General features: G+C 27.3%; 2 long non-coding RNA genes and 1 pseudogene across 5 annotated transcripts; 2 read left to right on the top strand and 1 right to left on the bottom strand.

The window, feature by feature from the left end:
* Positions 1-44,415: 44,415 nt before the first annotated feature.
* LOC147812674 (small subunit ribosomal RNA) lies at positions 44,416-45,334 on the top strand (annotated as a pseudogene; the record flags this gene model as incomplete).
* Positions 45,335-67,931: 22,597 nt separating this feature from the next.
* Positions 67,932-84,460, bottom strand: LOC147812673 (uncharacterized). 2 transcript variants are annotated; one of them, XR_015433377.1, is made up of 7 exons: positions 84,328-84,460; positions 82,685-82,800; positions 80,830-80,932; positions 79,115-79,215; positions 74,326-74,381; positions 72,766-72,840; positions 67,932-68,091 (listed from the first exon to the last, which is right to left on the bottom strand). It is a non-coding gene; the product is annotated as an uncharacterized LOC147812673 (long non-coding RNA). The 2 variants fall into 2 exon arrangements; XR_015433378.1 differs by lacking the exon at positions 79,115-79,215.
* An 8,297-nt stretch (positions 84,461-92,757) lies between these two features.
* On the top strand, positions 92,758-120,991 carry LOC139426911 (uncharacterized). Of its 3 annotated transcripts, XR_015433375.1 has the most exons (5): positions 92,758-92,873; positions 103,712-103,772; positions 105,293-105,502; positions 107,063-107,158; positions 107,976-120,991. It is a non-coding gene; the product is annotated as an uncharacterized LOC139426911 (long non-coding RNA). The 3 variants fall into 3 exon arrangements; XR_015433374.1 differs by lacking the exon at positions 107,976-120,991 and having other exon boundaries at positions 92,759-92,873; positions 107,063-107,929; XR_015433376.1 differs by lacking the exons at positions 107,063-107,158; positions 107,976-120,991 and adding an exon at positions 106,759-106,796 and having other exon boundaries at positions 92,759-92,873.
* The last annotated feature ends 23,188 nt before the right edge of the window (positions 120,992-144,179 follow it).

Raw genomic sequence — 144,179 nt, 5'->3', positions numbered from 1 at the left:
TTTTCCTCATGTCTTTCGTTGATCGTGTGTGCGAATTTCTAAATTTTTTTTTTCTTCATGTCTTTCGTTGATCGTGTGTGCGAATTTCTAAATTTTTTTCTTTATGTCTTCCGTTGATCGTGTGTGCGAATTTCACAATTGGTTTTTTTCTTCATGTCTTTTGATGATCGTGTGTTCGAATTTCAAAAAAGATTTCTTATTTTTGACTTTGAAATATTTTCAAAATGTTTTGGACTTCGAAAAATTCTGAAGCTTTTTCCACTTAGAAATATTTCATGGTATTTCAAATTTAGTAATATTTTCAAACGGTTTTGACTTTGAAAAATTCTGAAGATTTTCGTACTTAGAAATATTTCATGGAATTTCAAACTTAGTAATAGTTTCAAACGGTTTTGACTTTAAAAAATTCAGAAGATTTTCGTACTTAGATATATTTCATGGTATTTAAGACTTAGTAATAGTTTCAAACGGTTTTGACTATGAAAAATTCAGAAGATTTTCGTACTTAGAAATATTTCATGGTATTTCAAACTTAGTAATATTTTCAAACGGTTTTGACTTTGAAAATTTCAGAAGATTTTCGTACTTAGAAATATTTCATGGTATTTCAAACTTAGTAATATTTTCAAACGGTTTTGACTTTGAAAAATTCTGAAGATTTTCGTACTTAGAAATATTTCATGGTATTTCAAACTTAGTAATATTTTCAAACGGTTTTGATTTTGAAAAATTCAGAAGATTTTCGTACTTAGAAATATTTCATGGTATTTCAAACTTAGTAATATTTTCAAACGGTTTTGACTTTGAAAAATTCAGAAGATTTTCGTACTTAGAAATATTTCATGGTATTTTATAGTAATATTTTCAAACGGTTTTGACTTTGAAAAATTCAGAAGATTTTCGTACATTGAAATATTTCATGGTATTTCAAACTTAGAAATATTTTCAAACGGTTTTGACTTATTCAGAAGCTTTTCGTACTAAGAAATATTTCATGGTATTTCAGACTTAGTAATATTTTCAAACGGTTTTGACTTTGAAAAATTCCGAAGATTTTCGTACTTAGAAATATTTCATGGTATTTCAAACAGAAATATTTTCAAGCGGTATTGACTTTGAAAAATTCAGAAGATTTTCGTACTTAGAAATATTTCATGGTATTTCAAACTTAGTAATATTTTCAAACGGTTTTGACTTTGAAAAATTCAGAAGATTTTCGCACTTAGAAATATTTTATGGTATTTCAAACTTAGTAATATTTTCAAACGGTTTTGACTTTGAAAAATTCAGAAGATTTTCGTACTTAGAAATAAAAAAAAGCAAATTAAGCAATTAAAAGCACTTATGCAAAGAAACTCGAAAGATCTGTTAGACCAGACGTAAACACTTCAAATATCGTAACATTGTTGCCTAAAAACATTAGTTATTGACATTGTACTAATGAAGAAACTTTATAATATAAAACAATGTGTTTATTATCAAAATTGGTTTTTAAAAATGTATAATAATAGTTGAATTTTAAAATATTTTAATAAAAAATGTATATAATATAATGTATAAAAATATAATTTTTAATAATAGTTATATAATATAAATTTGATAATATAATTATATAATAATAATTTTATGTTATTTTTTTTAATTATTTTAAATTATTTTAATATGAAATTTATATAATATGATAAATGTATATAAATAATATTTTTAATTATAATTATGTAATAATAATTTTTAGTTAAATTTTTTTTAAATTAGTTTTAGAGTGTTTTTTTGTCAGTAATAATAATTTTTAGTTAAATTTTTTTTAAATTAGTTTTAGAGTGTTTTTTTGTCAAAGTCCAATTTTTTCCGAAATTTTTCTAAGTCTCGAAAATTGTGAAAATTCTTCTAATTCCGGCGACGGGAAGTCTGAGACGAAGCCCGAACGAGGCCGGAAAAGCCAATATGCGTTTGCCGTTCAAATTTAAATTTCCTCGGCGAGAGGCCGGGGATGCGGACGTCGACGGCCACTGCCCGGGAGAAAAATTCTTCGCTTGGAAAATGAACTTTGTGCGGGAATTCAGAAGATTTTCGTACTTAGAAATATTTCATGGTATTTCAAACATGGAAATATTTTCAAGCGGTATTGACTTTGAAAAATTCAGAAGATTTTCGTACTTAGAAATATTTCATGGCATTTCAAACTTAGTAATATTTTCAAACGGTTTTGACTTTGAAAAATTCCGAAGATTTTTGTACTTAGAAATATTTCATGGTATTTCAAACATAGAAATATTTTCAAGCGGTATTGACTTTGAAAAATTCAGAAGATTTTCGTACTTAGAAATATTTCATGGTATTTCAAACTTAGTAATATTTTCAAACGGTTTTAACTTTAAAAAATTCAGAAGATTTTCGTACTTAGAAATATTTCATGGTATTTCAAACTTAGAAATATTTTCAAGCGGTATTGACTTTGAAAAATTCAGAAGATTTTCGTACTTAGAAATATTTCATGGTATTTCAAACTTAGTAATATTTTCAAACGGTTTTGACTTTGAAAATTTCAGAAGATTTTCGTACTTAGAAATATTTTATGGTATTTCAAACTTAGTAATATTTTCAAACGGTTTTGACTTTGAAAAATTCAGAAGATTTTCGTACTTAGAAATAAAAAAAAAGCAAATTAAGCAATTAAAAGCACTTATGCAAAGAAACTCGAAAGATCTGTTAGACCAGACGTAAACACTTCAAATATCGTAACATTGTTGCCTAAAAACATTAGTTATTGACATTGTACTAATGAAGAAACTTTATAATATAAAACAATGTGTTTATTATCAAAATTGGTTTTAAAAAATGTATAATAATAGTTAAATTTTAAAATATTTTAATAAAAAATGTATATAATATAATGTATAAAAATATAATTTTTAATAATAGTTATATAATATAAATTTGATAATATAATTATATAATAATAATTTTATGTTATTTTTTTTTAATTATTTTAAATTATTTTAATATGAAATTTATATAATATGATAAATGTATACAAATAATATTTTTAATTATAATTATGTAATAATAATTTTTAGTTAAATTTTTTTTAAATTAGTTTTAGAGTGTTTTTTTGTCAAAGTCCAATTTTTTCCGAAATTTTTCTAAGTCTCGAAAATTGTGGAAATTCTTCTAAGTCCGGCGACGGGAAGTCTGAGACGAAGCCCGAGCGAGGCCGGAAAGGCCAATATGCGTTTGCCGTTCAAATTTAAATTTCCTCGGCGAGAGGCCGGGGATGCGGACGTCGACGGCCACAGCCCGGGAGAAAAATTCTTCGCTTGGAAAATGAACTTTGTGCGGGAATTCAGAAGATTTTCGTACTTAGAAATATTTCATGGTATTTCAAACTTAGTAATATTTTCAAACGGTTTTGACTTTGAAAAATTCAGAAGATTTTCGTACTTAGAAATATTTCATGGTATTTCTAACTTAGTAATATTTTCAAACGGTTTTGACTTTAAAAAATTCCCGTACTTAGAAATATTTCATGGTATTTCAAACTTAGTAATATTTTCAAACGGTTTTGACTTTGAAAAATTCAGAAGATTTTCGAACTTAGAAATATTTCATGGTATTTCAAACATAGAAATATTTTCAAGCGGTATTGACTTTGAAAAATTCAGAAGATTTTCGTACTTAGAAATATTTCATTGTATTTCTAACTTAGTAATATTTTCAAACGGTTTTGACTTTGAAAAATTCAGAAGATTTTCGTACTTAGAAATATTTCATGGTATTTCAAACTTAGTAATATTTTCAAACGGTTTTGACTTTGAAAAATTCAGAAGATTTTCGAACTTAGAAATATTTCATGGTATTTCAAACATAGAAATATTTTCAAGCGGTATTGACTTTGAAAAATTCAGAAGATTTTCGTACTTAGAAATATTTCATGGTATTTCAAACATAGAAATATTTTCAAGCGGTATTGACTTTGAATAATTCAGAAGATTTTCGTCCTTAGAAATATTTTATGGTATTTCAAACTTAGTAATATTTTCAAACGGTTTTGACTTTAAAAAATTCCGAAGATTTTCGTACTTAGAAATATTTCATGGTATTTCAAACTTAGTAATATTTTCAAACGGTTTTGACTTTGAAAAATTCAGAAGATTTTCGAACTTAGAAATATTTCATGGTATTTCAAACATAGAAATATTTTCAAGCGGTATTGACTTTGAAAAATTCAGAAGATTTTCGTACTTAGAAATATTTCATTGTATTTCTAACTTAGTAATATTTTCAAACGGTTTTGACTTTGAAAAATTCAGAAGATTTTCGTACTTAGAAATATTTCATGGTATTTCAAACTTAGTAATATTTTCAAACGGTTTTGACTTTGAAAAATTCAGAAGATTTTCGAACTTAGAAATATTTCATGGTATTTCAAACATAGAAATATTTTCAAGCGGTATTGACTTTGAAAAATTCAGAAGATTTTCGTACTTAGAAATATTTCATGGTATTTCTAACTTAGTAATATTTTCAAACGGTTTTGACTTTGAAAAATTCAGAAGATTTTCGTACTTAGAAATATTTCATGGTATTTCAAACTTAGAAATATTTTCAAACGGTTTTGACTTTGAAAAATTCGGAAGATTTTCGTACTTAGAAATATTTCATGGTATTTCAAACTTAGTAATATTTTCAAACGGTTTTGACTTTGAAAAATTCCGAAGATTTTTGTACTTAGAAATATTTCATGGTATTTCAAACATAGAAATATTTTCAAGCGGTATTGACTTTGAAAAATTCAGAAGATTTTCGTACTTAGAAATATTTCATGGTATTTCAAACTTAGTAATATTTTCAAACGGTTTTGACTTTGAAAAATTCCGAAGATTTTCGTACTTAGAAATATTTCATGGTATTTCTAACTTAGCAATATTTTCAAACGGTTTTGACTTTAAAAAATTCAGAAGATTTTCGAACTTAGAAATATTTCATGGTATTTCAAACTTAGAAATATTTTCAAGCGGTATTGACTTTGAAAAATTCAGAAGATTTTCGTACTTTGAAATATTTCATGGTATTTCAAACTTAGTAATATTTTCAAACGGTTTTGACTTTAAAAAATTCAGAAGATTTTCGAACTTAGAAATATTTCATGGTATTTCAAACTTAGAAATATTTTCAAGCGGTATTGACTTTGAAAAATTCAGAAGATTTTCGTACTTTGAAATATTTCATGGTATTTCAAACTTAGTAATATTTTCAAACGGTTTTGACTTTAAAAAATTCCGAAGATTTTCGTACTTAGAAATATTTCATGGTATTTCAAACTTAGTAATATTTTCAAACGGTTTTGACTTTGAAAAATTCAGAAGATTTTCGTACTTAGAAATAAAAAAAAAGCAAATTAAGCAATTAAAAGCACTTATGCAAAGAAACTCGAAAGATCTGTTAGACCAGACGTAAACACTTCAAATATCGTAACATTGTTGCCTAAAAACATTAGTTATTGACATTGCACTAATTAAGAAACTTTATAATAGAAAACAATGTGTTTATTATCAAAATTGGTTTTAAAAGATGTATAATAATAGTTAAATTTTAAAATATTTTAATAAAAAATGTATATAATATAATGTATAAAAATATAATTTTTAATAATAGTTATATAATATAAATTTGATAATATAATTATATAATAATAATTTTATGTTATTTTTTTTTAATTATTTTAAATTATTTTAATATGAAATTTATATGATATGATAAATGTATATAAATAATATTTTTAATTATAATTATGTAATAATAATTTTTAGTTAAATTTTTTTAAAATTAGTTTTAGAGTGTTTTTTTTTGTCAAAGTCCAATTTTTTCCGAAATTTTTCTAAGTCTCGAAAATTGTGGAAATTCTTCTAAGTCCGGCGACGGGAAGTCTGAGACGAAGCCCGAGCGAGGCCGGAAAGGCCGATATGCGTTTTCCGTTCAAATTTAAATTTCCTCGGCGAGAGGCCGGGGATGCGGACGTCGAGGGCCACAGCCCGGGAGAAAAATTCTTCGCTTGGAAAATGAACTTTGTGCGGGAATTCTGAAGATTTTCGTACTTAGAAATATTTCATGGTATTTCAAACTTAGTAATATTTTCAAACGGTTTTGACTTTGAAAAATTCAGAAGATTTTCGTACTTAGAAATATTTCATGGTATTTCAAACATAGAAATATTTTCAAGCGGTATTGACTTTGAAAAATTCAGAAGATTTTCGTACTTAGAAATATTTCATGGTATTTCAAACATAGAAATATTTTCAAGCGGTATTGACTTTGAAAAATTCAGGAGATTTTCGTACTTAGAAATATTTCATGGTATTTCAAACTTAGAAATATTTTCAAACGGTTTTGACTTTGAAAAATTCGGAAGATTTTCGTACTTAGAAATATTTCATGGTATTTCAAACTTAGTAATATTTTCAAACGTTTTTGACTTTGAAAAATTCCGAAGATTTTTGTACTTAGAAATATTTCATGGTATTTCAAACATAGAAATATTTTCAAGCGGTATTGACTTTGAAAAATTCAGAAGATTTTCGTACTTAGAAATATTTCATGGTATTTCAAACTTAGTAATATTTTCAAACGGTTTTGACTTTGAAAAATTCCGAAGATTTTCGTACTTAGAAATATTTCATGGTATTTCTAACTTAGCAAAATTTTCAAACGGTTTTGACTTTAAAAAATTCAGAAGATTTTCGAACTTAGAAATATTTCATGGTATTTCAAACTTAGAAATATTTTCAAGCGGTATTGACTTTGAAAAATTCAGAAGATTTTCGTACTTTGAAATATTTCATGGTATTTCAAACTTAGTAATATTTTCAAACGGTTTTGACTTTAAAAAATTCCGAAGATTTTCGTACTTAGAAATATTTCATGGTATTTCAAACTTAGTAATATTTTCAAACGGTTTTGACTTTGAAAATTTCAGAAGATTTTCGTACTTAGAAATATTTTATGGTATTTCAAACTTAGTAATATTTTCAAACGGTTTTGACTTTGAAAAATTCAGAAGATTTTCGTACTTAGAAATTAAAAAAAAGCAAATTAAGCAATTAAAAGCACTTATGCAAAGAAACTCGAAAGATCTGTTAGACCAGACGTAAACACTTCAAATATCGTAACATTGTTGCCTAAAAACATTAGTTATTGACATTGTACTAATGAAGAAACTTTATATTATAAAACAATGTGTTTATTATCAAAATTGGTTTTAAAAGATGTATAATAATAGTTAAATTTTAAAATATTTTAATAAAAAATGTATATAATATAATGTATAAAAATATAATTTTTAATAATAGTTATATAATATAAATTTGATAATATAATTATATAAAAATAATTTTATGTTATTTTTTTTTAATTATTTTAATTATTTTAATATGAAATTTATATGATATGATAAATGTATATAAATAATATTTTTAATTATAATTATGTAATAATAATTTTTAGTTAAATTTTTTTTAAATTAGTTTTAGAGTGTTTTTTTGTCAAAGTCCAATTTTTTCCGAAATTTTTCTAAGTCTCGAAAATTGTGAAAATTCTTCTAAGTCCGGCGACGGGAAGTCTGAGACGAAGCCCGAGCGAGGCCGGAAAGGCCAATATGCGTTTGCCGTTCAAATTTAAATTTCCTCGGCGAGAGGCCGGGGATGCGGACGTCGACGGCCACTGCCCGGGAGAAAAATTCTTCGCTTGGAAAATGAACTTTGTGCGGGAATTCAGAAGATTTTCGTACTTAGAAATATTTCATGGTATTTCAAACTTAGTATATTTTCAAACGGTTTTGACTTTGAAAAATTCAGAAGATTTTCGAACTTAGAAATATTTCATGGTATTTCAAACATAGATATATTTTCAAGCGGTATTGACTTTGAAAAATTCAGAAGATTTTCGTACTTAGAAATATTTCATGGTATTTCAAACATAGAAATATTTTCAAGCGGTATTGACTTTGAAAAATTCAGAAGATTTTCGTCCTTAGAAATATTTTATGGTATTTCAAACTTAGTAATATTTTCAAACGGTTTTGACTTTAAAAAATTCCGAAGATTTTCGTACTTAGAAATATTTCATGGTATTTCAAACTTAGTAATATTTTCAAACGGTTTTGACTTTGAAAAATTCAGAAGATTTTCGTACTTAGAAATATTTCATGGTATTTCTAACTTAGTAATATTTTCAAACGGTTTTGACTTTGAAAAATTCAGAAGATTTTCGTACTTAGAAATATTTCATGGTATTTCAAACTTAGAAATATTTTCAAACTGTTTTGACTGAAAAATTCGGAAGATTTTCGTACCTAGAAATATTTCATGGTATTTCAAACTTAGTAATATTTTCAAACGGTTTTGACTTTGAAAAATTCCGAAGATTTTCGTACTTAGAAATATTTCATGGTATTTCAAACTTAGTAATATTTTCAAACGGTTTTGACTTTGAAAAATTCAGAAGATTTTCGTACTTAGAAATATTTCATGGTATTTCTAACTTAGCAATATTTTCAAACGGTTTTGACTTTAAAAAATTCAGAAGATTTTCGAACTTAGAAATATTTCATGGTATTTCAAACATAGAAATATTTTCAAGCGGTATTGACTTTGAAAAATTCAGAAGATTTTCGTCCTTAGAAATATTTTATGGTATTTCAAACTTAGTAATATTTTCAAACGGTTTTGACTTTGAAAAATTCGGAAGATTTTCGTACTTAGAAATATTTCATGGTATTTCAAACTTAGTAATATTTTCAAACGTTTTTGACTTTGAAAAATTCCGAAGATTTTTGTACTTAGAAATATTTCATGGTATTTCAAACATAGAAATATTTTCAAGCGGTATTGACTTTGAAAAATTCAGAAGATTTTCGTACTTAGAAATATTTCATGGTATTTCAAACTTAGTAATATTTTCAAACGGTTTTGACTTTGAAAAATTCCGAAGATTTTCGTACTTAGAAATATTTCATGGTATTTCTAACTTAGCAAAATTTTCAAACGGTTTTGACTTTAAAAAATTCAGAAGATTTTCGAACTTAGAAATATTTCATGGTATTTCAAACTTAGAAATATTTTCAAGCGGTATTGACTTTGAAAAATTCAGAAGATTTTCGTACTTTGAAATATTTCATGGTATTTCAAACTTAGTAATATTTTCAAACGGTTTTGACTTTAAAAAATTCCGAAGATTTTCGTACTTAGAAATATTTCATGGTATTTCAAACTTAGTAATATTTTCAAACGGTTTTGACTTTGAAAATTTCAGAAGATTTTCGTACTTAGAAATATTTTATGGTATTTCAAACTTAGTAATATTTTCAAACGGTTTTGACTTTGAAAAATTCAGAAGATTTTCGTACTTAGAAATTAAAAAAAAGCAAATTAAGCAATTAAAAGCACTTATGCAAAGAAACTCGAAAGATCTGTTAGACCAGACGTAAACACTTCAAATATCGTAACATTGTTGCCTAAAAACATTAGTTATTGACATTGTACTAATGAAGAAACTTTATATTATAAAACAATGTGTTTATTATCAAAATTGGTTTTAAAAGATGTATAATAATAGTTAAATTTTAAAATATTTTAATAAAAAATGTATATAATATAATGTATAAAAATATAATTTTTAATAATAGTTATATAATATAAATTTGATAATATAATTATATAAAAATAATTTTATGTTATTTTTTTTTAATTATTTTAATTATTTTAATATGAAATTTATATGATATGATAAATGTATATAAATAATATTTTTAATTATAATTATGTAATAATAATTTTTAGTTAAATTTTTTTTAAATTAGTTTTAGAGTGTTTTTTTGTCAAAGTCCAATTTTTTCCGAAATTTTTCTAAGTCTCGAAAATTGTGAAAATTCTTCTAAGTCCGGCGACGGGAAGTCTGAGACGAAGCCCGAGCGAGGCCGGAAAGGCCAATATGCGTTTGCCGTTCAAATTTAAATTTCCTCGGCGAGAGGCCGGGGATGCGGACGTCGACGGCCACTGCCCGGGAGAAAAATTCTTCGCTTGGAAAATGAACTTTGTGCGGGAATTCAGAAGATTTTCGTACTTAGAAATATTTCATGGTATTTCAAACATAGATATATTTTCAAGCGGTATTGACTTTGAAAAATTCAGAAGATTTTCGTACTTAGAAATATTTCATGGTATTTCAAACATAGAAATATTTTCAAGCGGTATTGACTTTGAAAAATTCAGAAGATTTTCGTACTTAGAAATATTTCATGGTATTTCAAACTTAGTAATATTTTCAAACGGTTTTGACTTTAAAAAATTCCGAAGATTTTCGTACTTAGAAATATTTCATGGTATTTCAAACTTAGTAATATTTTCAAACGGTTTTGACTTTGAAAAATTCAGAAGATTTTCGTACTTAGAAATATTTCATGGTATTTCTAACTTAGTAATATTTTCAAACGGTTTTGACTTTGAAAAATTCAGAAGATTTTCGTACTTAGAAATATTTCATGGTATTTCAAACTTAGAAATATTTTCAAACGGTTTTGACTTTGAAAAATTCGGAAGATTTTCGTACTTAGAAATATTTCATGGTATTTCAAACTTAGTAATATTTTCAAACGTTTTTGACTTTGAAAAATTCCGAAGATTTTTGTACTTAGAAATATTTCATGGTATTTCAAACATAGAAATATTTTCAAGCGGTATTGACTTTGAAAAATTCAGAAGATTTTCGTACTTAGAAATATTTCATGGTATTTCAAACTTAGTAATATTTTCAAACGGTTTTGACTTTGAAAAATTCAGAAGATTTTCGTACTTAGAAATATTTCATGGTATTTCTAACTTAGCAATATTTTCAAACGGTTTTGACTTTAAAAAATTCAGAAGATTTTCGAACTTAGAAATATTTCATGGTATTTCAAACATAGAAATATTTTCAAGCGGTATTGACTTTGAAAAATTCAGAAGATTTTCGTCCTTAGAAATATTTTATGGTATTTCAAACTTAGTAATATTTTCAAACGGTTTTGACTTTGAAAAATTCGGAAGATTTTCGTACTTAGAAATATTTCATGGTATTTCAAACTTAGTAATATTTTCAAACGTTTTTGACTTTGAAAAATTCCGAAGATTTTTGTACTTAGAAATATTTCATGGTATTTCAAACATAGAAATATTTTCAAGCGGTATTGACTTTGAAAAATTCAGAAGATTTTCGTACTTAGAAATATTTCATGGTATTTCAAACTTAGTAATATTTTCAAACGGTTTTGACTTTGAAAAATTCCGAAGATTTTCGTACTTAGAAATATTTCATGGTATTTCTAACTTAGCAAAATTTTCAAACGGTTTTGACTTTAAAAAATTCAGAAGATTTTCGAACTTAGAAATATTTCATGGTATTTCAAACTTAGAAATATTTTCAAGCGGTATTGACTTTGAAAAATTCAGAAGATTTTCGTACTTTGAAATATTTCATGGTATTTCAAACTTAGTAATATTTTCAAACGGTTTTGACTTTAAAAAATTCCGAAGATTTTCGTACTTAGAAATATTTCATGGTATTTCAAACTTAGTAATATTTTCAAACGGTTTTGACTTTGAAAATTTCAGAAGATTTTCGTACTTAGAAATATTTTATGGTATTTCAAACTTAGTAATATTTTCAAACGGTTTTGACTTTGAAAAATTCAGAAGATTTTCGTACTTAGAAATTAAAAAAAAGCAAATTAAGCAATTAAAAGCACTTATGCAAAGAAACTCGAAAGATCTGTTAGACCAGACGTAAACACTTCAAATATCGTAACATTGTTGCCTAAAAACATTAGTTATTGACATTGTACTAATGAAGAAACTTTATATTATAAAACAATGTGTTTATTATCAAAATTGGTTTTAAAAGATGTATAATAATAGTTAAATTTTAAAATATTTTAATAAAAAATGTATATAATATAATGTATAAAAATATAATTTTTAATAATAGTTATATAATATAAATTTGATAATATAATTATATAAAAATAATTTTATGTTATTTTTTTTTAATTATTTTAATTATTTTAATATGAAATTTATATGATATGATAAATGTATATAAATAATATTTTTAATTATAATTATGTAATAATAATTTTTAGTTAAATTTTTTTTAAATTAGTTTTAGAGTGTTTTTTTGTCAAAGTCCAATTTTTTCCGAAATTTTTCTAAGTCTCGAAAATTGTGAAAATTCTTCTAAGTCCGGCGACGGGAAGTCTGAGACGAAGCCCGAGCGAGGCCGGAAAGGCCAATATGCGTTTGCCGTTCAAATTTAAATTTCCTCGGCGAGAGGCCGGGGATGCGGACGTCGACGGCCACTGCCCGGGAGAAAAATTCTTCGCTTGGAAAATGAACTTTGTGCGGGAATTCAGAAGATTTTCGTACTTAGAAATATTTCATGGTATTTCAAACATAGATATATTTTCAAGCGGTATTGACTTTGAAAAATTCAGAAGATTTTCGTACTTAGAAATATTTCATGGTATTTCAAACATAGAAATATTTTCAAGCGGTATTGACTTTGAAAAATTCAGAAGATTTTCGTACTTAGAAATATTTCATGGTATTTCAAACTTAGTAATATTTTCAAACGGTTTTGACTTTAAAAAATTCCGAAGATTTTCGTACTTAGAAATATTTCATGGTATTTCAAACTTAGTAATATTTTCAAACGGTTTTGACTTTGAAAAATTCAGAAGATTTTCGTACTTAGAAATATTTCATGGTATTTCTAACTTAGTAATATTTTCAAACGGTTTTGACTTTGAAAAATTCAGAAGATTTTCGTACTTAGAAATATTTCATGGTATTTCAAACTTAGAAATATTTTCAAACTGTTTTGACTGAAAAATTCGGAAGATTTTCGTACCTAGAAATATTTCATGGTATTTCAAACTTAGTAATATTTTCAAACGGTTTTGACTTTGAAAAATTCCGAAGATTTTCGTACTTAGAAATATTTCATGGTATTTCAAACTTAGTAATATTTTCAAACGGTTTTGACTTTGAAAAATTCAGAAGATTTTCGTACTTAGAAATATTTCATGGTATTTCTAACTTAGCAATATTTTCAAACGGTTTTGACTTTAAAAAATTCAGAAGATTTTCGAACTTAGAAATATTTCATGGTATTTCAAACTTAGAAATATTTTCAAGCGGTATTGACTTTGAAAAATTCAGAAGATTTTCGTACTTTGAAATATTTCATGGTATTTCAAACTTAGTAATATTTTCAAACGGTTTTGACTTTAAAAAATTCCGAAGATTTTCGTACTTAGAAATATTTCATGGTATTTCAAACTAGTAATATTTTCAAACGGTATTGACTTTGAAAATTTCAGAAGATTTTCGTACTTAGAAATATTTTATGGTATTTCAAACTTAGTAATATTTTCAAACGGTTTTGACTTTGAAAAATTCAGAAGATTTTCGTACTTAGAAATAAAAAAAAGCAAATTAAGCAATTAAAAGCACTTATGCAAAGAAACTCGAAAGATCTGTTAGACCAGACGTAAACACTTCAAATATCGTAACATTGTTGCCTAAAAACATTAGTTATTGACATTGTACTAATGAAGAAACTTTATAATATAAAACAATGTGTTTATTATCAAAATTGGTTTTAAAAGATGTATAATAATAGTTAAATTTTAAAATATTTTAATAAAAAATGTATATAATATAATGTATAAAAATATAATTTTTAATAATAGTTATATAATATAAATTTGATAATATAATTATATAAAAATAATTTTATGTTATTTTTTTTTAATTATTTTAATTATTTTAATATGAAATTTATATGATATGATAAATGTATATAAATAATATTTTTAATTATAATTATGTAATAATAATTTTTAGTTAAATTTTTTTTAAATTAGTTTTAGAGTGTTTTTTTGTCAAAGTCCAATTTTTTCCGAAATTTTTCTAAGTCTCGAAAATTGTTAAAATTCTTCTAAGTCCGGCGACGGGAAGTCTGAGACGAAGCCCGAGCGAGGCCGGAAAGGCCAATATGCGTTTGCCGTTCAAATTTAAATTTCCTCGGCGAGAGGCCGGGGATGCGGACGTCGACGGCCACTGCCCGGGAGAAAAATTCTTCGCTTGGAAAATGAACTTTGTGCGGGAATTCAGAAGATTTTCGTACTTAGAAATATTTCATGGTATTTCAAACATAGAAATATTTTCAAGCGGTATTGACTTTGAAAAATTCAGAAGATTTTCGTACTTAGAAATATTTCATGGTATTTCAAACATAGAAATATTTTCAAGCGGTATTGACTTTGAAAAATTCAGAAGATTTTCGTCCTTAGAAATATTTTATGGTATTTCAAACTTAGTAATATTTTCAAACGGTTTTGACTTTAAAAAATTCCGAAGATTTTCGTACTTAGAAATATTTCATGGTATTTCAAACTTAGTAATATTTTCAAACGGTTTTGACTTTGAAAAATTCAGAAGATTTTCGAACTTAGAAATATTTCTTGGTATTTCAAACATAGAAATATTTTCAAGCGGTATTGACTTTGAAAAATTCAGAAGATTTTCGTACTTAGAAATATTTCATTGTATTTCTAACTTAGTAATATTTTCAAACGGTTTTGACTTTGAAAAATTCAGAAGATTTTCGTACTTAGAAATATTTCATGGTATTTCAAACTTAGTAATATTTTCAAACGGTTTTGACTTTGAAAAATTCAGAAGATTTTCGAACTTAGAAATATTTCATGGTATTTCAAACATAGAAATATTTTCAAGCGGTATTGACTTTGAAAAATTCAGAAGATTTTCGTACTTAGAAATATTTCATGGTATTTCAAACATAGAAATATTTTCAAGCGGTATTGACTTTGAATAATTCAGAAGATTTTCGTCCTTAGAAATATTTTATGGTATTTCAAACTTAGTAATATTTTCAAACGGTTTTGACTTTAAAAAATTCCGAAGATTTTCGTACTTAGAAATATTTCATGGTATTTCAAACTTAGTAATATTTTCAAACGGTTTTGACTTTGAAAAATTCAGAAGATTTTCGAACTTAGAAATATTTCATTGTATTTCTAACTTAGTAATATTTTCAAACGGTTTTGACTTTGAAAAATTCAGAAGATTTTCGTACTTAGAAATATTTCATGGTATTTCAAACTTAGTAATATTTTCAAACGGTTTCGACTTTGAAAAATTCAGAAGATTTTCGTACTTAGAAATATTTCATGGTATTTCAAACTTAGTAATATTTTCAAACGGTTTTGACTTTGAAAAATTCCGAAGATTTTCGTACTTAGAAATATTTCATGGTATTTCTAACTTAGCAATATTTTCAAACGGTTTTGACTTTAAAAAATTCAGAAGATTTTCGAACTTAGAAATATTTCATGGTATTTCAAACTTAGAAATATTTTCAAGCGGTATTGACTTTGAAAAATTCAGAAGATTTTCGTACTTTGAAATATTTCATGGTATTTCAAACTTAGTAATATTTTCAAACGGTTTTGACTTTAAAAAATTCCGAAGATTTTCGTACTTAGAAATATTTCATGGTATTTCAAACTTAGTAATATTTTCAAACGGTTTTGACTTTGAAAAATTCAGAAGATTTTCGTACTTAGAAATAAAAAAAAGCAAATTAAGCAATTAAAAGCACTTATGCAAAGAAACTCGAAAGATCTGTTAGACCAGACGTAAACACTTCAAATATCGTAACATTGTTGCCTAAAAACATTAGTTATTGACATTGTACTAATGAAGAAACTTTATAATATAAAACAATGTGTTTATTATCAAAATTGGTTTTAAAAGATGTATAATAATAGTTAAATTTTAAAATATTTTAATAAAAAATGTATATAATATAATGTATAAAAATATAATTTTTAATAATAGTTATATAATATAAATTTGATAATATAATTATATAAAAATAATTTTATGTTATTTTTTTTTAATTATTTTAATTATTTTAATATGAAATTTATATGATATGATAAATGTATATAAATAATATTTTTAATTATAATTATGTAATAATAATTTTTAGTTAAATTTTTTTTAAATTAGTTTTAGAGTGTTTTTTTGTCAAAGTCCAATTTTTTCCGAAATTTTTCTAAGTCTCGAAAATTGTTAAAATTCTTCTAAGTCCGGCGACGGGAAGTCTGAGACGAAGCCCGAGCGAGGCCGGAAAGGCCAATATGCGTTTGCCGTTCAAATTTAAATTTCCTCGGCGAGAGGCCGGGGATGCGGACGTCGACGGCCACTGCCCGGGAGAAAAATTCTTCGCTTGGAAAATGAACTTTGTGCGGGAATTCAGAAGATTTTCGTACTTAGAAATATTTCATGGTATTTCAAACTTAGTAATATTTTCAAACGGTTTTGACTTTGAAAAATTCAGAAGATTTTCGAACTTAGAAATATTTCATGGTATTTCAAACATAGAAATATTTTCAAGCGGTATTGACTTTGAAAAATTCAGAAGATTTTCGTACTTAGAAATATTTCATGGTATTTCAAACATAGAAATATTTTCAAGCGGTATTGACTTTGAAAAATTCAGAAGATTTTCGTCCTTAGAAATATTTTATGGTATTTCAAACTTAGTAATATTTTCAAACGGTTTTGACTTTAAAAAATTCCGAAGATTTTCGTACTTAGAAATATTTCATGGTATTTCAAACTTAGTAATATTTTCAAACGGTTTTGACTTTGAAAAATTCAGAAGATTTTCGAACTTAGAAATATTTCTTGGTATTTCAAACATAGAAATATTTTCAAGCGGTATTGACTTTGAAAAATTCAGAAGATTTTCGTACTTAGAAATATTTCATTGTATTTCTAACTTAGTAATATTTTCAAACGGTTTTGACTTTGAAAAATTCAGAAGATTTTCGTACTTAGAAATATTTCATGGTATTTCAAACTTAGTAATATTTTCAAACGGTTTTGACTTTGAAAAATTCAGAAGATTTTCGAACTTAGAAATATTTCATGGTATTTCAAACATAGAAATATTTTCAAGCGGTATTGACTTTGAAAAATTCAGAAGATTTTCGTACTTAGAAATATTTCATGGTATTTCAAACATAGAAATATTTTCAAGCGGTATTGACTTTGAATAATTCAGAAGATTTTCGTCCTTAGAAATATTTTATGGTATTTCAAACTTAGTAATATTTTCAAACGGTTTTGACTTTAAAAAATTCCGAAGATTTTCGTACTTAGAAATATTTCATGGTATTTCAAACTTAGTAATATTTTCAAACGGTTTTGACTTTGAAAAATTCAGAAGATTTTCGAACTTAGAAATATTTCATTGTATTTCTAACTTAGTAATATTTTCAAACGGTTTTGACTTTGAAAAATTCAGAAGATTTTCGTACTTAGAAATATTTCATGGTATTTCAAACTTAGTAATATTTTCAAACGGTTTCGACTTTGAAAAATTCAGAAGATTTTCGTACTTAGAAATATTTCATGGTATTTCAAACTTAGTAATATTTTCAAATGGTTTTGACTTTGAAAAATTCCGAAGATTTTCGTACTTAGAAATATTTCATGGTATTTCTAACTTAGCAATATTTTCAAACGGTTTTGACTTTAAAAAATTCAGAAGATTTTCGAACTTAGAAATATTTCATGGTATTTCAAACTTAGAAATATTTTCAAGCGGTATTGACTTTGAAAAATTCAGAAGATTTTCGTACTTTGAAATATTTCATGGTATTTCAAACTTAGTAATATTTTCAAACGGTTTTGACTTTAAAAAATTCCGAAGATTTTCGTACTTAGAAATATTTCATGGTATTTCAAACTTAGTAATATTTTCAAACGGTTTTGACTTTGAAAAATTCAGAAGATTTTCGTACTTAGAAATAAAAAAAAGCAAATTAAGCAATTAAAAGCACTTATGCAAAGAAACTCGAAAGATCTGTTAGACCAGACGTAAACACTTCAAATATCGTAACATTGTTGCCTAAAAACATTAGTTATTGACATTGTACTAATGAAGAAACTTTATAATATAAAACAATGTGTTTATTATCAAAATTGGTTTTAAAAGATGTATAATAATAGTTAAATTTTAAAATATTTTAATAAAAAATGTATATAATATAATGTATAAAAATATAATTTTTAATAATAGTTATATAATATAAATTTGATAATATAATTATATAATAATAATTTTATGTTATTTTTTTTTAATTATTTTAAATTATTTTAATATGAAATTTATATGATATGATAAATGTATATAAATAATATTTTTAATTATAATTATGTAATAATAATTTTTAGTTAAATTTTTTTTAAATTAGTTTTAGAGTGTTTTTTTGTCAAAGTCCAATTTTTTCCGAAATTCTTCTAAGTCCGGCGACGGGAAGTCTGAGACGAAGCCCGAGCGAGGCCGGAAAGGCCAATATGCGTTTACCGTTCAAATTTAAATTTCCTCGGCGAGAGGCCGGGGATGCGGACGTCGACGGCCACTGCCCGGGAGAAAAATTCTTCGCTTGGAAAATGAACTTTGTGCGGGAATTCAGAAGATTTTTGTACTTAGAAATATTTCATGGTATTTCAAACTTAGTATATTTTCAAACGGTTTTGACTTTGAAAAATTCAGAAGATTTTCGAACTTAGAAATATTTCATGGTATTTCAAACATAGAAATATTTTCAAGCGGTATTGACTTTGAAAAATTCAGAAGATTTTCGTACTTAGAAATATTTCATGGTATTTCAAACATAGAAATATTTTCAAGCGGTATTGACTTTGAAAAATTCAGAAGATTTTCGTCCTTAGAAATATTTTATGGTATTTCAAACTTAGTAATATTTTCAAACGGTTTTGACTTTAAAAAATTCCGAAGATTTTCGTACTTAGAAATATTTCATGGTATTTCAAACTTAGTAATATTTTCAAACGGTTTTGACTTTGAAAAATTCAGAAGATTTTCGAACTTAGAAATATTTCATGGTATTTCAAACATAGAAATATTTTCAAGCGGTATTGACTTTGAAAAATTCAGAAGATTTTCGTACTTAGAAATATTTCATGGTATTTCTAACTTAGTAATATTTTCAAACGGTTTTGACTTTGAAAAATTCAGAAGATTTTCGTACTTAGAAATATTTCATGGTATTTCAAACTTAGAAATATTTTCAAACGGTTTTGACTTTGAAAAATTCGGAAGATTTTTGCACTTAGAAATATTTCATGGTATTTCAAACTTAGTAATATTTTCAAACGGTTTTGACTTTGAAAAATTCCGAAGATTTTTGTACTTAGAAATATTTCATGGTATTTCAAACATAGAAATATTTTCAAGCGGTATTGACTTTGAAAAATTCAGAAGATTTTCGTACTTAGAAATATTTCATGGTATTTCAAACTTAGTAATATTTTCAAACGGTTTTGACTTTGAAAAATTCCGAAGATTTTCGTACTTAGAAATATTTCATGGTATTTCTAACTTAGCAATATTTTCAAACGGTTTTGACTTTAAAAAATTCAGAAGATTTTCGAACTTAGAAATATTTCATGGTATTTCAAACTTAGAAATATTTTCAAGCGGTATTGACTTTGAAAAATTCAGAAGATTTTCGTACTTTGAAATATTTCATGGTATTTCAAACTTAGTAATATTTTCAAACGGTTTTGACTTTAAAAAATTCCGAAGATTTTCGTACTTAGAAATATTTCATGGTATTTCAAACTTAGTAATATTTTCAAACGGTTTTGACTTTGAAAAATTCAGAAGATTTTCGTACTTAGAAATATTTCATGGTATTTCTAACTTAGCAATATTTTCAAACGGTTTTGACTTTAAAAAATTCAGAAGATTTTCGAACTTAGAAATATTTCATGGTATTTCAAACTTAGAAATATTTTCAAGCGGTATTGACTTTGAAAAATTCAGAAGATTTTCGTACTTTGAAATATTTCATGGTATTTCAAACTTAGTAATATTTTCAAACGGTTTTGACTTTAAAAAATTCCGAAGATTTTCGTACTTAGAAATATTTCATGGTATTTCAAACTTAGTAATATTTTCAAACGGTTTTGACTTTGAAAAATTCAGAAGATTTTCGTACTTAGAAATAAAAAAAAGCAAATTAAGCAATTAAAAGCACTTATGCAAAGAAACTCGAAAGATCTGTTAGACCAGACGTAAACACTTCAAATATCGTAACATTGTTGCCTAAAAACATTAGTTATTGACATTGTACTAATGAAGAAACTTTATAATATAAAACAATGTGTTTATTATCAAAATTGGTTTTAAAAGATGTATAATAATAGTTAAATTTTAAAATATTTTAATAAAAAATGTATATAATATAATGTATAAAAATATAATTTTTAATAATAGTTATATAATATAAATTTGATAATATAATTATATAATAATAATTTTATGTTATTTTTTTTTAATTATTTTAAATTATTTTAATATGAAATTTATATGATATGATAAATGTATATAAATAATATTTTTAATTATAATTATGTAATAATAATTTTTAGTTAAATTTTTTTTAAATTAGTTTTAGAGTGTTTTTTTGTCAAAGTCCAATTTTTTCCGAAATTTTTCTAAGTCTCGAAAATTGTTAAAATTCTTCTAAGTCCGGCGACGGAAAGTCTGAGACGAAGCCCGAGCGAGGCCGGAAAGGCCAATATGCGTTTACCGTTCAAATTTAAATTTCCTCGGCGAGAGGCCGGGGATGCGGACGTCGACGGCCACTGCCCGGGAGAAAAATTCTTCGCTTGGAAAATGAACTTTGTGCGGGAATTCAGAAGATTTTTGTACTTAGAAATATTTCATGGTATTTCAAACTTAGTATATTTTCAAACGGTTTTGACTTTGAAAAATTCAGAAGATTTTCGAACTTAGAAATATTTCATGGTATTTCAAACATAGATATATTTTCAAGCGGTATTGACTTTGAAAAATTCAGAAGATTTTCGTACTTAGAAATATTTCATGGTATTTCAAACATAGAAATATTTTCAAGCGGTATTGACTTTGAAAAATTCAGAAGATTTTCGTCCTTAGAAATATTTTATGGTATTTCAAACTTAGTAATATTTTCAAACGGTTTTGACTTTAAAAAATTCCGAAGATTTTCGTACTTAGAAATATTTCATGGTATTTCAAACTTAGTAATATTTTCAAACGGTTTTGACTTTGAAAAATTCAGAAGATTTTCGAACTTAGAAATATTTCATGGTATTTCAAACATAGAAATATTTTCAAGCGGTATTGACTTTGAAAAATTCAGAAGATTTTCGTACTTAGAAATATTTCATGGTATTTCTAACTTAGTAATATTTTCAAACGGTTTTGACTTTGAAAAATTCAGAAGATTTTCGTACTTAGAAATATTTCATGGTATTTCAAACTTAGAAATATTTTCAAACGGTTTTGACTTTGAAAAATTCGGAAGATTTTTGTACTTAGAAATATTTCATGGTATTTCAAACTTAGTAATATTTTCAAACGGTTTTGACTTTGAAAAATTCCGAAGATTTTTGTACTTAGAAATATTTCATGGTATTTCAAACATAGAAATATTTTCAAGCGGTATTGACTTTGAAAAATTCAGAAGATTTTCGTACTTAGAAATATTTCATGGTATTTCAAACTTAGTAATATTTTCAAACGGTTTTGACTTTGAAAAATTCCGAAGATTTTCGTACTTAGAAATATTTCATGGTATTTCTAACTTAGCAATATTTTCAAACGGTTTTGACTTTAAAAAATTCAGAAGATTTTCGAACTTAGAAATATTTCATGGTATTTCAAACTTAGAAATATTTTCAAGCGGTATTGACTTTGAAAAATTCAGAAGATTTTCGTACTTTGAAATATTTCATGGTATTTCAAACTTAGTAATATTTTCAAACGGTTTTGACTTTAAAAAATTCCGAAGATTTTCGTACTTAGAAATATTTCATGGTATTTCAAACTTAGTAATATTTTCAAACGGTTTTGACTTTGAAAAATTCAGAAGATTTTCGTACTTAGAAATATTTCATGGTATTTCAAACTTAGTAATATTTTCAAACTGTTTTGACTTTGAAAAATTCAGAAGATTTTCGTACTTAGAAATAAAAAAAAGCAAATTAAGCAATTAAAAGCACTTATGCAAAGAAACTCGAAAGATCTGTTAGACCAGACGTAAACACTTCAAATATCGTAACATTGTTGCCTAAAAACATTAGTTATTGACATTGTACTAATGAAGAAACTTTATAATAGAAAACAATGTGTTTATTATCAAAATTGGTTTTAAAAGATGTATAATAATAGTTAAATTTTAAAATATTTTAATAAAAAATGTATATAATATAATGTATAAAAATATAATTTTTAATAATAGTTATATAATATAAATTTGATAATATAATTATATAATAATAATTTTATGTTATTTTTTTTTAATTATTTTAAATTATTTTAATATGAAATTTATATGATATGATAAATGTATATAAATAATATTTTTAATTATAATTATGTAATAATAATTTTTAGTTAAATTTTTTTTAAATTAGTTTTAGAGTGTTTTTTTTGTCAAAGTCCAATTTTTTCCGAAATTTTTCTAAGTCTCGAAAATTGTGGAAATTCTTCTAAGTCCGGCGACGGGAAGTCTGAGACGAAGCCCGAGCGAGGCCGGAAAGGCCGATATGCGTTTTCCGTTCAAATTTAAATTTCCTCGGCGAGAGGCCGGGGATGCGGACGTCGACGGCCACAGCCCGGGAGAAAAATTCTTCGCTTGGAAAATGAACTTTGTGCGGGAATTCAGAAGATTTTCGTACTTAGAAATATTTCATGGTATTTCAAACATAGATATATTTTCAAGCGGTATTGACTTTGAAAAATTCAGAAGATTTTCGTACTTAGAAATATTTCATGGTATTTCAAACATAGAAATATTTTCAAGCGGTATTGACTTTGAAAAATTCAGAAGATTTTCGTCCTTAGAAATATTTTATGGTATTTCAAACTTAGTAATATTTTCAAACGGTTTTGACTTTAAAAAATTCCGAAGATTTTCGTACTTAGAAATATTTCATGGTATTTCAAACATAGAAATATTTTCAAGCGGTATTGACTTTGAAAAATTCAGAAGATTTTCGTACTTAGAAATATTTCATGGTATTTCAAACTTAGTAATATTTTCAAACGGTTTTGACTTTGAAAAATTCCGAAGATTTTCGTACTTAGAAATATTTCATGGTATTTCTAACTTAGCAATATTTTCAAACGGTTTTGACTTTAAAAAATTCAGAAGATTTTCGAACTTAGAAATATTTCATGGTATTTCAAACTTAGAAATATTTTCAAGCGGTATTGACTTTGAAAAATTCAGAAGATTTTCGTACTTTGAAATATTTCATGGTATTTCAAACTTAGTAATATTTTCAAACGGTTTTGACTTTAAAAAATTCCGAAGATTTTCGTACTTAGAAATATTTCATGGTATTTCAAACTTAGTAATATTTTCAAACGGTTTTGACTTTGAAAAATTCAGAAGATTTTCGTACTTAGAAATATTTCATGGTATTTCAAACTTAGTAATATTTTCAAACTGTTTTGACTTTGAAAAATTCAGAAGATTTTCGTACTTAGAAATAAAAAAAAGCAAATTAAGCAATTAAAAGCACTTATGCAAAGAAACTCGAAAGATCTGTTAGACCAGACGTAAACACTTCAAATATCGTAACATTGTTGCCTAAAAACATTAGTTATTGACATTGTACTAATGAAGAAACTTTATAATATAAAACAATGTGTTTATTATCAAAATTGGTTTTAAAAGATGTATAATAATAGTTAAATTTTAAAATATTTTAATAAAAAATGTATATAATATAATGTATAAAAATATAATTTTTAATAATAGTTATATAATATAAATTTGATAATATAATTATATAATAATAATTTTATGTTATTTTTTTTTAATTATTTTAAATTATTTTAATATGAAATTTATATGATATGATAAATGTATATAAATAATATTTTTAATTATAATTATGTAATAATAATTTTTAGTTAAATTTTTTTTAAATTAGTTTTAGAGTGTTTTTTTGTCAAAGTCCAATTTTTTCCGAAATTTTTCTAAGTCTCGAAAATTGTTAAAATTCTTCTAAGTCCGGCGACGGAAAGTCTGAGACGAAGCCCGAGCGAGGCCGGAAAGGCCAATATGCGTTTACCGTTCAAATTTAAATTTCCTCGGCGAGAGGCCGGGGATGCGGACGTCGACGGCCACTGCCCGGGAGAAAAATTCTTCGCTTGGAAAATGAACTTTGTGCGGGAATTCAGAAGATTTTTGTACTTAGAAATATTTCATGGTATTTCAAACTTAGTATATTTTCAAACGGTTTTGACTTTGAAAAATTCAGAAGATTTTCGAACTTAGAAATATTTCATGGTATTTCAAACATAGATATATTTTCAAGCGGTATTGACTTTGAAAAATTCAGAAGATTTTCGTACTTAGAAATATTTCATGGTATTTCAAACATAGAAATATTTTCAAGCGGTATTGACTTTGAAAAATTCAGAAGATTTTCGTCCTTAGAAATATTTTATGGTATTTCAAACTTAGTAATATTTTCAAACGGTTTTGACTTTAAAAAATTCCGAAGATTTTCGTACTTAGAAATATTTCATGGTATTTCAAACTTAGTAATATTTTCAAACGGTTTTGACTTTGAAAAATTCAGAAGATTTTCGAACTTAGAAATATTTCATGGTATTTCAAACATAGAAATATTTTCAAGCGGTATTGACTTTGAAAAATTCAGAAGATTTTCGTACTTAGAAATATTTCATGGTATTTCTAACTTAGTAATATTTTCAAACGGTTTTGACTTTGAAAAATTCAGAAGATTTTCGTACTTAGAAATATTTCATGGTATTTCAAACTTAGAAATATTTTCAAACGGTTTTGACTTTGAAAAATTCGGAAGATTTTTGTACTTAGAAATATTTCATGGTATTTCAAACTTAGTAATATTTTCAAACGGTTTTGACTTTGAAAAATTCCGAAGATTTTTGTACTTAGAAATATTTCATGGTATTTCAAACATAGAAATATTTTCAAGCGGTATTGACTTTGAAAAATTCAGAAGATTTTCGTACTTAGAAATATTTCATGGTATTTCAAACTTAGTAATATTTTCAAACGGTTTTGACTTTGAAAAATTCCGAAGATTTTCGTACTTAGAAATATTTCATGGTATTTCTAACTTAGCAATATTTTCAAACGGTTTTGACTTTAAAAAATTCAGAAGATTTTCGAACTTAGAAATATTTCATGGTATTTCAAACTTAGAAATATTTTCAAGCGGTATTGACTTTGAAAAATTCAGAAGATTTTCGTACTTTGAAATATTTCATGGTATTTCAAACTTAGTAATATTTTCAAACGGTTTTGACTTTAAAAAATTCCGAAGATTTTCGTACTTAGAAATATTTCATGGTATTTCAAACTTAGTAATATTTTCAAACGGTTTTGACTTTGAAAAATTCAGAAGATTTTCGTACTTAGAAATATTTCATGGTATTTCAAACTTAGTAATATTTTCAAACTGTTTTGACTTTGAAAAATTCAGAAGATTTTCGTACTTAGAAATAAAAAAAAGCAAATTAAGCAATTAAAAGCACTTATGCAAAGAAACTCGAAAGATCTGTTAGACCAGACGTAAACACTTCAAATATCGTAACATTGTTGCCTAAAAACATTAGTTATTGACATTGTACTAATGAAGAAACTTTATAATAGAAAACAATGTGTTTATTATCAAAATTGGTTTTAAAAGATGTATAATAATAGTTAAATTTTAAAATATTTTAATAAAAAATGTATATAATATAATGTATAAAAATATAATTTTTAATAATAGTTATATAATATAAATTTGATAATATAATTATATAATAATAATTTTATGTTATTTTTTTTTAATTATTTTAAATTATTTTAATATGAAATTTATATGATATGATAAATGTATATAAATAATATTTTTAATTATAATTATGTAATAATAATTTTTAGTTAAATTTTTTTTAAATTAGTTTTAGAGTGTTTTTTTTGTCAAAGTCCAATTTTTTCCGAAATTTTTCTAAGTCTCGAAAATTGTGGAAATTCTTCTAAGTCCGGCGACGGGAAGTCTGAGACGAAGCCCGAGCGAGGCCGGAAAGGCCGATATGCGTTTTCCGTTCAAATTTAAATTTCCTCGGCGAGAGGCCGGGGATGCGGACGTCGACGGCCACAGCCCGGGAGAAAAATTCTTCGCTTGGAAAATGAACTTTGTGCGGGAATTCAGAAGATTTTCGTACTTAGAAATATTTCATGGTATTTCAAACATAGATATATTTTCAAGCGGTATTGACTTTGAAAAATTCAGAAGATTTTCGTACTTAGAAATATTTCATGGTATTTCAAACATAGAAATATTTTCAAGCGGTATTGACTTTGAAAAATTCAGAAGATTTTCGTCCTTAGAAATATTTTATGGTATTTCAAACTTAGTAATATTTTCAAACGGTTTTGACTTTAAAAAATTCCGAAGATTTTCGTACTTAGAAATATTTCATGGTATTTCAAACTTAGTAATATTTTCAAACGGTTTTGACTTTGAAAAATTCAGAAGATTTTCGAACTTAGAAATATTTCATGGTATTTCAAACATAGAAATATTTTCAAGCGGTATTGACTTTGAAAAATTCAGAAGATTTTCGTACTTAGAAATATTTCATGGTATTTCTAACTTAGTAATATTTTCAAACGGTTTTGACTTTGAAAAATTCAGAAGATTTTCGTACTTAGAAATATTTCATGGTATTTCAAACTTAGAAATATTTTCAAACGGTTTTGACTTTGAAAAATTCGGAAGATTTTTGTACTTAGAAATATTTCATGGTATTTCAAACTTAGTAATATTTTCAAACGGTTTTGACTTTGAAAAATTCCGAAGATTTTTGTACTTAGAAATATTTCATGGTATTTCAAACATAGAAATATTTTCAAGCGGTATTGACTTTGAAAAATTCAGAAGATTTTCGTACTTAGAAATATTTCATGGTATTTCAAACTTAGTAATATTTTCAAACGGTTTTGACTTTGAAAAATTCCGAAGATTTTCGTACTTAGAAATATTTCATGGTATTTCTAACTTAGCAATATTTTCAAACGGTTTTGACTTTAAAAAATTCAGAAGATTTTCGAACTTAGAAATATTTCATGGTATTTCAAACTTAGAAATATTTTCAAGCGGTATTGACTTTGAAAAATTCAGAAGATTTTCGTACTTTGAAATATTTCATGGTATTTCAAACTTAGTAATATTTTCAAACGGTTTTGACTTTAAAAAATTCCGAAGATTTTCGTACTTAGAAATATTTCATGGTATTTCAAACTTAGTAATATTTTCAAACGGTTTTGACTTTGAAAAATTCAGAAGATTTTCGTACTTAGAAATATTTCATGGTATTTCAAACTTAGTAATATTTTCAAACTGTTTTGACTTTGAAAAATTCAGAAGATTTTCGTACTTAGAAATAAAAAAAAGCAAATTAAGCAATTAAAAGCACTTATGCAAAGAAACTCGAAAGATCTGTTAGACCAGACGTAAACACTTCAAATATCGTAACATTGTTGCCTAAAAACATTAGTTATTGACATTGTACTAATGAAGAAACTTTATAATAGAAAACAATGTGTTTATTATCAAAATTGGTTTTAAAAGATGTATAATAATAGTTAAATTTTAAAATATTTTAATAAAAAATGTATATAATATAATGTATAAAAATATAATTTTTAATAATAGTTATATAATATAAATTTGATAATATAATTATATAATAATAATTTTATGTTATTTTTTTTTAATTATTTTAAATTATTTTAATATGAAATTTATATGATATGATAAATGTATATAAATAATATTTTTAATTATAATTATGTAATAATAATTTTTAGTTAAATTTTTTTTAAATTAGTTTTAGAGTGTTTTTTTTGTCAAAGTCCAATTTTTTCCGAAATTTTTCTAAGTCTCGAAAATTGTGGAAATTCTTCTAAGTCCGGCGACGGGAAGTCTGAGACGAAGCCCGAGCGAGGCCGGAAAGGCCGATATGCGTTTTCCGTTCAAATTTAAATTTCCTCGGCGAGAGGCCGGGGATGCGGACGTCGACGGCCACAGCCCGGGAGAAAAATTCTTCGCTTGGAAAATGAACTTTGTGCGGGAATTCAGAAGATTTTCGTACTTAGAAATATTTCATGGTATTTCAAACTTAGTAATATTTTCAAACGGTTTTGACTTTGAAAAATTCAGAAGATTTTCGTACTTAGAAATATTTCATGGTATTTCAAACATAGAAATATTTTCAAGCGGTATTGACTTTGAAAAATTCAGAAGATTTTCGTACTTAGAAATATTTCATGGTATTTCAAACATAGAAATATTTTCAAGCGGTATTGACTTTGAAAAATTCAGAAGATTTTCGTCCTTAGAAATATTTTATGGTATTTCAAACTTAGTAATATTTTCAAACGGTTTTGACTTTAAAAAATTCCGAAGATTTTCGTACTTAGAAATATTTCATGGTATTTCAAACTTAGTAATATTTTCAAAAGGTTTTGACTTTGAAAAATTCAGAAGATTTTCGAACTTAGAAATATTTCATGGTATTTCAAACATAGAAATATTTTCAAGCGGTATTGACTTTGAAAAATTCAGAAGATTTTCGTACTTAGAAATATTTCATGGTATTTCTAACTTAGTAATATTTTCAAACGGTTTTGACTTTGAAAAATTCAGAAGATTTTGTACTTAGAAATATTTCATGGTATTTCAAACTTAGAAATATTTTCAAACGGTTTTGACTTTGAAAAATTCGGAAGATTTTTGTACTTAGAAATATTTCATGGTATTTCAAACATAGAAATATTTTCAAGCGGTATTGACTTTGAAAAATTCAGAAGATTTTCGTACTTAGAAATATTTCATGGTATTTCAAACTTAGTAATATTTTCAAACGATTTTGACTTTGAAAAATTCCGAAGATTTTCGTACTTAGAAATATTTCATGGTATTTCTAACTTAGCAATATTTTCAAACGGTTTTGACTTTAAAAAATTCAGAAGATTTTCGAACTTAGAAATATTTCATGGTATTTCAAACTTAGAAATATTTTCAAGCGGTATTGACTTTGAAAAATTCAGAAGATTTTCGTACTTTGAAATATTTCATGGTATTTCAAACTTAGAAATATTTTCAAGCGGTATTGACTTTGAAAAATTCAGAAGATTTTCGTACTTTGAAATATTTCATGGTATTTCAAACTTAGTAATATTTTCAAACGGTTTTGACTTTAAAAAATTCCGAAGATTTTCGTACTTAGAAATATTTCATGGTATTTCAAACTTAGTAATATTTTCAAACGGTTTTGACTTTGAAAATTTCAGAAGATTTTCGTACTTAGAAATATTTTATGGTATTTCAAACTTAGTAATATTTTAAAACGGTTTTGACTTTGAAAAATTCAGAAGATTTTCGTACTTAGAAATAAAAAAAAGCAAATTAAGCAATTAAAAGCACTTATGCAAAGAAACTCGAAAGATCTGTTAGACCAGACGTAAACACTTCAAATATCGTAACATTGTTGCCTAAAAACATTAGTTATTGACATTGTACTAATGAAGAAATTTTATAATATAAAACAATGTGTTTATTATCAAAATTGGTTTTAAAAGATGTATAATAATAGTTAAATTTTAAAATATTTTAATAAAAAATGTATATAATATAATGTATAAAAATATAATTTTTAATAATAGTTATATAATATAAATTTGATAATATAATTATATAATAATAATTTTATGTTATTTTTTTTTAATTATTTTAAATTATTTTAATATGAAATTTATATGATATGATAAATGTATATAAATAATATTTTTAATTATAATTATGTAATAATAATTTTTAGTTAAATTTTTTTTAAATTAGTTTTAGAGTGTTTTTTTTGTCAAAGTCCAATTTTTTCCGAAATTTTTCTAAGTCTCGAAAATTGTGGAAATTCTTCTAAGTCCGGCGACGGGAAGTCTGAGACGAAGCCCGAGCGAGGCCGGAAAGGCCGATATGCGTTTTCCGTTCAAATTTAAATTTCCTCGGCGAGAGGCCGGGGATGCGGACGTCGACGGCCACAGCCCGGGAGAAAAATTCTTCGCTTGGAAAATGAACTTTGTGCGGGAATTCAGAAGATTTTCGTACTTAGAAATATTTCATGGTATTTCAAACTTAGTAATATTTTCAAACGGTTTTGACTTTGAAAAATTTAGAAGATTTTCGTACTTAGAATTATTTCATGGTATTTCAAACTTAGTAATATTTTCAAACGGTTTTGACTTTGAAAAATTCCGAAGATTTTTGTACTTAGAAATATTTCATGGTATTTCAAACATAGAAATATTTTCAAGCGGTATTGACTTTGAAAAATTCAGAAGATTTTCGTACTTAGAAATATTTCATGGTATTTCAAACTTAGTAATATTTTCAAACGGTTTTGACTTTGAAAAATTCCGAAGATTTTCGTACTTAGAAATATTTCATGGTATTTCTAACTTAGCAATATTTTCAAACGGTTTTGACTTTAAAAAATTCAGAAGATTTTCGAACTTAGAAATATTTCATGGTATTTCAAACTTAGAAATATTTTCAAGCGGTATTGACTTTGAAAAATTCAGAAGATTTTCGTACTTTGAAATATTTCATGGTATTTCAAACTTAGTAATATTTTCAAACGGTTTTGACTTTAAAAAATTCCGAAGATTTTCGTACTTAGAAATATTTCATGGTATTTCAAACTTAGTAATATTTTCAAACGGTTTTGACTTTGAAAATTTCAGAAGATTTTCGTACTTAGAAATATTTTATGGTATTTCAAACTTAGTAATATTTTAAAACGGTTTTGACTTTGAAAAATTCAGAAGATTTTCGTACTTAGAAATAAAAAAAAGCAAATTAAGCAATTAAAAGCACTTATGCAAAGAAACTCGAAAGATCTGTTAGACCAGACGTAAACACTTCAAATATCGTAACATTGTTGCCTAAAAACATTAGTTATTGACATTGTACTAATGAAGAAATTTTATAATATAAAACAATGTGTTTATTATCAAAATTGGTTTTAAAAGATGTATAATAATAGTTAAATTTTAAAATATTTTAATAAAAAATGTATATAATATAATGTATAAAAATATAATTTTTAATAATAGTTATATAATATAAATTTGATAATATAATTATATAATAATAATTTTATGTTCTTTTTTTTTAATTATTTTAAATTATTTTAATATGAAATTTATATAATATGATAAATGTATATAAATAATATATTTAATTATAATTATGTAATAATAATTTTTAGTTACATTTTTTTTAATTAGTTTTAGAGTGTTTTTTTGTCAAAGTCCAATTTTTTCCGAAATTTTTCTAAGTCTCGAAAATTGTGGAAATTCTAAGTCCGGCGACGGGAAGTCTGAGACGAAGCCCGAGCGAGGCCGGAAAGGCCAATATGCGTTTGCCGTTCAAATTTAAATTTCCTCGGCGAGAGGCCGGGGATGCGGACGTCGACGGCCACTGCCCGGGAGAAAAATTCTTCGCTTGGAAAATGAACTTTGTGCGGGAATTCAGAAGATTTTCGTACTTAGAAATATTTCATGGTATTTCAAACTTAGTAATATTTTCAAACGGTTTTGACTTTGAAAAGTTCAGAAGATTTTCAAATTTAGAAATATTTCATGGTATTTCAAACATAGAAATATTTTCAAGCGGTATTGACTTTGAAAAATTCAGAAGATTTTCGTACTTAGAAATATTTCATGGTATTTCAAGCATAGAAATATTTTCAAGCGGTATTGACTTTGAAAAATTCAGAAGATTTTCGTACTTAGAAATATTTCATGGTATTTCTAACTTAGTAATATTTTCAAACGGTTTTGACTTTGAAAAATTCAGAAGATTTTCGTACTTAGAAATATTTCATGGTATTTCAAACTTAGTAATATTTTCAAACGGTTTTGACTTTGAAAAATTCAGAAGATTTTCGAACTTAGAAATATTTCATGGTATTTCAAACATAGAAATATTTTCAAGCGGTATTGACTTTGAAAAATTCAGAAGATTTTCGTACTTAGAAGTATTTCATGGTATTTCTAACTTAGTAATATTTTCAAACGGTTTTGACTTTGAAAAATTCAGAAGATTTTCGTACTTAGAAATATTTCATGGTATTTCAAACTTAGAAATATTTTCAAACGGTTTTGACTTTGAAAAATTCGGAAGATTTTCGTACTTAGAAATATTTCATGGTATTTCAAACTTAGTAATATTTTCAAACGGTTTTGACTTTGAAAAATTCCGAAGATTTTTGTACTTAGAAATATTTCATGGTATTTCAAACATAGAAATATTTTCAAGCGATATTGACTTTGAAAAATTCAGAAGATTTTCGTACTTAGAAATATTTCATGGTATTTCAAACTTAGTAATATTTTCAAACGGTTTTGACTTTGAAAAATTCCGAAGATTTTTGTACTTTGAAATATTTCATGGTATTTCAAACTTAGTAATATTTTCAAACGGTTTTGACTTTAAAAAATTCCGAAGATTTTCGTACTTAGAAATATTTCATGGTATTTCAAACTTAGTAATATTTTCAAACGGTTTTGACTTTGAAAATTTCAGAAGATTTTCGTACTTAGAAATATTTTATGGTATTTCAAACTTAGTAATATTTTAAAACGGTTTTGACTTTGAAAAATTCAGAAGATTTTCGTACTTAGAAATAAAAAAAAGCAAATTAAGCAATTAAAAGCACTTATGCAAAGAAACTCGAAAGATCTGTTAGACCAGACGTAAACACTTCAAATATCGTAACATTGTTGCCTAAAAACATTAGTTATTGACATTGTACTAATGAAGAAACTTTATATTATAAAACAATGTGTTTATTATCAAAATTGGTTTTAAAAGATGTATAATAATAGTTAAATTTTAAAATATTTTAATAAAAAATGTATATAATATAATGTATAAAAATATAATTTTTAATAATAGTTATATAATATAAATTTGATAATATAATTATATAAAAATAATTTTATGTTATTTTTTTTTAATTATTTTAATTATTTTAATATGAAATTTATATGATATGATAAATGTATATAAATAATATTTTTAATTATAATTATGTAATAATAATTTTTAGTTAAATTTTTTTTAAATTAGTTTTAGAGTGTTTTTTTGTCAAAGTCCAATTTTTTCCGAAATTTTTCTAAGTCTCGAAAATTGTGAAAATTCTTCTAAGTCCGGCGACGGGAAGTCTGAGACGAAGCCCGAGCGAGGCCGGAAAGGCCAATATGCGTTTGCCGTTCAAATTTAAATTTCCTCGGCGAGAGGCCGGGGATGCGGACGTCGACGGCCACTGCCCGGGAGAAAAATTCTTCGCTTGGAAAATGAACTTTGTGCGGGAATTCAGAAGATTTTCGTACTTAGAAATATTTCATGGTATTTCAAACTTAGTAATATTTTCAAACGGTTTTGACTTTGAAAAATTCAGAAGATTTTCAAACTTAGAAATATTTCATGGTATTTCAAACATAGAAATATTTTCAAGCGGTATTGACTTTGAAAAATTCAGAAGATTTTCGTACTTAGAAATATTTCATGGTATTTCAAACATAGAAATATTTTCAAGCGGTATTGACTTTGAAAAATTCAGAAGATTTTCGTCCTTAGAAATATTTTATGGTATTTCAAACTTAGTAATATTTTCAAACGGTTTTGACTTTAAAAAATTCCGAAGATTTTCGTACTTAGAAATATTTCATGGTATTTCAAACTTAGTAATATTTTCAAACGGTTTTGACTGAAAAATTCAGAAGATTTTCGAACTTAGAAATATTTCATGGTATTTCAAACATAGAAATATTTTCAAGCGGTATTGACTTTGAAAAATTCAGAAGATTTTCGTACTTAGAAATATTTCATGGTATTTCTAACTTAGTAATATTTTCAAACGGTTTTGACTTTGAGAAATTCAGAAGATTTTCGTACTTAGAAATATTTCATGGTATTTCAAACTTAGAAATATTTTCAAACGGTTTTGACTTTGAAAAATTCGGAAGATTTTCGTACTTAGAAATATTTCATGGTATTTCAAACTTAGTAATATTTTCAAACGGTTTTGACTTTGAAAAATTCCGAAGATTTTTGTACTTAGAAATATTTCTTGGTATTTCAAACATAGAAATATTTTCAAGCGGTATTGACTTTGAAAAATTCAGAAGATTTTCGTACTTAGAAATATTTCATGGTATTTCAAACTTAGTAATATTTTCAAACGGTGTTGACTTTGAAAAATTCCGAAGATTTTCGTACTTAGAAATATTTCATGGTATTTCTAACTTAGCAATATTTTCAAACGGTTTTGACTTTAAAAAATTCAGAAGATTTTCGTACTTAGAAATATTTCATGGTATTTCAAACTTAGTAATATTTTCAAACGGTGTTGACTTTGAAAAATTCCGAAGATTTTCGTACTTAGAAATATTTCATGGTTTTCCTAACTTAGCAATATTTTCAAACGGTTTTGACTTTAAAAAATTCAGAAGATTTTCGAACTTAGAAATATTTCATGGTATTTCAAACTTAGAAATATTTTCAAACGGTTTTGACTTTGAAAAATTCAGAAGATTTTCGTACTTAGAAATAAAAAAAAGCAAATTAAGCAATTAAAAGCACTTATGCAAAGAAACTCGAAAGATCTGTTAGACCAGACGTAAACACTTCAAATATCGTAACATTGTTGCCTAAAAACATTAGTTATTGACATTGTACTAATGAAGAAACTTTATAATATAAAACAATGTGTTTATTATCAAAATTGGTTTTAAAAGATGTATAATAATAGTTAAATTTTAAAATATTTTAATAAAAAATGTATATAATATAATGTATAAAAATATAATTTTTAATAATAGTTATATAATATAAATTTGATAATATAATTATATAAAAATAATTTTATGTTATTTTTTTTTAATTATTTTAATTATTTTAATATGAAATTTATATGATATGATAAATGTATATAAATAATATTTTTAATTATAATTATGTAATAATAATTTTTAGTTAAATTTTTTTTAAATCAGTTTTAGAGTGTTTTTTTGTCAAAGTCCAATTTTTTCCGAAATTTTTCTAAGTCTCGAAAATTGTGAAAATTCTTCTAAGTCCGGCGACGGGAAGTCTGAGACGAAGCCCGAGCGATTCCGGAAAGGCCAATATGCGTTTGCCGTTCAAATTTAAATTTCCTCGGCGAGAGGCCGGGGATGCGGATGTCGACGGCCACAGCCCGGGAGAAAAATTCTTCGCTTGGAAAATGAACTTTGTGCGGGAATTCAGAAGATTTTCGTACTTAGAAATATTTCATGGTATGTCAAACTTAGTAATATTTTCAAACGGTTTTGACTTTGAAAAATTCAGAAGATTTTCGTACTTAGAAATAAAAAAAAAGCAAATTAAGCAATTAAAAGCACTTATGCAAAGAAACTCGAAAGATCTGTTAGACCAGACGTAAACACTTCAAATATCGTAACATTGTTGCCTAAAAACATTAGTTATTGACATTGTACTAATGAAGAAACTTTATAATATAAAACAATGTGTTTATTATCAAAATTGGTTTTAAAAGATGTATAATAATAGTTAAATTTTAAAATATTTTAATAAAAAATGTATATAATATAATGTATAAAAATATAATTTTTAATAATAGTTATATAATATAAATTTGATAATATAATTATATAATAATAATTTTATGTTATTTTTTTTTAATTATTTTAAATTATTTTAATATGCAATTTATATAATATGATAAATGTATATAAATAATATTTTTAATTATAATAATGTAATAATAATTTTTAGTTACATTTTTTTAAATTAGTTTTAGAGTGTTTTTTTTGTCAAAGTCCAATTTTTTCCGAAATTTTTCTAAGTCTCGAAAATTGTGAAAATTCTTCTAAGTCCGGCGACGGGAAGTCTGAGACGAAGCCCGAGCGAGGCCGGAAAGGCCAATATGCGTTTGCCGTTCAAATTTAAATTTCCTCGGCGAGAGGCCGGGGATGCGGACGTCGACGGCCACTGCCCGGGAGAAAAATTCTTCGCTTGGAAAATGAACTTTGTGCGGGAATTCAGAAGATTTTCGTACTTAGAAATATTTCATGGTATTTCAAACTTAGTAATATTTTCAAACGGTTTTGACTTTGAAAAATTCAGAAGATTTTCAAACTTAGAAATATTTCATGGTATTTCAAACATAGAAATATTTTCAAGCGGTATTGACTTTGAAAAATTCAGAAGATTTTCGTACTTAGAAATATTTCATGGTATTTCAAACATAGAAATATTTTCAAGCGGTATTGACTTTGAAAAATTCAGAAGATTTTCGTCCTTAGAAATATTTTATGGTATTTCAAACTTAGTAATATTTTCAAACGGTTTTGACTTTAAAAAATTCCGAAGATTTTCGTACTTAGAAATATTTCATGGTATTTCAAACTTAGTAATATTTTCAAACGGTTTTGACTGAAAAATTCAGAAGATTTTCGAACTTAGAAATATTTCATGGTATTTCAAACATAGAAATATTTTCAAGCGGTATTGACTTTGAAAAATTCAGAAGATTTTCGTACTTAGAAATATTTCATGGTATTTCTAACTTAGTAATATTTTCAAACGGTTTTGACTTTGAGAAATTCAGAAGATTTTCGTACTTAGAAATATTTCATGGTATTTCAAACTTAGAAATATTTTCAAACGGTTTTGACTTTGAAAAATTCGGAAGATTTTCGTACTTAGAAATATTTCATGGTATTTCAAACTTAGTAATATTTTCAAACGGTTTTGACTTTGAAAAATTCCGAAGATTTTTGTACTTAGAAATATTTCTTGGTATTTCAAACATAGAAATATTTTCAAGCGGTATTGACTTTGAAAAATTCAGAAGATTTTCGTACTTAGAAATATTTCATGGTATTTCAAACTTAGTAATATTTTCAAACGGTGTTGACTTTGAAAAATTCCGAAGATTTTCGTACTTAGAAATATTTCATGGTATTTCTAACTTAGCAATATTTTCAAACGGTTTTGACTTTAAAAAATTCAGAAGATTTTCGTACTTAGAAATATTTCATGGTATTTCAAACTTAGTAATATTTTCAAACGGTGTTGACTTTGAAAAATTCCGAAGATTTTCGTACTTAGAAATATTTCATGGTTTTCCTAACTTAGCAATATTTTCAAACGGTTTTGACTTTAAAAAATTCAGAAGATTTTCGAACTTAGAAATATTTCATGGTATTTCAAACTTAGAAATATTTTCAAACGGTTTTGACTTTGAAAAATTCAGAAGATTTTCGTACTTAGAAATAAAAAAAAGCAAATTAAGCAATTAAAAGCACTTATGCAAAGAAACTCGAAAGATCTGTTAGACCAGACGTAAACACTTCAAATATCGTAACATTGTTGCCTAAAAACATTAGTTATTGACATTGTACTAATGAAGAAACTTTATAATATAAAACAATGTGTTTATTATCAAAATTGGTTTTAAAAGATGTATAATAATAGTTAAATTTTAAAATATTTTAATAAAAAATGTATATAATATAATGTATAAAAATATAATTTTTAATAATAGTTATATAATATAAATTTGATAATATAATTATATAAAAATAATTTTATGTTATTTTTTTTTAATTATTTTAATTATTTTAATATGAAATTTATATGATATGATAAATGTATATAAATAATATTTTTAATTATAATTATGTAATAATAATTTTTAGTTAAATTTTTTTTAAATCAGTTTTAGAGTGTTTTTTTGTCAAAGTCCAATTTTTTCCGAAATTTTTCTAAGTCTCGAAAATTGTGAAAATTCTTCTAAGTCCGGCGACGGGAAGTCTGAGACGAAGCCCGAGCGATTCCGGAAAGGCCAATATGCGTTTGCCGTTCAAATTTAAATTTCCTCGGCGAGAGGCCGGGGATGCGGATGTCGACGGCCACAGCCCGGGAGAAAAATTCTTCGCTTGGAAAATGAACTTTGTGCGGGAATTCAGAAGATTTTCGTACTTAGAAATATTTCATGGTATGTCAAACTTAGTAATATTTTCAAACGGTTTTGACTTTGAAAAATTCAGAAGATTTTCGTACTTAGAAATAAAAAAAAAGCAAATTAAGCAATTAAAAGCACTTATGCAAAGAAACTCGAAAGATCTGTTAGACCAGACGTAAACACTTCAAATATCGTAACATTGTTGCCTAAAAACATTAGTTATTGACATTGTACTAATGAAGAAACTTTATAATATAAAACAATGTGTTTATTATCAAAATTGGTTTTAAAAGATGTATAATAATAGTTAAATTTTAAAATATTTTAATAAAAAATGTATATAATATAATGTATAAAAATATAATTTTTAATAATAGTTATATAATATAAATTTGATAATATAATTATATAATAATAATTTTATGTTATTTTTTTTTAATTATTTTAAATTATTTTAATATGCAATTTATATAATATGATAAATGTATATAAATAATATTTTTAATTATAATAATGTAATAATAATTTTTAGTTACATTTTTTTAAATTAGTTTTAGAGTGTTTTTTTTGTCAAAGTCCAATTTTTTCCGAAATTTTTCTAAGTCTCGAAAATTGTGAAAATTCTTCTAAGTCCGGCGACGGGAAGTCTGAGACGAAGCCCGAGCGAGGCCGGAAAGGCCAATATGCGTTTGCCGTTCAAATTTAAATTTCCTCGGCGAGAGGCCGGGGATGCGGACGTCGACGGCCACTGCCCGGGAGAAAAATTCTTCGCTTGGAAAATGAACTTTGTGCGGGAATTCAGAAGATTTTCGTACTTAGAAATATTTCATGGTATTTCAAACTTAGTAATATTTTCAAACGGTTTTGACTTTGAAAAATTCAGAAGATTTTCAAACTTAGAAATATTTCATGGTATTTCAAACATAGAAATATTTTCAAGCGGTATTGACTTTGAAAAATTCAGAAGATTTTCGTACTTAGAAATATTTCATGGTATTTCAAACATAGAAATATTTTCAAGCGGTATTGACTTTGAAAAATTCAGAAGATTTTCGTCCTTAGAAATATTTTATGGTATTTCAAACTTAGTAATATTTTCAAACGGTTTTGACTTTAAAAAATTCCGAAGATTTTCGTACTTAGAAATATTTCATGGTATTTCGAACTTAGTAATATTTTCAAACGGTTTTGACTGAAAAATTCAGAAGATTTTCGAACTTAGAAATATTTCATGGTATTTCAAACATAGAAATATTTTCAAGCGGTATTGACTTTGAAAAATTCAGAAGATTTTCGTACTTAGAAATATTTCATGGTATTTCTAACTTAGTAATATTTTCAAACGGTTTTGACTTTGAGAAATTCAGAAGATTTTCGTACTTAGAAATATTTCATGGTATTTCAAACTTAGAAATATTTTCAAACGGTTTTGACTTTGAAAAATTCGGAAGATTTTCGTACTTAGAATTTTTTCATGGTATTTCAAACTTAGTAATATTTTCAAACGGTTTTGACTTTGAAAAATTCCGAAGATTTTCGTACTTAGAAATATTTCATGGTATTTCTAACTTAGCAATATTTTCAAACGGTTTTGACTTTAAAAAATTCAGAAGATTTTCGTACTTAGAAATATTTCATGGTATTTCAAACTTAGTAATATTTTCAAACGGTGTTGACTTTGAAAAATTCCGAAGATTTTCGTACTTAGAAATATTTCATGGTATTCCTAACTTAGCAATATTTTCAAACGGTTTTGACTTTAAAAAATTCAGAAGATTTTCGAACTTAGAAATATTTCATGGTATTTCAAACTTAGAAATATTTTCAAACGGTTTTGACTTTGAAAAATTCAGAAGATTTTCGTACTTAGAAATAAAAAAAAGCAAATTAAGCAATTAAAAGCACTTATGCAAAGAAACTCGAAAGATCTGTTAGACCAGACGTAAACACTTCAAATATCGTAACATTGTTGCCTAAAAACATTAGTTATTGACATTGTACTAATGAAGAAACTTTATAATATAAAACAATGTGTTTATTATCAAAATTGGTTTTAAAAGATGTATAATAATAGTTAAATTTTAAAATATTTTAATAAAAAATGTATATAATATAATGTATAAAAATATAATTTTTTTATAATAGTTATATAATATAAATTTGATAATATAATTATATAAAAATAATTTTATGTTATTTTTTTTTAATTATTTTAATTATTTTAATATGAAATTTATATGATATGATAAATGTATATAAATAATATTTTTAATTATAATTATGTAATAATAATTTTTAGTTAAATTTTTTTTAAATTAGTTTTAGAGTGTTTTTTTGTCAAAGTCCAATTTTTTCCGAAATTTTTCTAAGTCTCGAAAATTGTGGAAATTCTTCTAAGTCCGGCGACGGGAAGTCTGAGACGAAGCCCGAGCGAGGCCGGAAAGGCCAATATGCGTTTGCCGTTCAAATTTAAATTTCCTCGGCGAGAGGCCGGGGATGCGGACGTCGACGGCCACTGCCCGGGAGAAAAATTCTTCGCTTGGAAAATGAACTTTGTGCGGGAATTCAGAAGATTTTCGTACTTAGAAATATTTCATGGTATTTCAAACTTAGTAATATTTTCAAACGGTTTTGACTTTGAAAAATTCAGAAGATTTTCAAACTTAGAAATATTTCATGGTATTTCAAACATAGAAATATTTTCAAGCGGTATTGACTTTGAAAAATTCAGAAGATTTTCGTACTTAGAAATATTTCATGGTATTTCAAACATAGAAATATTTTCAAGCGGTATTGACTTTGAAAAATTCAGAAGATTTTCGTCCTTAGAAATATTTTATGGTATTTCAAACTTAGTAATATTTTCAAACGGTTTTGACTTTAAAAAATTCCGAAGATTTTCGTACTTAGAAATATTTCATGGTATTTCAAACTTAGTAATATTTTCAAACGGTTTTGACTCAAAAATTCAGAAGATTTTCGAACTTAGAAATATTTCATGGTATTTCAAACATAGAAATATTTTCAAGCGGTATTGACTTTGAAAAATTCAGAAGATTTTCGTACTTAGAAATATTTCATGGTATTTCTAACTTAGTAATATTTTCAAACGGTTTTGACTTTGAGAAATTCAGAAGATTTTCGTACTTAGAAATATTTCATGGTATTTCAAACTTAGAAATATTTTCAAACGGTTTTGACTTTGAAAAATTCGGAAGATTTTCGTACTTAGAAATATTTCATGGTATTTCAAACTTAGTAATATTTTCAAACGGTTTTGACTTTGAAAAATTCCGAAGATTTTTGTACTTAGAAATATTTCTTGGTATTTCAAACATAGAAATATTTTCAAGCGGTATTGACTTTGAAAAATTCAGAAGATTTTCGTACTTAGAAATATTTCATGGTATTTCAAACTTAGTAATATTTTCAAACGGTGTTGACTTTGAAAAATTCCGAAGATTTTCGTACTTAGAAATATTTCATGGTATTTCTAACTTAGCAATATTTTCAAACGGTTTTGACTTTAAAAAATTCAGAAGATTTTCGTACTTAGAAATATTTCATGGTATTTCAAACTTAGTAATATTTTCAAACGGTGTTGACTTTGAAAAATTCCGAAGATTTTCGTACTTAGAAATATTTCATGGTATTCCTAACTTAGCAATATTTTCAAACGGTTTTGACTTTAAAAAATTCAGAAGATTTTCGAACTTAGAAATATTTCATGGTATTTCAAACTTAGAAATATTTTCAAACGGTTTTGACTTTGAAAAATTCAGAAGATTTTCGTACTTAGAAATAAAAAAAAGCAAATTAAGCAATTAAAAGCACTTATGCAAAGAAACTCGAAAGATCTGTTAGACCAGACGTAAACACTTCAAATATCGTAACATTGTTGCCTAAAAACATTAGTTATTGACATTGTACTAATGAAGAAACTTTATAATATAAAACAATGTGTTTATTATCAAAATTGGTTTTAAAAGATGTATAATAATAGTTAAATTTTAAAATATTTTAATAAAAAATGTATATAATATAATGTATAAAAATATAATTTTTAATAATAGTTATATAATATAAATTTGATAATATAATTATATAAAAATAATTTTATGTTATTTTTTTTTAATTATTTTAATTATTTTAATATGAAATTTATATGATATGATAAATGTATATAAATAATATTTTTAATTATAATTATGTAATAATAATTTTTAGTTAAATTTTTTTTAAATTAGTTTTAGAGTGTTTTTTTGTCAAAGTCCAATTTTTTCCGAAATTTTTCTAAGTCTCGAAAATTGTGAAAATTCTTCTAAGTCCGGCGACGGGAAGTCTGAGACGAAGCCCGAGCGATTCCGGAAAGGCCAATATGCGTTTGCTGTTCAAATTTAAATTTCCTCGGCGAGAGGCCGGGGATGCGGATGTCGACGGCCACAGCCCAGGAGAAAAATTCTTCGCTTGGAAAATGAACTTTGTGCGGGAATTCAGAAGATTTTCGTACTTCGAAATATTTCATGGTATTTCAAACTTAGTAATATTTTTAAACGATTTTGACTTTGAAAAATTCAGAAGATTTTCGTACTTAGAAATATTTTATGGTATTTCAAACTTAGTAATATTTTCAAACGGTTTTGACTTTGAAAAATTCAGAAGATTTTCGTACTTTGAAATATTTCATGGTATTTTAAACTTAGAAATATTTTCAAACGGTTTTGACTTTCAAAAATTCCGAAGATTTTCGTACTTAGAAATATTTCATGGTATTTCAAACTTAGAAATATTTTCAAGCGGTATTGACTTTGAAAAATTCAGAAGATTTTCGTACTTAGAAATATTTCATGGTATTTCAAACTTAGTAATATTTTCAAACGGTTTTGACTTTGAAAAATTCAGAAGATTTTCGTACTTAGAAATATTTTATGGTATTTCAAACTTAGTAATATTTTAAAATGTTTTGACTTTGAAAAATTCAGAAGATTTTCGTACTTAGAAATAAAAAAAAAAGCAAATTAAGCAATTAAAAGCACTTATGCAAAGAAACTCGAAAGATCTGTTAGACCAGACGTAAACACTTCAAATATCGTAACATTGTTTCCTAAAAACATTAGTTATTGACATTGTACTAATGAAGAAACTTTATAATATAATATAAATATAATGTTGTTCGTAACAATGTGTTTATTATCAAAATTGGTTTTAAAAGATGTATAATAATAGTTAAATTTTAAAATATTTTAATAAAAAATATATATAATATAATGTATAAAAATATAATTTTTAATAATAGTTATATAATATAAATTTCATAATATAATTATATAATAATAAGTTTATGTTATTTTTTTTTAATTATTTTAAATTATTTTAATATGAAATTTATATAATATGATAAATGTATATAAATAATATTTTTAATTATAATTATGTAATAATAATTTTTAGTTACATTTTTTTTTTATTAGTTTTAGAGTGTTTTTTTGTCTAAGTCCAGTTTTTTCCGAAATTTTTCTAAGTCTCGAAAATTGTGGAAATTCTTCTAAGTCCGGCGACGGGAAGTCTGAGACGAAGCCCGAGCGAGGCCGGAAAGGCCGATATGCGTTTTCCGTTCAAATTTAAATTTCCTCGGCGAGAGGCCGGGGTTGCGGACGTCGACGGCCACCGTCCAGGAGAAAAATCTTTCGCTTGGAACATGAACTTTGTGCGGGACTATACATGTGAGGCACAGTGAGCGTGTCTCAAGAAACGCCACGCTCTCGTCTCGACAAGGGCGAGGGCTCGCCTCACGGAAACAAAAGGTCTCGGCTTTTCAGCGAGTGGCTCGGACAGTAGTTTGTAGCCGCGTGGAGACTGAACAGTGATGGAAGCATTTACGAGGTTTTCTGCAGTTTTTTCCGGCGCGAGCACGACTCTCGACGGCAGAGCACTCTCGTGTCCAGGCGTTGACGCCAAGGGGGACGCAGTGAGTCCCGAACCGACTAGAGGAAGAAGGCTCTAGTTTGATCTGTGCGAACGGGGACCCGGCCGTCATGCCGGGTCCGGCGCCCTCGCCAGCTGGGGGCACCACCACCTCTGAGATTCGAAGCGCCGCTTCGAACGCTCGGTGAACGTGAAAGTAACCTGGTTGGTCCTGCCAGTAGTCATATGCTTGTATCAAAGAAGGAGGGAAAGTCTGCTGCGGTCGCAGCGGTAACTCCAGCTCCAAAAGCGTATATTGAAGTTGTTGCTGTTAAAAAGCTCTTAGTTGGATCTTAGTTCCAGACGGGTGGTCCGCCCTCCGGTGGTCACTGCCAGTTCTGAGCATTGCCGCCGAAATTGTCCGATGATCTTTACCGGTTGTCGTTCGGTTTCGGCAATTTTACTTTGAAAAAATTAGAGTGCTCAAAGTATGCATGACGCATGAATAATGGTGCATGGAATAATGGAATAGGACCTCGGTTCTATTTTGTTGGTTTTCGGAACACGAGGTAATGATTAAGAGGGACAGACGGGGGCATTCGTATTGCGACGCTAGAGGTGAAATTCTTGGACCGTCGCAAGACGAACTACTGCGAAAGCATTTGCCAAGAATGTTTCCATTAATCAAGAACGAAAGTTAGAGGTTCGAAGGCGATCAAATACCGCCCTAGTTCTAACCATAAACGATGCCAGCCACCGATCCGGCTGTGTTCCTCAAATGACACGCCGGGCAGCTTCCGGGAAACCAAAGCTTTTTGGTTCCGGGGGAAGTATGGTTGCAAAGCTGAAACTTAAAGGAATTGACGGAAGGGCACTACTGGAGTAATGGTAAATATCTACCTTGAATGAGGAATTCCCAGTAAGCACGAGTCATCAGCTCGTGTTGAGTACGTCCCTGCCCTTTGTGCAAACCGCCCGTCGCAACATCCGATGGAATGATTTAGTGAGGTCCTCGGACTGGTGCTCGGACTGACCTCCGGGTCGAGCCGGCGTGCCGGAAAGTTGATCGAACTTGATCATTAAGAGGAAGTTAACGCGTAACAAGGTTTCCGTAGGTGAACCAGCGGAAGGACAATTGAAGATGGGTGCCAGTAGGCTCCGACATCGGCCTACGCCCGGGGATCCTTCTCTGGCGATCCCCGCCTCGACCGCAACTGTCAGTGCCGTGTGGGCGTGCCTGTTTCCCAGCCCTTCGACCTGGGGAAGAGGGAGGTCCTTTGCTGGGCTAGGCTTGAAGAGGGGGCTCGACCTGAGAGAGCTCCCCGCCCCGTTGGTGCCGATGCATTTTCCCCCTTCTCGGAGGAAAACTCTTGATTCGAAACTCTCGAACGCAAAACGACTCTAGTTGGCCGAAACGAAAGTACCACTCCGAGCAGTGGATCACTCGGCTCACGGGTCGGCTAAAAACGCAGAACATGTGGTTGGTCTAATGACCAGTGGTGCGAAGATCCCATCTGTGGGATAAGGACTGATAGCCCTAAGTCACCATCCCTTTTAGGCAATTAAAGATGGGTGCAAGTAGGCTCCGACATCAGCCTACACACGGGGATCCTTCACTCGCGATCCCCGCCTCGAACGCAATTGTCAGTGCCGTGTGGGCGTGCCTGTTTCCCATCCCTTCGTCCTGGGGAAGAGGGAGGTCCTTTTAAGGGCTAGGCTTGAAGAGGGTGCTCTACCAGAGAGAGCTCCCCGCCCCGTGCCGACGCATTTTCCACCTTCTCGGAGGAAAACTCTTGATTTGAAACTCTCGAACGCAAAGCGACTCTAGTCTCTGAATGTGATTGGCGCAATATGGATTCATTTGGTGAACGTGGTTGGTACATTTTTGGTACATGCGGTGGGTCGAATGACCAATGGAGCGAAGATGCCCTCTGTGGCATAATGACTGAACGCCCTCAGTCAGAATCCCTTTTAGTCAGTCATCAGGAGACGGTCGTGATTTTTTTTAATGTCTTATTTGATCGTGTGTGCGAATTTCAAATTTTTTTTTTCTTTCTTCCTAAGTCTTCCGTTGATTGTGTGTGCGAATTTCACAATTTTTTTTTCTTTCATGTCTTATTTGATCGTGTGTGCGAATTTCTCAATTTTTTATTTTTCTTCCTAAGTCTTTCCTTGATCGTGTGAGCGAATTTCTAAATTTTTTTTTCTTTCATGTGTTGATCGTGTGTGCGAATTTCTCAATTTTTTTTTTCTTCAAGTCTTTCCTTGATCGTGTGTGCGAATTTCTAATTTTTTTTTCTTTCTTCAAAAGTCTTCCGTTGATCGTGCGTGCGAATTTCACAAATTTTTTTTTCTTCATGTCTTTCCTAAATCGTTTGTGCGAATTTTATAAATTTTTTTTTCTTTCTTCGTCTTTCGTTGATCGTGTGTGCGAATTTCACACTTGGTTTTTTTTTCCTTTCTTCATAAGTCTTCCGTTGATCGTGTGTGCGAATTTCATAAATTTTTTTTTCTTCATGTCTTATTTGATCGTGTGTGCGAATTTCTCAATTGTTTTTTTTTTCTTCCTGTCTTCCGTTGATCGTGTGTGCGAATTTCACAAATTTTTTTTTCTTCATGTCTTTCCTTGATCGCGTGTGCGAATTTCACACTTGTTTTTTTTTTTTTTCCTTTCTTCATACGTCTTCCGTTGATCGTGTGTGCGAATTTAACAAATTTTTTTTTTCTTCATGTCTTTCCTTGATCGTGTGTGCGAATTTCTAAATTTTTTTTTTCTTTCTTCATAAGTCTTCCGTTGATCGTGTGTGCGAATTTCACAAATTTTTTTTTCTGCATGTCTTTCGTTGATCGTGTGTGCGAATTTCACAAATTTTTTTTTCTGCATGTCTTTCGTTGGTCGTGTGTGCGAATTTCTAAATTTTTTTTCTTTCTTCATAAGTCTTCCGTTGATCGTGCGTGCGAATTTCACAATTGTTCTTTTCTTCATGTCTTTTGATGATCGTGTGTTCGAATTTCAAAAAAGATTTTTTTTTTTTTGACTTTGAAATATTTTCAAAAAGTTTTGGACTTCAAAAAATTCTGAAGCTTATTCCACTTAGAAATATTTCATGGTATTTCAAATTTAGTAATATTTTCAAATGGTTTTGACTTTGAAAAATTCAGAAGATTTTCGTACTTAGAAATATTTCATGGTATTTCAAACTTAGTAATATTTTCAAACGGTTTTGACTTTGAAAAATATAGAAGATTTTCGTACTTACAAATATTTCATGATATATCAAAATTAGTAATATTTTCAAACGGCTTTGACTTTGAAAAATTCAGAAGTTTTCGGTACTTAGAAAATTTCTGACGATTTCGGTACTTAGAAAAATTCTGTTGATTTCGGTACTTAGAAAAATTCTGTTGATTTCAGTACTTCGAAAAATTCTTTCGATTTCGGTACTTAGAAAAATTCTGCCGATTTCGGTACTTAGAAAAATTCTGTTGATTTCAGTACTTCGAAAAATTCTTTCGATTTCGGTACTTAGAAAAATTCTGTTGATTTCGGTACTTTGAAAAGACTCAGAAGTTTTCGGTACTTAGAAAATTTCTGACGATTTCGGTACTTAGAAAAATTCTGACGATTTCGGTACTTAGAAAATTCTGACGATTTCGGTACTTAGAAAAATTCTGATGATTTCGGATCTTAGAAAATTTCTGACCTTTTCGGTCCTTAGAGAATTTATGACGTTTTCGGTACTTAGAAAACATTCAGAAGTTTTCGGTACTTAGAAAATTTCCGCCTTTTTCAGTACTTAGAAAATTTCTGACCTTTTCGTTACTTAGGAATTATCCGACATTTTCGGTACTTAGAAAATTTCTGACGTTTTCGGTACTTAGAAAAATTCTTACGATTTCGATACTTATTAAACATTCAGAAGTTTTCGGTACTTAGAAAAATTCTGCCGATTTCGGTACTTAGAAAAATTCTGTTGATTTCGGTACTTAGAAAAATTCTGTCGATTTCGGTACTTAGAAAAATTCTGTTGATTTCGGTACTTAGAAAATTTCTGTCTTTTTCGGTACTTTGAAAAGACTCGGAAGTTTTCGGTACTTAGTAAATTTCTGACGTTCTGCCTTTTTCGGTACATTGAAAAGACTCAGAAGTTTTCAGTACTTAGAAAATTTCTGACGTTTTCGGTACTTAGAAAAATTCTGATGATTTCGGTACATAGAAAAATTCTGACGATTTCGGTACTTAGAAAAATTCTGCCGATTTCGGTACTTTGAAAAATTTTTCTGCCTTTTTCGGTACTTTGAAAAGACTCAGAAGTTTCATTTACTCAGACAATTTCTGATGATTTCGGTACTTAGAAAAATTCTGATGATTTTGGATCTTAGAAAATTTCTGACCATTTCGGTACTTAGGAAAATTCTGCCGATTTCGGTACTTAGAAAAATTCTAATGATTTCGTTACTTATAAAAATTCTGACGATTTCGGCACTTAGAAAATTTGTGACGTTTTCGGTACTTAGAAAAATTCTTACGATTTCGATACTTATTAAACATTCAGAAGTTTTCGGTACTTTGAAAAATTCTGCCTTTTTCGGTACTTTGAAAAGACTCAGAAGTTTTCGGTACTTAGAAAATTTCTGACGATTCCGGTACTTAGAAAAATTCTGATGATTTTGGATCTTAGAAAATTTCTGACCTTTTCAGTACTTTGAAAATTTCTGACGTTTTCGGTACTTAGAAAATTTCTTACGATTTCGATACTTATTAAACATTCAGAAGATTTCGGAACTTAGAAAAATTCTGCCGATTTCGGTAATTAGAAAAATTCTGTTGATTTTGGTACTTAGAAAAATCTGACGATTTCTTTACACAGACAGAATTTTTCTAAGTACCGAAATCAACAGAATTTTTCTAAGTACCGAAATCGGAAGAATTTTTCTAAGTAACGAAAACGTCCGAAATTATCTAAGTACCGAAAACTTCTGATTGTTTTCTAAGTACCGAAATCGTCAGAATTTTTCTAAGTACCGTAAAGGTCAGAAATTTTCCAAGTACCGAAAAGGTCAGAAATTTTCTAAGTACCGAAATCGTCAGAATTTTTCTAAGTACCGAAATCATCAGAATTTCTCTAAGTACCGAATTCGTCGGAATTTTTCTAAGTAAAGAAATCGTCAGATTTTTCTAAGTACCAAAATCAACAGAATTTTTCTAAGTACCGAAATCGACAGAATTTTTCTAAGTAGCGAAATCGTCCGAGATTTTTTAAGTACCGAAAAGGTCAGAAATTTTCTAAGTACCGAAAAGGTCAGAAATTTTCCAAGTACCGAAATCGTCAGAATTTTCTAACTACCGAAATCGTCGGAATGTTTTCTAAGTACCGAAAACGTCAGAAATTATCTAAGTACCGAAAACTTCTGATTGTTTTCTAAGTACCGAAATCGTCAGAATTTTTCTAAGTACCGTAAAGGTCAGAAATTTTCCAAGTACCGAAATCGTCAGAATTTTCTAAGCACCGAAATCGTCGGAATTTTTCTAAGTACCGAAATCGACAGAATTTTTCTAAGTAGCGAAATCGTCCGAGTTTTTTTAAGTACCGAAAAGGTCAGAAATTTTCCAAGTACCGAAATCGTCAGAATTTTCTAAGTACCGATAACGTCAGAAATTATCTAAGTACCGAAAACTTCTGATTGTTTTCTAAGTACCGAAATCGTCAGAATTTTTCTAAGTACCGTAAAGGTCAGAAATTTTCCAAGTACCGAAATCGTCAGAATTTTCTAAGCACCGAAATCGTCGGAATTTTTCTAAGTAAAGAAATCGTTAGATTTTTCTAAGTACCAAAATCAACAGAATTTTTCTAAGTACCGAAATCGACACAATTTTTCTAAGTACCGAAATCGTCCGAGTTTTTCTAAGTACCGAAAAGGTCAGAAATTTTCTAAGTACCGAAAAGGTCAGAAATTTTCCAAGTACCGAAATCGTCAGAATTTTCTAAGTACCGAAATCGGCAGAATTTTTCTAAGTACCGAAATCAACAGAATATTTCTAAGTTCCGAAATCACCAGAATTTTTCTAAGTACCGAAAGCGTCAGAATTTTACTAAGTACCGATAACGTCAGAAATTTTCTAAGTACCGAAAACTTCTGAATGTTTTCTAACTACCGAAAAAGGCAGAAATTTTCTATGTACCGAAATCGTCGGAATTTTTCTAAGTACCGAAATCATCAGAATTTTTCTAAGTACCGAAAACGTCAGAAATTTTCTAAGTACCGAAAACTTCCGAGTCTTTTCTAAGTACCGAAATAGACAGAATTTTTCTAAGTACCGAAATCAACAGAATTTTTCTAAGTACCGAAATCAGCAGAATTTTTCTAAGTACCGAAAACTTCTGAATGTTTAATAAGTATCGAAATTGTAAGAATTTTTCTAAGTACCGAAAACGTCAGAAATTTTTTAAGTACCGAAGACTTCTGAATGTTTTCTAAGAACCGAAATTGACAGAATTTTTCCAAGTACCGAAATCGTCAGAATTTTCTAAGTACCGAAATCGGCAGAATTTTCTTCTAAGTACCGAAAACTACAGAAATTTTCTAAGTACCGAAATCACCAGAATTTTTCTAAGTACCGAATTCGTCGGAATTTTTCTTAGTAAAGAAATCGTCAGATTTTTCTAAGTACCAAAATCAACAGAATTTTTCTAAGTACCGAAATCGACAGAATTTTTCTAAGTAGCGAAATCGTCCGAGATTTTTTAAGTACCGAAAAGGTCAGAAATTTTCTAAGTACCGAAAAGGTCAGAAATTTTCCAAGTACCGAAATCGTCAGAATTTTCTAACTACCGAAATCGTCGGAATGTTTTCTAAGTACCGAAAAGGTCAGAAATTTTCTAAGTACCGAAAAGGTCAGAAATTTTCCAAGTACCGAAATCTTCAGAATTTTCTAAGTACCGATAACGTCAGAAATTTTCTAAGTACCGAAAACTTCTGAATGTTTTCTAACTACCGAAAAAGGCAGAAATTTTCTATGTACCGAAAAGGTCAGAAATTTTCCAAGTACCGAAATCTTCAGAATTTTCTAAGTACCGATAACGTCAGAATTTTTCTAAGTACCGAAAACGTCAGAAATTTTCTAAGTACCGAAAACTTCCGAGTCTTTTCTAAGTACCGAAATAGACAGAATTTTTCTAAGTACCGAAATCGTCAGAATTTTCTAAGTACCGAAATCGGCAGAATTTTCTTCTAAGTACCGAAAACTACAGAAATTTTCTAAGTACCGAAATCACCAGAATTTTTCTAAGTACCGAATTCGTCGGAATTTTTCTTAGTAAAGAAATCGTCAGATTTTTCTAAGTACCAAAATCAACAGAATTTTTCTAAGTACCGAAATCGACAGAATTTTTCTAAGTAGCGAAATCGTCCGAGATTTTTTAAGTACCGAAAAGGTCAGAAATTTTCTAAGTACCGAAAAGGTCAGAAATTTTCCAAGTACCGAAATCGTCAGAATTTTCTAACTACCGAAATCGTCGGAATGTTTTCTAAGTACCGAAAAGGTCAGAAATTTTCTAAGTACCGAAAAGGTCAGAAATTTTCCAAGTACCGAAATCTTCAGAATTTTCTAAGTACCGATAACGTCAGAAATTTTCTAAGTACCGAAAACTTCTGAATGTTTTCTAACTACCGAAAAAGGCAGAAATTTTCTATGTACCGAAATCGTCGGAATTTTTCTAAGTACCGAAATCATCAGAATTTTTCTAAGTACCGAAAACGTCAGAAATTTTCTAAGTACCGAAAACTTCCGAGTCTTTTCTAAGTACCGAAATAGACAGAATTTTTCTAAGTACCGAAATCAGCAGAATTTTTCTAAGTACCGAAAACTTCTGAATGTTTAATAAGTATCGAAATTGTAAGAATTTTTCTAAGTACCGAAAACGTCAGAAATTTTTTAAGTACCGAAGACTTCTGAATGTTTTCTAAGAACCGAAATTGACAGAATTTTTCCAAGTACCGAAATCGTCAGAATTTTCTAAGTACCGAAATCGGCAGAATTTTCTTCTAAGTACCGAAAACTACAGAAATTTTCTAAGTACCGAAATCACCAGAATTTTTCTAAGTACCGAATTCGTCGGAATTTTTCTTAGTAAAGAAATCGTCAGATTTTTCTAAGTACCAAAATCAACAGAATTTTTCTAAGTACCGAAATCGACAGAATTTTTCTAAGTAGCGAAATCGTCCGAGATTTTTTAAGTACCGAAAAGGTCAGAAATTTTCTAAGTACCGAAAAGGTCAGAAATTTTCCAAGTACCGAAATCGTCAGAATTTTCTAACTACCGAAATCGTCGGAATGTTTTCTAAGTACCGAAAAGGTCAGAAATTTTCTAAGTACCGAAAAGGTCAGAAATTTTCCAAGTACCGAAATCTTCAGAATTTTCTAAGTACCGAAAACGTCAGAAATTATCTAAGTACCGAAAACTTCTGATTGTTTTCTAAGTACCGAAATCGTCAGAATTTTTCTAAGTACCGTAAAGGTCAGAAATTTTCCAAGTACCGAAATCGTCAGAATTTTCTAAGCACCGAAATCGTCGGAATTTTTCAAAGTACCGAAATCGACAGAATTTTTCTAAGTAGCGAAATCGTCCGAGTTTTTTTAAGTACCGAAAAGGTCAGAAATTTTCCAAGTACCGAAATCGTCAGAATTTTCAAAGTACCGATAACGTCAGAAATTATCTAAGTACCGAAAACTTCTGATTGTTTTCTAAGTACCGAAATCGTCAGAATTTTTCTAAGTACCGTAAAGGTCAGAAATTTTCCAAGTACCGAAATCGTCAGAATTTTCTAAGCACCGAAATCGTCGGAATTTTTCTAAGTAAAGAAATCGTTAGATTTTTCTAAGTACCAAAATCAACAGAATTTTTCTAAGTACCGAAATCGACACAATTTTTCTAAGCACCGAAATCGTCCGAGTTTTTCTAAGTACCGAAAAGGTCAGAAATTTTCTAAGTACCGAAAAGGTCAGAAATTTTCCAAGTACCGAAATCGTCAGAATTTTCTAAGTACCGAAATCGGCAGAATTTTTCTAAGTACCGAAATCAACAGAATATTTCTAAGTTCCGAAATCATCAGAATTTTTCTAAGTACCGAAAGCGTCAGAATTTTACTAAGTACCGATAACGTCAGAAATTTTCTAAGTACCGAAAACTTCTGAATGTTTTCTAACTACCGAAAAAGGCAGAAATTTTCTATGTACCGAAATCGTCGGAATTTTTCTAAGTACCGAAATCATCAGAATTTTTCTAAGTACCGAAAACGTCAGAAATTTTCTAAGTACCGAAAACTTCCGAGTCTTTTCTAAGTACCGAAATAGACAGAATTTTTCTAAGTACCGAAATCAACAGAATTTTTCTAAGTACCGAAATCAGCAGAATTTTTCTAAGTACCGAAAACTTCTGAATGTTTAATAAGTATCGAAATCGTAAGAATTTTTCTAAGTACCGAAAACGTCAGAAATTTTCTAAGTACCGAAGACTTCTTAATGTTTTCTAAGTACCGAAATCGACGGAATTTTTCTAAGTACCGAAAACTTCTGACTAAAAAAAAAGCAAATTAAGCAATTAAAGCACTTATGCAAAGAAACTCAAAAGATCTGTTAGACCTGACGTAAACACTTCAAATATCATAACATTGTTGCCTAAAAACATTATTTATTGACATTGTACTTATGAAGAAACTTTATATTATAATATAAATATAATGTTGTTCGCAACAAAGTGTTTATTATCAAAATTGGTTTTAAAAAATGTATAATAATAGTTAAATTTTAAAATATTTTAATAAAAAATGTATATAATATAATGTATAAAAATATAATTTTTAATAATAGTTATATAATACGAATTTGATAATATAATTATATAATAATAATTTTATGTTATTTTTTTTTATTTATTTTAATATGAAATTTATATAATATGATAAATGTATATAAATAATATTTTTAATTATAATTATGTAATAATAATTTTTAGTAACATTTTTTTTAATTAGTTTTAGAGTGTTTTTTCTTCAAAGTCCAATTTTTTCCGAAATTTTTCTAAGTCTCGAAAATTGTGAAAATTCTTCTAAGTCCGGCGACGGGAAGTCTGAGACGAAGCCCGAGTGAGGCCGGAAAGGCCGATATGCGTTTTGCGTTCAAATTTAAATTTCCTCGGCGAGAGGCCGGGGATGCGGACGTCGACGGCCACCGCCTTGGGAAAAATCTTTCGCTTGGAACATGAACTTTGTGCGGGACTATACATGTGAGGCACAGTGAGCGTGTCTCAAGAAACGCAACGCTCTCGTCTCGACAAGGGCGAGGGCTCGCCTTACGGAAACAAAAGGTCTCGGCTTTTCAGCGAGTGGCTCGGACGTCGTTCCGTAGCCGCGCCTTTGTGGCTCGCCTTTGTGGTAAAGTGCTTGTGGTAAAGTGTGGGTACATTTGGTACATGTGTGGGTACATTTGGTACATGATTTGGTCGAATGAACAGTGGAACGAAGATACCATCTGTGGGATAATGACTGAAGGCCTCTAAGTCAGAATCCCGTCTAGTCACTGCAACGATACCATTCGCATCCGTCGCGTCGATGGGCAAAGTTAGCCGGGGAGTACTACCGCCCCTTGCGGGCGGAATACCCTGGCGACGAGGCCTGTTCGATTTGGAGCACTCTAGGGGGCGCCTAGACCGCGCGCTCTCGGCTCCGAGTCCAACCCTGTGGGTGTGATGCACGGGTGCCAAATCGTCTGTAGACGACTTAGGTACTAGTCTGGGTGTTGTACGTAGTAGAGCAGCTACCATACTGCGATCTATTGAGACTCGTCCTCTGACTGGAAGGTTTGTAAAGCTTCATTCAAGCTTTAAAACCTTTAAAAAAAAATTTTTTCAGACCTTATTTGATCGTGTGTGCGAATTTCGTACTTTGAATCGAGTCTTTCGAATCATTAAGTAAAAAAAATTTTTTTAAGACCTTATTTGATCGTGTGTGCGAATTTCGTACTTTGAATCGAGTCTTTCGAATCATTAAGTAAAATTTTTTTTTGACCTTATTTGATCGTGTGTGCGAATTTCGTACTTTGAATCGAGTCTTTCGAATCATTAAGTAAAGAATTTTTTTATTTTAAAAGACAATATTTGATCGTGTGTGCGAATTTCGAACGGTATTTGATCGTGTGTGCGAATTTCGAACGGTATTTGATCGTGTGTGCGAATTTCGAACAGTATTTGATCGTGTGTGCGAATTTCGAACATTGACGCTTTTGTGGAGTTTTGGGGGCCTTTGAATAATTTTGATTTCAAAAAGCAGTTCCTTTCTTGCACAAGTAAGTAAAAAAAACTTATTATTTCGTACACACAATATTTTAGAAAAAAAAAATCGGGGTTTGCTTATAAAACACTTTAGTGTTGGCAATAAACGCGTTTCGCCATCGCTTTCATTGCAAAGCTTTTTGGGGCGGGGGGGGGGAATTCTGTCGAATTCGGTACTTAGAAAAATTCTGTCGATTTCGGTACTTAGAAAAATTCTGTTGATTTCGGTATTTAGAAAATTTCTGCCTTTTTCGGTACTTTGAAAAGACTCGGAAGTTTTCGGTACTTAGAAAAATTCTGATGATTTCGATACTTATTAAACATTCAGAAGTTTTCAGTACTTAGAAAAATTCTGCCGATTTCGGTACTTAGAAAAATTCTGTTGAATTTGGTACTTAGAAAAATTCCGTCGATTTCGGTACTTTGAAAAGACTCAAAAGTTTTCGGTACTTAGAAAATTTCTGACGTTTTCGGTACTTAGAAAATTTCCGATGATTTCGGTACTTAGAAAAATTCTGACGATTTCGGTATTTAGAAAATTTCTGTCTTTTTCGGTACTTTGAAAAGACTCAGAAGTTTTCGGTACTTAGAAAAATTCTGTTGATTTCAGTACTTCGAAAAGTACTGTCGATTTCGGTACTTAGAAAAATACTGACGATTTCGGTACTTAGAAAAATTCTGATGATTTCGGATCTTAGAAAATTTCTGACCTTTTCGGTCCTTAGAAAATTTCTGACGTTTTCGGTACTTAGAAAACATTCAGAAGTTTTCGGTACTTAGAAAATTTCTGCCTTTTTCGGTACTTAGAAAACATTCAGAAGTTTTCGGTACTTAGAAAAATTCAGTCGAATTCGGTACTTAGAAAAATTCTGTTGATTTCGGTACTTGGAAAATTTCTGCCTTTTTCGGTACTTTGAAAAGACTCAGAAGTTTTCAGTACTTAGAAAATTACTGACGTTTTCGGTACTTAGAAAAAGTCTGACGATTTCGGTATTTAGAAAATTTCTGACGATTTCGGTACTTAGAAAAATTCTGACGATTTCGGTACTTAGAAAATTCTGACGATTTCGGTACTTAGAAAAATTCTGTTGAATTTGGTACTTAGAAAAATTCCGTCGATTTCGGTTCTTTGAAAAGACTCAGAAGTTTGCAGTACTTAGAAAATTTCTGACGTTTTCGGTACTTAGAAAAATTCTTTTGATTTCGGTACTTAGAAAATTTCTGTCTTTTTCGGTACTTTGAAAAGACTCAGAAGTTTTCGGTACTTAGAAAAATTCTGCCGATTTCGGTACTTAGAAAAATTCTGTTGATTTCAGTACTTCGAAAAGTACTGTCGATTTCGGTACTTAGAAAAATTCTGACGATTTCTGTACTTAGAAAAATTCTGATTATTTCGGATCTTAGAAAATTTCTGACCTTTTCCGTCCTTAGAAAATTTCTGACGTTTTCGGTACTTAGAAAACATTCTGAAGTTTTCGGTACTTAGAAAATTTCTGCCTTTTTCGGTACTTAGAGAACATTCAGAAGTTTTCGGTACTTAGGAAAATTCAGTCGAATTCGGTACGTAGAAAAATTCTGTTGATTTCGGTACTTAGAAAATTTCTGACGTTTTCGGTACTTAGAAATATTTCATGGTATTTCAAACTTAGAAATATTTTCAAACGGTTTTGACTTATTCAGAAGCTTTTCGTACTAAGAAATATTTCATGGTATTTCAGACTTAGTAATATTTTCAAACGGTTTTGACTTTGAAAAATTCAGAAGATTTTCGTACTTAGAAATATTTCATGGTATTTCAAACTTAGTAATATTTTCAAACGGTTTTAAATTCGAAAAATTCAGAAGAACTTCTGGATGTTCAGTAAGTATCGAAATCGTAAGAATTTTTCTAAGTACCGAGAACATCGGAAATTTTCTAAGTACCGAAAACGTCTGAAATTTTCAAAGTACCGAAAAAGGCAGAATTTTTCTAAGTACCGAAAAGGTCAGAAATTTTGTAAGATCCGAAGTCATCAGATATTTTCTAAGTACCGAAAACGTCAAAAATTTTCTAAGTACCGAAAACTTCTGAGTCTTTTCAAAGTACCGAAAACTTCTGAGTCTTTTCAAAGTACCGAAAAAGGCAGAAATTTTCTAAGTACCGAAATCAACAGAATTTTTTTAAGTACCGAAATCGACAGAATTTTTCTAAGTACCGAAATCAACAGAATTTTTCTAAGTACCGAAATCGGCTGAATTTTTCTAAGTACCGAAAACTTCTGAATGTTTAATAAGTATCGAAATCGTAAGAATTTTTCTAATTACCGATAGTTCAGAAATTTTCTAAGTACCGAAAACTTCTGAGTCTTTTCAAAGTACCGAAAAGGGCAGAAATTTTCTAAGTACCGAAATCAAAAGAATTTTTCTAAGTACCGAAAACGTCAGAAATTTTCTAAGTACCGAAAACTTCTGAGTCTTTTCAAAGTACCGAAAAATTCTGAGTCTTTTCAAAGTACCGAAAAAGGCAGAAATTTTCTAAGTACCGAAATCAACAGAATTTTTTTAAGTACCGAAATCGACAGAATTTTTCTAAGTACCGAAATCAACAGAATTTTTCTAAGTACCGAAATCGGCTGAATTTTTCTAAGTACCGAAAACTTCTGAATGTTTAATAAGTATCGAAATCGTAAGAATTTTTCTAATTACCGATAGTTCAGAAATTTTCTAAGTACCGAAAACTTCTGAGTCTTTTCAAAGTACCGAAAAGGGCAGAAATTTTCTAAGTACCGAAATCAAAAGAATTTTTCTAAGTACCGAAAACGTCAGAAATTTTCTAAGTACTGCAAACTTCTAAATCTTTTCAAAGTACCGAAAACTTCTGAGTCTTTTCAAAGTACCAAAATCGACGGAATTTTTCTAAGTACCAAATTCAACAGAATTTTTCTAAGTACCGAAATCGGCAGAATTTTTCCAAGTACCGACAACGTCAGAAATTTTCTAAGTACCGAAGACTTCTGAATGTTTTTTAAGTACCGAAATCGACAGAATATTTCTAAGTATACCGAAAAATTTTTTAAGAAATTTTTCTAAGTCTCGAAAATTGTGGAAATTCTTCTAAGTCCGGCGACGGGATGTCTGAAACGAAGCCCGAGCGAGGCCGGAAAGGCCGATATGCGTTTTCCGTTCAAATTTAAATTTAAGAGGCTGGGGATGCGGACGTCGACGGCCACCGCCCGGGATTACCCAAGTCGGCAGAATTTTTCTAAGTACCGAAAACTTCTGACTAAAAAAAAAGCAAATTAAGCAATTAAAGCACTTATGCAAGGAAACTCGAAAGATCTGTTAGACCTGACGTAAACACTTCAAATATCGTAACATTGTTGCCTAAAAACATTAGTTATTGACATTGTACTAATGAAGAAACTTTATAATATAATATAAATATAATGTTGTTCGCAACAATGTGTTTATTATCAAAATTGGTTTTAAAAGATGTATAATAATAGTTAAATTTTAAAATCTTTTAATAAAAAATGTATATAATATAATGTATAAAAATATAATTTTTAATAATAGTTATATAATACAAATTTGATAATATAATTATATAATAATAATTTTATGTTATTTTTTTTTAATTATTTTAATATGAAATTTATATAATATGATAAATGTATATAAATAATATTTTTAATTATAATTATGTAATAATAATTTTTAGTTACATTTTTTTAAATTAGTTTCAGAGTGTTTTTTCTTCAAAGTCCAATTTTTTCCGAAATTTTTCTAAGTCTCGAAAATTGTGAAAATTCTTCTAAGTCCGGCGACGGGAAGTCTGAGACGAAGCTCGAGCGAGGCCGGAAAGGCCAATATGCGTTTGCCGTTCAAATTTAAATTTCCTCGGCGAGAGGCCGGGGATGCGGACGTCGACGGCCACAGCCCGGGAGAAAAATTCTTCGCTTGGAAAATGAACTTTGTGCGGGAATTCAGAAGATTTTCCTACTTAGAAATATTTCATGGTATTTCAAACTTAGACAGAATAAACAGAATTTTTCTAAGTACCGACAACGTCAGAAATTTTCTTAGTACCGAAGACTTCTGAATGTTTTCTAAGTACCGAAATCGACAGAATATTTCTAAGTACCGAAATCGTCAGAAATTTTCTAAGTACCGAAATCTTCTGAGTCTTTTCAAAGTACCGAAAAACGCAGAAATTTTCTAAGTACCGAAAACGTCAGATATTTTCTAAGTACCGAAAAGGTCAGAAATTTTCTAAGAACCAAAATCAACAGAATTTTTCTAAGTACCGAAATCATCAGAATTTTTCTAAGTACCGAAAACGACAGAAATTTTCTTAGTACCAAAAACTTCTGATTGTTTTCTAAGTACCGAATTCGTCAGAATGTTTCTAAGTACCGAAATCGACAGAATTTTTCTAAGTACCGAAATCGTCCGAGTTTTTCTAAGTACCGAAAAGGTCAGAAATTTTCTAAGTTCCGAAAAGGTCAGAAATTTTCAAATACCGAAATCGTCAGAATTTTCTAACTACCGAACTCGTCGGAATGTTTTCTAAGTACCGAAAAGGTCAGAAATTTTCTAAGTACCGAAAAGGTCAGAAATTTTCCAAGTACCGAAATCGTCAGAATTTTCTAAGTACCGAAATCGGCAGAATTTTTCTAAGTACCGAAATCAACAGAATATTTCTAAGTTCCGAAATCACCAGAATTTTTCTAAGTACCGAAATCGTCAGAATTTTTCTAAGTACCGAAATCGTTTGAAATTTTCTAAATACCGAAAAGGTCAGAAATTTTCTAAGTACCGAAATCATCAGAATTTTTCTAAGTACCGAAAACGTCAGAAATTTTCTAAGTACCGAAAACTTCCGAGTCTTTTCTAAGTACCGAAATAGACAGAATTTTTCTAAGTACCGAAATCGGCAGAATTTTTCTAAGTACCGAAAACTTCTGAATGTTTAATAAGTATCGAAATCGTAAGAATTTTTCTAAGTACCGAAAACGTCAGAAATTTTCTAAGTACCGAAGACTTCTTAATGTTTTCTAAGTACCGAAATCGACAGAATTTTTCTAAGTACCGAAAACGTCAGATATTTTCTAAGTACCGAAATCAACAGAATTTTTCTAAGTACCGAAATCGTCAGAATTTTTCTAAGTACCGAAAACGACAGAAATTTTTTTTGTACCTAAAACTTCTGATTGTTTTCTAAGTACCGAAATCGTCAGAATTTTTCTAAGTACCGTAAAGGTCAGAAATTTTCTAAGTACCGAAAAGGTCAGAAATTTTCCAAGTACCGAAAAGGTCAGAAATTTTCCAAGTACCAAAAAGGTCAGAAATTTTCTAAGTACCGAAATCGTCAGAATTTTTCTAAGTACCGAAATCATCAGAATTTTTCTAAGTACCGAAATCGTCAGAATTTTCCTAAGTACCGAAAAAGTCAGAAATTTTCTAAGAACCGAAATCGTCAGAATTTTCTAAGTACCGAAATCGGCAGAATTTTTCGATGTACCGAAAACGACAGAAATTTTCTAAGTACCGAAATCGGCAGAATTTTTCTAAGTAACGAAAACGTCAGAAATTATCTAAGAACCGAAAACTTCTGATTCTTTTCTAAGTAAAGAAATCGTCAGATTTTTCTAAGCACCGAAAAGGTCAGAAATTTTCTAAGTACCGAAAAGGTCAGAAATTTTCCAAGAACCGAAATCGTCAGAATTTTCTAAGTACCGAAATCGGCAGAATTTTTCGATGTACCGAAAACGACAGAAATTTTCTAAGTACCGAAATCGGCAGAATTTTTCTAAGTAACGAAAACGTCAGAAATTATCTAAGAACCGAAAACTTCTGATTCTTTTCTAAGTAAAGAAATCGTCAGATTTTTCTAAGTACCAAAATCAACAGAATTTTTCTAAGTACCGAAATCGACAGAATTTTTCTAAGTACCGAAATCGTCCGAGTTTTTCTAAGTACCGAAATCGTCTGAATTTTTCTAAGTACCGAAAAGGTCAGAAATTTTCTAAGTACCGAAATTATCAGAATTTTTCTAAATACCGAAATCGTCAGAATTTTCTAAGTACCAAAATCAACAGAATTTTTCTAAGTACCGAAATCGACAGAATTTTTCTAAGTACCGAAATCAACAGAATTTTTCTAAGTACCGAAGTCGGCAGAATTTTTCTAAGTACCGAAAACTTCTGAATGTTTAATAAGTATCGAAATCGTAAGAATTTTTCTAAGTACCGAAAACGTCAGAAATTTTCTAAGTACCGAAGACTTCTTAATGTTTTCTAAGTACCGAAATCGACAGAATTTTTCTAAGTACCGAAAACGTCAGATATTTTCTAAGTACCGAAAAGGTCAGAAATTTTCTAAGTACCGAAATCATCAGAATTTTTCTAAGTACCGAAAACGACAGAAATTTTTTTAGTACCAAAAACTTCTGATTGTTTTCTAAATACCGAAATCGTCAGAATTTTTCTAAGTACCGTAAAGGTCAGAAATTTTCCAAGTACCGAAAAGGTCAGAAATTTTCCAAGTACCAAAAAGGTCAGAAATTTTCTAAGTACCGAAATCGTCAGAATTTTTCTAAGTACCGAAATCGTCAGAATTTTCCTAAGTACCGAAAAAGTCAGAAATTTTCTAAGTATCGATAACTTCTGAATGTTTTCTAAGTACCGAATTCGTCAGAATTTTTCTAAGCACCGAAAAGGTCAGAAATTTTCTAAGTACCGAAAAGGTCAGAAATTTTCCAAGAACCGAAATCGTCAGAATTTTCTAAGTACCGAAATCAACAGAATTTTTCTAAGTACCGAAATCGGCAGAATTTTTCTAAGTAACGAAAACGTCAGAAATTATCTACGTACCGAAAACTTCTGATTGTTTTCTAAGTACCGAAATCGTCAGAATTTTTCTAAGTACCGTAAAGGTCAGAAAATTTCCAAGTACCGAAAAGGTCAGAAATTTTCTAAGTACCGAAATCGTCAGAATTTTTCTAAGTACCGAAATCATCAGAATTTCTCTAAGTACCGAAATCGTCAGAATTTTCTAAACACCGAAATCGTCGGAATTTTTCTAAGTAAAGAAATCGTCAGATTTTTCTAAGTACCAAAATCAACAGAATTTTTCTAAGTACCGAAATCGACAGAATTTTTCTAAGTACCGAAATCGTCCGAGTTTTTCTAATTACCGAAATCGTCTGATTTTTTCTAAGTACCGAAAAGATCAGAAATTTTCTAAGTACCGAAATTATCAGAATTTTTCTAAATACCGAAATCGTCAGAATTTTCTAAGTACCAAAATCAACAGAATTTTTCTAAGTACCGAAATCGACAGAATTTTTCTAAGTACCGAAATAAACAGAATTTTTCTAAGTACCGAAGTCGGCAGAATTTTTCTAAGTACCGAAAACGTCAGAAATTTTCTAAGCACCGAAATCGTCTGAATTTTTCTAAGTACTGAAATCGTCTGAAATTTTCTAAATACCGAAAAGGTCAGAAATTTTCTAAGTACCGAAATCATCAGAATTCTAAGAACCGAAAACATCAGAAATTTTCTAAGTACCGAAAATTTCTGAGTCTTTTCAAAGTACCGAAAACTTCCGAATCTTTTAAAAGTACCGAAAAAGGCAGAAATTTTTTAAGTACCGAAATCAGCAGAATTTTTCTAAGTACCGAAATCGACAGAATTTTTCTGAGTACCGAAATCGGCAGAATTTTTCTAAGTACCGAAAACTTCTGAATGTTTAATAAGTATCGAAATCGTAAGAATTTTTCTAAGTACCGAAAACGTCAGAAATTTTTTAAGTACCGACCACTTCTGAATGTTTTCTAAGAACCGAAATTGACAGAATTTTTCTAAGTACCGAAAACGCAGATATTTTCTAAGTACCGAAAAGGTCAGAAATTTTCTAAGTACCGAAATCAACAGAATTTTTCTAAGTACCGAAATCATCAGAATTTTTCTAAGTACCGAAAACGACAGAAATTTTTTTAGTACCAAAAACTTCTGATTGTTTTCTAAATACCAAAATCGTCAGAATTTTTCTAAGTACCGTAAAGGTCAGAAATTTTCCAAGTACCGAAAAGGTCAGAAATTTTCCAAGTACCAAAAAGGTCAGAAATTTTCTAAGTACCGAAATCGTCAGAATTTTTCTAAGTACCGAAATCGTCAGAATTTTCCTAAGTACCGAAAAAGTCAGAAATTTTCTAAGTATCGATAACTTCTGAATGTTTTCTAAGTACCGAATTCGTCAGAATTTTTCTAAGCACCGAAAAGGTCAGAAATTTTCTAAGTACCGAAAAGGTCAGAAATTTTCCAAGAACCGAAATCGTCAGAATTTTCTAAGTACTGAAATCGGCAGAATTTTTCGATGTACCGAAAACGACAGAAACTTTCTAAGTACCGAAATCAACAGAATTTTTCTAAGTAACGAAAACGTCAGAAATTATCTAAGTACCGAAAACTTCTGATTGTTTTCTAAGTACCGAAATCGTCAGAATTTTTCTAAGTACCGTAAAGGTCAGAAATTTTCCAAGTACCGAAAAGGTCAGAAATTTTCTAAGTACCGAAATCGGAAGACTCCGAACAGAATTTTCAGAATTTACAGAATTTTTCAGAAGAAAAAGGGTTTCATGCACAATTGTGTACTAGAAGCGATTTACGCATTTGGCATAGTTATCTAAACAAGTGAGGCTTTGTTTCTTATGTTTAATCGAATAAAACTGTTCAGGCAATAGAAAGAACAGTTCAAAAGTTGAAAGTATTTTCAGGTTTAAAAAGTATTACTTTCGACGTGTACTTACGTGCAAATTTTGTTTCGCTATCATAGCTGCAAACACAGATAGGAAAAAAATTCAGTAGATTTTACGTAATATAAATTTCACGATAATTGTTGCTTACTGTATGTATTAAATATTTTACACAGAGGGAATTTCAGTCATCAAAATAGGAAAACTGCACTATTTTCCAGTTATGATTTCACATTAAACATACTTAAAATGTTATGTATTATGTTTACTATTAATTTTGTATACTAATAAGCATTTAATTCATCAAACATAGTTAAAAGACTTTTTAAAAAATTAATTTAAAAAGAGAATTATGAATAAAAATAAACTGAACATTTTTGAATAAAAAGACTTTTAAACTGATTTTTATAAATGAGGCTCGCTCGCTTCATTATATGTTAGTAATACTTATTTAAATATTCAAGCAAGTAATAATCTGTACAAAAATTCTGCATAAATAGGGATTTTTTTGTCGGAAACTTACTCAATTTTAGAGAATTTTCCAAAATGTTCAGAAATCAGGAGAAACTGAAAAAATTCAGTAATCTGGAAAATCCAGTAGCAGCTATGTGCTACGTACGGGACATCTGAAGATTATAAGATGAATTTTTTATGCTAAATTGAAGGATATGGAATTTTGAGTCAATGGCATATTTAATTTAAAAAGTTTCTTTTTTCATAATAAATACGATTAAAAAATAGTACATTATAGAAAAAGAAAGAAACAATAACTCCTTTTAAGCTCATTCAATTAAGCGAGAAAAAATACCTAAGAGAACAATCATTAAATATGGTTAAGACTAAGTAATGTAAGATATAAAATATAAGTGCGCAAAACCCTTCTCTATTTGATTCTCGTTTTACCTCATTTAGCATAAAAATGTCAGGTGCCTAAATAGGTACAAAATTGCATAAAACCATAAACAAACTGTCCGATCGCAACAATTTCAGAACAAAAAAAAGTACATATCTGTACTTTTTTTTTTAAATATTAAGTTACAAAAGATAAAACATTCACACGAATCTTAGAAGGTTAAAACCTTTGGCAAAGATTTTTCATTCAAAACATTTTTCATGGTTTTGCAATAATTAAATAATTTTGCAATAAGTAATAGTAAAAATAAGTGAAAAATTTAATATTTAGAATTATATAATAATTTATGATTAGGAAATAGGGATAAATAAATGTAGATAATGTGTCCCTTGGCAAGTATGACAAATTTGCACTTATTTGTAATTATTTAAACATAAGGGAACATAGCAGGGCCCCCACTCAATTTTAAAAAAAAAAATTCAAGAACTTTTCAAGAATCTATTCGGTATTACAGTTATGTTCTAAAGTACATGTCAACCAGATTTTACAATTACGTAGAAGCAGAAATTTTATATATTTAAAGCAAAATGCTTATTTAACAACCAAAAAAAATTTTTTATTAAATTTATCAGCTGATAATACAAATGGTTGATAGTTACATTGCTGTTTCAAATCATTTTGAAAAGTTCCAATTGAGATAGAGCCAACATTTAAAAACTAGCATCAGTGAAGCTTTTCATGAAAAATTTAATGAAGTGAATTAGAATTATAGAAACTGAATAAATGAATAATGCATATTACATAAAACAACCTTAGTAAATAATTGATAAAGTTTGTGTAATTGCACGGTTATTGAAATATAAATGCCTTTTTTTTTACTATCTTAGATCAAATTTCAAAATGTATCCATTTAACAATTTTCATGTTTCAATTTTAATAACAAATTATCTATTTTGTTACTTCAGAATATCGATAATGTATGCTAAACATAATAAAATCTATTGTAGAACAATATTTTACAGATAACTAACTAGGACTTACCGAGCTTTATTTTCTTTAAAATATATCTATAAAATGTGAAGTGTGATTTTTAAATCGCATTTATATGAATATACTATTATATAAGATATATTATATTTAAATCAAAATTATAAGAAAGGTGAAGTAAGTCCCAAAGATTGCGTAAATCATGTATCACAATGTGAGATTTGTAAATTGAAATGCGGTGTATGTTTCTTAAATCAGAAAATATGAATAGCAAATGATACAAAACGTATGAAATAACAAGACGTAAATCACAATGTGTGATACATAAATCACTTTAATGTGAATTCTATTGCGTGATCAGTTAATAGTTTTAATGTGAATTGTGATCATTAATGAAGCAAACTGCAATTCGAAAGGTTCTTAATATAGAACATCTATGTGTGATTCTTAAATCTCTTTGATGAGAATTGTGAGTGGTAATTCTTAAATTTCTCTTTTGTGAATTGCAATGCGTGATTTGTAAACTACTAGAATGAGAATTTTGAGGCATGATTCATAAATTAATTCCTTATGTATCACATTATATGATTCAGAAATAACTTTAATTGAAATCATGATGTGTGATTGAAAAATCACTTTAATGTGAATCATGATATGTGATTTATAAAACATGAATCCTGATGAGTAATTTGCAAATCACTTTAAAGTAATACACAATATGTGATTCATTAATCACTTTCATTAAAATCGCAGTTTGTAGAACATTTTATATAAATCACAATGTATATTCATAATTAATGAAACCTGTCGAATTAAATTTTATTTATTAGCAGTAAAAACTAAACGTAAATATTTGATCATAAATGATAAAAAATTATCCTTCGTTCATAAATTAAAAGAACAAATAGGATAACAATATTAACCTGCCGTAATAATTAAGTTAACACATTAAACATGTTTCTAAATCGATTCACCCTATATCATTCAAAAACTATTGACTACAAAACCTAAATTTTTTTTAGAAATTTCAACTTTCAAAATATCAGAGAGATCAACAATAATCTGGTGTGAAAAATCTAGGACAAAAAAGTTTTGCATCTTCTTTAACCCCTTTTCAATAATCCTCCATTGAATTTATTTATTATTTCTTTACCACTTTTTTGTAAGAAAGATTGGTATTATTTTAATTCCTACAAAATCAAGTACTTTTCAAGTGCTCGATGGCAAAATGCAAGGACCTTTCAGGGCCCAGATTTTTTTCAACAAAATTCAAGGACTTTCAAGTACCATGGGAACCCTGCTTAAGTATGAAATTTCTTTAATTTACAAAATAAATTTTTCAAACTACTCTTTTTTGGACTTAACTACAATTCCGATAATCTAACACTTTTTTTAGTAACTATTAGACTGTTTATTATATTTAAAAAAAAAGGTTTCTACTAGTAATTAGACTGTCAGAAAAAAATACATAAAATGTTTTCAATTAGATAAAATTTTGCGTCAGATAATGTCAGTTTTATGCGTCAAATATTTTGTCAGGAAACAAAACATCATTAGATGAAGTCAGTGTAAATATTCTTCTGAGAACTAGAATTTTTATACGGAATAATTATAATACACGATAGAATTATTAAACTTAATTATTGCTATTGACAATTCTGATTGGTCACTTTCCAATCTGTAAAAATAATGCTATTTTTTCTGACTTGTGAGAAATAGTTTATTAAAGAAAAGAATTCTTGATTTTTAATAATATATCTCACTAGCAGTTTATATTTGAAACATATTATAATTTTTTGAACTTACAAAAATAAATTCAGAACAATGTATATAAAAACAGAATATTTACTAATCTTTGGACATCATACAATTCAAATGAAATATTTACAAATATACAATGATTGTGGCTGATGATTCATAGATAAATTTTTCTTAAATCTGATGGAAAAACGATCCTATTACATTGGGGACAAAGTTTCTTTACACCCTATAAATGAAAAAAAAAAAAGTTATTCAGTATTGAGACAACATTCATTTTAGAAATTAACATATGAGAAACAACTATAAGTGACCTGATAAAACATTCCTTGTTTTAATTTATTTGAGACTCGTGAGACGCAGTCGGAAAAGAACATTAATCACAAAAATACATTTCAGTGGTGCAAAATAATATAAAAAAAGATTTCTTAAAGTCAATTCCTACTTAGAGGTCAACAAAGAAAATTTTTATTTTAGTTACTTTTTATTAAATAATTAAAATTTTTTTCCCCATATACTACAAAAATTTATTAATTGAATTTAAAAGAAGATTTAATATTTGAGAAAACTGTATAAACATCAAGTGTCCTCCACTAAAAGTGTATTTGAACTTGAGTGGATAAAAAGTATTTTATTAACAATTGCAAATTTGAACGAGATATAAATAGAGTATTAAGTAATAAAAGGAATTGAATTGAAAAAAAAAAAAACAATAATAAAATTTAAAAAAAAAAAAAAAAAATGAAGCGCTTTTGATCAAAATTTTACCTACTAAAATGCAACCTTAATGATAAGAGTGCCTAACAATATACAGGGTGTTTATAAAGTCCCGGACCCATTTTGATCTTTAATAACTCATAAAATAATAAAGATTGATTAAAATTAATAACATAAATGGTTAGATAGACTCAAAAAGTTTCATGACTCTTGTCAATGAACTTCGATGTGCGCCCCCTTCTTTTTTAGAGGTTTACAACAGATATGTTAGGAAGGATAGAAGATGCTGCTGATTTTCTGAAGCGCATAATGTTCTCCGACGAAGCATCCTCTCATGTTTCTAGCATTGTTAATCACCATAATGTGTGTATATGGGGATCTGAAAACCCCCATAAATACTGTGAGACACAAAGGGATTTCCCTAAGGTTACTGTGTGGTGTGGACTAATTCAGGACCGAGTCATTGGGTCTTTCTTTTTTACAGAAGAGACGGTCTCATCAGTCCTATACTTAGACATGTTGGAAAACTTAGTATTTCAACAACTATAAGAGCTTCAGCCATATGTCTTTTTGCAACAAGATGGTGCACCACCTCATTGGGGTATCATCGTTCGTAGCTCTTTGAATGACCATTTTCCAGGAAGATGGATTGGGCGAGGAGGTCCAATTCCTTGGCCACCCAGATCACCTGATATAACACCGCTGGACTTTTTTCTTTGGGGATTTATAAAGGACAATGTTTACAGGAAGATCGTGTCGAACATTGATGACCTAAAAGGCAGAATTACAACTGCAATAGCCACTGTGGATGCCAACATGTTTGCCGCTACCTGGCGTGAAATTGACTATTGACTTGATACTCTCCGTGAGACAAAGGGGGCACACATGGAAGTTCATTGACAAGGGTCATGAAGTTTTTGAGTCTATCTAACCCTTTATGTTATTAATTTTAATCTATCTTTATTATTTTATGAGTTATTAAACATCAAAATGTGTCCGGGACTTTATAAACACCCTGCATATTCTAACTCATTTGAGCAGATAATATTTTTAGCCGAGAAAATTTGAAAAGTATGTACTTCTTCCAAATGGATATACCTTTTGGAAGATTAGGTCCGAATAGTTTAGTCGGGAAAGCAGTTGAAACTTTGGATTTTTAAATGTAATTTTTTCATAAATTAAATTATTTGTAGAACTATTTAATCAAGTCAAATATATTTTGCACTCAGAATTGTAAAAATCAGCAGATTTTGTCATTTAAAGTTATATAAAAATTTGTATATCTTTGAATTTAAAATTTTTGCTCTTATTTAATAAACTATTAATTTAACAGGAACAATATTACAATGGAAATACAAAGGAGAGTTATTATTGCCAATAGATGTTTGAATGGAATTCGAAAATATATAAATCTTATGTAATTCATAGAAAAACAAAAGTTTTATTGTACAAATCTCTTTTAAGATCTATTTTAACATATGCTTCTGAAACTTGGACCCTATCTTGTACAGATAAGTTATTTTGGGTACCTTTGAGAGAAAGGACTTGAGAAGTATTTTTGAAGTTTGTGTGGCTTAGAAGAACAAATTTAGAGCTTTATCACTCATATAAAGAACCTGACATTATTAACTTTATTAAACGACAAAAAATAAAATGGGCAGGACACACTATCAGAATGGACGAAGACCGTGCCACAAAAGAGAGCAGGCAAAATTTGAGATTGGCCTAGAAAAAGACCTTTTGATCTTAAACACTAAAAACTGGAAAACGCTAGCAGGAAAAAGGTTAAACTGGAAAAAACATCTTCAGAAGGCCAAGGTCCACCCAGGGTTATCGAGCCATTGATGATAATGATTAATCTAACTCTTATTCTTTGCACAGAGTGCAAAAAGGTTTCATTTTTAAAGAAACCTTTTTGCACTCTGTGCATAGAATAAGAGTCTTTAAAAATGATGTTTTCTCCGTTAGAGACATGGTGAAATATGCAAAGAATGAAATTAATATTAAGGAGTTATTAAATTTACATTACTATAATAATACATATAATTATAGTAATTCAATTATTAGTAAAATCATTAAAATTGAGGAGAATTTTTATTGCTCTCTTGACAACGACGATCATATTTTCCAGATTGCAGTTACAGCCCTCATATCAATTTTGGAATTTTAAATTACTAGAAACAACAAAATTACTAGAAACTTTTTGCATTTTCAATATTTTTTTTCTTTTAAATGTCTATATTTCCATGAATGTTTAGGTTAGGCTTACGAAATTTTATGCTGTTATTGCATATCATAACAAAAGTAATCGATGCAAGTTACAAGCTTATTGCTTAGTGTGTTAAAAAAAAAAAAATTCGATTGCAATTTATTGCCAGTCCCTCAAACCTTTGAAAGCTCTAAACTTTATTAATATGTATGAGAAATCGCATGAACTTAACACATCTAAAGTTATTAAATAATTTTCTAAGTATTTTTTGAAAAATATTAAAAAATCTGTTTGCATAGAAGTGTTTCTGTTATTTTGTCCAACCTTCATGGCAAGTTGTGTCATAAATTAAAATTAGCAAGAATGACATATCAATAAGATTTGGAAATTAAGCAAGAATTGTTTTAAAAGAAAAAATCATTTCCAACAATAAAATTAAAACTATTAGAAATAAACAAATTAAACAATAAATAATTCAGCAAATTAAACACAAAAGGAAGCTTGTATCAATGGTTAAAAGTACTGAAAACAAAAGAATGAAGTTAACATAATTTTCTTTGTAAAGTAGTTGCTTGCTTTTTTTCATATCCTCATTCTCTGTTTGTACGCATTGAATTGTTAAAATAATTGAATCTAATTTATGTATAAAGTATAGTGATCATGTTTATTTAACATAGTAGATATAATTGTTGCATTATAGCGATAAAAGTTCAGCTGTTTTTACAAAACTGCTGTAGCATATCTGAAATATAGATCTATATTTAAAAGCCAATTAAGAAATTCATACTGCCAGTGCTCCACCTAACAATCAATTGTCGAACCAAAAACTAACGTTTCTGTATCATATTTGGTATATCATACAGCGTTAAAGCAACAATATATATATATATACATATAGCATAATAAATAAATACAAAAAGAAAAAAACAAAGAAAATTAAGAAAAACAATAAGTTTTATTTACTGTGCATAAGCTGCAAGCAAATAGAGCTGATAAAATAAGTTCAAAAAGTAGAGAAAAAATGGAAAAAATTACAAAACAATGAAAAAAAGAAAAATAGTAGTAGAAATCAGAAAAAAAATTATAAAAATCCGCAAAAAATTATAAAATCTTTTCTAATAATTTTATAAAATAAAATATAATCTTTTATTTTCCGAATTTTTATTAATTTTCCCCCTTTTTTCTTTGTTTTGTAATATTTTCCATGTTTTCTCTACTTTTGAATATATATATATACGTAAATATTCTATACATTTGTCAAAATGCTATAAAATATATCACGAAAGAAAAAAACTTACACATCAATTAAAACAGAATTACATAGTTTTAATTTATTTAAATGTTCAAAAAATTAAATATTTTACTTCAAGTAGACTAAAAAAAAAGTAAACTAGAAAATTTTTATTTTAGTTACTTTTTATTAAATAATTACAATTTTTCTTATCAAGTAAAACTAAAATTAATTAATTACATTTAATGAATGGATTAGTAATTGAAAAAACTGTATTAGCATCAAGTGTCACACCCACTACAAGTTTAAAAACAAAATGTATTTCAACTTGAGTGGATGAAGTATTTTATCAACGATTGAAAATTTGAACGAGATAAATAGGGAGAGTGGGAACTCTAATAATAGGAATTGAATAAAAACTAAATCATAAAAGAAAACAAAAATATAAACTTGACCATTCTTTTTATAACATTTTTTAACATAACAGCTTATAGTAACACAACAGTGAGAGGAAAAAACCAAATGTAAAAAATAAAAAATGTAAATTTAATTTATTAAGTTAATATTAAATTTTGTTTTTTGTTTGAAAAGTTTTTAAAATATTAAAGATTTGTATTGATTTAAAAATTGCTAAATCTGCATTTATGAAAGTTTTGTTCAGTAATTTGAAAAAAAAAAATGATTATTAATATATCTTTTATCAGAAGGCTTAAGTAAGTGCCTTCTGAGGAAGGAAATATAGTTACCATTGTCATGAGCCAACATTCTTCACAATGCACATGCCAACAGGTTGTGGATACAACAGGTTTTGTATAAGATTCCTACAAAGAAAAACCACATTAATCACCTTAATTTCGAAAAAAAAAAAAAGAATTTCTTATATATACCTGCCAACATAATGCAAAATCATTTTCACAGACTTTACATGATCATAATAAAATAACTAGTTTCTGAGAAAAGGCTCTTTTCTTTTTAAAGAGCTCCACAATAATAACAATGTATGCACAAATTCATATTGAGATTTTATTCTATTTTTAAATTTAATAACAACTTTATTTGATTATGTAAAAAATAATTTTAATTCAAATTAATAATTAGTTAAAATATTATTTAAAAAAGTTATCAATTGAATATTTTAGATTTAAATAAGAGTTATTTATAAATGTACATTGACCAAAAACATTAACAAGATTAATATTATCGATCATACTGAATTTATAAAGATATGTAAGGAATCAAGCAAACTAAGAACATCTTAATAGATTTAGATTACAAATGTAAATTAGTGAATGTCCCTTATTAAATTTTTAATAAAATTTGTAACTTGGTTCAGTATTTCTAGTGTCCTGACACTTGGACAGTAGGGAAAAGGTCCAGTTACAGCTTCTAAAGTCATTTGAAAATTTCAATTATTTCGTTAAAGAGAAATGTTTGAAAAAAAATTTTTTTTCATTGGTTTACAACTTTACTAATTATTAATAAGTACGAAATTGCAGATAGCTATTTTTTCTCTTTCACATATTTTAAAATAACATTAGTGATGTTTGCTAGGTTATAGCTCAGAGTAATTGAAAAAGGAGCTTATTACACGTTTTTTAATATTTAATTATTTTTTGTTTCTTATGTCAGATATGCTCATTGATTAATGTGAAGACGGTAGCATAGACAGTGAGTCACTAAATTTGTATCATCTGAAACTGCGTTAAATTTTTTATAGATATATGCTTTAAAAAATGTTTCTATAAACCTATGTAATTAAAATCAATAAAAAAGGTTGAAAACAATGAAACTGCTACGTACTAAAAATTAAACTTATCAGAAAAGTAGTACTAATTTGTTTAGAAGGCCAAGGATGACAATTAATTCCAGTAATAGGTTCTAACTGAAATATTAAAACAATATAGCATAGACAGTGAGTCACTAAATTTGTATTATCTGAAATTGCGTTAATTTTTTTATAGATATATGCTTTAAAAAATGTTTCTATAAACCTATGTAATTAAAATCAAAAACAGGAAAAAAACAGGACGTTTTTCGTTAAAAAACAGGAGACTTGACAGGTATGTAACAGGGAACCATACTTCCGGAGGTAGAAATTGAGAAAATAAAATATTACTAGTCTGTGGGTCAGTGACTAAAATATAGAACACATTTAATCAATAACAATTTATCAAATAATATCAATACACATTTTTCCTGGTCAGTGCCCTCTATTGCCCCCTTTTACCTATAAATGTTATCAAACTTATCTGTATCGAAGCACATAAACAAAAAATTAATGTTAGAAGATAAAACTAATTACTTACCTGCTATAGACCATTTATGACTTATCTCTAAATTTTGAGGATGTGCAGATGAATCTCTGGAAGAAGAAAAAATACAAACTTAATATTTTTGCAGGTAATGCATGATAGTTTTACTAACTCTTTTTTAAGCACTAACCCGAAATACAACTTTTTTTCCAACAGAACTTTATAATGAAAACAATATCAGCACTATTATTTTAACTAACTAAAGTAATTTTGTAACTTAATGCTATAAAAAAATAAGAGTAAAAACTGGACATGTTTGTTATCATGACAAATTTCAAAGTCATTCTCAAAATGCTTATATTGTAGATACAAAAATTGAAAGAGTTAAAAATTAGTAAGGACTAAATCTAAATTTTTTGTAAAAACACATTTTTCTGAAGCATGAGCAATATTATACAAAAAGGGTTTATTTAATTTATTTCTGATATCAATACAAGAAAGTTAAAATCTATGATTGTTTCCTTGTGAATAGTTAAACCCCATATTTTTTTATGTTATTCTTTTTTGGGCAATTAATAATTAAAATTAGAATCAATAATTAATAACTAAAATTAGCAATTAATAATTAAAATTAGTGACACTTATTTAAATATTCAAGCCAGCAATAATCTGCACAAAAATTCCATTTCAATAGGGACTTTTTTAAGGAAACTTACTCAATTTTAGGGAATTTTCTAAAATGCACAAAAACCAGGAGAATATTTATTAAACCAGGAGAAACTGGCAAAATACTGTAGCCTATTGGAAAATGCAATTGAGTTTGCAGCTATGTACAAGCATGAAAAAAAATAATAACGCATGCAGAATTAGTAGCTGTAGTAACTGACAGGGCACTGGGCCCATGTCCAAAAGATCGTTGAGTCACAAAGTCCTCCGTGTTCCCATAACAAATCACACCTCTGGGGATACTGATATAGGAGCTTTCTTGTCTTCTAAATTGAGTTTAAAAGTATAAGACTACGGAGTTGGACATCAGTAGACGCAATCCCAAAATTGGGTCGACTGATCAACTACGGTTTTAAAATATAAAATTAAATCAAGTGACAAGGGGGAGCAATCATACTCATGGTTTCAGACCATGAGTCACCATTAATTCTATGGATAATGTTCTGCCCATAGATAGCTCACTTCATTATTGAGTAATAACTTGTTCCGAAGCAAGCCGAGGAGAAATATTAAATCAATATGAATTTTTCATAAATTTAGATTTCATTTTTACTTGATTAAATTATTAAGAAAAAGGACAGAATCTTGTACTAGTGTGCAGCAATATACCAACCTTATAATGTACACTGAAATTATCAAAACATTTCTTGAAAAATAATAGTATAGCTAACATTGAAAATAAAGCATGCCAATATATACAAATAAAATAAAAGTAATAATTACACGGCCTTTCGAAGCTGTTCCAAATCTGATCTATCTTTTTCAGATGACGTGTTAGAAATCACATCAATTTCAGAATATCAAATTTTAATTAAGGAAACATTGTAATTAGAGAAGTATACAATAACATGCTGTGGAACTACAGAACGAATTTACAATGTAACTTTTAACCAATGGTTATCAAACAAATAGAGTTTGTCTGAAGTCCCATGCCATTTGTCTGGACCTGCGACGGTGACTTTGGTAGCGAGGTAAAACTATTTCAAGTAAGGGTGTGGGGTCACTGTTTAGGGTAAGTTTTGCCTCCAGTCAGCCAAGAGAAATGAACTCTTTCTTCGGTCAATTGTGTTAGCTCTAGAGTGACAAGAATTACCCTCCCAGAAATGTGCTAGTCTTGTTTCCATAGCAGCAGAAAGCCTCAGACTTTGTGGCAAGGGGAGTTCTTACCATAGTCAAACTAGAGGTATAGTATAAAGTGCAAATTGTCACTTTTATCTGGTTAAAAAACATTTTATCTGTTATCATACAAACATCACAAAAGCTTCCTTATAATATGATATACTTTTTTTTAATTGCAAATAGAATAACTAAACTGTTTTTCAGCTAAATTTGTTCAGTTATTAGTACAAAATGATGCAGCAACAAACTGGGATTTGAAATCAAATATTCTGTCATTTGACTGCAAAATAAAAAACACCTGTTAGGCTAAAAACAAAATGAAGTATGAATTTTATAAAATTCTTTCACATTTTGCAAAAAAATATATTATTAAAAACCATTTTTTTTTTTTTTGCAATCAAAACACTTATATCAAAAAATTATTTTGCTTAAAAAGTACTGAAAATAATAATAAAAGGAACACAGTTTAAGATATTTATTCATAGTGAAAGGGTTTCAAATTTAAATACTTAATTAAAGCAAAAATATTTCTTACTACTCCTATATTATTTAAATAAAACAGAAATTAGCAGTTTCGGATTAACCCCTTTGAAAATAAAAAAGAAAAAGATGTAAAACTGCCCAGAAAAAATAATAATAATTCTATAAAATAATAATTATTCTGCCGCAAGGACCTTGAAATATCGAATTTTCTAGAATTCCATATTTCAAAGGCCTCATGGCAGAAGAAAGTTTTATTTTAGATAACTTATTGTATGTATTTATTTTTATTTTGCCTTTGAAATGATATTCCTCTAAAAATATATAGCCTAGCTGCGTGGCCAAATCTTTCAACAAAAATAAGCTCCTTTTAAGTCATTTTAAGTACTCAAAAAATATTTTTAAGCACTATGTACTTTAACAAAACACAAAATACTTTTCATGATCATGATAAAATAATTACTTTTCTTGATTATATCAGTCACCATAAAAAGATCGAGAGATTTTTCGATTCGATTTCAGAGGGTGGAAAATGAAGACTAAAATCGAGAATATTTTGTAAAATGAAGCAGGATAGCACGAGAGTGCTAAAATCTCACTGAACTCAGCTCAGTAGACTCGCAAGCATTTCATCAAACATGTAAAATAATTTTACCTTACTATTGACCTACTATTTTATTTACTATTTTGACCTACAGTAGGTCAAAATGGATTGTGGTTGAATGAATTGTGAAAACGTTGAATACAAAGTGAAAAGCAAGCTTTTGCACAATATGTGGCGAAAATAGACATACTAAAGAAAAAAAATCTTATTTTAGAAAAGGGAAAACTAAGCACTTTTTAAAAACACCCAATGAATAAAGCACCTTTAAGGTCTTTTAAAAAACGAAAATAAGCACCTTTAAACACTTTTCAAAAATGCTATGCACCAGATTCAAGCAACAATAATTGCTCAACATAAAATTATAAAAGTAAAGGTATCCTGGGCACCACAAGAAAAGTAAATGAAATTTCCAAATAAAAATCATCATCAATGGCTCGACAGCCCAGGGTGGACCTACTCAAGAATTTTTTCCAGGCTAACCTTTCCCCTGCTAGTTTTACAAATAAAAATACCTTTGTAAAATGACATTAAAACACAAATTAGGTATTGATGGAATAAAAAGGATACTGAGGGTCCCCATAGGTTATTGTATCATCAACATCTACATTCAGATCTTCATCTTCAGCTGTCTGTCTAACAGAATCTCCATGCAGAGCAGTTAAAACATAAAGGAAATTAAAGAATTACAATTTCACATAAACACTGATTGCTTGGAAAGGCCATCATAAAAATATACTCAGTTCCTTTCACACAAATTAAAAAATTACTTAAAATTCATTTTAAAGAACAAAAGATGATTTAAATGGAATTCAAATTTTACACAATCATTGATCACTTGAAATCAGGGTTGAGGTTTGTAGATGTCTTAAGCAAAATTTGGACAAGACTTATGGGTGTTCAAAACTGTCTTAGAATGTTCTAAACCTTGAACGTTGGAGAAAGGTAAAAAGTCTACGTGAATAACTATTGTACACACAATTACATAGATTTATAAATATTTGAAACTTTTTATACAATTTGCTGTAACTTATTAATGGAAATAAGAAAAGATTTATAACTTATGAAGCTCCACAATTCAATGAACAACAAAAGTGAATACCTTTAAATATGAATAAATATGCTTTTAATACTGATAAATTATGCTTTTGCATAAGGATAAATAATGCTATATTAAAAACAATAATAAACTTTTTTAATAAAACAAAAACTTTTCTTCATTCTGTTCAAAAATTAACCTTTCATTTTTCGCTTTTTTTAAAATTGTGAATTCAATGGTTTCGGACAGGACGGCTTAAAATGTGTCCTAAATCTCTGATTGCCCCAAATAAACATAAAAAAGGGATTATTTTAGAAATGAATAATTAAATTTAATTCATCAGATAAATTTTATAAAGGCAATTATAGCAGAAAATATTATTTAAAATAATTTTGAACAATATTATTGCACAAAAATCTATTTTATCGCACATAATATATACAAATGCATCATAATGAACTACTGAAAAAATGAAAGATAACAAATGAATCAATGCAATAATTTCATGGTCATTAAGTTATTTTTTAATTTTTGGAAATGGCTCCCTTACCTTTAATACTTTTATTAAAGGTTTACAAATATACAGGGGTGATTGTGAACCTAACTCAAAAATCCTGAAATTTTCTTGAGTAAAATCATTAATAACCCATTTCAAAAAATTAATGTTTTTATAAATTTAAACCATTGATATCTTCAAAACATGAAATTCTAAATAAATTATATACAGCATAATTTAAATGAAGAATTATGTATAAGTTTACTTTTATCTCTAATCACATTTATTATTCTTTGAGAAAATATATTTATAAATGAAAGAAATGTCAAGTATAAATTCTAGTTCTAATATTTTTAAATAAAATATACAAGAATTTTTATACATTAATGTGGTCAATGATTTCTTGAAACTTCTGGACCTTGGATTTCCAGAAACCTACGGAACATGGTTAGCGAAAAATCCGGAAATTCAGAGCACAATCATCTATAAATATAAAGTAATAAATTTTTTTTCTTAAAAAATTACACTTTAAACAAAGATAATTTTATGATATAAAAATATATTTGTAATATTAAAATTAATTGCACTTTTCAAGAATGTGTTTTTAAACAGTTAAATTATCCATCCCTAGTTTTAGAATGCATAGGAATTAGTACTAACGTAATTTTGCTTGAAACTTATTAGCAGAGCAATATATTTATAAATAAAACTATGAAAATTTCATTGAAAGATTTTATTTTTGTAAAAAAATTTGATTCAAACTAATGATTTTTAAAAATATTAGTTGATTTTAATTGATTTAACTCATTTTTGGAGAAAGGGGCACAAACACACCATTTAAATAAAATAAAAATTTATTAACACTGTGGAGTATATTTTTCACTAATTTTATTTTTCTGCTATTGTCAAGGGTTCTTAAGACACCCCAAAAATTAATAGTAATTCAATTGGAGTAAACACTTTTTATTGAGAAATTTTAAAACTACCAAAGTTTTTCAACTTAAAATGGTTATTGACAAATGAAATTTTTTGAAAATGTATAATTAGTCCTTTTGAGATTTATCATTAGCTTCTTATGATGGATTAAAGTTGCAAGTCAGTAAATGAAAAAATTCCATAGAAAAAGCAAGTGTTTAACTAAATGGTTTGTTCATTAATTTGGTGAATGGTGCCTATATGCCCCATTTTATTTCTTAAATAAAATATAATTTTTCATGCATGAAACTTTTTTGTGTGTCTTAACGAATGTAATATAAGCATATTTCAATGAAAATAACACCACATTCTATAAAATGTATATGGTTGGCCTAAAATGAGTTAAGTCAAGTTGATTTAACACGTTGAATGCCATGGGGGTCACTGGTGAAGCCAAGATTATTAGAAACACATAATTCGAGTAAATTTTGATTACACGAATGATAGCAAAAATTAAATGTTTTGTTGTATATAATATTTCATCAAAATATGCAATGCATACTGAGAAAATCATTTTGGCAGACAGGCAAGACATGTAAAATTAGTGTGGCATTCAACGTGTTAAAGAAATGAACCTAGAGTTTACTTAATTCCCTTTACAAAAATTAAAAAATATGCTGAATTCACAGAGTATCTGCTACATTTTAGAATTTCAAATTCATGACTTTCCATGATTAATTCCAAGAATTTTTCATGACTTAACGAAGTTACTATTTTCCCCGACAAAAACACAACAATAAATTTAAAAAAGCATTATAATAACATTCATTGAACTGATAGGTATAACCAAAACTCTGCATCTTCATTTTATATTTCAATAAAATATGACTGTGAGGGGGGTTTTGTTACAAATTCAGATATTCGGAACACCATGAAATTGGGGGGGAGGGGGTACATTCCATTTTAAAAATAAGATTTTTTGGTGACCTAAATCCATGACTTTTCATGATTTTTTTTAAAAAAATAGTAAAAATTATGACATTTCATGACAAATTTTGTTTAATACCGGGTGTACTTTCCAGGTGTGCGGATACCCTGAATTCAATAAAATACAGATTAATCAAAAGAAAATGTATGTTTATACGTTTTATAGAGAGAAAAAAAACAGGAAGTAATTCTTACATCTATATCCTCCAGGAACTAAACTAATAGGTCGTATTCTAGTCTCATCACCAATTTCATATTTTTCAAAGCTGTCAGTATCATCGACATTAACATCAGAATCCTTCAAAAAAGAAGAAGTTAAATCTATAGTCTGTCTACAACTACAAAAATACAATTATAATTCATTAGTATAAAACTCAATTCCACACTGGTGTAAGAAATTAAGAGAATTTGCGGTCAATTATCTCTGTAACTACAGGAGACCGATTTCAATAAAATTTGATATGTACATACATTGATACAATACAAAACAACCATTTCACAATTGTAATGCACAGGCATGATCGTGCAAAACACTCATTGGAGCCAGAAGGTATTAAATAGTGGTTGCTGAATAAACAAAAAAAAAAAAAAGTTAATAGGGGGTATGGTCCTCTCTCACAGATATACAGGCCTTGCAGCGTGATTTCATATGTGAAATAAGGCACATTATCATTTCCTGTGGCAATTGGCCAGAATTGTCCAGCGGCAATTTAATACTCTAACGAGTGTTACGCACGATCATGCATGTGTATTACAATTGTTGAATGGTTACTTGTTTTGTATTGTATCATAATATGTACATATTAAATGTCATTAAAATCAGTCCAGTATTTCAAGAGATAATGATCAAGTCTGCAAATTGTCTCAATTTCTGGTACCTTTAGATTGATGAAAGATGGCACGGTCGATAATACTTGCCCTACATTTGAGATGCCATCTGTACACACCTATTTTGATTTGAATGCGCCTTCTTCAGCAGATAGTAAACATCAAACAGTTATCATGCTATTTGTGACTGCATAATTGCCCCCATCACGCAATGTGTCTGCTTACATACACTCAACTGCTTTTTGCAACACAAGAGCAGCTGCGAACTTAATACAGCTCTCACGATCAGCACTCAAAGCCTGGTGATCTTAATACAGCTCTCCCGGCTTAGCATGAAGCAGCAATAAATCAACTGGTGGTATCCCTCATTGAATTTTATCACAGAAAAAAATTTGGATGGGAAAGTACTGTAGTGTGTCTACCACTACAAAAATACAACTCCAACTCACCTTTCTATAAGTCATATTAACTCTATTCTATGTTGGGATACCTTAAGATAGATGGCATAATTGATAATACCTTTCCTACAAATCTATAAACAATTTTATATTTACCTAATCATTTTTTAAGGTACAGGACAAAAGCAGATACTAGAATGTCAACTGTAAAGGTTTTTGATATTCCAAGTCATAGTAAAGATGAAAATAAAAACTTTTGAACACATCAAAACATTTATCTTTTCCACATATAAAATAAAATAGTTTTAACTTGCTAAAAACTTTTTCTTTTCTTGGGAAAGAAATTATCTGGAAATTAACATGTTTGCCTAAAAATAAAACAATAATATGGTAAGCTCGTAAAAATCTTCATAAGATGCGTTATCACTAGTTTTATTATTTTTTCCCCTTCATATTGCAGTGATATCAAATACTAAAAACTCACTCCCTTTTCGAACTTGTCTGAACATTCAATATGTTATTCTTTAGGGAAAACCCTTTCACAAAATATCAAACATCAAAAAGATAGCATATCAAAAAGTTGCAATGAAAAATATTACATGTAACGATAATTAATAAACACGATATTGTGAGTGTTGATGAATTCTATTTGGACAACGAAAAAATTGACAGATGCAAGAATAATAGGAATTAGTTAAATTGTAAAACTATTATAGATATTTTTTGACAATACATTGTGATATTTAAATTACTAGTTATAGGGACAATGGCAACAACCGAGAGAAACAGCAAATCTTATTTAAAAGAGGAATGAATAAATGAACCTGTATGCAGAAAGCCACATGCTTATTGATTTCTTCGGCTGTACCTGACATCCTTAAACTGTAGGCGGGACATTTCACTCCGTTCTTTGCTCTCGCTGAATATCTTGCGTTTTGAGCTGAATAAGAACATGCTTTATTAACAGGTATGTGCAATACAACAATATTTGATGCAATAATTTTTACTGCATGAATTTTGTAGAAGTATACAAATTATATAGATTTTAACTAAAAGGTTAGTACCCAGTTTTCATACCAACTTTCATTTCTCTATACAACATAAGAAGAGCCTGGTCTAAAACTGTTATAAATAAAAAATATTTTTAAAGGACAAAAAGAAAAGAAAAAAAAATCCTTAACTATCAAAGAAGTTGCATTAACACATAATTATCTAAAGTATTTATTCATACATTAATTATTTAATGTTCCATTTTGCTTAAAATAATCTCGAACACAGTAAATATGCTGCTTAATGTGCTTTAGTGAATAAACGTAATTTCCCCAATTAAAAGACAAGATTAGAATTGATCATTTTAAGAACTAAATAAAAGAGGCACATCAATAATTGTGAACCAACCCCTACAAAGTTTATTACCGCACCTGTTGAAAACAAGAAATAAGTGTATGACCCCTGAATTCATCACCATAAAAAATTAGAAATTAATTTATCTTCCATAATATAATAAGAAATGATCTGATTAGTGTATTTTTAATTGGCAGCTAAAGTTTTTTTTTTTTAATAACTTCTATTTAACGAACTTCTCTATTTTGAGATTTTTTTTTCGAGGAACTAAGAAAATTTTGGAAATTTCTTCATAAAATAACTTCAAAATAGCAAAGTGAATTTTCTATTTAACGTACTTTCCTTTGAGATCCACTTTCCCAAAAGATTTCAAACTTGTTAGCTCATTTTATGGGGGAAATGACCTTGAATTGATTTTTGATGCCACTTAACTTTTAGAGAAAGCAGTAAAATTCGTTGTTTGTATTTCAAACGAAAAACTCAGACAAACTTAATGGATTTTATCGCTAGTAATTAAAGTTAAGAGCGCATACGGTTACGTATATTTAAAATTACTTTTATTATAAATGCAACAATAATTTTATACACAAATTTAGCTTTTTTTGGTTAAAAATATTTAGCATGATAGTGTAACACTAGATAATGTTTTGTCCTTTTCCTGTTACCTATGCAGATTTCTTTAATGAATAAGATTTATAAAATAAATAGTAGATACTAGTTTTCAAGTGTATCAATTGCTTTTTTTATCATCTCCAGTGTTTACGAAATTAAAAACTCGTTTTGTGTTGTTTAAGTACGTCAACAGGTGATTTTCTACTTAATGAATTTTCCATATAACGAACTTATTAATCGGATTTAGTGACAACGTTAAATAGAGGACCGACTGTACATTAAAAAACATATAAAATATATTTCAGATTGAATAAATGTAACATCACAATACATTTTTTATCATACAAGCAACTGTTTTCAATTTGAAGAATGCTAAAATCCAACTTATTCATTGCATAACAAAATCAAAAGTCGATTTTTTCAAAACATGAACAATAACTAAACTTTATATTTTTATAATTTTCAAAAGAAAAATGCCTAAATATTAAGGAAAATTTGTTAATATACTCACCAGACATCTTTAAATTTCATTTAAAAACACCATAAATTTCACTCAAAAATTAAAGTAAAGACGTAAACAAACGGCACACTTGGAAGGCCTCAGGTGATGCCAGATTCTGAAAAAGAAATTGTATTCATAGATAATATATATCGCAAAACGTTTATAGAGGGCAGTAGCTGCGAAAAATGGACTTAAATTATCCCACTGATGATTTAGAGGGTTTAATTTACAACTAAGTAAAGTGGGACGTATATGTCCCAGTACTGTACAAAGGGATAATCCATAAATTTTTTTCAAACATTGATTCATTCATTAAATTAAATTTAATTAATTTAAGTTTCATATGGGAGAAAAAATTTTAATTATTTAATAAAAAATTAACTAAAATAAAATGTATCTTTGTTAAAAAATTACCATATGTTCAATTAATTTTTTTTTCTTCGTAAACACAGCATTTATGTTATTTTAAATTAGAAAAATATATATTTGTTTCTAGCAAAAGAATCTTGATGAGAGGAGAGAGCTTTTGAAGCGAAACTGTCGTAGGCTTCACGTATCACCGTGGACTCCCTTATGAAAAAATCGAGGTATAAATGAAGTATAAACGAGGTATATTTTAAAGGTATAAAGGAGGTTGTTGTTTAAATACGTCGTAAAGGTTGAAAAGGGTGCAAATGAATACCTCTAAATCAACCTCAAATGTACCTTAAATATACCTCCAGAGGTATATATGTTTCAGCCTGAAGTATATTTTTTTACACTTGTGGAAGTATTTATTCAACAACCTAAGGTGTGTCATTTTACACTTCAGCTTATTATAAATCTACCTCATGTGTATTTTGTTCGACATCAGGTAATTGTTTTTCAACCTCAGGTATATAATTTTATGCTTGTAGAGATATATATTTTTCAACCTAAGGTGGGCCATTTTACACTTCTGGTTGTTATAAATCAACCTGAAGTGTATTTTCAACAATTGGAAAGGTTATTTTTAATTAGCGCCATGTGTTCCATGTATTAATTTATCATTTATCAATTTTTTTTTAGCACTTACGAAGGTGAGGTGTTATACGGACCACCTAGTTTATTAATTTTTAGACTCACTATATAAAAAAACATAATATATATATAAAGATATTATATATATTATATGAAGAATAATGTACATTACATTTTTTTTCACTAGTGGAGATCATTTATCAACCTGAAATTTTTAATGTTAAACCTTCAGCAGTAATTGCTTGTTTTGTTAAGCTATAAAAGAAAGTTTCAAATGCACAATTCTTCTATAATTTTAATAGATTGATTTAAATCATCTTAAAATAACACTTATCCAAATTCTACAGTTAGTAAAAATTATTTATAGGAACTCATACTCGTATTTTTAGAAGATAGTTGTCTAAGGTGCTTGAATTTTTAAAGCTATAAAACTACAAATTTAAATAATTAGTCAGCTGAAATTCAAAGTACTTTTATTTAAAACTAAAATTTCACTTTTTTTACAAACCAACAAAATTATTTTAAATACTGTTTCCGTCTACATGTTGAAACTTGTAATTATTGGAACCTAAAAGGAAAAAAAATATAAATTAGTAAGAAAGTCATATTTACAATAATAGTGGCAGGTCTTAAAATATTAGAAAGTATTTTTTTTATCATTCAAATTATCTGGATGAAATTAATTTTCCTTTTCAGATAAATATCATCCGCCATTTCTATTCAATCCTCGTAGCTAAAAAGCATGACATGTATCACAGCCACAAAATAAAATACACTGAAGACAATATTACCATTAACAACACTTACAGAAATTCAAATATACAGGGTTTTTATAAAGTCTCGGACCCATTTTGATGTTTAATAACTCATAAAATAATAAAGATAGATTAAAATTAATAACATAAATGGTTAGATAGACTCAAAAACTTTCATGAACCTTGTAAATGAACTTCCACGTGTGCCCCCTTCGTCGCACGGAGAATATCAAATCTATAGTCAATTTCACGCCAGGTAGCGGCAAGCATGTCGGCATCCACAGAGGCTATTGCGGTTGTAATTCTTTCTTTTAGGCCATCAATGTTCGACACGATCCTCCTGTAAACATTGTTATTATAAATCCCCAAAGAAAAAAGTCCAGCGGCGTTATATCAGGTGATCTGGGTGGCCAAGGAATTGGACCTCCTCGCCCAATCCATCTTCTTGTAAAATGGTCATTCAAAGAACTACGAACGATGATACCCCAATGAGGTGGTGCACCATCTTGTTGCAAAAAGACATGTGGCTGAAGCTCTTCTAGTTGTGGAAATACGAAGTTTTCCAACATGTCTAAGTATACGACTGATGAGATTGTCTTTTCTGTAAAAAAGAAAGCTACCTCTCGTGAAATTGACTATCGACTTGATATTCTCCGTGCGACGAAGGGGGCACACGTGGAAGTTCATTGACAAGAGTCATGAAACTTTTTGAGTCTATCTAACCATTAATGTTATTAACTTTAATCTATCTTTATTATTTTATGAGTTATTAAACATCAAAATGGGTCCGGGACTTTATGAACACCCTGTATAATTCCAATCTTATTATGCAATTTTAACACTTTTTATTTTTCTATACATCTGTAGCATTATGGTACTTGTAAGTTTAATAATTAGATTTCCTTCCCTTTCTTTTTTAAAAATCTTTAAACTCAATAAACCTACTCTATATTTTTCAACTTTTTGTCAGACTTCATGAAACTAGCAGCTTTTTTTTAAATTTTTGACTCTGATTCTGAAAAGGACTTATGTTATTGTCAATCACATCAGAGTTTCTTAAAAAATAGTTATTTTAATAATTTTTAATCAATGTAATCAAGAATCTACAATCGTTTAATAAATTAAAATTTTAAAGTTATGTACCAATTTTTATTCTTTTTTTACACTCAATCGAATAGAACAAATTACAAGCTGATAAGGAGCATTTATTTTAAAGTTGTGAGTAATTTTATGTGAGGAAAATGTCTAAGAGAGAATGATTTGAAATAATACTTTTAAAATAAGTTGAGTATAATATCTCCTATATAACTTATAATACCGAGCAGAATAAAACTAATAGTTAGTTGTTACAAACACTTGTTTAAATATAAATACACATCCCATAGGATGAAACTCAAAATAATGCATATTAATTTCAACAATAAATGTTTTTATTTGCAATTGATTTTATTCAATTCAGGATTAAAATTGCATACTATACTGACTTATTTCTAAAATATTTAAGATTTCCGAAATTCGCAAATTTTTGAAGTAGTGAACCATAAACAGCTGCATGAAAAAGCTCATAACCTTGAAACAAATTGTCATATAAACTTGAAATCGGATTTAATTTCATTCTGCCCAATATTCTAATAAGTAATAACAATCTGCTTAGTAAATAATTAACGTGGGTAAAATGCGAGAAAATAACATGTAATGAAAATAGCAGTTTTGTGATCAAACATGAAGAAGTGAGCTAGTACAGTTACTAGTTTTCAATTATCAAATATCTAGCAAACTATTGTTATCAACAATTACATAAACTCTGTAGTTTATTAGCAGAGATTACTTTTTCTTTTAGGCATAAATTCAGAACTATATCCTAGGGGAAGACTGAGCAGTAGCTTGCTTGTCTCTTCTTCTGCGCTGCCGCGCATGTGCTATTTACAGCCTAGGCCATCTCAGTAATATCAGGGAACTGTGGATAAGCTCTGTAAATATATATACGCCATTGCTATTTTAAAAATCTTTCAATTTTCAATGATTTATCTATAAGAGAAATTGTGAACATTTTTCTCAATTAATCAGCGTGCGTACTGCTACGTTAAAACATATACATTTAAGCAAAATAAAAAGAATAGTTCTATTTGACTGACCTACAAACAATAAAATATACTGTGCATAACCTGCTGTAACGATTCACCAGTAATGTTACCCAAAACAGTGACGAGAAATATTTCGGTTATTCTCTCTTATTGCTAAGCCTACAACGATAGCCTCTAAGAATATCCTCCAACTTAAATTATTTAAGAACAGGACGCGTCGTTAAAACAAAAATAATAAAATTTAAGTTTCAAAATTGAAGAATATTTGATTAAAAGTGATAAAACTAAATTAATAAATGTCAAGCACACTTACCGAATTTCGAATAGACTTTCGATTGTCAATACACACGCCATTTGCCAGCTCGCAAGGAACTCTGGGAAGTGAGTTAGTTAAAATGAAGTGTACTTTAAGCAACCTTAAAACAAGCTTAGGTATAAATAAAATGACTTCAACACCTCAACAAATACCTCACTCTCTTTAGTTGAAATAAGGTATTTTTTTATACCTCATAAATACCTCAATATCGTTAGTAGAAAAAAAGTATATTTTTTATACCTCGTAATTACCTCACTCTCGTTAGTTGAAATAAGGTTGATTTTTTTATACCTCATAAATACCTCTTTTGTTACAAGTGTAAGAGAAACAACCTCGTATACCTTAAAAATCATCTTATCAGTCTGCATGATTTGAAGTGAATTTAAAGCAACCTCAAAATAAGCTTAGGTATAAATAAAATGACTTCATATATCTCAATAAATACCTTTTTATCGTTAGTTGAAATAAGGTAAAAAATTTTATACCTCAAAAATACCTCCTTTGTTACAAGTGTAAGAAAATAAACCTGGTATACCTTAAAAATCTCCTTATCAGTCTGGTTGATTTGAAGTGAATTTTAAACAACCTCAAAACAGGCTGAAGTATATATAAATCAACCTCGTACACCTTAATTACAACCTTTACGAGGTATAATTTTTATTGCTGTTTCTCTGCAACCTTAAATATACCTCAAATATACCTCAAAACGACCTTAATACCTCAAAAATACCTCAAATCAACCTTAAATATACCTTAAATTTTCATAAGGGCTGGAAGGTAGGCCACCAGACAAGCAGGCTCGCTGCAGGAGGGAGGGGTCCTGGGTTCGAATCCCAGGGACGGTCAAATTTTCAAAAAATGCTCTTTTTTTATTTTGTTTATTTTAAATTACATTATTTTTTTTATGTGTTTTTCGATGTTCTGGATTTTCCTGCATGTAGGGAAAAAAAGTTTTATAGGGAAAATGGGAAAAAACTGGAAAAATCCAGGAAAATCAGTTTATTTGCTCTTTTTCGACTTCCATTGTAACATTTTGGATATTCTAGCATGCATGGGGTGTTTTCTGTGTGTGAAGTTCAGCAAAGAGAGCGTAAAGAAATAATAAAAAAAAGGATAAAAAAATAAAATGGCTCGAGAAAGGTTCAAATTTCAAGACCCCCTAGCTCCTTTTAATATCAAGATATAATTTTCAAACTCGGACTCTAGGTAGGAGTCTATGGTCCGATCAAGGCTGCTGAAGAGAATTTTTATAGGCCAATTAGGGGGGTCACAGTCAGGGCTAAAGAGAATAGAAGGGCTGGTTCACTCCTTTGAAGTAGCTCTCGCCGCGCCAATCCTCCTATTTTCTCTAGTGAGGTCACTTTGGCGCAAAGCTCGCACTTTTACATCAAGAACGGAGCGTTCGGCCTTACTATCTCTTACTAATATTGGAGCATATCTTTTTGCGAGATATTCTAAGACATTTGTTATTTTCTATAATGACTTTCCTCAGTTTTTGCAGTGAATTTACAAGAATTTAAAACTATTATAGAAATGCCAGTTTGCGCGATTGCAACTTGAAAAAATTTTGATAGAAAAACAAAAGAACAAAATTTAATTTTCAGCGTGTTCTCTAAAGTAAATGAACAACTATGTAAAGAATGGATTTCGAAATGATACAGTTGATATAAAACAGTAATACGTTTATTCTGTCGTTAAGAACTTTTATAAAAATTCATTATCTAAATAGAAACCGCCTCGTTACTTAAAAAGAAAGGCAGGTGAAAAAAATTGAAAAATGGATAAAGTCAAAGAAAATTAAAATGTAAATGAAAAGTATCAATAAAATATACAGTACATAGTTGGAATTCTCTTAATTTCATAACATAATTTTTAATGAAGTTATTCTACATATTTATTATTTTTTTAAAAATGTTACGTCGTACGTTAAATCCAGGTCCAATCGTTTTAACGTACGACGAAATTAACGTCGTCAAGGAAATTTTCTAAGTACCGAAAACTTCTGAATGTTTTCTAAGTACCGAAAACGTCAGAAATTTTCTAAGGACCGAAAAGGTCAGAAATTTTCTAAGATCCGAAATCATCAGAATTTTTTAGGACATTATCAAATTTTGCGTTACACGCTAAGAAAAACAAACGAAAATGTTTTTCAGATTGCTTTTATTGGTACATAAAATAAAATAATTTGCACTTTAAGCATCGGAGCAAAATTATATTTATGAAAATTAAAAGATTAGTTTCTTTTAATTAAGATTAAATCAAAATAATCGCATTTTGCGTTACACGCAAAGGAAAACCATGAAAATATTTTTTAAATTGGTTGGTGATAGTAATAGGATTCAAGCAAAGTGTTCATCATCATCTCAATGAAAATATTTTTTACGAACAGCCATTTTAATTTTTATTAACTTTTATAGATAGGGTACCATATTTCTGAAAAGAACGAAAAGCTCTTCTTATTAACTGAACCCAGAAATTAAAGTAAGTCGAAAAGTGAGTTAAGTATCGAAGTACAATTGCTATAAAAATAACCTATTTTAATTGAAACTATAAAAATTTTTGTTACACGCTAAGGAAAACCACGAAAATGTTTTTTTAAATCACTTTTATCGGTAATGGGATTCTAGCTAAATGTTTATTATCTAAAAGAAATTATTTTTTAAAAACCAATCTTTTTTTCTTTTTTATCCTTGTGAAGCTTATCATCTTTGTGAATGTAACGAAACGCCCTTATTATTTTTAATCCAATTCAGAAATCGAAGTAATTAACAATTTAAGTATCTTAATACAATCATATTCATGAAAGTAATTAGAATAGTTTATTTTAATGAATATATTATTATTTATTTTAATTAAATTAAAATAATCAAATTTGCGTTATATGCGAAGGAAAACCACGAAAAAATCTTTTAAATTGCTCAATGGTAATAGGTTTCCATCTGAATATTGATTATCGCAATGAAATTTTTCTTTATAATCAATAATTTTTTTTATCATCCTTGAAAAACAATCTGTCATCTTAGTGAATATTCTGAAACACTCTTCTTATATTAATATTTTTGTACGCAACCCAGGAATCAAAGTAACTTGTAATTTAAGTATCAGAATAAAAGCATACATATAAAAGCTATTGTAGTAACCAAATTCTGCGATACGAGCTAAGGAAAAGCAAGAAAGCGTTTGTCAAATTTTTCGAAATGCTCATTATAGCAATGAAATCATTTTTAATAATCAATGATTTTATTTTATCATCTTTAATATATAGCCATCTTTGATATATAAGGAAATGTTGTGAAATGCTCTAAAAATTGTTTTGTACGTTTTTGTATTTTTGTACATAACCCAGATATCAAAGTTACTTGTAATTTAAATACAGGAATGAAATTATATTTTGAAGGAATTTTTTAAATGAAAATAATTAGAATTTACATTACGCACAAATGAAAACCATGAAAAAGTTTTAATAACAAACTGATTGAACGCTAGCAGACAATTATGAGACTCTATCTCAACAATTATTAACATTTTCCAATTTACTGTTCTTCATGAAATTAAATGTTTTGGTCAGCTTCGATTGCTTATAAAACTGTTCTTTATTTTATTTTAATTATTTATTTTTTAGTTATATTTATATGTTTTTAATAAGTACTTAAATTGTTTTTTTTTATTTATTTATTTCAAGTATTTGAATTTCAGAACAATATAAAAATCAATTTTTTAGATTATATTAATTTTTTCATTTTAAAATTTACTAACTATAAATCTTTAAAAAATTTGAAAAAAATGTGTTCAGATTTTTTTGCCACAGAGACAGAATGTTATTATTTATCATGACAATTTATAAAAATCAAATAAGAAAAAATAGAGTAGAGACCAATTATGTCAAAGTTCACCCTGACATCCGTTTGGTATAGTCATAGATATAAAGGCAAGGTTATTAGTCCCTGTATTAGTCCCTGGGTATAGTGATTGATCTTTATATCTTTATGTCTTTGTCTGAGTTCATACAAGGAAAGGAGGGGATACAAGCATCTATATTCATTGTCTACGAAGTGCTTCGATTGGTTCGAATAAATTATCTAACCGAACATGCGCAGTAGTAAAATTACGCCAAACAAAAATGCCATTCTAGTAATCCTGACAATACGATTAAGCGATAAAGATGAAAACCTTGATGTAATTGACCAATCAAATGCCTCTATTTATTAAAAAGGCGGGCAGCCAAGCAACAGCCAAATGTACTACAACTACAACCTATCACTCGTTCTGCGATAAGCGAGCTATAAGCGAAATGCTGCAAAGAGTTCCAAAACTGCAAGACGGTCATCATCAATTCTACGATCATTTTTATACGAAAGTAGGACTTTTTAGGTATTGAATTTCGGTTGGAAAAATTTAAAGGTATAAACATTTATTCTGTTAATTTTTATTCTGCATTTTGTAATATTCTATGCTTGTAAACTGCAGTTAAGTAGTAAACTTCGGATGATTCTAAACTATTATTAGTTATGAGATTTGCCAATTGTTTCAGAGGAATTTTCAGTGGCGTGATGTTTACGGCTAAATTGGTTACGAAGCAGATTTTTGTGAACATTTTCCACGCTGTATTTAAGTCCTGTCCGCTATAAAACGACGCCTGCATTATAAACACCACATTTTAGCAACGTTGCGAGGAGTTAAGCATGCTGTCATTTCAATTCTGTTACTCAGGGTGAAGCCTCTTAATTGTTTGAGCGTTTGTTTCCTCATAAGTAAGGTGGTCTCCGAAGCAAGGAATAACTTTCAACTGTTTTTAATTACGCAATAATCTCTGTTTTGTGTTTATTTGAGAAAGGATAAACCTCTTTACACGCTCAGGGTGCGTAGCATTTTAAAAAGAACTTAAAGGTGCATTTTTCATTGGATGTTTTTAAAAAGTGCTTAATATTTCCCTTTTTCAAAATGAGATTTTTTTCTTTACCGTGTTAAATTTCGCTACGAAGTATGCAGAAAAAGACTTCACATTGTTCTATTCAACATTTTCGCAATTAATTCAACTCCAATCTATTTCCGCATATCGTCAGTCTGTAGCGTATTAAAATGCCATTCGATTTATATGATTAAAAAATTGTGACAATTGTCTAAAACAATGCCGAAAGTTTTTGTTTTTGAAATGACGGTTAAAACCAGATAAAACCGTCAATTGTCAAACACTTTCCAATTCTGCCAAATTGGGATTTTTTTAAAGTGCTTTAAGAAATATTATTTGAGTGCTTAAAAGGTGCATTTTTTTTGTTGAATAAGTTGGCAATGCTCCCTGACGCTTGATTGATTCTTTTTAATCAAAGCAATAAAGAGGCATTACGCATTGGCTTTTTTTATCTGTTAATCCTCCTGGCATCAAGCGCGTTATATTACAGGCATGATTTCTATGCTAAAAGCGGCTTGCCCGTGTATGCACGCGTTCATGTTCTAGCTCTGGGGTGGCGATCACGTCTTTTTCTGAACTAGAATATTTCCTTCCCCTTCAACCTCCTACTGCTCGCAAATTGAGAGGCGTATAAGCTGTCATCGTAAATCACTCGCGGTTGTGCTAGAATATTTCTGTTTGAATCGATGTGAATAGTTTGCGTTCTTTTTCATGTTTGAACCCCAATCAAACCAAAAGTTTACCTTTAAAAAACAGATTGCATTTTTATTTTCTCCAACACTTTCGAAATATTGAATTTTTTTACTTTATTGAATTACTTTTAAATTTCAATTAATTTTCGAAATAGCATTTTTAATTTTAGAGTAAATTGCAGGAAATTATTTCTTGTCTAAATACAAGTGCTATATTTAATGAACTAATTAATAAATTTTTAATATTACTAATTTTCCATAGTACAGTACACTCTCGATTATCCGTGCACGGATTATCCGGTTTGCGGATTATCCGTGCTCATTCCGGAGTCACACAGAAAATATAAAGAGAAACATTTTCAAGATTAAAAAAATTTGATTCATGAAGTTATAACACTACCAAATTTTTCGAAGCAATATTCGTTATTGGATTGCAGTATATGGAATATCAGCAGCATGGTCAAAGGTAAAATCGTCTATGTTATCTGTCACGATCTTGGAGAAAGATCATACCGCATGATGAACAATCCTCTTCAGATGTTCAAGAAAAATATGATAACAGTATTCTCGAACAAGCAGAAGAAATCTAAGGTTTCGAAATTCTTGATGCAGAAAATTTAGAAGATAGGTTTCAAAGTGATGCATGTGAGCCTAGCTTCCAGTATTTGACTGATGAAGACATCGTCCCTGTGGCAGAATTTTTTCTGGCTTTCTGCGACAAACCTAACTAGAACCAATATCTTTCTGCAAGATATTTTTATCGTTATAAATATATGTGTAATGAATTTATAATAATAGATGCACTTCATGTTTATAAAAAAGCCTACATGCATAGAATAAAACTATGTAGATTTTTTTTTCTTCATGTCATAATATAAGTTTAAATTTCTTAATAAGTTTAAATGTGCATAATCTTCGATAATAAAGAAAAATTGTAAATGTATAGATCTGCAGACAAAAATGCTTACTAGAGCATAAATAAAGATAACCCAGAACCTGTAATAAGATAGAACTTATAAAAATAGCTAAGAATGGACAAAAAGATTAAATTTATAAAACAACATAACTGAATTTGAAGTATCAGCTTAAAACAGTATGATTTAATGTTTCATTATAGTAATTGTATCAGGTACAGAAACAAATCAGGTGAAAAAATTAATATTGAGGTAGAGTAATCAAAATAATAAAATAATATTGACTATAACCGAATTCTAAAAGCAAAAAAATTAAAGCAATCTATTTCTATATGAAAACAATTAGATTCGATTAATTTTGTGCTGACTTATTGAAAAAATTTTATAAAAAAAAAAAGAAGGTAAATAAAACTTTTTTCGTGATCAGATTAAGTTCAGAAAGAAAAAAATACACAGCGCTTGCGATTTGTAACAGAAGTCTCACTGTATTGTGTAAATATATAGCATTGATTCCACACGAAGTACGCAGACGCGGTTTCCGACTCAATACGCTCAAGACTATTCAACATCTCGAAACGAAATCGTCTTCATCAGTGCTGAAACATCGGTATTAGAGCCATACTCATTGGATGCGATTTTTTTCACATGCGTATGGAAACCTATTTGAAAGTGTTTCGCCAGTAAATATTTTCCACCAATCTGGTTTTCATTCGCATGCCAAAAAATCGTAGATAGTGAGATATCCTAGGCTTTATTTCATTTATCGTTATATTGCAAGTGTTTTTTTTTATATCGACGGCTTAATTCAAAAGATATAGGCATTTTATCATCCGTTTCATCCTTGCTATCAACATCGCTACTAGTAAGAATATTTGGTTTGAATCTAGAACGTTTTTTTTTTTTTTTTCAATATTAGTAGCGTGGAAAGCTTTTTTCCTATTTTCCTGTCGCTTTGCGGAAAAAAAAAATCTCTGACATCGCTAGATATTGTCATTTTCCATCTTATTTCTTCTTCGAAATGGGCCTTGAAAAATAAGTTCAAATTTTTTTTTTTTATAATTATTGTTGCTTCACAAGAGCAACAAATAACCTTTTCGCTAGACATTATTTTTTTAAAAAAGAAAAATCTTTTTAGGCATGAAATTTTCCACATAAGTGCAAAAAATATAAAACGCTCTATTCTCGTAAGAAAACACAAAAAGCAAATTACTGCGCTAGCGATAAAAGCCGAAGTTGGCAAATGTCCCAAAAATAGCTTAATAAAGGGGAAAAAATTTCTCCCCTTTTATATCCAGTTATTGTTTGTGTTGGACACGGACTAGGGAGGTTAACGGAGGATCACGAGTGCTTTCCCCTTCCACGGTACGCTAGAAAAACAATTCTGTAAGAAAATAATTTTGCAGAACCATTATTGCTTCTGCAGAAATTTTCTGTTTCTGTCGAAATTATTTTTTTGTAAAACAGTTTCTGTTTCTGCAGAATCTTTTTTGAGAACTTTTGTTTTTGCCAAACCCAAAAATTTTATTTCCCAAATAAGAAAATCTTTCTGCAAGAACTCAGTCCCTTTCTGCGACAATGTCGCTGTGTCGCCGTGTTTCTGCCACGGGGGACATCGTTATGTTGTTAAATCAAATAGTGATGATAGTAACTGATGCAGAAGATGTAGTAAATGAATGAAATACTATTTCTCATTCTGTTGCTCTGTGGAAATTTTATTAGATTATATGGGAGGATTTGATTACGGTGACACTACTGCGGTTCGTAAAATATGTGTATCGATATATGGCGAAGACGCATTGCACATTTTTTAAAAAGGAAAATTCCAAGTTTGATGTTATGCATGCAAATGTCAGTAATTTTTATATTTTTTGTACTGATATTGACTTTTTCTTTAATAAAAGGAGTTTTCGGATTGTCCGTGTGACCTGTCCCGGTGATTAACCCGGATAATCGGGAGTACACTGTATTTAACTAATTTATTTAAATTAGATAACTTTTTTAAGTATTATGTTGCTCACAAAAAAATTAAAAAATATTTTATCTAGCAAATGAAGTTAACTCTTAAAACACTCTCTCCTCTTTCTGTAATGTTAAAGACTTTCTCGGCATTTTTCTAAAAATCCCATCACTCAAAACACTAGTTTTATTTGTACTTTAGTTTAATGATATTAAAGCATTTTCATGGATAGAGAAAAAGTCGAAATTCTTTTCATTAGTAAATACATTTTTCATACATGTGAATATATAAATGCAGCATATTGCAGTAATGATAAATAAGTTTAATAATAAACTCAAATTTCCTTAATAATAATAAAAAGATGTACAAGCTGTTAAAACTCCAAATAACTAAGTGAGTTATAATAAACTAAATATTTTTTTCAAGTCCACAAAATAAATGTAAATATTTAATTCCACTCAAATACATTTTAAATATACATACATTTAAATATACATTTTAAAGAAAATGATTTTTTTTTAAAAGTATAACTGATTATATTTAAAATATTTAAGTAATTGTTGTGAAAATTCCAGTAACTAAAATAAAATATTAAAAACATTGCACATTTTATATATTTTAATTGTTGGAACACTTGCAAACAAGATTATTTTTCTTTCAAAAAGATGTTTTATTTTTTAATTAAATGCATCATTAATTTGATTCAAAGTACAATTTTTTCTATAATATCATTCGAAATCCAAATAAAAGTGTGTGTAAAGTCAAGGGTGTAAGCTCAAGTTGTGTTGTAATTATCATGTTAGTAAATATTCAGGAAACCTGGAAAGTAATGACGGTTTGGCACATTGAATATTCGATAGTCTTAAAAATCCCTTTTATTTACGATCCGGAATTGAAGGGTTGTTGATAACGAGGGTGAATACATTTTTGATTAAAAATAAAATCTTGGTAACAAATATCAAGTGCATCGAAATGACATTACTCTCAGATCTCCCTAATATTTCATGAATTTAAAAGTTGTTCAATCCAGATGGGCGGAAACAACCAACGTAAGTATTAACAGTACTGACATTCGTACTAAAATATGAATCGATTGATTGTCTGAAATCTAAAGTAGATGATTACATGATGTTTTTGTTAAGTTATTAGAATAGTTTTCAGAAGTTTAATTTTAAATGGGGGTACGCAAAGCGATAAACAACCCCTTATTGTGATGTAAATATAATCTAGACAATACTTATCATACTAGTGTCCATACGAAATATCATACAGTTTCATCTAAAGGGCACGTTTTCTTTTCTGTTCATGGTCAAAAATACTGTAAAAGGTGATCTAAAAAAATGGGCGTATAGTACTAAAAGTGTATCGCAGAAGTTAGAGAAATGCGAAATGTAGAGAAGATTTGTCACTATATTTTCTGCAATTCAATTAAAGTCTAAATTTCGACTGCGAAAAAAAAGAAACTTAAAATAAGAGCTTCAATAAACTTAAAACAAAAAATAAGAATAAAAGTAAGCGAGAATTAAAAATAAAACATAAATGAACTTAAATAAAGTACACTACAATTCTGCGAACTTAACAAGTAAAATAATCGAAGTAATGGATAAAATTTATAATTAAAGGTCGTGGAAAATACAATTCAATAACACTCTGCAACAAAATATCCATTTTACTTCATCAGTAATCTTTCGATGCATTTTGTATGCAGAATTTACTTTTGGAATAAAAATTAACTCGCTACTTGAATAAAAAGTTCTAAAAATATTTGGCAACTAAAATGGAAGCCATTACGTTAATTTGATTCTTTGGAATTGTATATTTTTGAATTTATAAACGAAACGTTATAAACGAATTTATAAAACATAATTTAACAAATCATATGTTTAAAAAAAAGCGATAGCAACTTTTTGTGCCCAACCACAATTTCAATTTTATTCATAATCCACAACATTCATAAATATATTTCTATTTATTATAAATACAATATTTTTAAAATATTACTCTTATGAATAGTAAATATGACTATTTAGGGATACAAGTTTTATTATTCTAAATATATTTTACCACATATGAATTAAAATCACAGATAACATAACTTAATGTTAGTTTTCTTAAGAATAATTTACTTTAAAAAAAATTTTTAAATTTAATTTTTTTAGATTATAAAAAGTCGTTATGACCTTTAATTTATTGATATTTAACCGAAGTAATGCAAAAAATTTTACTTTCCTTATTTCAATAAATTGTTCTGCTTATGTTACATACGTTCTTTGATTTTTTACTGCTAAGCTGCGCACTATAAAAAGTAAAAAAAAAATCCTCTATTTATTTTACATGCTATTTCCAATTTTGAAAAAATGTCATAATCATTAGTTCCAATTCTTGTAAGTTTGTTTCGATGAAGAAGAAACACAGAACGACGTTTTTTTTACTAACAGATAGGGAGAGAAAGCGATGAAGTCCTTTTAACACATTTTTCCAATTTTTTCACGAACTGTATCATATAAGTCGAAAAAAATTATTGTTGTTTGTTATTTACCATTGTGTTTATCAGTCGCCATTTTTTACTAGTGTGGAATAACTGATTCTGCAGAGCAACATGGTGCAAAGAGATGAATTTAAAAAAAACATTTCGATATTAAATATTTTAAACCAATACTACCGAAATTTTTTAGTATAACTACGTTTATTTTTGTATATTTTAATTCTGTTACTTCCACGTGATTTTTTTTTTCCAAATATATATCATTGCATGATCTATATTGTTAAAATCATTCCTTTGAATTTAACAGCAATGGACAAAACTACAAAGAATCATTATATTAACTTGTAAAATAATATTCTTGCAACAATTCCTGTACTGATATTTATTCTTTGTATGTAAAATTTCATAAGGTTACGAATTTTTTTAAGCTTTATTATTGATATTACCCTATAAAATAAAATAAGAAAATTTACAATAAAAAATGCAGTTTTGCTTAACTAGTGTATGTAGAAATTTATATTTTTAGTCAATTTTATAAAGTGTTATATGAACAGCTTTTACTTAAATATTTAAAAGACGAATTAAGAATAAATTATCCAAATAAGTTCAATACGAGCACTATTTAAAAAATTTTAACGTACATTAAAAAGTTTTAAGTTTTAACAATATTCCATCTTTAGAACAGCAGCGTTTAGCAAAAGCTTTTTTTTAAACTTAATTTCAAAGAAAAAGAGAAATAAAACGGAAATTAAATAAATAATCTTTTAAACAGCAGTTATTTTTCTAATTGAACATTATTGAAAAAATACTCATTAATTATTTTTCTAAATTTAAAAATATCATTAATATACTTAAAAGATAAATATGACTTTTTACTAGCATGTATATCAACAAAATTGTACTTTGAATTCCGAAATGAGGCAATTTAAAATGCACACACATTTTTTAAAATAAAAAACTTAGACGGTAGCCACAAACAGCGCACCTGGAAAGTCATGAATTTCGGTATTGAACAAAATTTGTCGTAAAATGTCATGATTTTAACTATTTTTTTAAAAAATCATTAAAAGTCATGGATTTAGGTCACAGAAAAATCTAATGATTAAACTGGAATTTTCCCCTCCCCCAATTTCTTGGTGTTTCGAATATCTGATTTTGTAACAAACTCCCCCCTCACAGTCATATTTTATTAAATTATAAAATGTTTTTGTCATGTTCTTTAAAAAATGAAAAAATAAATAAATACCTACCGTCATGTCGGGCTACTTTGTGCAGGATTTCGCAGTTTTTGAACTTTGGCATGTAAAAAAACTATGTTAATTCAAACTTTAGTAAAATTTATCGATATTATATTCATAACTGGACTCAGACGAGTGAATTTGATCAATATTGTCATTATTTGTATGTAATATTTACAAATAATAAGTCAAAACATACCTTGCGCAAAGTAGCCCCCAAGTGGGGCTACTTTGTGCAGCGATAGGAATTCTGCTTAATAATCATGTTTTCAGTAAAATATTGATATAAAATTGTTAAAAAAGTTAATTGTTGACATTTTTAATAACAAAAACATCAAGATATGTAAAGATATTAGTTTGAAAATAATTTTCAGCGTAAAAAAAACCATTTTTTATAAAGTATTTTTTATTAAAAAGAATTTTTATTTCAAAACATTTGAATTTAAACAAAAGGAAACCATATACATTTTTGAACATTGAAATGGATGAAATTTCAGAAATAATAATTATTACCTATTCATTAACATTTATAATATTGATAAATTTGAACATAACACACTTGAATGAACATGACAGAATTTGCTCTTCAGTTTCTGTCAAAATCTCCTGATGTCCTATGAAATAAATTTTTATGTGTTAAATCGTTTGATTAATTCATTGAAAAATCTTTGTATCTTTGTTTGCACGTGTTTCTTGTGAATTTTATTGGAGATAGTATTTCTGTGGGTTTTGTACTTCCGAGAAACTTCTGCAATCGACATACCACCAGCAACTGCTTACAAACATTGTTACAGCTTTTCTAAAGTGTAATTACGGTAGTTTCTCATTCCAGGTATTTTTTTTTATAACGTCTGACCATTTTTCTGTCGAAAAAAAAAGACGAATTAAACTTTTCACCAAGTAGCCCCTCAGTGCATTTTTTTTCATTTTCCGTTTATTTGCTCTTAATTTTCAATTTTTTTAACGCTAACATGATATAATTGTTTATTAATACATAAATAAAGAATTTTGCAATTACGACAATTGTTTTATCAACGTCTTTGCATTTCACAGCTAAAGTTTCCATGCACACTTTTCGACGTCTGACCTTCTCGGAAAGTTGTTGACATTGGATAAACAAAACACACTCTGAGATTGTTTTAAAATTTGAAAAAATGTTTGAAATAATAAAAGAGACTTCTATCTTCGAATTCCACACATTTTTAACGTGAAAAAAACGTAATACTGAATAGCAGCACTTGAAAAGTGCCAAATTCGAATTTTGCACAAAGTAGCCCCACATGGCGGTACGTCATTTCTAGAGCAAATTATCTTTTGAACTTCTGTGATTTCAGAATTTTTATTTATTTTTTTATTTTATCAGTTTAAATTCTAGCTGAAGCAAGCCAGTGATTGACGAATTTTTTTTAATTCCGAAATGAGAACAGAAAAATCAGAAGTATTTCTGTCCTTTCCCTTGAACAAGAAAAGTAACTTAATATAATTCTGCCTAAAAAAGAAAAAAAGTTACTTTCATATTTTTTCAGCTATTTTATTGCTTCAACTCTTTATTTACTCTGTTTTTTTTAAAATTAAAATCTATAAATATGAAGATGCAGAGTATAACAGTTTTGGTTACACCTATAATTTTAATTAATGTTATCATGATGCTTTTTTAGATTTAATATTGTGTTTTTGTGAGATAAAATAGTAGCTTCGTAAAGTCATGAAAAATTCTTGGTCATGAATTTGAAAATCTAAATTGTAGCCCTGTACTTATCTCTTTAATCATATTTTATATGGAGTGAGTTTTCTACACTCTGCAAACTCCTCCTGTTTTTAGAGTGTTTTGACTCACAGCATGATTGTGTTTTGAGATGCTCTTTTTTTATACGTGTATTTGTTACCCAATTTATTATTTGTGTTTAAAAGAAGAGTCGTTATTAGAATCATCATTTGAAGACCTAAGAATTGTCATTCAATAAAAGAATTGTTATAAGTAGTCGAATGAGGACTGTCAAAAAAGCGAGTTCTTTCTAAATCTAGCAACCATGTCACCTTTTTTTAGCAATATATCCCTAACTGACACAAATTTTCCGTTCAAACTCGCCAGAATGACTTAATATCATTACAGGGTGCATAGCGCTTTTAAAAAGCGCTTAAAGGTGCTTATTTTCGAACTTGGTTTTCAAAAGCCCTTAAAGGTACTTTTTTCATTGGGTCTTTTTAAAAAGTATTTAATTTTCCCTTTTTGAAAAGGAAATTTATTTCTTTACCTTGTCCATTTTCGCCACATATTATGCAAAAGCGTGCTTTTTACATTGTTCTATTCAACATTTTCATAATTCATTCAACCACCATCTATTTCGGCGTACCGTCGGTTCATAGCGTATGAAAATAGAGTTTGATAAAATTCTTCTGAGTCCGCATGTGCGTCTACTGAGCTGAGTTCGGTGAGATTATTGCACTCTCATGTGCAACTCTATTGCATTTTGAAAGATATTCTCCATTTCAGGCTTCATTTTCCACCTTCGGATATAGAACCGAAAAATCTCTCGATCTTTTATGATGGCTAATATAACCAAGAAAAGAGGTTTTTTTGTCAGAAACTGGTTATTTTATCATGATCATGTAGTAAAATTATTTTGCATTTTGTTAACGTATAGAGTGCTTAAAAATATTTCTTTGGTGCTTAAAAAGTACTTAAAAGGTGCTTATTTTTTGGTCAAAGATTTGGCTACGCACTCTGCATTAGTATCTTTGAAATACAGCAGATTTGAGCTCTGAAATTGTATAATTGCTTTCTTTCATTAATAACGAAATTATCTGTTTGAAACTATCGCCTAGCAGATCTGTAGTAAGCAGTTGTATACTTTCTGACCAGAAGTAGAGCTGGTCAAGAGCTCTAGATTGTTGTTGTTTAAATTCATATTAAAAACACCTTCCACATAATGTTGGTCTGTATGTTAAGAATGTTAATTAAGGTAAAAATCCTGTAATGTTTATAATGTACGAGTTTTTCTTCAAATGTCATAACTATGATTATTGTTAATTATTAATTTCAGATGGAGAAAAGTAGGAACTGATTATGTTAAAAAGTATCTGGATAAAGAAAAGAATGAACAAGTATGTTGAATTTTTGAGCTTAAAGCTTTTTTAAAAATTGTGTTGGCAGAATTTTTTCAGTCTTTCTTCGATTTACCTCTCTAGTACTAACAATATCTTTCTTCAAGATACTTTTAGTAATAACAAATACAGTCATACCTCGATATAAGGTCACTTTTCCAAAGTCCCGGTTGACTGAATAGGAATTATTTGTTACAGATTATCGGATATATGGTCAAGTTTTAAAAATAAAATCGTTATCGCTTATAAGGTCATTTTTATCTGAGGTGTAGCCTGGTGTCCACCACATACATAGAAAATTGTTTTCGTCATGCAGGTTTTGTGAGTTCTCTGAATATCATGGATGACGAAACCGAAGAAAAAGACTATATTCCTCTATCTGTTCTGATGGAAGATTTGGAAAATCGTGGCTATGCCATTGAAGGGGAGGCTGTATATGGTTTGACTGATGAGGAAATTGCCACCACTTCTGAAGCTACAATTTCTGAAATTGTTTTACAAGTTTCACAAGTTGTGGACAATGACAGTGATCCTGAGACTGTAGCTGTAACCCAAAGGAAAAGCTTCAATACAATAAATGACAAACGAAATTTTTTTACAAACCATGAGGGAGCTGAGGAACATTTTGAGAAGTTACAAAATCAGTTATTGTTCGAAAAATGAAGCCAAAAACGAAACGACCTGCATAAATGATTATTTTAAATAAGGTTGGATGTCTATAAACTTTGAGGAAATTTGTAAACAGCTTTATTTTAAATTAAAATTTTTTTCAAAAATTCTAACTTTCTTTAATTCTTTATTAATTCTGTTAAAATTTATTGACTTAAATATTTAATTTATGACCGTGTTTTCGTTTGTATTACCATTTTTAAAAATCATAATGTGTACTATTTACGTGCTTAGTTATGAACTGCTAATGAATCTGTTAAAAGGTCACCCCGCTTATAAAGTCACTTCTGCAATGTCCCTTAGGGTGACCTTATATTGAGGTCTGACTGTATACATGTTACAAATTTAAACTAATCGAAGCTTCAACATAAAAACTTTTTTAATAAAATAATTTTTAAAAAATTTGAATGTGTAATATTTTTTTAATTCTAATATTATGGGTGACATTTTCCAATTTCGTAAGGTGAAAACCACATTGATTATTTCCTTTTTTGTAAATCATCCTCACATTAAAAAAAGTAAGAAGAAGAAATCTTGAAATCTGTAGCAGTAACAACCAACGGAGAAATCACGCGAATTGGACTGGTCAAAAAAGGATTACTAAATGCTTGTTTTCATTTTGAGATATCGTTGTTGTAATAAATAATATTGTATTAAAATTATAGGATTTTCAAAACTATGTGGAAGTTAAAAGTATTAAATGTAAATAAAAAGTGGAGTAAAAATTTCTGCAGAGGAGAAAACCAACTGAAAAAATTATGTCACTGGGGTCATTAGTATTTTTTAGTTTTTGTAGAATGTGCATCCTTCCCACATGCTGAAGACTAAGCATTTGACAATTTGTTCTTTAGTTTTTGACTAGGAGACAGACCTTAGAATTGCCCGATTCAACCGTTAGCCTCACTACCTTGAAGGATGTTGACGATAATAATACTGCCATCACTGAGGGACCAGGGGTCAGTGAATTGCATAATGAAGAAACCAGACAAATCTACTCTACTTACTTTAATGAAACCGCAAACGACGATCCTGATCTCCCCATCACGAGTTATCGGGAACAGGTAAAAAACATTTTACTCTCTTTTTTTTCTGGTTTCAAATTTCCCCAAAATTTGAGTGCAATATACTTTATGGGTTGCCACTCCACAAGGAGAACAGAGAAAAAACCTGGAAAATACAAGGAATTTTTAATATGTACAGGGAAAAGTGGCAACCTTTTCGAGTGGCAACCTTTCATGTTAAGAGATAATCAGCTTGAAAATTTCATATTAAACATGTAAAATACAACAATAATTGATAGTTGACTCACTGGACCAAACATAAATCAATATTTCACGTTATGCAGTTTCGTGTTAATGAGGTTCAACTGTATCAAACAAATCTATTTTAATTATATTTTTTATCTGATCTCTTTTTAACGTATCACCAATCTTATTCGCAGGATAATGAAATGACATATTTGTGAGTCTTGATTTTTAGGATGTTTATTTGATATTTGTATTCTCTGGGTCATATTGTTTGATTTATAATGTTTTTGATATTACATTGTGGTGCAAATTGATGTTATTTTTAGCTGATCTCTTTTTAGCATATTACTAATCTAACATGCAGGATAATGAAATGACATATTTGTGAGTCTTAATTTTTAGGATGTTTATATGGCATTCGAATTCTCCTCGTCATATGTTTGATTTATAATGTTTATGATATTATATTGTGGTGCAAATTGGTGTTATTTTTCAATTTTAACTATGCCAGGCTTTATATGATTTTTTTTTAAATATTTGAACTTCTCTAGTAAGTGAATTTACTTTGTTGTTTGATTTTGCCCGAATCTCACATTCGAAAGAGAAGTAGTTGTTTACACAAAGAGAAGTAGTTGTTTATTCTCTCTATAGTATTATTTACAGAATGGTTGTTGTTTTCATAGTTATATGAATATTTCAAATATTATTTTACTAATAATATATTGTAAATATTAATTTATACTCTTAATATATACTATTAATTTAGTATTAATATATACTTCAACTCTTTTTTTTTTTTTTTTTACTCTGTTTTTTTAAGTTTAAAATCAATAAATATGAAGATGCAGAGAATTACAGTTTTGTTTATAATTTCAATAAATGTTATTATAATGCTTTTTTAAAATTATTATTGTGTTTTTGACTTCAGACTTATTTTATTTATTTTATCAGTTTGAAATTCTAGTACCGGCATTTTATGTTACACTTACTTTTAAGAAGAAATAAAACAACTTTAAATTACTACATATATCTGACTGTATGTAATTATATGCTTTTATATTTTTTTCCAGCTAGTTTATTGCTTCAACTCTATTTTTTTTTTACTGTTTTTTTTTTTAAAGTTTAAAATCAAAAAATATGAAGATGCAGAGTATAACAGTTTTGGTTTTACCTATCATTTCAATTAATGTTATTATAAAGCTTTTTTAAATTTATTGTTGTGTTTTAGAGTTCAAACTTATTTATTTTATCAATTTAAAATTCTAGTTTAGGCATTTTATATTACACTTACTTTTAAGAGGAAATGAATCTATTTTAAATTATTACATATATCTGAGTGTATGTAATAATTTGCTTTTGTATTTCCTTTTCCAGCTAGTTTATTGCTTCAACTCTATTCTTCCTTTTTTACTCTGTTATTTTTAAGTTTAAAATCAATAAACCTGAAGAAGCAGAGAATAACAGTTTTGGGTATGTCTATCATTTCAATTAATGATATTATAATGCTTTTTTAAATTTATTGTTGTGTTTTAGAGTTCAAACTTATTTATTTTATCAATTTATAATTCTAGTATAGTCATTTTATATTACACTTACTTTTAAGAAGAAATAAAGCAACTTTAAATTACTACATATATCTGACTGTATGTAATTATATGCTTTAGTATTTTTTTCCAGCTAGTTTATTGCTTCAACTCTTTTCTTTCTTTTTTTACTCTGTTTTTTTTTCAGTTTAAAATCAATAAATATGAATTTGCAGAGAATAACAGTTTTGTTTATGATTTCAATTAATGTTATTATAATGCTTTTTTGAATTTATTATTGTGTTTTTGACTTCAAACTTATTTTATTTATTTTATCAATTTAAAATTCTAGTTTGGGCATTTTATATTTCACTTACATTTAAGAGGAAATAAATTAACTTTAAATTACTACATATATCTGACTGTATGTAATTATCTGCTTTTGTATTTTTTTTCCAGCTTGATTATTGCTTCAACTCTTTTCCTTCTTTTTTTACTCTGTTTTTTTTTAAGTTTAAAATCAATAAATATGAAGTTGCAGAGAATAACAGTTTTGGTTATGCCTATCATTTCTATTAATGATATTATAATGCTTTTTTAAATTTATTTTGTTTTTGACTTTAGACTTATTTTATTTATTATATCAATTTAAAATTCTAGTTTATGCTTTTTATATTACACTTTTAGGAAGAAATAAAACAACTTTAAATTACTACATATATCTGACTGTATGTAATAATTTGCTTTTGTATTTTTTTTTCCAGCTAGTTTATTGCTTCAACTCTATTCTTCCTTTTTTACTCTGTTATTTTTAAGTTTAAAATCAATAAACCTGAAGAAGCAGAGAATAACAGTTTTGGGTATGTCTATCATTTCAATTAATGATATTATAATGCTTTTTTAAATTTATTGTTGTGTTTTTGACTTTAGACTTATTTTATTTATTTCATCAATTTAAAATTCTTGTTTTGGCATTTTATATTACATTTTCTTTTAAGAAGAATTAAAACAACTTTAAATTACTACATATATCTGACTATATGTAATTATTGTCTTTTGTATTTTTTTTCCAGCTAGTTTATTGCTTCAACTCTTTTCTTTCTTCTTTTGCTGTGTTTTTTTTAAGTTTAAAATCAATAAATATGAAGATGCAGAGAATAACAGTTTTGGTTATAATTTCAATTAAAGTTATTATAATGCTTTTTTAAATTTATTGTTGTGTTTTTGCCTTTAGACTTATTTTATCAATTTAAAATTCTAGTTTAGGCTTTTTATATTTCACTTACTGTTAAGAGGAAATAAGTCAACTTTAAATTACTACATATATCTGACTGCATGTAATTATTTGCTTTTGTATTTTTTTTTCCAGCTAGTTTATTGCTTCAACTCTTTTCTTTCTTTTTTTCTCTATTTTTTAAAGATTAAATTCAATAAATATGAAGTTGCAGAGAATATCAGTTTTGGTTATGCCTATCATTTCAATTAATGATATTATAATGCTTTTTTAAATTTATTGTTTTGTTTTTGACTTTAGACTTATTTTATTTATTTTATCAATTTAAAATTCTAGTTTATGCTTTTTATATTACACTTACTTTTAGGAAGAAATAAAACAACTTTAAATTACTACATATATCTTACTGAATGTAATTATTTGCTTTTGTGTTTTTTTTCCCAGCTAGTTTATTGCTTCAACTCTTTTCTTTCTTTTTTTACTCTGTTTTTTTAAGTTTAAAATCAATAAACCTGAAGAAGCAGAGAATAACAGTTTTGGGTATGTCTATCATTTCAATTAATGATATTATAATGCTTTTTTAAATTTATTGTGTTTTTGACTTCAAACTTATGTTATTTATATTATCAATTTAAAATTGTATTTTAGGCATTTTATGTTACACTTAGAAAGAAATGAAACAACTTTAAATTACTACATATATCTGACTGTATGTAATTATTTGCTTTTGTATTTTTTTTTCCAGCTAGTTTATTGCTTCAACTCTTTTCTTTCTTTTTTACTCTGTTTTTTATTTTTAAAGTTTAAAATCTATAAATATGAAGATGCAGAGAATAACAGTTTTGGTTATAATTTCAATTAATGTTATTATAATGCTTTTTTAAATTTATTGTTGTGTTTTTTATGTTTTATTGTTGTGTATGTTATGTATTGAATTTATTGTTTAGATTTCAGAGTTATTTTATTTATTTTATCAATTTAAAATTCTAGTTTAGGCATTTAATATTATATTTACTTTTAAGAAGATATAAAACAACTTTAAATTACTACATATATCTGACTGTATGTAATTATTTGCTTTAGTATTTTTTTCCAGCTAGTTTTCTGCTTCAACTCTTTTTCTTTTACTCTGTTTTTTTTTAGGTTAAAATTAAAAAATATTAAGTTGCAGATTATAACAGTTTTGATTTTACCTATCATTTCAATTTATATTATTATAATGCTTTTTTAAATTTATTGTTGTGTTTGTGACTTCTGACTTATTTTATTTATTTTATCAATTTTAAATTCTAGTTTAGGCATTTTTAATTACATTTACATTTAAGAAGATATAAAACAACTTTAAATTACTGCATATATCTGACTCTATGTAATTATTTCCTTTTGTGTTTTTTTTCCCACAAACTCTTTTCTTTTTTTTTTACTCTGTTTTTTTTAAGTTTAAATTCATTAAATATAAAGATGCAGAGAGTACCAGTTTTGTTTATAATATCAATTAATGTTATTATAATGCTTTTTTTAATTTATTGTGTTTTTGACTTCAGACTTATTTTACTCTGTTTTTTTAAGTTTAAAGTCAATAAATATGAAGTTGCATAGAATAACAGTTTTGGTTATGCCAATCATTTCAATTAATGATATTATAATGCTTTTTTAAATTTATTGTTGTGATTTTGACTTCAAACTTATGTTATTTATTTTATCAATTTAAAATTGTATTTTAGGCATTTTATGTTACACTTACAAAGAAATAAAACAACTTTAAATTACTACATATATCTGACTGTATGTAATTATTGTCTTTTGTATATTTTTTCCAGCTTGATTATTGCTTCAACTCTTTTCCTTCTTTTTTTACTCTGTTTTTTTAAGTTTAAAATCAATAAATATAAAGTTGCAGAGAATAACAGTTTTGGTTATGCCTATCATTTCTAATCATGATATTATAATGCTTTTTTAAATTTATTGTTTTGTTTTTGACTTTAGACTTATTTTATTTATTTTATCAATTTAAAATTCTAGTTTATGGTTTTTATATTACACTTTTAGGAAGAAATAAATCAACTTTAAATTACTACAAATATCTGACTGTATGTAATTATTTGCTTTTGTGTTTTTTTTTTCCAGCTAGTTTATTGCTTCAATTGTTTTCTTTCTTTTTTACTCTGTTTTTTTAAGTTTAAAATCAATAAATATGAAGATGCAGAGAATAACAGTTTTGGATATAATTTCAACCAGTGTTATTATAGTGCTTTTTTGAATTTATTGTTGTGTTTTTGACCTCAAACTTATTTTATTTATTTTATCAATTTAAAATTCTAGTTTGGGCATTTTATATTTCACTTACATTTAAGAGGAAATAAATTAACTTTAAATTACTACATATATCTGACTGTATGTAATTATCTGCTTTTGTATTTTTTTTCCAGCTTGATTATTGCTTCAACTCTTTTCCTTCTTTTTTTACTCTGTTTTTTTTAAGTTTAAAATCAATAAATATGAAGTTGCAGAGAATAACAGTTTTGGTTATGCCTATCATTTCTATTAATGATATTATAATGCTTTTTTAAATTTATTTTGTTTTTGACTTTAGACTTATTTTATTTATTATATCAATTTAAAATTCTAGTTTATGCTTTTTATATTACACTTTTAGGAAGAAATAAAACAACTTTAAATTACTACATATATCTGACTGTATGTAATTATTTGCTTTTGTGTTTTTTTTTTCCAGCTAGTTTATTGCTTCAACTCTTTTCTTTCTTTTTTTACTCTGTTTTTTTTAACTTTAAAATCAATAAACCTGAAGAAGCAGAGAATAACAGTTTTGGGTATGTCTATCATTTCAATTAATGATATTATAATGCTTTTTTAAATTTATTGTTGTGTTTTTGACTCTAGACTTATTTTATTTATTTTATCAATTTAAAATTCTAGTATAGTCATTTTATATTACACTTACTTTTAAGAGGAAATGAATCAATTTTAAATTATTACATATATCTAAGTGTATGTAATAATTTGCTTTTGTATTTTTTTTTCCAGCTAGTTTATTGCTTCAACTCTTTTCTTTCTTTTTTACTCTGTTTTTTTAAGTTTAAAATCTGTAAATATGAAGATGCAGAGAATTACAGTTTTGTTTATAATATCAATTAATGTTATTATAATGCTTTTTTTAATTTATTGTTGTGTTTCTGATTTTAGACTTATTTTATTTATTTTGTCAATTTAAAATTCTAGTTTATGCATTTTATATTACACTTACATGTAAGAGGAAATAAAAAAACTTTAAATTACTACATATATCTGACTGTATGTAATTATTTGCTTTTGTATTTTTTTTTCCAGCTAGTTTATTGCTTCAACTCTTTTCTTTCTTTTTTACTCTGTTTTTTATTTTTAAAGTTTAAAATCTATAAATATGAAGATGCAGAGAATAACAGTTTTGGTTATAATTTCAATTAATGTTATTATAATGCTTTTTTAAATTTATTGTTGTGTTTTTTATGTTTTATTGTTGTGTATGTTATGTATTGAATTTATTGTTTAGATTTCAGAGTTATTTTATTTATTTTATCAATTTAAAATTCTAGTTTAGGCATTTAATATTATATTTACTTTTAAGAAGATATAAAACAACTTTAAATTACTACATATATCTGACTGTATGTAATTATTTGCTTTAGTATTTTTTTCCAGCTAGTTTTCTGCTTCAACTCTTTTTCTTTTACTCTGTTTTTTTTTAGGTTAAAATTAAAAAATATTAAGTTGCAGATTATAACAGTTTTGATTTTACCTATCATTTCAATTTATATTATTATAATGCTTTTTTAAATTTATTGTTGTGTTTGTGACTTCTGACTTATTTTATTTATTTTATCAATTTTAAATTCTAGTTTAGGCATTTTATATTACATTTACATTTAAGAAGATATAAAACAACTTTAAATTACTGCATATATCTGACTCTATGTAATTATTTCCTTTTGTGTTTTTTTTCCCACAAACTCTTTTCTTTTTTTTTTACTCTGTTTTTTTTAAGTTTAAATTCATTAAATATAAAGATGCAGAGAGTACCAGTTTTGTTTATAATATCAATTAATGTTATTATAATGCTTTTTTTAATTTATTGTGTTTTTGACTTCAGACTTATTTTACTCTGTTTTTTTAAGTTTAAAGTCAATAAATATGAAGTTGCATAGAATAACAGTTTTGGTTATGCCAATCATTTCAATTAATGATATTATAATGCTTTTTTAAATTTATTGTTGTGATTTTGACTTCAAACTTATGTTATTTATTTTATCAATTTAAAATTGTATTTTAGGCATTTTATGTTACACTTACAAAGAAATAAAACAACTTTAAATTACTACATATATCTGACTGTATGTAATTATTGTCTTTTGTATATTTTTTCCAGCTTGATTATTGCTTCAACTCTTTTCCTTCTTTTTTTACTCTGTTTTTTTAAGTTTAAAATCAATAAATATAAAGTTGCAGAGAATAACAGTTTTGGTTATGCCTATCATTTCTAATCATGATATTATAATGCTTTTTTAAATTTATTGTTTTGTTTTTGACTTTAGACTTATTTTATTTATTTTATCAATTTAAAATTCTAGTTTATGGTTTTTATATTACACTTTTAGGAAGAAATAAATCAACTTTAAATTACTACAAATATCTGACTGTATGTAATTATTTGCTTTTGTGTTTTTTTTTCCAGCTAGTTTATTGCTTCAATTGTTTTCTTTCTTTTTTACTCTGTTTTTTTAAGTTTAAAATCAATAAATATGAAGATGCAGAGAATAACAGTTTTGGATATAATTTCAACCAGTGTTATTATAGTGCTTTTTTGAATTTATTGTTGTGTTTTTGACCTCAAACTTATTTTATTTATTTTATCAATTTAAAATTCTAGTTTGGGCATTTTATATTTCACTTACATTTAAGAGGAAATAAATTAACTTTAAATTACTACATATATCTGACTGTATGTAATTATCTGCTTTTGTATTTTTTTTCCAGCTTGATTATTGCTTCAACTCTTTTCCTTCTTTTTTTACTCTGTTTTTTTTAAGTTTAAAATCAATAAATATGAAGTTGCAGAGAATAACAGTTTTGGTTATGCCTATCATTTCTATTAATGATATTATAATGCTTTTTTAAATTTATTTTGTTTTTGACTTTAGACTTATTTTATTTATTATATCAATTTAAAATTCTAGTTTATGCTTTTTATATTACACTTTTAGGAAGAAATAAAACAACTTTAAATTGCTACATATATCTGACTGTATGTAATTATTTGCTTTTGTGTTTTTTTTTTCCAGCTAGTTTATTGCTTCAACTCTTTTCTTTCTTTTTTTACTCTGTTTTTTTTAACTTTAAAATCAATAAACCTGAAGAAGCAGAGAATAACAGTTTTGGGTATGTCTATCATTTCAATTAATGATATTATAATGCTTTTTTAAATTTATTGTTGTGTTTTTGACTCTAGACTTATTTTATTTATTTTATCAATTTAAAATTCTAGTATAGTCATTTTATATTACACTTACTTTTAAGAGGAAATGAATCAATTTTAAATTATTACATATATCTAAGTGTATGTAATAATTTGCTTTTGTATTTTTTTTTCCAGCTAGTTTATTGCTTCAACTCTATTCTTCCTTTTTTACTCTGTTATTTTTAAGTTTAAAATCAATGAACCTGAAGAAGCAGAGAATAACAGTTTTGGGTATGTCTATCATTTCAATTAATGATATTATAATGCTTTTTTAAATTTATTGTTGTGTTTTTGACTTTAGACTTATTTTATTTATTTTATCAATTTAAAATTCTAGTTTATGCTTTTTATATTACACTTACTTTTAGGAAGAAATAAAACAACTTTAAATTACTACATATATCTTACTGAATGTAATTATTTGCTTTTGTGTTTTTTTCCCCAGCTAGTTTATTGCTTCAACTCTTTTCTTTCTTTTTTTACTCTGTTTTTTTAAGTTTAAAATCAATAAACCTGAAGAAGCAGAGAATAACAGTTTTGGGTATGTCTATCATTTCAATTAATGATATTATAATGCTTTTTTAAATTTATTGTGTTTTTGACTTCAAACTTATGTTATTTATACTATCAATTTAAAATTGTATTTTAGGCATTTTATGTTACACTTAGAAAGAAATGAAACAACTTTAAATTACTACATATATCTGACTGTATGTAATTATTTGCTTTTGTATTTTTTTTTCCAGCTAGTTTATTGCTTCAACTCTCTTCTTTCTTTTTTACTCTGTTTTTTTAAGTTTAAAATCTGTAAATATGAAGATGCAGAGAATTACAGTTTTGTTTATATTATCAATTAATGTTATTATAATGCTTTTTTTAAATTATTGTTGTGTTTCTGATTTTAGACTTATTTTATTTATTTTATCAATTTAAAATTCTAGTTTATGCATTATATATTACACTTACATGTAAGAGGAAATAAAAAAACTTTAAATTACTACATATATCTGACTGTATGTAATTATTTGCTTTTGTATTTTTTTTCCAGCTAGTTTATTGCTTCAACTCTTTTCTTTTTTTTTTACTCTGTTTTTTATTTTTAAAGTTTAAAATCTATAAATATGAAGATGCAGAGAATAACAGTTTTGGTTATAATTTCAATTAATGTTATTATAATGCTTTTTTAAATTTATTGTTGTGTTTTTTATGTTTTATTGTTGTGTATGTTATGTATTGAATTTATTGTTTAGATTTCAGAGTTATTTTATTTATTTTATCAATTTAAAATTCTAGTTTAGGCATTTAATATTATATTTACTTTTAAGAAGATATAAAACAACTTTAAATTACTACATATATCTGACTGTATGTAATTATTTGCTTTAGTATTTTTTTCCAGCTAGTTTTCTGCTTCAACTCTTTTTCTTTTACTCTGTTTTTTTTTAGGTTAAAATTAAAAAATATGAAGTTGCAGATTATAACAGTTTTGATTTTACCTATCATTTCAATTTATATTATTATAATGCTTTTTTAAATTTATTGTTGTGTTTGTGACTTCTGACTTATTTTATTTATTTTATCAATTTTAAATTCTAGTTTAGGCATTTTATATTACATTTACATTTAAGAAGATATAAAACAACTTTAAATTACTGCATATATCTGACTCTATGTAATTATTTTCTTTTGTGTTTTTTTCCTCCCAGAAACTCTTTTCTTTTTTTTTACTCTGTTTTTTTTAAGTTTAAATTCAATAAATATAATGATACAGAGAGTAACAGTTTTGTTTATAATATCAATTAATGTTATTATAATGTTTTTTTAAATTTATTGTTGTGATTTTGACTTCAGACTCATTTTATTTATTTTATCAGTTTAAAATTCTAATATAGGCATTTTATGTTACACTTACTTTTAAGAAGAAATAAAGCAACTTTAAATTACTGCATATATCTGACTCTATGTAATTATTTGCTTTTCTATTTATTTTCCAGCTAGTTTTATTGTTTCAACTCTTTTCTTTCTTTTTACACTGTTTTTTTAAGTTTAAAATCTGTAAATTTGAAGATGCAGAGGATTACAGTTTTTTTTTATAATATCAATTAATGTTATTATAATGCTTTTTTAAATTTATTGTTGTGTTTTTTATGTTTTATTGTTGTGTATGTTATGTATTGAATTTATTGTTTAGATTTCAGAGTTATTTTATTTATTTTATCAATTTTAAATTCTAGTTTAGGCATTTTATATTACATTTACATTTAAGAAGATATAAAACAACTTTAAATTACTGCATATATCTGACTCTATGTAATTATTTGCTTTTGTGTTTTTTTTTCCCAGAAACTCTTTTCTTTTTTTTTACTCTGTTTTTTTTTAAGTTTAAATTCAAGTAATATAAAGATGCAGTGAGTAACAGTTTTGTTTATAATATCAATTAATGTTATTATAATGCTTTTTTTAATTTATTGTGTTTTTGACTTCAGACTTATTTTACTCTGTTTTTTTAAGTTTAAAGTCAATAAATATGAAGTTGCATAGAATAACAGTTTTGGTTATGCCTGTCATTTCAATTAATGATATTATAATGCTTTTTTAAATTTATTGTTGTGATTTTGACTTCAAACTTATGTTATTTATTTTATCAATTTAAAATTGTATTTTAGGCATTTTATGTTACACTTACAAAGAAATAAAACAACTTTAAATTACTGCATATATCTGACTGTATGTAATTATTTGCTTTTGTATTTTTTTTTCCAGCTAGTTTATTGCTTCAACTCGTTTCTTTCTTTTTTACTATGTTTTTTTAAATTTAAAATCAATAAATATGAAGATGCTGAGACTAACAGTTTTGGTTATAATTTCATTTAATGTTATTATAATGCTTTTTTAAATTTATTGTTGTGTTTTTGCCTTTAGACTTATTTTATCAATTTAAAATTCTAGTTTAGGCTTTTTATAGTACACTTACTTTTAAGAGGAAATAAATCAACTTTAAATTATTACATATATCTGACTGTATGTAATTATTTGCTTTTGTGTTTTTTTTTCCAGCTAGTTTATTGCTTAGTTTAAAATTGAAAAATATGAAAATGCAGAGTATAACAGTTTTGGTTTTACCTATCATTTCAATTAATGTTATCATAATGCTTTTTTAAATTTATTGTTGTGTTTTTGACTTCAAACTTATGTTATTTATTTTATCAATTTAAAATTCTACTTTTGACTTTTTATATTACACTTACATTTAAGAGGAAATAAATCAACTTTAAATTACTACATATATCTGACTGTATGTAATTATTTGCTTTTGTATCTTTTTTTCCAGCTAGTTTATTGCTTCAACTCTTTTCTTTCTTCTTTTGCTGTGTTTTTTTTAAGTTTAAAATCAATAAATATGAAGATGCAGAGAATAACAGTTTTGGTTATAATTTCAATTAATGTTATTATAATGCTTTTTTAAATTTATTGTTGTGTTTTTGACTTCAGACTGATTTTATTTATTTTATCAATTTAAAATTCTAGTTTTGGCATTTTATATTACACTTTTGAGAAAAAGTGAAACAACTTTTAATTTCTACATATATCTGACTGTATGTAATTATTTGCTTTTGTATTTTTTTTCCAGCTAGTTTTCTACTTCAACTCTTTTTCTTTTACTCTTTTTTTTTAGGTTAAAATTAAAAAATATTAAGTTGCAGATTATAACAGTTTTGATTTTACCTATCATTTCAATTTATATTATTATAATGCTTTTTTAAATTTATTGTGTTTTTGACTTCAGACTTATTTTACTCTGTTTTTTTAAGTTTAAAGTCAATAAATATGAAGTTGCATAGAATAACAGTTTTGGTTATGCCTATCATTTCAATTAATGATATTATAATGCTTTTTTAAATTTATTGTTGTGATTTTGACTTCAAACTTATGTTATTTATTTTATCAATTTAAAATTGTATTTTAGGCATTTTATGTTACACTTACAAAGAAATAAAACAACTTTAAATTACTACATATATCTGACTGTATGTAATTATTGTCTTTTGTATATTTTTTCCAGCTTGATTATTGCTTCAACTCTTTTCCTTCTTTTTTTACTCTGTTTTTTTAAGTTTAAAATCAATAAGTATAAAGTTGCAGAGAATAACAGTTTTGGTTATGCCTATCATTTCTAATCATGATATTATAATGCTTTTTTAAATTTATTGTTTTGTTTTTGACTTTAGACTTATTTTATTTATTTTATCAATTTAAAATTCTAGTTTATGGTTTTTATATTACACTTTTAGGAAGAAATAAATCAACTTTAAATTACTACAAATATCTGACTGTATGTAATTATTTGCTTTTGTGTTTTTTTTTCCAACTAGTTTATTGCTTCAATTGTTTTCTTTCTTTTTTACTCTGTTTTTTTAAGTTTAAAATCAATAAATATGAAGATGCAGAGAATAACAGTTTTGGATATAATTTCAACCAGTGTTATTATAGTGCTTTTTTGAATTTATTGTTGTGTTTTTGACCTCAAACTTATTTTATTTATTTTATCAATTTAAAATTCTAGTTTGGGCATTTTATATTTCACTTACATTTAAGAGGAAATAAATTCACTTTAAATTACTACATATATCTGACTGTATGTAATTATTTGCTTTTGTGTTTTTTTTCCAGCTAGTTTATTGCTTCAACTCTTTTCTTTCTTTTTTTACTCTGTTTTTTTAACTTTAAAATCAATAAACCTGAAGAAGCAGAGAATAACAGTTTTGGGTATGTCTATCATTTCAATTAATGATATTATAATGCTTTTTTAAATTTATTGTTGTGTTTTTGACTTTAGACTTATTTTTATTTATTTTATCAATTTAAAATTCTAGTATAGTCATTTTATATTATGTGTACATTTAAGAGGAAATAAATCAACTTTAAATTACTACATATATCTGACTCTATGTAATTATTTGCTTTTGTATTTTTTTTTTTTCCAGCTTGTTTATTGCTTCAACTCTTTTCTTTCTTTTTTCACTCTGTTTTTTATTTTTAAAGTTTAAAATCAATAAATATAAAGATACAGAGAATAACAGTTTTGGTTATAATTTCAATTAATGTTATTATAATGCTTTTTTAAATTTATTGTTGTGTTTTTGACTTCAGACTTATTTTATTTATTTCATCAATTTAAAATTCTAGTTTTGGCATTTTATATTACATTTTCTTTTAAGAAGAAATAAAAACAACTTTAAATTACTACATATATCTGACTATATGTAATTATTGTCTTTTGTATTTTTTTTCCAGCTAGTTTATTGCTTCAACTCTTTTCTTTCTTCTTTTGCTGTGTTTTTTTTAAGCTTAAAATCAATAAATATGAAGATGCAGAGAATAACAGTCTTGGTTATAATTTCAATTAATGTTATTATAATGCTTTTTTAAATTTATTGTTGTGTTTTTGCCTTTAGACTTATTTTATTTAGTTTATCAATTTAAAATTCTAGTTTAGGCATTTTATATTACACTTACTTTTAAGAGGCAATGAATCAATTTTAAATTATTACATATATCTGAGTGTATGTAATAATTTGCTTTTGTATTTTTTTTTCCAGCTTGTTTATTGCTTCAACTCTTTTCTTTCTTTTTTTACTCTGTTTTTTATTTTTAAAGTTTAAAATCAATAAATATAAAGATACAGAGAATAACAGTTTTGGTTATAATTTCAATTAATGTTATTATAATGCTTTTTTAAATTTATTGTTGTGTTTTTGACTTCAGACTTATTTTATTTATTTTATCAATTTAAAATTCTAGTTTTGGCATTTTATATTACACTTTTGAGAAAAAGTGAAACAACTTTTAATTTCTACATGTATCTGACTGAACGTAATTATTTGCTTTTGTATTTTTTTTTCCAGCTAGTTTTATTGCTTCAACTCTTTTCTTTCTTTTTACTCTGTTTTTTTAAGTTTAAAATCTGTACATTTGAAGATGCAGAGGATTACAGTTTTTTTTTATAATATCAATTAATGTTATTATAATGCTTTTTTTAATTTATTGTGTTTTTGACTTCAGACTTATTTTTCTCTGTTTTTTTAAGTTTAAAATCAATAAATATGAAGTTGCAGAGAATAACAGTTTTGGTTATGCCTATCATTTAAATTAATGATATTATAATGCTTTTTTAAATTTATTGTTGTGTTTTTGACTTCAAACTTATGTTATTTATATTATCAATTTAAAATTGTATTTTAGGCATTTTATGTTACACTTAGAAAGAAATAAAACAACTTTAAATTACTACATATATCTGACTGTATGTAATTATTTGCTTTTGTATTTTTTTCCCAGCTAGTTTATTGTTTCAACTCTTTTCTTTTTTTTTACTCTGTTTTTTTTTTTTAAAGTTTAAAATCTATAAATATGAAGATGCAGAGAATAACAGTTTTGGTTATAATTTCAATTAATGTTATTATAATGCTTTTTTAAATTTATTGTTGTGTTTTTTATGTTTTATTGTTGTGTATGTTATGTATTGAATTTATTGTTTAGATTTCAGAGTTATTTTATTTATTTTATCAATTTAAAATTCTAGTTTAGGCATTTAATATTATATTTACTTTTAAGAAGATATAAAACAACTTTAAATTACTACATGTATCTGACTGTATGTAATTATTTGCTTTAGTATTTTTTTCCAGCTATTTTTCTGCTTCAACTCTTTTTCTTTTACTCTGTTTTTTTTTTTGGTTAAAATTAAAAAATATTAAGTTGCAGATTATAACAGTTTTGATTTTACCTATCATTTCAATTTATATTATTATAATGCTTTTTTAAATTTATTGTTGTGTTTGTGACTTCTGACTTATTTTATTTATTTTATCAATTTTAAATTCTAGTTTAGGCATTTTATATTACATTTACATTTAAGAAGATATAAAACAACTTTAAATTACTGCATATATCTGACTCTATGTAATTATTTCCTTTTGTGTTTTTTTTCCCAGAAACTCTTTTCTTTTTTTTTACTCTGTTTTTTTTTAGGTTAAATTCATTAAATATAAAGATGCAGAGAGTACCAGTTTTGTTTATAATATCAATTAATGTTCTTATAATGCTTTTTTTAATTCATTGTGTTTTTGACTTCAGACTTATTTTACTCTGTTTTTTTAAGTTTAAAGTCAATAAATATGAAGTTGCAGAGAATAACAGTTTTGGTTATGCCTATCATTTAAATTAATGATATTATAATGCTTTTTTAAATTTATTGTTGTGATTTTGACTTCAAACTTATGTTATTTATTTTATCAATTTAAAATTGTATTTTAGGCATTTTATGTTACACTTACTTTTAGGAAGAAATAAATCAACTTTAAATTACTACAAATATCTGACTGTATGTAATTATTTGCTTTTGTGTTTTTTTTTCCAGCTAGTTTATTGCTTCAACTCTTTTCTTTCTTTTTTTACTCTGTTTTTTTAAGTTTAAAATCTGTAAATATGAAGATGCAGAGAATAACAGTTTTGTTTATAATATCAATTAATGTTATTATAATGCTTTTTTAAATTTATTGTTGTATTTTTGACTTTAAACTTATTTTATTTATTTTATCAATTTAAAATTCTAGTTTGGGCATTTTATATTACACTTTTGAGTAAAAGTAAAACAACTTTTAATTTCTACATGTATCTGACTGTACGTAATTATTTGCTTTTGTATTTTTCTCCAGCTATTTGTATTACTTCAACTCTTTTCTTTCTCTTTTACTCTGTTTTTTTAAGTTTAAAATCTGTAAATTTGAAGATGCTGAGAATTACAGTTTTTTTTAAAATTTAAAATTTAAAATTCTAGTTTATGCTTTTTATATTACACTTTTAGGAAGAAATAAAACAACTTTAAATTACTACATATATCTGACCGTATGTAATTATTTGCTTTTGTGTTTTTTTTCCAGCTAGTTTATTGCTTCAACTCTTTTCTTTCTTTTTTTACTCTGTTTTTTTAACTTTAAAATCAATAAACCTGAAGAAACAGAGAATAACAGTTTTGGGTATGTCTATCATTTCAATTAATGATATTATAATGCTTTTTAAATTTATTGTTGTGTTTTTGACTTTAGACTTATTTTATTTATTTTATCAATTTAAAATTCTAGTATAGTCATTTTATATTACGCTTACATTTAAGAGGAAATAAATCAACTTTAAATTACTACATATATCTGACTCTATGTAAATATTTGCTTTTGTATTTTTTTTTTCTAGCTTGTTTAATGCTTCAACTCTTTTCTTTCTTTTTTTACTCTGTTTTTTATTTTTAAAGTTTAAAATCAATAAATATAAAGATACAGAGAATAACAGTTTTGGTTAAAATTTCAATTAATGTTATTATAATGCTTTTTTAAATTTATTGTTGTGTTTTTGACTTCAGACTTATTTTATTTATTTTATCAATTTAAAATTCTAGTATAGTCATTTTATATTACGCGTATATTTAAGAGGAAATAAATCAACTTTAAATTACTACATATATCTGACTCTATGTAATTATTTGCTTTTGTATTTTTTTTTTCCAGCTTGTTTATTGCTTCAACTCTTTTCTTACTTTTTTCACTCTGTTTTTTATTTTTAAAGTTTAAAATCAATAAATATAAAGATACAGAGAATAACAGTTTTGGTTATAATTTCAATTAATGTTATTATAATGCTTTTTTAAATTTATTGTTGTGTTTTTGACTTCAGACTTATTTTATTTATTTCATCAATTTAAAATTCTAGTTTTGGCATTTTATATTACATTTTCTTTTAAGAAGAAATAAAAACAACTTTAAATTACTACATATATCTGACTGTATGTAATTATTTGCTTTTGTATCTTTTTTTCCAGCTAGTTTATTGCTTCAACTCTTTTCTTTCTTCTTTTGCTGTTTTTTTTTTAAGTTTAAAATCAATAAATATGAAGATGCAGAGAATAACAGTTTTGGTTATAATTTCAATTAATGTTATTATAATGCTTTTTTAAATTTATTGTTGTGTTTTTGACTTCGGACTTATTTTATTTATTTTATCAATTTAAAATTCTAGTTTTGGCATTTTATATTACACTTTTGAGAAAAAGTGAAACAACTTTTAATTTCTACATATATCTGACTGTATGTAATTATTTGCTTTTGTATTTTTTTTCCAGCTAGTTTTCTACTTCAACTCTTTTTCTTTTACTCTGTTTTTTTTTAGGTTAAAATTAAAAAATATTAAGTTGCAGATTATAACAGTTTTGATTTTACCTATCATTTCAATTTATATTATTATAATGCTTTTTTAAATTTATTGTGTTTTTGACTTCAGACTTATTTTACTCTGTTTTTTTAAGTTTAAAGTCAATAAATATGAAGTTGCATAGAATAACAGTTTTGGTTATGCCTATCATTTCAATTAATGATATTATAATGCTTTTTTAAATTTATTGTTGTGATTTTGACTTCAAACTTATGTTATTTATTTTATCAATTTAAAATTGTATTTTAGGCATTTTATGTTACACTTACAAAGAAATAAAATAACTTTAAATTACTACATATATCTGACTGTATGTAATTATTGTCTTTTGTATATTTTTTCCAGCTTGATTATTGCTTCAACTCTTTTCCTTCTTTTTTTACTCTGTTTTTTTAAGTTTAAAATCAATAAGTATAAAGTTGCAGAGAATAACAGTTTTGGTTATGCCTATCATTTCTAATCATGATATTATAATGCTTTTTTAAATTTATTGTTTTGTTTTTGACTTTAGACTTATTTTATTTATTTTATCAATTTAAAATTCTAGTTTATGGTTTTTATATTACACTTTTAGGAAGAAATAAATCAACTTTAAATTACTACAAATATCTGACGGTATGTAATTATTTGCTTTTGTGTTTTTTTTTTCCAACTAGTTTATTGCTTCAATTGTTTTCTTTCTTTTTTACTCTGTTTTTTTAAGTTTAAAATCAATAAATATGAAGATGCAGAGAATAACAGTTTTGGATATAATTTCAACCAGTGTTATTATAGTGCTTTTTTGAATTTATTGTTGTGTTTTTGACCTCAAACTTATTTTATTTATTTTATCAATTTAAAATTCTAGTTTGGGCATTTTATATTTCACTTACATTTAAGAGGAAATAAATTAACTTTAAATTACTACATATATCTGACTGTATGTAATTATTTGCTTTTGTGTTTTTTTTCCAGCTTGTTTATTGCTTCAACTCTTTTCTTTCTTTTTTCACTCTGTTTTTTATTTTTAAAGTTTAAAATCAATAAATATAAAGATACAGAGAATAACAGTTTTGGTTATAATTTCAATTAATGTTATTATAATGCTTTTTTAAATTTATTGTTGTGTTTTTGACTTCAGACTTATTTTATTTATTTCATCAATTTAAAATTCTAGTTTTGGCATTTTATATTACATTTTCTTTTAAGAAGAAATAAAAACAACTTTAAATTACTACATATATCTGACTGTATGTAATTATTTGCTTTTGTATCTTTTTTTCCAGCTAGTTTATTGCTTCAACTCTTTTCTTTCTTCTTTTGCTGTGTTTTTTTTAAGCTTAAAATCAATAAATATGAAGATGCAGAGAATAACAGTCTTGGTTATAATTTCAATTAATGTTATTATAATGCTTTTTTAAATTTATTGTTGTGTTTTTGCCTTTAGACTTATTTTATCAATTTAAAATTCTAGTTTAGGCTTTTTATATTTCACTTACTTTTAAGAGGAAATGAATCAATTTTAAATTATTACATATATCTGAGTGTATGTAATAATTTGCTTTTGTATTTTTTTTTTCCAGCTAGTTTATTGCTTCAACTCTATTCTTCCTTTTTTACTCTGTTATTTTTAAGTTTAAAATCAATAAACCTGAAGAATCAGAGAATAACAGTTTTGGGTATGTCTATCATTTCAATTAATGATATTATAATGCTTTTTAAATTTATTGTTGTGTTTTTGACTTTAGACTTATTTTATTTAGTTTATCAATTTAAAATTCTAGTTTAGGCATTTTATATTACACTTACTTTTAAGAGGCAATGAATCAATTTTAAATTATTACATATATCTGAGTGTATGTAATAATTTGCTTTTGTATTTTTTTTTCCAGCTTGTTTATTGCTTCAACTCTTTTCTTTCTTTTTTTACTCTGTTTTTTATTTTTAAAGTTTAAAATCAATAAATATAAAGATACAGAGAATAACAGTTTTGGTTATAATTTCAATTAATGTTATTATAATGCTTTTTTAAATTTATTGTTGTGTTTTTGACTTCAGACTTATTTTATTTATTTTATCAATTTAAAATTCTAGTTTTGGCATTTTATATTACACTTTTGAGAAAAAGTGAAACAACTTTTAATTTCTACATGTATCTGACTGAACGTAATTATTTGCTTTTGTATTTTTTTTCCAGCTAGTTTTATTGCTTCAACTCTTTTCTTTCTTTTTACTCTGTTTTTTTAAGTTTAAAATCTGTACATTTGAAGATGCAGAGGATTACAGTTTTTTTTTATAATATCAATTAATGTTATTATAATGCTTTTTTTAATTTATTGTGTTTTTGACTTCAGACTTATTTTTCTCTGTTTTTTTAAGTTTAAAATCAATAAATATGAAGTTGCAGAGAATAACAGTTTTGGTTATGCCTATCATTTAAATTAATGATATTATAATGCTTTTTTAAATTTATTGTTGTGTTTTTGACTTCAAACTTATGTTATTTATATTATCAATTTAAAATTGTATTTTAGGCATTTTATGTTACACTTAGAAAGAAATAAAACAACTTTAAATTACTACATATATCTGACTGTATGTAATTATTTGCTTTTGTATTTTTTTCCCAGCTAGTTTATTGTTTCAACTCTTTTCTTTTTTTTTACTCTGTTTTTTATTTTTAAAGTTTAAAATCTATAAATATGAAGATGCAGAGAATAACAGTTTTGGTTATAATTTCAATTAATGTTATTATAATGCTTTTTTAAATTTATTGTTGTGTTTTTTATGTTTTATTGTTGTGTATGTTATGTATTGAATTTATTGTTTAGATTTCAGAGTTATTTTATTTATTTTATCAATTTAAAATTCTAGTTTAGGCATTTAATATTATATTTACTTTTAAGAAGATATAAAACAACTTTAAATTACTACATGTATCTGACTGTATGTAATTATTTGCTTTAGTATTTTTTTCCAGCTATTTTTCTGCTTCAACTCTTTTTCTTTTACTCTGTTTTTTTTTTTGGTTAAAATTAAAAAATATTAAGTTGCAGATTATAACAGTTTTGATTTTACCTATCATTTCAATTTATATTATTATAATGCTTTTTTAAATTTATTGTTGTGTTTGTGACTTCTGACTTATTTTATTTATTTTATCAATTTTAAATTCTAGTTTAGGCATTTTATATTACATTTACATTTAAGAAGATATAAAACAACTTTAAATTACTGCATATATCTGACTCTATGTAATTATTTCCTTTTGTGTTTTTTTTCCCAGAAACTCTTTTCTTTTTTTTTACTCTGTTTTTTTTAAGTTTAAATTCATTAAATATAAAGATGCAGAGAGTACCAGTTTTGTTTATAATATCAATTAATGTTCTTATAATGCTTTTTTTAATTCATTGTGTTTTTGACTTCAGACTTATTTTACTCTGTTTTTTTAAGTTTAAAGTCAATAAATATGAAGTTGCATGGAATAACAGTTTTGGTTATGCCTATCATTTCAATTAATGATATTATAATGCTTTTTTAAATTTATTGTTGTGATTTTGACTTCAAACTTATGTTATTTATTTTATCAATTTAAAATTGTATTTTAGGCATTTTATGTTACACTTACTTTTAGGAAGAAATAAATCAACTTTAAATTACTACAAATATCTGACTGTATGTAATTATTTGCTTTTGTGTTTTTTTTTCCAGCTAGTTTATTGCTTCAACTCTTTTCTTTCTCTTTTACTCTGTTTTTTTAAGTTTAAAATCTGTAAATATGAAGATGCAGAGAATAACAGTTTTGTTTATAATATCAATTAATGTTATTATAATGCTTTTTTAAATTTATTGTTGTGTTTTTGACTTTAAACTTATTTTATTTATTTTATCAATTTAAAATTCTAGTTTGGGCATTTTATATTACACTTTTGAGAAAAAGTAAAACAACTTTTAATTTCTACATGTATCTGACTGTACGTAATTATTTGCTTTTGTATTTTTCTCCAGCTATTTGTATTACTTCAACTCTTTTCTTTCTCTTTTACTCTGTTTTTTTAAGTTTAAAATCTGTAAATTTGAAGATGCTGAGAATTACAGTTTTTTTTATAATATCAATTAATGTTATTATAATGCTTTTTTTAATTTATTGTGTTTTTGACTTCAGACTTATTTTACTCTGTTTTTTTAAGTTTAAATTCAATAAATATGAAGTTGCAGAGAATAACAGTTTTGGTTATGCCTATCATTTCTATTAATAATATTATAATGCTTTTTTAAATTTATTTTGTTTTTGACTTTAGACTTATTTTATTTATTATATCAATTTAAAATTCTAGTTTATGCTTTTTATATTACACTTTTAGGAAGAAATAAAACAACTTTAAATTACTACATATATCTGACTCTATGTAAATATTTGCTTTTGTATTTTTTTTTCCAGCTTGTTTAATGCTTCAACTCTTTTCTTTCTTTTTTTACTCTGTTTTTTATTTTTAAAGTTTAAAATCAATAAATATAAAGATACAGAGAATAACAGTTTTGGTTAAAATTTCAATTAATGTTATTATAATGCTTTTTTAAATTTATTGTTGTGTTTTTGACTTCAGACTTATTTTATTTATTTTATCAATTTTAAATTATAGTTCAGGCATTTTATATTACATTTACTTTTAAGAAGATCTAAAACAACTTTAAATTACTACACATATATGACTGTATGTAAATATTTCCTTTTGTGTTGTTTTTTTTCCCAGCAACTCTTTTCTTTCTTTTTTACTGTTTTTTTATGTTTAAAATCAATAAATATGAAGATGCAGAGAATACAGTTTTGTTTATAATTTCAATTAATGTTATTTTAATGCTTTTTTAAATTTATTGTTGTGTTTTTGACTTCAGACTTATTTTATTTATTTCATCAATTTAAAATTCTAGTTTAGGCATTTTATATTACATTTACTTTTAAGAAGAAATAAAAACAACTTTAAATTACTACATATATCTGACTGTATGTAATTATTGTCTTTTGTATTTTTTTTTCCAGCTAGTTTATTGCTTCAACTCTTTTCTTTCTTCTTTTGCTGTGTTTTTTAAAGATTAAATTCAATGAATATGAAGTTGCAGAGAATATCAGTTTTGGTTATGGCTATCATTTCAATTAATGATATTATAAAGCTTTTTTAAATTTATTGTTTTGTTTTTGACTTTAGACTTATTTTATTTATTTTATCAATTTAAAATTCTAGTTTAAGCATTTTATATTACACTTACTTTTAAGAGGCAATGAATCAATTTTAAATTATTACATATATCTGAGTGTATGTAAATATTTGCTTTTGTATTTTTTTTTCCAGCTAGTTTATTGCTTCAACTCTTTTCTTTCTTTTTTACTCTGTTTTTTTAAGTTTAAAATCTGTAAATATGAAGATGCAGAGAATAACAGTTTTGGTTATAATTTCAATTAATGTTATTATGCTTTTTTAAATTTATTGTTGTGTTTTTTTATGTTTTATTGTTGTGTATGTTATGTATTGAATTTATTGTTTAGATTTCAGAGTTATTTTATTTATTTTATCAATTTAAAATTCTAGTTTAGGCATTTAATATTACATTTACTTTTAAGAAGATATAAAACAACTTTAAATTACTGCATATATCTGACTCTATGTAATTATTTGCTTTTGTGTTTTTTTTTCCCAGAAACTCTTTTCTTTTTTTTACTCTGTTTTTTTTAAGTTTAAATTCAATTAATATAAAGATGCAGTGAGTAACAGTTTTGTTTATAATATCAATTAATGTTATTATAATGCTTTTTTAAATTTATTGTTGTGATTTTGACTTCAAACTTATGTTATTTATTTTATCAATTTAAAATTGTATTTTAGGCATTTTATGTTACACTTACAAAGAAATAAAACAACTTTAAATTACTGCATATATCTGACTGTATGTAATTATTTGCTTTTGTATTTTTTTTTCCAGCTAGTTTATTGCTTCAACTCGTTTCTTTCTTTTTTACTATGTTTTTTTAAATTTAAAATCAATAAATATGAAGATGCTGAGACTAACAGTTTTGGTTATAATTTCATTTAATGTTATTATAATGCTTTTTTAAATTTATTGTTGTGTTTTTGCCTTTAGACTTATTTTATCAATTTAAAATTCTAGTTTAGGCTTTTTATATTACACTTACTTTTAAGAGGAAATAAATCAACTTTAAATTATTACATATATCTGACTGTATGTAATTATTTGCTTTTGTGTTTTTTTTTCCAGCTAGTTTATTGCTTAGTTTAAAATTGAAAAATATGAAAATGCAGAGTATAACAGTTTTGGTTTTACCTATCATTTCAATTAATGTTATCATAATGCTTTTTTAAATTTATTGTTGTGTTTTTGACTTCAAACTTATGTTATTTATTTTATCAATTTAAAATTCTACTTTTGACTTTTTATATTACACTTACATTTAAGAGGAAATAAATCAACTTTAAATTACTACATATATCTGACTGTATGTAATTATTTGCTTTTGTATCTTTTTTTCCAGCTAGTTTATTGCTTCAACTCTTTTTCTTTCTTTTTTTACTCTGTTTTTTATTTTTTAAAGTTTAAAATCAATAAATATGAAGATGCAGAGAATAACAGTTTTGGTTATAATTTCAATTAATGTTATTATAATGCTTTTTTAAATTTATTGTGTTTTTTACTTCAGACTTATTTTATTTATTTGATCAATTTAAAATTGTATATTAGGCATTTTATATTACATTTACTTTTAAGAAGATATAAAACAACTTTAAATTAGTACATATATCTGACTGTATGTTATTATTTGCTTTTTTTTTTGCCGGCAACTCTTTTCTTTCTTTTTTAGTCTGTTTTTTTAAGTTAAAAAGCAAGAAATATGAAGATGCAGAGAAAAACAGTTTTGGATATAATTTCAATTAATGTTATTATAATGCTTTTTTGAATTTATTGTTGTGTTTTTGACTTCAAATTTATTTTATTAATTTTATCAGTTTAAAATTCTAGTATAGGCATTTTACGTTACACTTACTTTTAAGAAGAAATAAAGCACTTTTACTTTACTGCATATATCTGACTCTATGTAATTATTTGCTTTTCTATTTATTTTCCAGCCTGTTTTATTGCTTCAACTCTTTCCTTTCTCTTTTACCCTGTTTTTTAAAGTTTAAAATCGTTAAATATAAAGATGCGGAGAATTACAGTTTTGTTTATAATATCCATTAATGTTATTATAATGCTTATTTAAATTTATTCTGTTTTTGACTTCAGACTTATTTTACTCTGTTTTTTTAAGTTTAAAATCAATTAATATGAAGTTGCAGAGAATAACAGTTTTGGTTATGCCTATTATTTCAATTAATGATATTATAATGCTTTTTTAAATTTATTGTTGTGTTTTTAACTTCAGACTTATTTTATTTATTTTATCAATTTAAAATTCTAGTTTAGGCATTTTATATTACACTTTTGAGAAAAAGTAAAACAAGTTTAAATTTCTACATGTATCTGACTACGTAATCATTTACTTTTGTATTTTTCGTCCAGCTAGTTTATTGCTTTTTTCTCTGTTTTTTTAAGTTTAAATTCAATAGATATGAATCTGCAGAGAATATCAGTTTTCGATATAATTTCAATTAATATTATTATAATGCTTTTTTAAATTTATTGTTGTGTTTTTGACTTCAAACTTATATTATTTATTTTATCAAAGTAAAATTCTAGTTTAGGCATTTTATCTTGCACTTTCTTTTAAGAAGAAATAAAAAACTTTAAATTACACATATATCTGGCTGTATATAATTATTTGCTTTTGTATTTTTTTTTCCAGCAACTCTTTTTTTTTTTTTTTTTTTTTTTACTCTGTTTTTTTATGTTTAAAATCAATAAACTAATAATAATAATCACTAAATAAAAAATATAAATACTTAAACTATTAACACTCAACATACTGCAGTACTTGCAACAGCACCATCTGTTGAGAAATAAGAGAAGTATTTTTGACATATTTTTTTAAATTTGAAAATATACCTGTAAACAAGAAATAGACGTAAAATACAGGTGTCTTCGTTAAAAAACTGAAGACTTGGCAAGTATGCATTTGAGATAGAAAAATAGTAGAAATTAAAATGTTAATACTTTATACTTAAATTAATAACATGCTTGATTAGTCAAACGCATAATGAGAAGTTAAAAACTTAGCACATAACAATAGTACTATTGATATAATAACAAATCAAGTATTTTTACATATTAACACAAGTAAAAGCAAAACGCTGAGATAACCTATTTGGTAGGGCATTGAATCACTGTCAGCCGGCCTGTGTTGTAAATATTAACTGGTGCACGTTAAAAATGTCGTGTTACGAAGTCCTCCCATAACAAATCAATACCTCAATTGGAGATTGATCCTGTTTAGGTCAAAATTACTGTCCATGGATGAATGAATGATAAATGGGCTTTGAAGTCATATTCTTGTTCATAGGTGTTGCCATAGGCACCCTCTTTGTCAAGCTTTCGCCAAGCAGACTTGACACAAAATCTATAATCACAATTACTTTTAAGAGACAAAACAGAAAAATCACAGGAGATTCAAATCAATATGTAACATTATTGGCACCAAACAACATACTGAATTTTCTTGAAATAATGAGTTATATGGGGAAAATGCTTGATCTAAAAATATATTTTTCTCTTCTGATTTATATCTTGCAAATATTGGAGAAAATTTTAGAATCGACAAAAAAGAAGGGAGTATAAAAATTTCAGATCAGTCAAAAAGCAAAATTAAAATAGTGAAATAAAATTTGAAAACTTACGTCATTATTCATCACAAGCATTCCATGCAACACTTTTTTTTTCTTTTGTCAGTAGTTGTGACAGCTAAGGAAAGTATAAAAAAAAATAGTCTTTTTTATAATCTAACCTATTATAACCCTTACAAATTATTGTTTATTAACTTAAGTTTTCATTTAAGAAAATTCTGTTAACTTTTAGTTGAATAGCTTTACTTAAACAAATATTTTTTCTGGTCAAATGTATTTAAAAAAGAAGGTTGTTTGATTATAAAAGGAGTATATTGGTTGAAGTTAAATATGGTATATTTACATATATTGCAATATAAAATTTTCATTTAAATGAGTTATAACATTAAGAACAAAATAATTAAATGCTACAGAAATTTAAAAAAAAAAAAAAAAAAACACTGGTGAATAATTTCAGTATTGACTATTCATTTCAAAAATTGCAATAATTTTGAAATTCCGATTTTCTTTTTTTTTAACTTTTTTATTCTTTGTGCCTTGAGAGTATAGGACAAAATTAATAGTCCCCCCTGGTCACAAGACAACTAAATAAGATGAGTGGTGATTGAAATATGGCCTGCCACTTGATCATCACTTTTTTTGTAGAAAATATACTCGGTCCATTTTGTTATTATTTGTTAGCCTTTTTTCATAAGTATGAAATTAATATTTTATATGAAAATTACTTACAAATTAATCTTGTAATGGCTCAGGGGTTGGTGAACCGAATGGCTGATGGTCAATAAATACGCTTGCACAGTGCTGACGTGAAATATCCTCAGTGGTAGACGGTGTAGGATTATTACAAAATATTCTAAAAAATAATTCAAACATATAAAATATTTTTGAAAATCAACTCAGTAGTTTTTCAAATAAATGATTTCAAACTTGTTCATTTTACACCTGATTTTATTTAAATCAGCTGGCATTTCTTACGCAATCATTAAACTTTTTCTGAAGGGGTTTTATAGTTATTATAAGGTTTTATAAGCTATTTGGAAATTGGACATGGGAAAAAAAATTCATGAAGGAAAATATTTCATTTCAACACCTATGCAATTAGCCATCGAATGTTGTTTTTTCTAGCTAAAAATCAGTTTTTGGTTTTGTTATTCAATGAACATGTTTTGTTCATTGTGTGATCATTTTTTGTTCATTAAACTGAGGGCTACACAAACATAACCAAATGTGAAATGCTCAGACATTAAAATAAGGAATGACTACAAAACTATTTGTCTTAAATACTAAGTTTTAACATTGCTTTCAGTGAAAAATAATTCTGCTAAATTTATTCCTACTAGTAGGATATTAAATTAATTACTATCTAGTTAAATCAAGTGGAAAAATGATATAACACACAAATTATAATAAATTAAAAGTTCAACCAAAACTGCTTTGTTGAGCTGATTTGTTCTTAAATTCTAGATGTTATTTTAATGTAAAATGGCTTTAATATTGCTTAAACCCACTAATTAAAAAATTACCAGCTTCAATATTTTTAAACATAACGTCAAAATTGTGCATTGTGGGAGTTGAACAAAAATGTAAAATTTCTGCAAATTAGTCCAATCAATATTATTCTTTACAAGGTTTTTGTTAAACCATTTCACATTCAGATGTTAGAACTACACTTTCAGCAAATTCGAAACCCCTAAGTCAAAATTGAGTCAGATCGCAAATGATCAAATATGGAAAATAATAGAAATAGTCATGTATTTTTAACAGAACTCAGAGGTACCAACTACACTCAATATTCATTAATGTGTTAAAAAAAAAAAAAAGTTTACAATTTTCTTATAAGTATTTCAATGTATCCATTATGAAAGATTTAAACTAGTGCAATGTGTGTAAGTGTGCAATCCAAATGAATAATTGTGTGGTATAGATCCGAGAAATATAACTTTTTCTAATTAAATGGGAAGCCTTTATGAGTAAACAAGAATTCTCTATTTTTGGACAAAACCAAAGTGTTTTTTATTATTAAAAGATAAATAAAAAATAATATAAATATATTTTTTTAATGCTGTAATGATTACATTTAAAATTCTTAATGCATAAGAATTTCATTAATATAATTTTTTTTAAATTTATTTATGTTTGCTGGATTAAATGTAAAAAATTTAAGGTTTTGGACAAAAAAGTATAAATAGTCTTACATGAATCTCTCTTCATTAATATAGTAATTTAAATTCGTATTTCCAATATGAAGCACATAAAAGATAACTTTACCTTTATAAAATTTCATTTACGAAAAATATTTAACTTGTAATTTTCCAAATTCTACAAAGAGCTGCCTCTTCAATAGATTTAGTGAAGTATCAACTTGCACAGATACTGGTGTATCAAAGGAAAGCTGGCACTAACATTCTTTACCTTAAAACATTAGCAAAATCAAAACAACATATTTCAGAGTAATATACAGAGATGTGATTGAGTATGGACTAGTTCTTCAAATTTTCTAACTCTTAAAAATTTAAAACTTTGTCACCTTGATTAATATCACATTATATTAAACCTTAATATCAAACTTTAAGATAATTTAAATTTAAAACAGTTGGAAAATTTCTTACATTAAGACACATAATTTTTTCCAATTTATTTTCGATTGGAAGTACAGAAGATTTTACAGTATTAATTCAATCTGATAGTTTTTCATTTGCATACCTGCCAACTTTTACGCATTTGGCGTAAAATTTTATTTTCATATTTAAAGTGGTAGTAAATATATACTATTTTTTCTTTTATAAACTTAATTTTTAAATGATTTTGATCACCACTATTCTTAAAAAAATTAAGCACATATATAAATATGCGTTACTATCATGGCTGTCAGCTTAATTTTTATCAAATACAACATTATTTTGCTTAAAATTGAAATTTTAATTCCATTTTAATACCACTGGGAAAAATGATAATGGAAGGGATTAAAAGTTGGCAGGTATGCATTTGTATTTAGAATTATTAAAATAAAATCTTGCACAAACAATAAGCAAAATAAAGAAATTTAAAAAGAAAAACATTTCAAAGAGTTTTTTTTTCCCCTAGCATACATTGCTGATTTTTAGGAAACTTCATAGAATATACAAAAATCAGGAGAATTTTTAATAAATCAGGATAAATAAACAAAATCTGGCAAAGCTGATATCTACAAATTTATCTTTCGAAATAAAACTAGATGCTGTTAAATAGCATTGCAATCAATCTAAGCAATGAAGAAATTACTTTTCTTAAACATTCTTTTAAATAAAGCATCTGAATGGAGGACAGTTCGCAAAACTATTCAAAAATGCCTCTATATATGCTTCGAAAAATTTCTAATTATATTTTTGTATTTTAGAACTTAGATGCAATTTTATACCAAGTTCTTGGGCGATTTTCTTCGCCTAAAACTTCATTTTTGAAGCTTTTCCATGCACCAGCAAGACTTAGATGGCTCACAATGCTGAATTAGTTCTAATGATTCTTTTAGCATCAGCATGCGCACTGAGCAAACTGCACAGACATTTTAACCTCTACCTATTTAAAATACTCATATCATGAACAGAACTTCAGATCATAAATTTATTATAAGTAACAACTAAGTTAATAACTAACTTACAATCTGGCAATTTTCAAATTCAATTTTCTTGGCACCGCTAATGACTTCATGACCAATCGTTTCAGCTACACAATAACCTGGTATAATTATGAAAAAAATATGTTAAATTTTGATGTAAACAAATATTTTTAACCTATACATAATTTCTAAAAAGTCACTTAAAGTAAAATAGCCCCTCACTTGGCCGCAATTGGGTACAAGGAAAAGGTTCATTGTATTAAAATGCATTTTTGCCAATTTATACTCTTTGCAAGATTGATTCTCTTAAATGGTAAGAAATGAGAATTGAAAAATCACTTACAAATTTAGTTATGTTTACAATTATTATAAACTAAATTTAGGAATTCAAATGAAATATTGTAGGGGACCATTGCCGAACTAGATTTGCCATCACTCTAAATATAAAAATTATAAAAGTACATAATCTTGGAGAAATAGGTAGAATTGAAAATGTAGGTTATAACGAGACTTATGAAAGCAATAAAAAATATAAGTACTATGTTAGTTCCTAATTATACTTGCTAATTATAATTATACTAAACAATTACACTTACTCTTATTGTAAACTATTCTTCAAAAATAGCAACATATCCTTTCAAATGAATCAAAATTAGTTCTCAATCTCTTTTGCTACAGATAAAAAAAATAATGAACTAGGGTTATAGTTATGTGGGGGTTCCCTTATATTTTAAAATGCAATGAGAATTCATAGAAAAGGCTAATCTTCATTTTTTGCCCCCCCCCCCAAAAAAAATTGCATGGCTATCCAAAAGCATCTAAAGAGAGCAAGCAATACAATAAAAATTTAATTATCTGGAATGCACAGCAATAGGCAAATTCTGGATTTGGAAAGTTTCGGATACGTAAGCACCAAAAATTTCGGTATATTACATTATAGTATTAATTTCTGGTAAAATGCCACACTTTGGTAATAAAAATTATTGCAATTGACACTTATAAAAAAAATAATGATAAAGGAAAAAACCTGAAAAAGTTATCCAAAAAAATTACTAAAGATAAATAAAAAATGAAGTACAGCTCTTTCTAAACTAACTACTTGTTTATAATTGAGAGATATTGAAGTATTCATTAAGTATCCATCAATATTTTACAGTGTATTTTCAAACCTTCCTTTTTAAAAAGAATAAACTATGAATTTCTGAACGTTCTACTTTCTTTATCTTTCTGGTTAGTCAAGTTTAGAGCAGCCAGGCTTTTTCAGTATATCCATAGAATGAAATTTAAAATTCATAAAAAAAACTTTTTTAATTTTGTAATATCACAAGTTAAATTATTTCCATAGCTACAAAGTATGGTTACGAAATTCAATTTAATGTTTACTTTTACTGCCATAAAATAGAAACTTTTTTTAACTATTATTAAAGTCCCCTGTGAAATTGCGACAGCTTTTACTTTTAACGCAGTGTATATTTCATTTTTTATCACTAATTGTTTTAGAATTATTTAAATGTAAAATCAGATTATCTAACTTAAATGCAATTTTTAATTATTTTATAAAAATCAAAAAAAAACTTATAAATAAAATATTCTTGCACTACAAAAAAATTATAATTTGAAATAGAGTACGACCTCGAAAATTCGGAAATCTTTAACCTGGTAACAAGAAGCATAATATGGGAAAATGTTCTAGAGAAGGCCAAAGTGGATTGCTGTACCAATGATGATGATAAATACAAGAAAGTTAACGGTTTACTCAAGTTTATACCCAAAATATAAATATTTGCTTCAATCTTATTCTGTATGAAAAAACACAGCTTTGCGTGCCTGGACAGGGATTGAAATTTTCTTCGTCACAAATGAACAAGCAAAATTTGTTATGCAATAAGAGTCAATTTAACCTCTTTCCTGGTTATAACTGATTGATTGAAACGGTTATAAAGATTGAGGCAAATGTTTTTACTGAAAAGAAAACAGTTTATAAGTTCAGCCCAACAGGCATTGCCCTTGGAAGGCACAATATCACAAAGAGTTATTGTATTTTCATGCTAATTAATATGAGATAAATTTCAGTGATCCACAACACTGAAGATAATTAAGAAAATAGGAAGTTGTAAACTTACTTTACTACCTTTTTCAACACAGTCATATACTCTGATCAAAAAATCTTTTTCTCTACAACGTTTTGAGACTCTAACAGCAGTAGCATGATCTGTAATCAGCAGATCTAACCTGCATTTATCAATCCACGCAGGCCCCAAGTGACGATCTGGAGTGGTGTTAAAATCCCCCTAAAACAGAAATTAATCTGAATACACGAATCTACATACCTATGATGTGTTTCAAAATATGCACGAACAGAAAACATGTGTAGAAATGTAAAGAAAATTTATTACAGATACACTTTAAGAAATAAACATAATTTAATTTTAAAGAAATCAAAGGCTAATTTTTTTATAAATTTGTCAGCTGTATTTCACCTTAATTTATTGCAGTTTACAGTACTATGTAAGCTGACCACTTGCAATGCATCACTATAGTAGCTCATTCAGATAGTAAAAATTTCTATGTTTATCTATTAATTCCTATTTCCAGTAAAGATCTTTTAAGATAAGAACTTACATCAATTTTAATTTCATTTTTTTTTTTCTTTTACAAAATTTATTTATTAAATCCTAGTAACAATTTTCTCTAATTTCCCCCCTTTTTCTATTAAATTTTATTTTATTATTTGCCAACTAAAAGGTCAAATAATTTAATTCTTTGAACTATTTTAGGTTAATTTTTTTTTTATAAATTCTAAAAACTGAATATTCCAGATTTAAAAATTCATTAAAAAAAGAAGAATAAAATAAGGTAGATGGATGAGTTACAAAAGTTTTGTCCTCTATTTCAAAATAGGATGAATTTGGTTCTTGATAAGAGGTCAACTTAGACATAACATAAACTTAGTATGCTTTACTGTATAAAAAAGAAACTGAAATACATCTGACAAGTATGGTAAGTATTGTGTTGTAGAAAAGCAAATTAATGTGTATAAAATAAATTTATTACAGACCTTCCAAAAATGATTGTAATAATAGAATCAAAATACTTAACACCTAGCTTTTCTCCTATTTCAAAAACAAAAAAACTCAATCAAAATAAATATAAGAAACAATAATCCATTTAATTATTTACGATGACAATAATTGAGAAAAAAAAGACTTACTGTTTGTGATCATACTTTTATCAAAAACACTGCTGCACCCAACACATGCCCAGCTTAAAAAGCTTTGTGAAAACTAACATTGTTCTATTAAATTTCTATATCTAATCGTCTTGTTCCTAACTGTTATGTTCTTAATTTAAAGTAAAACACCGCTATTACTGTGATAACATATTATTGGATAACCATTAATTCCGGCTGAATAATGTTTTTATTCACAATAAAAACACTAAAGCTATGCATTTCAGAAAACTGTCTTCTTTCCCCATTCTGTTTTGATGGTGATGAGTTTTAAACAGGTTTTGTTCATTTATATTGAATTTGAAAATTTAATATAAAACTATAAATTCCACGTTTAAATTTATTGATAAAATATTCATAAAACAAAAAATTAAAGAAGATGAACTTTATTAAGCTAAATTTATTAAGTATTATTCCATACTTATATTTTATTCTAAATAACCTATAATACGTGAATAATTGGATCACGTATATAGGTTATTTTATTTGGATCACGTATTATATTACCGGGTAATAGTGTACCCTACCAGAGGAAATAATTATAGACCTCATAGGGGGTACGCAATGTGGCTCCTTAATTTTCTATGTATGTATAAATAGAATTGTGTGTTGAATAGCGCTTAAATGAAAAAATTCAAAGTCAATATTCTGTATCAAAATATGGTCCTATATCTTCCTCTAATATTAACCTATAATATTCAAATTGAACCACGTATTATATTACCGTGGAATAGTGTACCCCACCGAAAGAAATAATTATAGACCTCATAGGTGGTACACAATGCGGTCCTGTAGTTTACTATGTACGCATATCTAAAATAGTGCATTCAATCGATTTAAAATGAGGAAATTCGTCTTTAAGAAACTTTTAAAACCAGGCAATTCGAAGTCATTTTTCAATATTAACGCAAGGCCCGATATCAGACCTTAATATTGACCCATAATGTTTTAATTGGATCATGCGTTATATTACCGACTATTAGTGTACCCTACCGGAGGAAATAATTATAGACTTCATAGGGAGTATACAATGTGACTCTTTAATTTCCTATCTATGTATAAATATATTAGTGTGTTAAATAGCGTTTAAATGAAGAAATTCGAAGTCAATATTCTGTATAAAAATATGGTCCTATATCTCCCTCTAATATTAACCTATAATATTCAAATTGGACCACGTATTATATTACCTTGCAATAGTGTACCCTATTAGAGGAAATATTTATAGAACTCATATGGGGTACACAATGTGGCCCTGTAATTTACTATGCATATCTAAAATAGTCTTCTGAAAAGTGTAATAGTGTACCCTACTAGAGGAAATAATTATGGACCTCATAGGTGGTACAGAGTGTGGCCCTGTAGTTTATTATGTACGCAGATCTTAATATTGTATCAGATCTTAATATTGACCTATAATGTTTTAATTGGATCATGCGTTATATTACCGACTATTAGTGTACCCTACCGGAGAAAATTATTATAGACTTCATAGGGAGTATACAATGTGACTCTTTAATTTCCTATCTATGTATAAATATAATGGTGTGTGATAAATAGCGTTTAAATGAAGAAATTCGAAGTCAATATTCGGTATAAAAATATGGTCCTATATCTCCCTCTAATATTATCCTATAATATTCAAATTGGACCACGTATTATATTACCTTGCAATAGTGTACCCTATTAGAGGAAATATTTATAGAACTCTCAAGGGGTACACAATGGGGCCCTGTAATTTACTATGCATATCTAAAATAGTCTTCTGAAAAGTGTAATAGTGTACCCTACTAGAGGAAATAATTATGGACCTCATAGGTGGTACAGAGTGTGGCCCTGTAGTTTATTATGTACGCAGATCTTAATATTGTATCAGATCTTAATATTGACCTATAATGTTTTAATTGGATCATGCGTTATATTACCGACTATTAGTGTACCCTACCGGAGAAAATTATTATAGACTTCATAGGGAGTATACAATGTGACTCTTTAATTTCCTATCTATGTATAAATATAATGGTGTGTGATAAATAGCGTTTAAATGAAGAAATTCGAAGTCAATATTCGGTATAAAAATATGGTCCTATATCTCCCTCTAATATTATCCTATAATATTCAAATTGGACCACGTATTATATTACCTTGCAATAGTGTACCCTATTAGAGGAAATATTTATAGAACTCTCAAGGGGTACACAATGGGGCCCTGTAATTTACTATGCATATCTAAAATAGTCTTCTGAAAAGTGTAATAGTGTACCCTACTAGAGGAAATAATTATGGACCTCATAGGTGGTACAGAGTGTGGCCCTGTAGTTTATTATGTACGCAGATCTTAATATTGTATCAGATCTTAATATTGACCTATAATGTTTTAATTGGATCATGCGTTATATTACCGACTATTAGTGTACCCTACCGGAGGAAATAATTATAGACTTCATAGGGAGTATACAATGTGACTCTTTAATTTCCTATCTATGTATAAATATATTAGTGTGTTAAATAGCGTTTAAATGAAGAAATTCGAAGTCAATATTCTGTATAAAAATATGGTCCTATATCTCCCTCTAATATTAACCTATAATATTCAAATTGGACCACGTATTATATTACCTTGCAATAGTGTACCCTATTAGAGGAAATATTTATAGAACTCATATGGGGTACACAATGTGGCCCTGTAATTTACTATGCATATCTAAAATAGTCTTCTGAAAAGTGTAATAGTGTACCCTACTAGAGGAAATAATTATGGACCTCATAGGTGGTACAGAGTGTGGCCCTGTAGTTTATTATGTACGCAGATCTTAATATTGTATCAGATCTTAATATTGACCTATAATGTTTTAATTGGATCATGCGTTATATTACCGACTATTAGTGTACCCTACCGGAGGAAATAATTATAGACTTCATAGGGAGTATACAATGTGACTCTTTAATTTCCTATCTATGTATAAATATATTAGTGTGTTAAATAGCGTTTAAATGAAGAAATTCGAAGTCAATATTCTGTATAAAAATATGGTCCTATATCTCCCTCTAATATTAACCTATAATATTCAAATTGGACCACGTATTATATTACCTTGCAATAGTGTACCCTATTAGAGGAAATATTTATAGAACTCATATGGGGTACACAATGTGGCCCTGTAATTTACTATGCATATCTAAAATAGTCTTCTGAAAAGTGTAATAGTGTACCCTACTAGAGGAAATAATTATGGACCTCATAGGTGGTACAGAGTGTGGCCCTGTAGTTTATTATGTACGCAGATCTTAATATTGTATCAGATCTTAATATTGACCTATAATGTTTTAATTGGATCATGCGTTATATTACCGACTATTAGTGTACCCTACCGGAGAAAATTATTATAGACTTCATAGGGAGTATACAATGTGACTCTTTAATTTCCTATCTATGTATAAATATAATGGTGTGTGATAAATAGCGTTTAAATGAAGAAATTCGAAGTCAATATTCGGTATAAAAATATGGTCCTATATCTCCCTCTAATATTATCCTATAATATTCAAATTGAACCACTGATTATATTACCTTGTAATAGTGTACCCTACCAGAAGAAATAAATATAGAACTCTCAAGGGGTACACAATGGGGCCCTGTAGTTTCCTATGTATGTATATCTAGAATAGTGCTTTCAGTTGCTTTAAAATGAGAAAATTCGTCTTCTAAAAACCTTTAAAACTAGGCGAATCGAAGTCATTTTTCAATCTTAACTAACGCAAGGCCCGATATCAGACTTTAATACTGACGTGTCAGTCTGGCCGAGAGGTCAGAGAAGGTCCTGGAAAGACTGAGATTCAGGGTTCGATTCGCAGAACTGTAAGAAAATATAAAACTCTAAAATAAGCTTTTATTTATTATTTATGTTTCTTCTAGAATGTTCGAGCATATCATTTCTTGCTCCTGTTATTATTCCTATAAAAGACTGGGTGTCTCAGTTACTTTGTCCACTGTCGGTGTTGAATAAAGCTCTCGTACTATGTAGACTATTTATTCTACGTGACATTTCGTGGAGGAGCCTGGTACTCGGTGATTTAAGAAGGAGTCGCCGCTTAAGAGGATTGGAGCCGGAATATCCAAAAATGACCGAAACAACTGTCACTACTCCGATTATCCAGCACATTCGTAATCCATCTTCGTTCCCTGGAGAATCCAACCAAGATCTTGGAGCTTGGTTAAAAGAATATGATCGTGTCGCTAAATATAACTATTGGGACGTCAGAACATGCCTTGCAAATGCGTACTTTTTTCTAAGTGGAACAGCCAAACAGTGGTTTGAAAATAATGAAGGCAGTTTAACATCATGGGAAGTATTTCAAACTAGCTTAAAAGGTACATTCTCTGATAGTTTGCAGTTAGTAGCCGAAGAAGAATTGAAAACCAGAGCTCAACTGCCATGGGAAACAAGTCTTTCATACATACAAGCAGTACTGGGATTATGCCATCGTATCAACCCTAGCAAGGTTTCTCATCTCATGAAGGGCATCGCAGAAAATATTTATCAAGTTCTACTGACAAAAGGAGTAGCAACCTGTCAACATGTCGACTCGTCTCAGCATTAATCGAAGGAAGTTTGAAAGATTACCAAATGCCGTTCCCGTTGCGTCTCTTGAAGACAATTTTGACCTATTGTCACGCCAAGTGGTCCAAGAAGAAATCGCCCGACTATTTCCTGTTTCAACTCCTGAACCCACTATTGACAGTTTAGAAGAAGTTATACGACATGAAGTTGTGAAGACCTTAGCACCCATGACCGAGGCAAACTTCAACAGAAACAAAGACTTTCGATAGTTTTAAACCAACGATACCTGTTTCGTACTCAGAAGCACTACGCCGTCAGCCATCTAGAACTCGAGTTGCTCCTTCTCGGCAAACTTATGAGCCACGTCGTCCTCAATTATCCAGTCGCAAAGCTGATATCTGGAGAACAGAAGATAACAGGCCAGTGTGTTATCACTGCGGTCGTCCAGGTCATGTGTACCGACACTGCCGTGAAAGACAGACATTTCAAGACTATAACCCGCGACAAAGAGAGACGATCATTTCAGACGAAGGGATTAGTCCCAGTATTGACTCCTGGGACTAATCCCTTCGTTTGAAATGATCGTCTCTCTTTGTCGCGGGGAGTTCGTCGCCGCAATGTGAAGAACGAAGACGATCAACATCCTCATATAGGCGTAGAAACATATCACCCTCTATATACAGGCATTCTAGTCGCTCCCCATCTAGGCGTTCAATGGAAAACTAGAAGAAGCACCCTTCTTCGGAGGTAAGGTCGCTAAGGGATAAAAACCTCCAACAGTGGCACAGATGAAAGAAAATAAAC

Source organism: Parasteatoda tepidariorum, chromosome 4, assembly GCF_982258835.1.
Source record: "Parasteatoda tepidariorum strain Cologne lab strain chromosome 4, Ptep-v5.0, whole genome shotgun sequence".
Taxonomy (NCBI): Eukaryota; Metazoa; Arthropoda; class Arachnida; order Araneae; family Theridiidae; genus Parasteatoda; species Parasteatoda tepidariorum.
Note: the sequence above shows the minus strand (reverse complement) of the source record. Positions and strands in the feature narration are given on the sequence as shown.